At 30.8% G+C, this 144,179-nt stretch overlaps 1 protein-coding gene and 3 long non-coding RNA genes across 5 annotated transcripts; 2 read left to right on the top strand and 2 right to left on the bottom strand.

Annotated features, from left to right (window-relative positions):
- Positions 1 to 23,139: 23,139 nt before the first annotated feature.
- On the top strand, positions 23,140 to 29,543 carry LOC139487869 (transcription factor SOX-9-like). Its single transcript, XM_071273034.1, has 3 exons — positions 23,140 to 23,798; positions 27,634 to 27,968; positions 28,393 to 29,543. The coding sequence occupies exons 1-3, from the start codon at positions 23,449 to 23,451 to the stop codon at positions 28,983 to 28,985; spliced, it is 1,278 nt and encodes a 425-aa protein (XP_071129135.1). The 5' UTR covers positions 23,140 to 23,448; the 3' UTR covers positions 28,986 to 29,543.
- Positions 29,544 to 39,096: 9,553 nt separating this feature from the next.
- On the bottom strand, positions 39,097 to 44,706 carry LOC139487868 (uncharacterized). Its single transcript, XR_011655894.1, has 3 exons — positions 43,455 to 44,706; positions 41,232 to 41,430; positions 39,097 to 39,711 (listed from the first exon to the last, which is right to left on the bottom strand). It is a non-coding gene; the product is annotated as an uncharacterized lncRNA (long non-coding RNA).
- Positions 44,707 to 49,333: 4,627 nt separating this feature from the next.
- Positions 49,334 to 54,323, top strand: LOC139487867 (uncharacterized). Its single transcript, XR_011655893.1, has 3 exons — positions 49,334 to 49,681; positions 52,862 to 52,949; positions 53,824 to 54,323. It is a non-coding gene; the product is annotated as an uncharacterized lncRNA (long non-coding RNA).
- Positions 54,324 to 68,880: 14,557 nt separating this feature from the next.
- On the bottom strand, positions 68,881 to 130,584 carry LOC139487866 (uncharacterized). 2 transcript variants are annotated; one of them, XR_011655891.1, is made up of 10 exons: positions 130,131 to 130,584; positions 124,833 to 124,988; positions 116,777 to 116,921; positions 111,382 to 111,538; positions 108,559 to 108,629; positions 98,715 to 98,922; positions 97,431 to 97,470; positions 85,990 to 86,108; positions 75,743 to 75,838; positions 68,881 to 70,249 (listed from the first exon to the last, which is right to left on the bottom strand). It is a non-coding gene; the product is annotated as an uncharacterized lncRNA (long non-coding RNA). The 2 variants fall into 2 exon arrangements; XR_011655892.1 differs by lacking the exons at positions 68,881 to 70,249; positions 75,743 to 75,838; positions 85,990 to 86,108 and having other exon boundaries at positions 95,792 to 97,470; positions 130,131 to 130,571.
- Between the last annotated feature and the right edge of the window lie 13,595 nt (positions 130,585 to 144,179).

Raw genomic sequence — 144,179 nt, 5'->3', positions numbered from 1 at the left:
TGAATAGTTAAATTTATGTACAGTTATTGTACTCGTGCTGTAAACGTTAATTTTCTTTTAAAATATCCTCTTTTTCTATAAATAGACAAATAATTTTTGTGTACTTTTAACTTTGCGCTACTTTATAATATATAATAACAGTACATATTACGAAACAACTTCATAGATATGTATATTACATAACTTTATTTTAATTTCATCATATATTTCCTGCTCGCTTAATTTTGTACATTTGTCTTCATACATAAACCTACCGCGTTGCTTGCTTTCACACAATATGTAACGTAATATATTTCATAACTACTCTTATGTATATAATAAATTGTTAACTGTGAATACTTTAATAAAACATTCTGATTGTGGTAAAAATAAATCCCCTTCCACGAATATAACAGCCATGCAATGGTTAAAGTAAAATCAGTGAAATGATGAAATCTCACTATTGTGTGACTTGCATTCGTTGTAAATAACACAATACTATAACTTTGGTTAATTTTTTATGGTTGACCAAGCTTTTTTCTGTAAAGGGTTTCTATCTTGTCCATGGTGTATTCTGGTTCCCTGTTCTTTGTCTGCTTCGGCGGTGTTAGAAACTGGTGTTTTGCAAGGGAAAGAACCAGCCTAGGTCATGATGTTAATCTGTCCTTTGATCTTGTAATGGTGACTCGTTCTCACCATTTCACATGACATAAAGAAGCAGTGCACAGAAAGGCCCCTCCTCTAAAAAAACAAGTGTCAACACAGGAACACATTTTGTTTTCATATTTTTTGCTTAAAAAAAAGTTTTTGACGACCCACCTAAAAATGGATTTCGACAACATTTCATGTTATATCAAGTTTCTCTCTGAAACAACAACTGAAATTTACTTTAAAAAAATTACGCTTATTTGTAGATCTTACATTGTAGTTAAAACTATAATTATCTTATTCAATAAATCAATTCATAGTATACATGGTAATTTACATAGTAAACATGGATGCATGGTATACATGGATATTTGGCTAGCCACAAAACCAGGTGCAACCCTCCATTTTTTCTTAAAATATCCTCTACCAAGTCAGGAAAATGTATTATATTTCGTTTCTGTGTGTGTTCCATTTTAGTGTTGTGTTTCTGTTGTGTCGTTGTTCTACTCTTATATTTGATGTGTTTCCCTCCGTTTTAGTTTGTAACCTGGATTTGTTTTTTTCTCAATCGATTTATGAATTTTGAACAGCGGTATACTTCTGTTGCCTTTATCTATACAAAGCTGATACATGAAATAAATTGAATACAGAAACAAGCAAAATTGCTTTTATTAATTTGTCTTTGGTTAACAAATAAATTTCTTATACAGTCAATATTATGCAAGCATGGCATAATCTGAAATAGTCAGTTTGTCAGAAACAAAACTATAAGATATGAAATGATCAAGAATCATATTATTTCTGTACCAAAATAAAAATAAAAGGCTGTTTTGCTCATCCGGTATTACGGTGGACCAAATAGCAATGTATTAATGTCAAATTGAACTTTGAAAATCTAAATTTGAAGCCTTAAATTGGTATTTATTGGACATGAATGTGCTGACAATCTGGACGTCCATTAGTCGAAGATAGTCCTTCACAAACATCTTATCATCATTGGGACATTGTTATTCGATCATTTTTTAATATTACTTTAAACTTTTTTCAAATATGTAAACACCACAAGTTTCACAAACATTCATATATTGACCATCTAAGCTTATTTTATTAGAACAAAGCCACTTCCGATGAAAATCTACTAAATTCGAGCACCCCATTTGGAGCAGCAAAATTTTCTTTGTCCTTCAACACGTTATTCTTTTAAAAAGAAATGACGAAAATCAGGTTACTCCTGATAGAAAGTAAAATGACAAAAATACCGAATTCTGAAGAAAACTCTAAACGGAAAGTCCCTAGTCAAAGGCAAAATCAAAAGCTTTTTGTCCATACATGCAGGAAATTGCACTTCAACATAGTTATTCACTGAAGGATATGTTTAAAAGTAGTGACGTAAACCTTTGTTTTCTTTGTCTGTTTGAAGAGGTCAGTTTGTACTGCTATGATCCTAATCCAGTAGTTCACCATCAAATGAAGTGAGATAAACATGATAAGGTCAATACGATAACATAAGAGAGCGAACTATATCAAAAGTAAAATCACAAATATATTTTACTCCGAGGAAAATTCAAAACTGAAAGCCCCTTTTCAAATTGCAAAATTAAAAGTTCAAACATACCAAACGAATGGATAACAACTGACATATGTCTGACTTGGTACAGGACAAAAAATGAAGATAAACAACGTCAGTACCTAGTATCTATACTCCAAGACCATCGTGTATTATTGTTAAAGTTGATACGGAATATTTATCAACAATCTCTTGGTATTTTCCGATGATTTTTCTTTTTAAAAGGACGACACGTTCTTTGGCGTTCCCTGGTTAATCAACTTTTGGCTCAGACACTAGTTAGGTTTTACAAAATCGGAGTAGCAGCTGCAAGCTCTTGAATACGAATGAGTTGAGAAATGTTTATCCCACATGCAGGTGAAGCTGGTATATTAATAATTCCAAACCTAAAATCGTCTTTTTTGTCAGATTCTGGTATTGAGATGATAAATAAACTCATCATAGATACCACAATTGGAGATATGTATTTGCACCAGACCCGCTATTCGTCTACAAAAGACTCAACAGTGACGCTCGAATCAAAAAAGATTAAAAAGGCCAAATTAATTACGAATTTGAAGAGCATTATAAAGACCAAAAATTCCTAAACAATTTGCCAAAATACATTTACAGCTAAGGTAATTAATGGCACATATTCAAAGCATTTGATAAGGGTGCTAAATAGTTTATGACTAAGTAAATTAAATAAATGCAACCATGACAGCAAAGTTCGGTTGATTGTGGGGTTTAGTAATGGATAGTGCTTAATATTCAATGACTGTTATTTCATTTTATTATACACTTAATAATTATGTTTTTTACCTGCTGAACACAAATGGGTGATGCAAGCACACAGTCTTTTATTTCACATATTTCTGTCTTGTTTTCAAAACTTTATGATACAGGGTGCCACATGTGGAGCAGGATCTGCTTACCCTTCCTGAGCACCTGAGATCACCCCTAGTTTTTGGTGGGGTTCGTGTTGTTTATTCTTTAGTTTTCTATGTTGTGTCGTGTGTACTATTGTTTTTCTGTTGTCTTTTTCATTTTTAGCCACGGCGTTGTCAGTTTGTTTTAGATTTATGAGTTTGACTGTCCCTTTGGTATCTTTCGTCCCTCTTTTAATACTGAGCATTGATACGAAACATTATAAGACAACAAGAAGACTTTGTTTGAATATGAATATGGTATTAGGAGAAAAATAGAATTAAAATTAAAACCATTTAGGTACCCTCATTTCCAGTTTAAAGACAAGGAGAATAGCACTTAATGTTAGGTTGAGGTATATATTTGAATTTAAAACATTACACTGGTACATTTTAGAAGATAAACCTGTATCACCTGTTCCAAGAAGGTATGTGTTAAAAAAACTTATAACTTGTACAAAAAGTACAAATTACAATTAATTTGTACAAACTTACATCTTGTACACATCATATATACAATGGTTTTTTTTTTATAAATAAACCAATGTATATTGATTTTCTTACGTAATCATCTACTTCACATTTCCGACCTCTTCATACTACAGTTCCGGACAGAATTTAATTTCTCGGATATCAATAAATATTCGCTACCTTATCTAAAAAAAAAATATTGATGATGTTTCCTATTATTGTTTGTAAAATTTGCCCTTAAAAAAAACTTGTGCAGAATGTATGTTTGTTTCAAATAGAGAAATACTTGGCATGAGTAAGATATACGCCGGGCTATCCAATGAAATTTATAATACGACCGACATCAGTTAAGAAAGACAAACAAGCAATTTTTTTTCAAATGTTTTGTTGAAATGTTTCACCCAACAAGGGAAGTGAGGGGTTCCCAATCCACCAAAGGCTACGAATGAGTCTGAAATGATAACGAATTTATGAATGATAGTCGACAAATGGAGATGTAAAGGCCACACTAAGCAGACAGATTGCAGTCGGGCCTTGAAAAAAGTATTCAATATATCAGTTCGGCGAAACAGACATTCCGGTCAGATATGGGATTTAAATGCAAACCCCCGGCCCCCCAAAAAATACGTCCGTTTTTTATTTATCATGTTTATTTAATGCTAAATAATTCTGTCGGAAATTTCTAATTTCTAATAACGGTTTTAATTTGTTAAAGGCAAAAATCAGGGTCAGAATTTTCTCCCTCAAATATTTCAGACTGCCCCTCAAATCAAATGGTCTGTACCTTATACTTTAAATTATCTTTTAAAATATGATTCAACACGGAAAGTTCCTAATCAAATTGCAAAATTAAAAGCTCAAACATATCAAACGAATGGATAACAACTGTCAAATTTCCTACTTGGTATAGACATTTTTTATGGTGTAATAGCTAACTGAACCTCTCACTTGTAGGACAGAAGCATAAAATTCGATTATTATGACAACGATGTATGAACAAAACTAACACACATACTAAGTTAAAATGTTACAAATAGGGATACAGCGGTCAACATTGTTTTATAGTCTTCATCACTATAAAAAAAAATCAAATATGTCAACAAAGATAAACAAAAAGGCATATAGGTAAAGCACATTAGCAAAAACAAAAGACAAAAATTAACAAAATAATACAATGTCATGATGTACAAGTACCGAACCACGTCAAATGCATACTACCATAAATAGACTAAACAAAGTAATCGTTTACAAAGACAAAAAAAAGGAAACTTAAACACGATATTAAGAAATTAAACAGTGTCATTACCTAGTATCTTTACTTCAAGACCATCGTGTATTATTGTTGAAGTTGATGCGGAATATTTATCAACAATCTCTTGGTATTTTCCGATGATTTTTTTTAAAAGGACAACACGTTCTTTGGCGTACCCTGGTTAATCAACTTTCGGCTCAGACTCTAGTTAGGTCTTACAAAATCGGAGTAGCAGCTGCAAGCTCTTGAATACGAATGAGTTGGGAAATGTTTATCCCACATGCAGGTGAAGCTGGTATATAAATAATTCCAAAACAAAAATCGTCTTTTTGTCAGATTCTGGAACTGAGATGATAAATAAACTCATCATAGATACAACGATTGGAGTTTTGTATTTGCACCAGACGCGCTATTTGTCTACAAAGATTCAACAGTGACGCTCGAATCTAAAAAGCTAAATAGGCCAACTAAAGTACCAAGTTGAAGAGCATTAAGGACCAAAAATTCATGAACATTTTGCCAAAATACATTTACAGCTAAGGTAATGAACGGAACATATTCAAAGCAATTGATAAGGGTGCTAAATAGTTTTAAAATGACTAAAATGTAAGTTGCATTCTTAATTAATAACCCTATTCATCTAGTTCTTGTTACTTTACTTTTCCGGGTCGCGGTCATCTCCGTAGAGTTCGAACAGAAGTAATAGTAAATAAATAAATACAGACATGACAGCGAACTGCTGTTGATTGTGGAGTTTTATATTAGACACTCAACCGACATTTGCATGCATTATCATATTTTCAACCACTGGGTCGATGCCGCTGCTAGTGGAGATTTATTTCCCCGAGGGTATCACCAGCCCAGTAGTCAGGACTTTTTGTGCTGACGTGAATTATCATTGATATAGTTATATTTATAAATTAACTGTTTACAAAATTTTGAATTTTTGAAATACTATGGCTTTTCTACCTCAGGCATAGACATTACATTAGCTGTATTTGGCAAAACGTTTAGGAATTTTGGTCCCCAATGCTCTTCAACTTCGTATTTTATTTGGCCTTTTTAACTGGTTTGGATCTGAGCGTCACTGATGAGTGTTTTGCAGACGAAACGCGCGTCTGGCGTATATACAAAATTTAGTCCTGGTATCTATGATGAGTTTATTTATATACATCACATTTGTATGATATGAAATTGAGAATGGAAATGGGGAATGTGTCAAAGAGACAACAACCCGACCATAGTATACATATACAATGTTTATACAAATAAACCAATTTATATTGATTTTCTTACGTAATCATCTATTCACATTTTCGTCCTCTTCATACAGCAATTCCGGACAGAATTTAATTGCTCGGATATCAATTCAAATTTGCTACACAGCTACTTTTGCATAGGTACTATTTCTGTACTTAAAATCTGTAGTACTGGAAATTTACTTGTAATATTCAGTACTATTTCTTTACTTAAAAATTATTGTAATATTTAGGTACTTGTATTTTTCAGTACTTGATTTGTACTCGGTATTAAAATGATACCAACAGTGATCAAAGTATTCCATGTTTGAACATCATAACTTCATGAGATTTGAAAAAGACAAACGTTCAAAATGCTGAAAATGTAACCGTGTAGCCAAAAATCTGTAGTACTTAAAATTTCAAGTACAAATCAAGGTACTTAAATATTACAATGATTCGTAAGTAACACAATAGTACTGAATATTAAAAGTAGATTTCAAGTACTACAGATTTGTGGTACATAAATAGTACATAAATCGTACCTATGCAAAAGTAGCTGTGTACCATATCTATAAAAAAAAAAATACATTGGTGTTTCCTATTACTATTTGTTAAATTTTCCTTTAAAAAAATCTGCAGAATGTATCTTTGTTTCAAATATAGAAATACTTGGCATGAGTGAAGTTTAATCCTGTCAAGTTTTCTTCTTTTTTTTTTATCTGTGTACAAGCTGTAGTAACCATGTAAAAGTTTTTCCAAAATATTCTGTAGAGACACCAAATACAAAATTAATGGTGCTTAGAAACACCTATGATTTATGTTTATGACCCAGATTTTTTTTACTGCAATGAAATGTAGGATTAATTTCCTACAACTGTCAAATTTTAAGGGACTATTTTTTTCGACCTTTTATCGTATGCAACCGGATGTGACGTACTTTGATTTAGTGGTATTACACCTCAAACTCACACAGTTTAGTATGTGTATCTCATATATCTAAGTGAACGTGCTACCAAAAACAAGAAGGTCTGCATCGTGTCTTGATCTGTCCGTCGATACTAACACATACGGACGACATTAAACTTGAATCTATGATACACGATTGTTAATTTTACATTTTTGAGCAGTTACATAGTCTTCCCCATTGTATGGCGTTAACATATCTCAACAGAACAGATACGTTGCGATCGCGCATGTTAACACTATACGGACGCTTTTGGCAGCTGTGTATTCCTTACACAAACTCTGCCCCAACAGATCAACGAGGAAGAACAACCGCAAAACAGCACTACATGAATTTCTACATGAATAGTACGGTGACTATCACGATTTAGTTGACCAATAAGATATGTCCGCGTCTCAACTCACTAGACATATGGTTTTGATGTCGTATGTCTTTATATATGCAGGTATAGATAGAATAGTCGTCTTAACCATATTGTTACAGATATTGTCTTACTTGCTATTGTAGTATAATGATTGTGTGGATTTGCAATGCAGGTGATAGATACATAGTATGAGACGCTTCCCCTTTCTTCGCTACTTTTGGAGTTCTTGTGATTTACTCAGTTTTTGTTTCTCATATTGATACATATTCCAAAACAGTTTTTGTTTCTCATATTGATACATATTCCAAAACAGTTTTTGTTTCTCATATTGATACATATTCCAAAACAGTTTTTGTTTCTCATATTGATACATATTCCAGAACAGTTTTTGTTTCTCATATTGATACATATTCCAGAACAGTTTTTGTTTCTCATATTGATACATATTCCAAAACAGTTTTTGTTTCTCATATTGATACATATTCCAGAACAGTTTTTGTTTCTCATATTGATACATATTCCAAAACAGTTTTTGTTTCTCATATTGATACATATTCCAAAACAGTTTTTGTTTCTCATATTGATACATATTCCAAAACAGTTTTTGTTTCTCATATTGATACATATTCCAGAACAGTTTTTGTTTCTCATATTGATACATATTCCAAAACAGTTTTTGTTTCTCATATTGATACATATTCCAGAACAGTTTTTGTTTCTCATATTGATACATATTCCAGAACAGTTTTTGTTTCTCATATTGATACATATTCCAAAACAGTTTTTGTTTCTCATATTGATACATATTCCAAAACAGTTTTTGTTTCTCATATTGATACATATTCCAGAACAGTTTTTGTTTCTCATATTGATACATATTCCAAAACAGTTTTTGTTTCTCATATTGATACATATTCCAAAACAGTTTTTGTTTCTCATATTGATACATATTCCACAACAGTTTTTGTTTCTCATATTGATACATATTCCAAAACAGTTTTTGTTTCTCATATTGATACATATTCCAAAACAGTTTTTGTTTCTCATATTGATACATATTCCAGAACAGTTTTTGTTTCTCATATTGATACATATTCCACAACAGTTTTTGTTTCTCATATTGATACATATTCCACAACAGTTTTTGTTTCTCATATTGATACATATTCCAGAACAGTTTTTGTTTCTCATATTGATACATATTCCAAAACAGTTTTTGTTTCTCATATTGATACATATTCCAGAACAGTTTTTGTTTCTCATATTGATACATATTCCAAAACAGTTTTTGTTTCTCATATTGATACATATTCCAAAACAGTTTTTGTTTCTCATATTGATACATATTCCAGAACAGTTTTTGTTTCTCATATTGATACATATTCCAGAACAGTTTTTGTTTCTCATATTGATACATATTCCAAAACAGTTTTTGTTTCTCATATTGATACATATTCCAAAACAGTTTTTGTTTCTCATATTGATACATATTCCACAACAGTTTTTGTTTCTCATATTGATACATATTCCACAACAGTTTTTGTTTCTCATATTGATACATATTCCAGAACAGTTTTTGTTTCTCATATTGATACATATTCCAAAACAGTTTTTGTTTCTCATATTGATACATATTCCAGAACAGTTTTTGTTTCTCATATTGATACATATTCCAAAACAGTTTTTGTTTCTCATATTGATACATATTCCAAAACAGTTTTTGTTTCTCATATTGATACATATTCCAGAACAGTTTTTGTTTCTCATATTGATACATATTCCAAAACAGTTTTTGTTTCTCATATTGATACATATTCCAAAACAGTTTTTGTTTCTCATATTGATACATATTCCAAAACAGAGATTTGAACATTAGTAAACTATTATTCCTTTAGTTGAGCAATAAAGAAATTAGAGGAAATATGTAACAACTTTTTATTTGATAACAGTAGGTAAAAGTGTAGAAAATTCCAGATAGGTATGAATCATCTACTAAGTTCAATCCACCATTCTCTACATTTGAAAATGCCTGTACCAAGTCAGGAATATGTCAGTTGTTGTCCATTCGTTTGATGTGTTTTATTCTTTGATTTGCCATTTAATTAGGAACTTTCCGTTTTGAATTTTCCTCTGAGTTCAGTTTTTTTTTGTGATTTTACTTTCTACTACCGATAAATAAAAAAAAAGGTGGCTGGTGAAAAGTCTTCAACAGAATGTCAAACTTCCACGTCGTTCCCGAAATATCAGCTAATTGTTGGACAAGGCCTTAACTTTTGATAATCCTGTCGATCCGTCCGATTCGTTTCGTGTGTTTAAGAAAATTATGTGATTTGGTTTTATTCAAGTTAACATTGGGTATTTCAAGCTATACTGCAAATCTTGTTTAAGTTTTGTTCTTTCCAAAATCAAACGTTATTGCATTTATACGTTGATTTTTTTAACAACATGTGAACTTTGATCGATTGTTGGTTAATTGCTCAACATTCAGTGTCAAACATTTCTTGCATATGAAATAAGAGAACAATTTATCAATAAATACAATATGTAGGTTCTGCAAGGCATGTCGACCGAGATGAACGGCAGGAAATTTGAACTGCTTCTGTTAAATCGGATGAAGCGATATAGGGTCAAACATTAATAGATTTTCGTAGACAGATTTTGCTCAACATGCACATACCGATCAGTCAGATAGTTTTAGCATTGTTTAATAAAGAGTCCGTAGTGCATTGCACCAACCCTATAGGGTCATCGGAATTAACGTCCCCATTTCTGACTAGATTTGGCTGTGATTTTATACATCAATACAGCCTAATAGCTGCCTCAACTTAACAAAAGTTGTAACCACATTGAAGTTTTTTTGTCATAAATTTTCATTCCGTGTTTAAACGAGATTTGATACATTTGAAAAAGCTTCTATTTTATATCTTAAACATCAATAATTTCTGTGTATGTTTTCTCACAAATTGGGGTTTCTTGCGCACGCCATACAGTAGTTTCCGTGTTCCTTTTATATACTGGTTTTAAAGGCTTCATAATTTTGTCATCCAATCTAAGCTGTGCAGCTGTTCAGCTGACTTTCCCTGATCTTCAATGTACCATTATAGGACTAACAATGTACCAGAAGCTGTATCAAGCCAGTGGTTTTGCGATGTACCATTATAGGACTACCAATGTACCATAAGCTGTATCAAGCCAGTGGTTTGTACCATTATAGGACAACCAATGTACCAGTTTCACTCTAGGTTCTTTTTATAAGTATTACACGTTTTATAACTTTACAGAAAACTCGAAGCTATTCAGTCAAACATATTATTTATGATTTGAGTCCTTTTTTTGTATCCCCAATGCACGCACTTTTCCTTGAAACTATTTGAAAAATTGAAAAAAACAGGAGGGGATTCACAGATTTTAAAAGTACTTAAATTCCATATCAAGGTGCTTGAAGGTCCTTGAAAACTTAATACAAAGCTTGTTAATACTACTTTTGTCTCTATTGATTTAAGTGATGCGATTAATACATGGAAAATTAAATATACAATTATATTATGTCAATGTCAGGAAAATATAAACTTTTTTGTATGAGACTGAGAAACTGGGGAAGGGCGAGGTTCTAGCGAGCCCTTCCCCAGTTTTGCGCCGAGTACAAAAAAGTTTATATTTTGTTTTTATACTGCAACTGACATTATACAAAATATAGCTATGCTACTATATTTAGGAAATAAACACAACTAGTTACAGTATAACGTTTGGTGTTGTTTTTATTTTCAGTTTAAAACGTCATTGCAAAGCAGATGAGCAACAAGCGCTACATGAGTAAAGTATAAAACGAATGTTCAAAACGGTCCATTCAAAGACAGACATTGGCTTTCGATTAAAGCTCAATCGTTTATCATTAAAACACACAACTTTAACTTCAAACTTCAAATTTAAAATAAGTGCTTTTAAAAGAAAGGAAAATATATTACTATATTTTATCCAAATTCAAGTGGATATGGAAAAGGGTAAAATCGAACATTCCCAAAAAATTCAAAAAAACTGCTTTAGATTTGATATCTACAGTAGATCTGAAGGGGACTTTGTTACCCCTGGGCAGAAAAACCCTCAGCATTGGTTTATTTCCGAGAAATTTGTAAGCATACTTCTACGTACCTATTTGGTCGTTTTGAAAGGAATACAATTGTACCTTTGAGCATAAAAACCATAAGCTATTTATCAGTACGGTACGAATTTGTAACATCGTCTTAATCTGGGGGTGGATGGGTGTTCATTACTACAATTCTGTAACGGTCTGAACGATAATGGTAGTCCATAATTTGTTATTACATTTGGCTTTTGTTGCGGACTGCATTGTTTTAAATGTTCTGTATAGAGTTGTTGCTGTCTTGTTGGTTTATATCCCACACTTCTTTTTTTGCAATGTCGATTAAAGACCAACACAATATCAACCCAATGCAAAAAACAATACAACTGTGTAAACAGCAGACACACAAAAAAGATCCAAAACAAACAAGTTTCCAAGAAAAATAGATATCATGTACTCTAGGGTAACATTTTCTCCTCTTAACAAGACGGTCGGTCCTTTTTCCAATACCGAAAAGAGAAAGCAAAATGTGTGTGATATCCGGAGTACATGACGCAAATACGCCTCATACACATCATCTTCAGATATTGACTCGATATGCTCTATACACATAATATTTCGTAAATGATATTACATGTGATACAAACCTAATTTTACTGCATGTCATTTTTATTATGTAACGAGATAATTTGGTAAAAGAATTCACTGTATCTTAAGTAAATGCCGTGTTCATTCAAACAACTGAGAAAGAGATTCTGAGGGAGTGGAGGTGAGTTTAACTGTGCGGGATGTATAAATACGAAGCCACGTCTGGATCAAACGGGGAGGTTAAATTCAATACCGAGAGTATAATGCTCACTTGACATTTGAGGAAGTTCGCTACTAAGTTTCAAAATAACAACCTTTTCATAACGCTAGTATATATTGATAGGAAACAAAAGAGCAAAAATAAAATATAGGTCAATGTGCTTGTTTTCGAGATATGAGCCATTAAAATTCTGACGGGAAAATGTTCTCTCTTGATTTGTCTTAGCTTTATTATTGACAAGTCTAAGTTCTCAAAAGCTATTAAAAAGTAAAAGATTTATAAAAAGAAAAATGGGGGTCAATGGGCAAAACATTGTAAGGCATTCAAATGGATAAAACCAGAGGATTCTAAAAATCTGACAAAAATGTCAGAACATCCTTAAGATCCTTTGCAACAACACAATAAATGGTTCGTAGGTGACCTGCTTTTGCATGGCCAATATTGCTTTACCACCGAACAAGTCTCTTTTTTAAAATGTCAGTCAAAATATCCCGATTTTCAACCCAGTCAACCATTTTTACAAATACTACCGTCAAAAACAGGAAATTGAAATCGTCCCTTTTGTTGTATTCATTTGTAGGAACAGTAGATGGGCTTTTTCACATATTTGGTAAATATGCATACAACTATATAACTGAAAGTTAAAAAAAAAATAAACGTTTTTGAAATATCACCTATATTTTCTTAAATATAGGGAAAAAGGCTAAAGTTTTTCTTTAAATCATCGAATCTCCCATTTGAAATCCAAAGATTTTATTTTAAACGTTTATTTTGTTAATGCATAAATTTTCGTTTTAATATGCAATAATTATTTACTTATATGTTACCCAGTGGTGAAAAGCGTTAACAAGAACACGTAAAATGCGATGACAAATTACAATAATGTATGCTATAAAAACGAAGATGTGGTATGATTGCCATTGAGACCACTCTCCACAAGAGACCAAAATGACACAGAAATTAACAACTATAGGTCACAGTACGGCCTTCAACAATTAGCAAAGCCCATACCGCATAGTCAGCTATAAAAGGGCCGGAAATGACAATGTAAAATAATTCAAACGAGAAAACTAACGGCCTCATTTATGTAAAAAAAAAATGAACGAAAAACAAATATGTAACACATAAACAAACGACAGCCACTGAATTACAGGCTCCTGACTTGAGACAAGCACATATGTACATAATATGGCGGAGTTAAACATGTTAGCGGGATCCCAACCCTCCCCCTAACCTGGGATAGTGGTATAATAGTACAATATAAGAACGAACTATAAAAATCAGTCGAAAAAGGCTTAACTCATCAGATGGACAAAAATACAAGTGGACGTGACTGGGTACTTGTACATCCAAGCAACAAAAAGACACTAGAAACAGATCTGAGAGTACTCGCAGATAACTGATAGCTAGTTCAAAGCCACTAACAACCAATTAAAAAATCATGCATCTAAGACTATATTATCAATCCGTACACATCCAACATCCAGTGGATTTAGTGTAAAGACGTCATAAACAGTCAGAAAAAAAAACATGACATTGTGCAATGCCAAGATACATATATCGACAGATTGTAGATCCATGAATGTGTATATGTATAATATAACAAACTACGGTAATATTTAGTTTGCTTTTAATTTACTGATCACAAACTCAATAATAATACCAATAAAAAAAGTATTTAATGATTTTATTACAGTAGTAAATTGGTTACCTTTTAGAATTAGTTTATTTAAAAGAGCGATAAGTTTACCAGAATCATTTCTAAATTTCCAGGCACGGTTAACAACATTTCCGTTAAAATGAGGATGTGCTATCCCGTTTGAAATAAGTACAACCAAACATCAAAACCAAATCTTTATATCTATGGAAAAAATAGTAAAGGTTTTAAGTATTTTATTGTAACGATATCCCTGGTTTGATAATTTACCAGTAATACATAGACTACGTTCGTTAACATAGAAAACGTCATAACAGACACGGGCATAGCAAACGAGCTGTGAAATATAAACACCGTAAGATGGTGCCAAAGGAACATCACCATCTAGAAATGGAAAATGAACAATAGGGAACGAAAAATCGTCCCTTTTGTCGTAAATTTTAGTGTGGAGATTCACGTTTAAACCGAAATATCTATCTAGGAAAGGAAAGTTATTACCGTTTAAATTTGATTTATTTAAAGTAAGTTCCTTGGGGTAAGTTTCAGCAGTATATTGGGAAAATTCTTGATTATTTAACGAAAAAATATCATCAAGATTACGGTAAGTGTAGTTGAATTTATCAATTAAATGCAATTTCGACGGGTCTTTACTGAGTTTAGTCAAAAACTGTGATTCGTAACAGTACAAAAACAAGTCTGTTATCAAAGGGCACAATAAGTGCCCATAGGGATACCTACAACCTGTCGATAAACTTTGTTATCGAAACGTACATAAATATTATCAAGGAGTAAATTAGCAGCTCATCACACCTCCAGTAAGTATATCTAGCATATTTACCTTTCTTATTAGAGAAGAAGGTTTTAAGCTGTGAGTTACAGCAAATATATTTGCATTCAGATTTACCAAACGACCATTTAATTAAATATGAAAACTTTTGTTTGATAGATAATGCGTGGAAATGTAGTGTAAAGAATAGAAAAATCAAAACTGTCAGCAGAATCAGAAGGACCATCAAAAGCATGTAATTTATCTAAAACATCCAAAAATAGTTTATTCTACTACTATATGCAGACTTTGCCAAAACCCCGAATTTAAATATCCACGAACATGCAAGTTTTCCTCAATCCACGAAAATTGATACCAACGAAAATAAATGAATCTACAGTATGCTCATATATTTTATTACGATAGTTTATGATAAGTTCTTTCATAGTAGTTAATGAACTTGTTAAAAGCACTGAAAGATTAGTTGTAGAACACTAACTAGAGGCCGAGATGAAACGATATTTAAATGTGTTTTTGCGTAGTTTAGGTAGTCAATACATAGTTGGGACCTTCAAATGTTTAGAAGAAGCCTTAAGCTTTGATGTGGCTATGATATGTTTGACTACTATATGACTCTCTGTGAAGAGCATGGACTTGGATGAAGATGACTTTAAAATTTCATTCTTAAGAACGTTCGTGTAGTATTTACGGCATACCAACACCACATTGTTGGCTGTTATGTCGGACGGTACAAACACAAACCGCTTTGTTGTTCTTAAAGTTTATTTCTTATTCTGGAAATAGGTGTATTGTGTACTATATTATTTACTTCTAAATTATTTTCAAAATGAGATATTCTATTATCTACCACAATCATACATTTTTTTAAATAAGAAACAAGCATCTTTGGTGACTTGACACTCTTTCCAATCTTTTTTTAGATGGAGGACGATATTTTGGTCCTTTTTTTTTTAAAGCTTTTAACCTCTCTGTCCTGGACGATATTGAGGTCCCCTGTAATAACATGGCCATATGGAACATATCTAAATTTCAACGCTTTACAATTTCAAGTTACAGGGTGTATTATTATCTACATTCACGTCTGGTGTTACTGACGAATAATTAAAAATTAAACTTCTGCTGGGTTTTTTGTATGTGTATGAAATTATATGTGGTTCTATGTTATCAAAATAGGGAGGTATAAAGTTTTGAACGGTAGAGTCATTAAATAAACTAGATAAGTTGATAAAATCAATACTTCTGCTAATATATTTAATTTTCAGAAAATGACGTTTATGATCTTCAGGTTTGTAGATACGCAGAAACAGCCTTTGGTGGCAAAAAGCTGCAATTATACGCGAATATGCATACAGTAGGCTGAAGAAAGAGATGGTGTCACACTCCTTGAAAATATCGTGTAATTTTCTAATGGGTATTTGACCCAATTTACATAATAATTGATGCCTACCATTGTTTTTTAAATATAGATAGATTACCAAGTGTATAATAACACTCGTTGATTTCGATTGATACGTTTGCCATGAGACCTATTATTTCGTTGTCTTTTATCAATAATATTCATGATATCAATAGTAGAAGTAGTAGATACTCAGAGTAGATATGTTCCCTTGTCCAAGTATGTTGTCATTTACTGAGACCCAGGGGAAAATATAAGTTGGTTGAGGTCGTTTTAATAATCCAAGACAGTTCGATAATTTTACGTGAAGCGACCTTTTGGATTATAGCTCTTCATCTTTTATATAAGCTTTTGATTTCAAATATTTTTGCCACGCGCATCACATGTATTGTCGAAATTCGCATCTGGTGTAAGAAAATTGGTACCGTTAATTTTATTCAAATTGTTTATGCGATTGCCTTTGTTGTTCTGGATCGTTTCGACCGGTAGAAATCTAATAAATTTAATATTGTGGTTGTGTTTACCTAAATGTTGATAAATTATACTTTTGAATTTCTTAGGATTTCGGAAGCGGTATAGATGCTCTTGTGTTCGTTTGAAAAAAATCCCGTCCTGTTTGTCCTACATATTGTATACCACAATTTGACTTTGTTCATGTAACCAGATGAATAAGGCTTTGGGTTTCTAGTTAAGCGAAATGGACGCAAAATACTACTTTCCTATACATATAAATGAACCAACATTTAGACAAAACAAGATTAAAAAGGCTAGAGGTTCCTGGCTTAGGACAGGCGTATGAATGCGGCAGGAGTTTAACATCTTTAGTTATAAATCAATCCTCCCCTTTACCTGAAGCCAATGTGGAATCAACAAACACACAGCAAAACGTACAGAACAAAAAGTAAGCAACAGGAAAAACTTTATAAAATGAAAATAAAATAAGCCGTAAAGGCTTTAGTATCATGTATATCATCATAGATTAGACGAGAAAAACATTACGGTATACCAGCCATATTGAATGATGTATACGGTAAAAAAACAAATGTCTGTATCACCAACCAATAGTTTCAAGGAAAATTCTTTGAAATTGAAATTTGAGATTCGTAATTTAAACACAAATTTAAGAACATTTTTTTGTCGATTTTATGTGTTTTCTTTACAAATGTTTACTTATTAAGAAAAAACTCAATTAGTATTTAAATATTTTAGATAATAAAAGATGCATTATGTTTTCGATGTTTATATAGTTTTAATTCAACGAGCCAAAACTTTATGCAAAATTTTAACAAAATTCGTTACCATTCACTGTATCTTACTTGATCTTAAACGAAATTTAGACGAATCTTAACTTTGCCATCACATTGTATTCATTCAAATAAAAGTCCTCTGTTAGAAGTACACAATAAGTGTTCACATGGATATACCAATACTACTCTAAAACATTATTGCGAATATATAGATTGTGTAAAAAGGGGGGGGGGGGGTAAATGTACAGCTTTAATCGTCACATCATCACAGTTCCAATACGTACACCAAGAAAACTTGATGGATTGGTGTAATTATTTCACGACATTTTTCTACAGAAGAGCAACAAGGACCTAAATAAATCAGTATGTATCCGAAACGGACTATGTTATAGCCTTACTCTCAACACAAAACAACATTACAGTGGATTTCATTGAGTGTGTATGCAAAGGTTATATCTTTGGTTAGCTTGCTTGTTAGCTGAACCGTGAAGTTATTATTAGGTCAGTTATACTACCCCCCTTTTGAGGTAGCCTAGTCCAACAAACAGATAGATTGGTTATCTGTCGGACTCAGTCTACCCTTAAAGGAGGATAGTTAACCTAACCTAATAATGATTTTGCGGTTCAGCTATAGCAAGCAAGCTTACCAAAGACATTACCTTTGCCTACATACTCAATGAAATCGGCTGCAATATATTTTAGACGAGTTTTGTTTGTTTGTAAAAATCTATCATAACTTTTGTAAAGTTCAAGCCATCTTTAAGCATGTTTGTTTTGATGAAAAGTTCAACTAAATTCTGACATTACATTGCCAATATCTTTAAGTACACAAATGTATCTGTGATATTGTGATTTTAGTACAAATTATAAAAACGGATTGAAAATTATCCTGCTGTGAAATAAATACGGGGGGAAATTGGCCCTACCTTGATTGTAAATATTGATTCAAAACATTAAAAAAGTTTTCTACGGCTTCTGTATAAAATACAACAAACTTTTTGAGATCCAGATGGAAAATTTGCAAGAAAACGTTACTTAATTTATTTAAGGTTATAACTTCGTGTGTAAAGTGGGAGAGGCATTTTTCAGTTCATTTTTTTAAACACAGAAATGCTTTTCTATATGTTTGATGGTTCTTTCGAATTTTGTCGTTTCTGATGAAGTCTTTTCAATCAAAATTCTGACCCGCCTCGGTCGTTTCGAGGCAGCGTCCTCGCCTGGGTAGCGATAGGTCGTCTGTTTGATCCCCATCCGGTCAAACCAAAAAAAAATCGGTATTTACCGCTTTAGCATGCTCAGAGTCATAATAATGTGTCCGATTCAGGTGACATGTCTTTCTTCCAAAACTACGCTTTAGAAATTCGGATCAGCCTGTCGATCTAGTATATTGCAGATTTCATATTCATACCATCCTAATCATGTGCATGTAATATAATCCACTAGATGTAAAGCATCGTCAACATTCTGAATTTGTACATTTATACTGACTTCACATGATCTATTGATTGGTTAATTGTAGATTACCAAGTGAACGTTCAGTGGCAAAGGTTTTATTAAGTTTCAAAACGAAAATAAAATGAACAATAAATGTCATCAACGTAGTAAGTTGTTCATTCGATCTCACAGGTATATTAAAGTATGGTTGATATGGAGAGAAACTTTGTCTTGCAACAGACCACCTGATAATCCCTTAAAGAGTTATTTCAAGAGTGCTTCTGTACGAACAGCTGATCGAAGTCCCCAATTCCATCGGACGTGGTTGTGTATTTATACATCCAGTACAGACAAATACATACCACCCTTTACCAATGGTTTTACCAGAGGATATGAAAATACTAATACATTGAAAGAAAAAACGACTATTCATTGTATCAGAAGTCTATTACTAGACAATGGACTTCTGAATCTTTTAATGTCCATTGTGCTATACATCTCTGGTATAGGCAAAATTTAAGTCTTTCATATACATGAGCTCTTATTCGGAGTACTTCTATGATGTATAAAAATTGACTAGCCAGCGAAAATAGATGTAATGATTTTAGTGCACAAGGTGTGCATATGAAACGCCACGTGTGTATCAAAATACAGCCTCATTATGATTGTTATGACTGTAATTTTATATTTTTCAAAGGGAAATACCTACATACACATGGTTTGGGGACGACGATTTAATTTTCTTGTGGGAGATGCTTATTTTAAAAAATGAATAACATAACTTTATATATTAAAGACAATATTCCAAAATCAAATGTGTAAAAAAATATTAAAAAAAAACACGCGGGGAGCATTCAGGATGAAAATAAATAAATTATCGAAAAGGAAAAATACTCCTGAAAAAAAATACCCCGTTCAGAATATATAATGTCAAAACCTTTTCATTTTATTCTTAAAACGCTTTGTAGCATTATAACAAAAAATAGCGCAAAAATCGCGCGAAGGGGTTGTTACCCTACTTGTATTTTGTTTTTGTTTATATAATTTAGATGATGTCAGTCATTGGTACTAGGTGGTAAAACTGCTGATAGCATTTAGCTGTATATATGTGTATGATAATTAGAAATACTAACGGCAGAGCTAGAAGTTTTTTTTAGCCCTGTCCAATATCTGGAAATAATATAATTTGGCTACTCAAGATTACAGTTGTGGTAGATGATATTGTAAAGACACTATTGTGGGACATATAAGCACTTGAAATTACATGTAGCAGTTGCAATACATGCAGTTTGAAGGTCAAGTATATGTAAGGTTGTATATTTGTAAACAAGAGATACTATCAACAGGATTTATATATAAGTAATTACACAGTACAAGATGGCCAATAAAAACGTACCCTAGTGACACAAATTTGTCACCGTATTAGCTGACGTAGGTATGTGTTGTCCAATAAAACAATACTATTTTTTATACTACACAAACAGTTTTTAATTTAGATGCTGATGCACAAGCGTACACGTTCATTTCCTTCCGTGAAACTATTATTTGCCACACACTGATTTTTAATGACACTATAATAATTAACTTAACATAAAAAGGATAGGTGTAGTAAATGTCAACTGATTTGAATAAGAATAGTAAAAAATAAATCACTGACGAATACTGCCGGAGATTCCCCTTATGTATATATACAATATATGATCATATATATAATATGTGTGTATACGTATATTTTATTTAACTTTCTCTTGTTCTTTTATAATATATATGAAATATTACATTACCACTTTAAATTATTAGAAATAATGAAGGATGAAATACTTTAAGGTAAGTTACTTATCATTTTACATAACTAAATATACGGTTTTTAGGCTGGGTATTTTAGTGTAAATCTAAAAAAAAAAAAAATAGAGAGACAAGACCAAGGGATCAATAAAAAAACTGTAGGTCGAAATAAAAGGCAGCTACTTATTTTCATTGATCAGTTACGATATTTAAATGAAACAACTCAAATTTGATAATTTTAAGACATTCCAGTAAAACGTGGTTCATATTTGTAAACGATAATTTAGAACTCCATATCCATGCTTTAATCGTTGTAATATGTATATAGAAACAGAAAACCCTAGATAAATTTTCATTGCAAATACATTATTCACAAAGGAATTAAGAATTTTTCATGTCTGGTAAAATAGATTTTGTAACCTAATCAACATTTGTAAGACGGTGCTTAAAATAACTTTACGAACTCTGGTTTTCTTTCATCTGGCTTAGCGCTGTGACACAAACATAGTGTGGAAAGATATTGTCGAATGCAGTGAGTTTCGGACCCGTGTAAAACTCAAATTTGAGCTTGAAGTACTTTTTTTCTCCTCTTGGAAATCGTGAATGTTCCGATGCAGACAAAATTATAGTTAAGCAACAATTTTGATCAGAAAATGAAAATAGCAATTTATGAATTTGATGCGTCCATAGCATTGTTCTTGATTTGCCTCCAACAGGACCTCTCATACCCAAAATATTGAAAGTATATAATGTAAAAATCTGAAATCATATAAAAAGTCCTACAATTCGTAACTTTCATTGGGGGGTATTCTAGGAAAAAATTATGTGTGCCGACTTTTATGTCTTCAAAAGAAAAATATGCAGGGGCAAAAAACTTCATGAAACTCATTGTTTTTTTCCTTTAATTTTTTAACTTTCCATCTTAATTGATTCGTTTTCATGAAATTTGGATCAAGAACAAAATATTTAAATACCATCCCTTTTTGTGAGTATTATGGTCGGTGTCGTAACAAAAAAAAGATAATATTCTCAATATATATAAACGGAAAGTTTCATATTGTAAAGCGGGGGAAAAAATTGTATTTGTATAAAGTTATAATACAACCCGATGTTGTTTTCATGCTTTTCTAACCGTTAGAGTGCATCTATTAATTTTTCTTAATTAGTCAAAACAAAAAAACAAACATAATTAATTGATTAAAGTAAATTTCTAACGACCATATTGATATATATTTGTGGTAGAACACGCGATTTTGATAACAATAAAGTCAGTGTGTATAAAGAACGTGTAGCATGTGTAGGTGTGAATTATTGGGAGGCACCCCATGTCGTGTGAGGTCCTCATGGGTGCCGCAACATCAAAAACAGACATGCTGCATTAAAAGCTGGTCAAATCTTTGAAACTTTTTGATTTTGTTTTCTCGTAGCTGGATTCTATATCGTCTTGTTTATATTTCTTTAATTAGTAACTGATTTTAATTAAGTATACAAACAAATGCCATGTATCAGGGTGTCTTCAAAGGCAAAGAGAGAGCCCAACACATTATCATCTTATACATTTGTTATATTTTATATTCGTTTCCGTTTTATTTATATATTTATAGTTGAATAAATAAAATGGCAACGTAAATATAGCACGCGATTTTGTTAATAAAGCATGTTTCTGCACGTAACTCCATCTTCACTATTTTATCAATACATTCTTTATATTATATCAAACTATTTTTTTATTCAACAAATTCTCTGTATTTTTTTTAAACATTAAAGGGTGGTACTATATTCAGAAACGGAACAAAACAAAAAAGTTGGAAACTGAAATCATTTCGTTTCTTTTTTCCTTCTAGTAAATGAGGCGGGAGCTTTATTCCAAAGGGAGAACTAAAATTCATAATTCGAAGAGACGCAAGTCATCATTGGAAAGAAATGAAAACAGTCCACAAAAAACTACATAAAAAACCTGTAAAACTAAGCAGCACGAACACCACAAAATAAACAATGACAAAAACGGGGGTACCTGTTTAATAATGATATTTTTTTTACTTTATTAAAATGATACAAAATGCTGTTTGATTATTTGATACGTTCTTGTGTCGTATAATTACGTGTAGGATTTCGTGCTATAAGTGTGCATGTATGTATGCATTAGAATAAATACTTATTTTTGTAGATAAATCTAATTAGTAAATAGAATAAAAATAAAAGTAATAATGTTTTTATTCCTATATATCAATCAAAGTAAATGCATTTAGTGAAATTGGTAAATTTAAACTAATTTGCAAGTTTCAAATAATTCCAGTTACGATACTTGTAAAGTTCAGTTAATGTGTTAAAAAATGAAAAATAGTATTACTAAAAATTCATTTAATTATTGAAATTGTGAAACGTCTACATACATAAATCATTGAAAATATATTAGAAATCCAGGACAAATATTCGGTCAATATAGTATCACTTTATAAATATATTCAACATTTCTGAAACTGGTTTTTTTTCACAAATAAAATATTGATTGTTTAAATTCAGTGTTGTTGATTCAAAATTAAATTTTCATTCGTAATAATATTATTTTTCAAAATACCATTTTCTTGCTGATGTATTTTACATCAAAAATTGTTTATAATTAATAACTGAGTGAAGTACTTTTACTCTCTTTGATTGGCTTATCAAATTACTATCGTCATTGTGGGCGGAGTTATGTGACTGTCATTAATCTCGTCCTATCAGAAGCGACTACTGTAGTGTTACTTTTTACAGTAGGGGACAATATAAGATCGGTTGACAAAACAAAATCATCAGTGTCTCGATAATTTTAGTTTTGGACATTTACATTAGTGAACATTGTTTTTCTTAAAATTAAAGTTGATGTGCAATATGAGTGATTCGGATGAGAGTAGATCCCCAGGGCAACCTTCCACTGAACAATTATTAGATGCAGTACGAGGTGCCGACCCATCAGATGCTAAAATTGTTGATGTGGATGTTAAATTTCCCAAACAAATTCAGGATGCAGTGTCACAGGTGTTGAAGGGTTACGACTGGTCTTTAGTTCCTATGCCACAACGAGGACCAAATGGTGAAAAACGCAAACCACACATAAAAAGACCAATGAATGCATTCATGGTATGGGCCCAGGCTGCGCGGAGAAAGCTTGCAGATCAATATCCACATCTCCACAATGCAGAACTCAGCAAAACTCTTGGAAAATTATGGAGGTTAGTACTACTGTTATAGAATCAAAAGAATCTAGAGACCACAATTATGTATATATGTTAGATTTTGATAATGTTTGGAAAGATTTATTCACTGTATTAATGTATACATCATAGAGTTATTCTTAATTTTTTACTTTGATTGATGAAGGTTTCAGAGATACGTATCGTGTGAAGGAACATGAATTAAATCATTATTATGAGTTTAGTTACCGTCTTTGTTTTTCCTTTGACTTCTAAATTCGCGTGTTAGATACCGTTGGTTTGACACCAATGACCCACTGAAAATCATAGGTACATTTTTTTTTATGAATATGTATAATATACTGAAAGCACTTTATTCAGTAAAATACATCGTCATGTAACTGAGCCGAAAATGATAAATTAACAAAACGTAAACTTGTCATTAAAATTAAACTCGAAGTTCAAATTATACAAAAGTCGGGCTAGATCAAAATTAGCGCAACATTCAGTGTTAGGGCAATATCAGTGACTTACCCTTGAAAGGAAAAAACCTTCATAAAATAGTTTTCATTAAATTTTAGAATCGTAATACAATAAAGTAAAAATGTGTAAATTATATGTCAGCTCGATGCTCTCCAGACGACAAAATTAATGTGGTCAAATTAATTTGTCATCGCTCCAATGGCTCGTTATTAAAATGTTAAATATGACTTGAACCACAACAACATGTTCATATATCATAAAGGTGTACTTAGTTACCTTAACCCTATATACAACCAAATCAAATTTCACTCTTGGATAACAGAAAAATGAGTAACTAGTGGGTAAAAATAGAAAGTTGAATACCCAAGCAGAAAATTTAGTAAATATTCCCATACTTTTAAGATGAACCACAATATTTCGTGTTTAGAATCTCCTTGAAGTCATTGTAACATTACTAAAGTTATTTCCGTTTTACAAGAGCAGGAAAGCATGGGAGCTAATCCACTTAAAACGGTGCACATTAATTCAGCGGGCGATATGCCTTCGGTAATACTGTATGAAAATAAACAAAACTCTTTATGATGTTTAGAGGGGGAACGCATTCAGTAAAATGTCAAAAAATAAAAATACTGAAACATTGAGTCTTAAGTCCTGGGCCTGTGCATAATACGGGATAGTGTATGCCTGGGCAGTTAAAAATATGAACAATGCCCTTCCCAATGAGATCTATAGTTTTAGTAAAGCTTTAACCACATTAAGTATGTACTTTTAAGCATATTTATTGACAAGGTCAGACTAAAATTAGGAGTAATTACAAAATCCCTCAAACAAGGAAACAGTCTAAAAAACTAGTCAATCAGTATGGTTTACCATCAAGCTGCAGATTTAGATTATTAACGTCATAGAAGGCGATGATATATTTTTATAAATTTCCTTGTTTATACAACTTGTAGATGTATGACCACATTTGACGACACGTGAACAATATCTTAAGATGGTGCGTTTTACATGTTACATATTTCCCCAAATTTTTATAATTTTTATGGAAATTTTGATATACTTGATGAAATAAAAATCATAAAATGTTTGTAGTAATACTCTAATATAGCAGAAAGAAAATTCGACCAAAAAATTCGCAATTTAAAATGAACTATTAATCTACGAATATTTTTGTTCTGTATTAATAGCCAGTAAGAGATGCTCCGATCGCTTAACGTTGGTTTAGTGTATTTGTATAAGAATATCCGTTAGTAAACATTAGTTTATCAGTAACGACTATTTGATACTAGATAAGTTGATAAGAAATCAATTGTTTAAACAAACTTTATTGACAAACGGTTTACTTATCAAAAAATCAAAATTTTAAGTTTGTTTTGGACAAATTTTCTTGTAATACGGTGTCAATCATATTTTCGTAATCTATCAATGTTTATAAAGATGTGCAGCTATTATTTATACGGTAGACAGGCCAGTAACTTGCCATGTTCGTGGACAGTTTGGCCGTAAGCCTACATCGTCTTTTATCTTATGATTTATTATGGAACAAGTCAATAATCGCCAGTGATTGATCCATACTCTTGACAACTAATAGTGTGATAAAATATAACATTTTCACACTTACTGTCTACCTCCTTTTAACAAATGGCCGAAATTACAGATAAGGGTACATCAAATTAAATTTCAGCCCTTATGATTCCCTCACCGCTATTTTTTTTACTACGGAGAAAACCATTTCATAGCATCTTGCAGACTTCCTTAAATGATGTAAATTAAGAAAATACATTGAAATCTAGTAATTTTATCAGTTTAACTGTTTTAAATCATATTTTCTAATTTCAATCCGGCATCATTTTTCGGCAGTCACCCCTTTAAATGTTGTTTTTTTTTACAATTAAAGAACTTCCTATTTAACTGTGTGGCTATAATGATTGCCGTGTATGATCTAGCCAGAAAACGAACATTATAAAAATCTTAGGACCGAAGATCACTGAATACTAAGAAAGAAAGATATGTGTAGGAGGTTGGCTAAAAAAATGCTGAAATATTATTTTGATGACATTATGTATCCATACTTATATTATTGATACTGTTGGTATTTTTAGTGCCAAAGTATCTATAGATTTTGTGGGGGAGTTATTCTTATCATGAAGTAGCCTAAATTGTAATTTTAGTACATATTTATCATGATGCGGTCATAATGGACTATTTCCGGTGTAAATACTACTTCAATGTCGTGATTTTCACAGTTTTTGGTGGGATCAGACCACAACTGACAGATGGAAATAACCTTCTTACTTTATTGTACATTTTTATTATTTTCATAAAGGTCAAGGCTCTTGACCGGAACCTGTGACCACTCTCAATTCATAAAATTTCATATTTCATGTTTGACATTTCCCACGATATGAGCATTCATTTGTCTTAAGATCTAATTTCTTAAATGAAAATTGATATATTTCCCCTTTACATTTACAGCTCGAAGTATATATATATTTTAAAGTTGAAACATTTAAGTGAATTATCCTTTAAAGTTACCTTTAACTGTATGAGTTTTCAAGAGAAAAGACACGAATTTATGACAGTTAATATCATTGCAATGATTGTCCGGACATAGATACTACATTTGTATGCGTTTGAAGTAGATATATATATCTTAATGGTATTTAATTGCTTTAATTTTTAAATCAGCATATTCTTATAACTTATATTGGTAAAGCTTAATACACTATAAATTAAAACGAAAGTGACGAATCTAAAAATCACATCAAAATGTCAAGTCAAGAAACTGATATCTGAAACAAATGATATAGATAAATTATCAACATTGGCGATGCATATGTCAAAATATTTGACAAGATATATATTTCACAAAATTGCATGTATAATTTGACATCAGTTACTGACATTTTATGCAAACTTAATAACTAAATCCATCTACTGAAATATATGCATCATAAAGTTAAAATTCAATTAAAGAAAACAGTTATGATTAATGTGTAATAACTTTCAAGAATAAATTTTAATATCTTTAAATTCAGAAATTCTTAGACATATGGAAACATTCATGAGTACAAAATCTACATTCGTACTTGTATTTATGTTTGATATCGAATATTATACATATTATTGTAAATATCGATAAAGGATACTGACGTCTTTTTTATTAACCGTTTAATACGTATAAAAAAAACTTCGCTCGTACTTGATGACGAATGTTCTTGTCCTATTATTTCATACGCAATTTTGTTATGATCATAAATAAGAATAAAATGTATTCATATACAATTAATCTTATAGAACACAATACACGATTTCCCATTAATCTTAATATTATATAATAATTATAATGTGCAAACAAATTATTTACTTATCAAAATCTTTTTCATTACAGATTGCTGAACGAGGAAGAAAAGCGACCATTTGTAGATGAAGCCGAAAGGCTCCGAGTTCAACACAAAAAGGATTACCCAGACTACAAATACCAACCAAGGAGAAGGAAGCCCTTGAAGAGTGCTAATGGTGGTACTGCAGAGAACAACAATATCCCACCTGGTATCATGTTTAAAAGTAACACATGTTTGAGTGGAGGGTCCCCAGTTGGAGCAAGTGACGGTGACTGTTCCAGTGACTGTTCTAACAATCCTAACGGACCACCTACTCCACCAACCACACCAAATCAGTACTTAAAATGTATGGCAGATCGAATGAGACCAAGAAACGTTGCAGGTAATTATACTTTGGTCATTTTGATACCCAATGAGCTATTAGAGAGACTTTAAATGGAATTACACATACTAAGGAAAACGTTTCATCAATTAGAAAAATCAAATAAGAAAATAGTTTTATTTTAAATCTGAAGACGTATGTACTTCATTTCCCCCTAAAAATAATTCTTTAATAGAATTCTACATAATAATGACAATATTATATATGCACCAAACAAATAACAACAAAGAAGATGTTGGATAAACGTCATTGGGACAGTAACTCATCAACACAAATATGAGACATCTTGATAGATTTACCTGCAACAATATTTTTCTTAATTTAAGCGTTTAACTAAGTTTTGCATGCATATAATAAGTTTGTTTTTTCAATGAACAACCATGACACATTTAGTAATGTTTTCTCTCTTCTGCCTTTTTTTTAGGTCAACCGATAGATTTCAATCCGTATAACGGAGATGTGCCAATAATTGACAGTTTCCCAGATGCAGAAGAGCTCGATCAGTATTTCCCACCTCAGTACAATTCCATGTACGGTCAACCATCCGTCCCATGTACCACATCAACATGGTCTACAACAAATTATCAAAGAATCAACGGAAATATGTCTCATTCATCTTACCCAGCGGCACCAAATACTGATATCTCATCACCGTATGACTTATCAAACCATCCGTCCCCAGCAAATAGTTCCCAAAATATGCATAGTCCATCATACCAAAGTACCACAACTGATTGCAAATACCAAGACGAAGACAGAAACGCGACAATCAAGTTAGAACCCGCCCGTCAAAGACAAAACGCAAGACAATTCGATACTTACGATGTCTCGCCACCACCTCCACGTTATCCCGTTGAACATACAAATTATTCATCCGCGTCACCAAATTCATATCCAGCAACCACAGCGTCCGGTTCGCCTACATATCAGTACCTGGGCATTGCTCGTCAAATGTACAATCCTGCCATTCCTGTAGCCGTTCCCGCCGAACAACAGTGGAACAGGTCATATACATGAACAATCAAAACTTTTACATTTTTGTTTGATATTCATTGTTACAAATATTTATTTTTTAAATGTAAAACTATCCATTGCACGGTAAAGAAGTATGATTGATTAATTATGTTGCATATGATGCGCGAGTGATTATGTAGTATTTGTGTTTTGAAATGTGGTAGCCTCTACAAAGTAGTGGCGTCAATATTTATTTTCTATAATCAAAATTATTTGGTTTTATGAGGCATATTGTCTGTATTCATCCAATTTTTATGATTTGTAAATCCATTGAAATGTAAGCAAGTATTTGGTGCTATCCACGCGGAAGGTGCTGTTTGTACCAGTAATGAACATTTAACATGTTTTGCTTATTATTAAATGCGCGATCAGTATTTGAAACACCATAAGCTTTAATTACATGTTTGTTTGTTGTGAAATGAAGCTCTTAGCCAGATCTCGTGAGATCTCGATCAAATGTATGATAGGTATAGATTTTTTAAAAATATTTTCTACATTTTGATACATGTAAATGTCTGTAAATAAAATGTTTATATAAGAATAAAAACATGAACTTTGAAATGAATGTTTATTATATTGTTTTGTACAATGCTGATTGGTTGATAGTTTTAACGAGGAATCCATTACCGTTCTCTCTTCAGTTGTAAATGGATTTGTATTTCCGGTGGTACATTTGATTTCGATATTCTGGTAGAAGTTAGCATTTTATTTTACTACTTTGCTTAATTTGAGTATACCTATGCTTAAAGTATATATTAACGAAGGAGATCGAAAAAAAATAAGATTACTAAAACCACTGCACAGCATACAGTATCAACTCGCATTTTGTTTTCGGCATTTATGGTTTTGGTAGATCATTGGTAGGCTCTTCTTACTTTATTCACATCTAAAAAGGACTCCGGGTTATTTAGCTCTTGACATGTAATACATATAAACAGTGAGTTGTCCGAGACACTATGTCGATCGTTGATTCTTTTATCTTGGTTGGTAGGAGTTTCATTGGCGTAAATACTATTGCACACTTTTACTAAGAAAATACAGATATCAAATTTCGCTGTTTCCAAGATGTTTTCCCTTCTGCATATAACGCCTTAAAAATTCCTGAAACATTATATTTTCCCTATATACTTAATTCTAAACAATTCAATCATTTAATTTCTGAATCGAAATTGTTGCTTTATTTGGAAAATTTACTAAAGATGTTTTGTGAAAGGATTTGTTGCCTCTAACAAATAAAGAAGGACCAAACCACAGCAATCAGTCAAATCTAAAGGTATCGTGTCACAGTTAACTATATATAAGAGAAAGTGGCCTTTTTTACTTTGAGTAACTAGCTAATAGAGAAGGTGTGTGTAATCAACAATAGGTCAATAAGGCATTCGACAATGAACAAAAGCCATACCATATAGTAATATATAAAATGAATCTGAATGGCAAATGAAAAAATGTGGAACAGCTCGTTCAAGCAAGAAAAGCATCGGCCTGATAATTACATTTATTTTATACAAAAACACACGCAGCATTTGAGACAAGTTAACGTAGCTTCCCTTACATTGACACGGAATTTACTGTTATGTAAGTGAGAGGTATGCTAGTCTTAAACTTGGTTCTCTTCACCACTTTCATTTGTATAGAAACTGAATCAAGGACAACTGTGACATTTGTTCATTAAAGTGTGATAATCGATTAATGCGAGTTTTTACTCAATATTGTACAGAATTATATTTGGGCCTTGGCGAATCTTTCAGTGTACCTTGTAAGTTAGCACATGTGTTTATACCTTTTAGATCTTGCGTTAATACGAAGAGAAATAGATATAGGGATGTGGTGTGAATGCCAATGAGACAACTCTCCATCCAAATAACAATTTAAAAAAGTAAACCACTAGGTCAATGTACGGCCTTCAACACGGAGCCTTGGCTCACACCGAACAACAAGCTATAAAGGGTCCAAAATTACTAGTGTAAAACCATTCAAACGGGGAAACTAACGGTCTAATCTATATAGAAAAAAAAACTTGATGATATATTACGATTAAAGATATATTATAAACATTTAAGAAAATTCATGTATCTTATTTCCTTACACTTGACATGTGTTTCTGGCATAACTTCACCGATCATGAAACTCTAAAAAACTGAAAAAGGGAGGCAAAAGATACCAAAGTTATATTCAAACTCTGAAGTCGAAAATAAACTGATCTTACCATGGATAAAAAGAAAAAGACAAACAGACAAACAATAGTACACAAAATACAACATAGAAAAGTAATGACATCTGATTTAAATAAGTAACTAAGGTATGAGACAGAGTTAAGATTACATGTACTAGGTGTTTGGTACTCCCTGGGACTGACAGTTCACCAGCAGTGGCGATACCGTGAGTCATGATTCCTGTACATTTGTTTATGAAGTACACTACATCAGGTACGCATCAGATCAAAACTTTGAAGGCTAAATATATGAAAAGTGTGTCTGAGAGAGTTCTAGTTTTATTTTTTTTATATGCATAAAAACTAAATATGTTCATCTTTTTCAAATCAAACTGGTTCCTCTATTCGTTAGCCGCTGTGGGATCAGTAGTGGTATCGACAAGCAGGGAATGCAACATATGTATGGTACTGATCTATCTCTGTGCGCAGCTTTAGTTTGAGCATACTTATAAATAAATAATGTTTAAAAAACGTACTGAATCTGGTTTAATATACTACGTTCTTTTTAATTATCAAGTCATTAATATAAAAGTAAATTATTTCTTGTTGTCAAATCTGGTTTACACTACATTGTCTACACCACCAGACAACAAGTTATCAATGTATTAACTGTCAATGAAAATAATACGTAATCAAAAAGCGCGTTTGAAGCGGCGCTTTTCTGGATTGACCTTCACTCAGGAAAGTTCAATCGACAATAAGAAAAAAAGACAAGGATGTATGACTTCTGGAATTCGCGAGGAGCTAATCACCAAAAGGAACATAAAAAGAAAACCTTAATCGATCCAAGGTCAACTTTGTTTGAGGGAGTTTTCTGTAAATAAACCTGGCTTAAACAGGTACATGCATGTATATACTTTTACTTGAAATTGTCTTCACCAGTTCTTTAATATAAACAATTAATTGCATGTTTTCTTATATATTGATAAAGTTTGCTTAAAGATCTACGTCGCTCCTTTAAGATATACCAAACCGTGAATAATTTCTTTTGATGATCGGTGACGAAACTTTATTCAGTATTCGGAGTATATGTTATGCGATTGAAATACAAAATCCGGCTTTATTTGAATTGTTTCATTTCTTAGTCTGAACATGATAATCGTATTCGAACATTTTATGAACAAAAAAATGTTTTTTCCTCGAAGATGTTGTGAAGAAACCCTACATGTATATATGATTGCATTATACAATGTAACCAATGAACTTATCTATTTTGGATACTTATTTGTCGTTTTAAACTTTTCTTCGCTTTAATGAAGAACAATAAAAGAAGAGCTTCGTATGGTTATCGTAGAATAATCGCCGAGGAATCACTGAATGGATTAATTTGCACGTCTGTGTCTCAAGGTCAAGGATAATTACTGTTGTACCAAGGCGCACTTTTGACAAGACACTTCATATTCTATGTAGATTTTCTCTGAGGTAGTGACCAATATTGTACACATTTTGAATGAGTTTATTTTAACTCTGTGGAATACAACGACTGTAACTCATAAACCACAATTGTTAATTACTGAAAAAGCGAATGGTTTAATTAAATGCGATTTTTAAGGCAATACTACACATACATAGTGCGACCAGAATTCAAAATGCGTGTTCTGTTTAATTCCTCAATAGTTTTGTCGTTTTAACACTATTAATATTTTGAACTTGCTACAGTAGATATTTCCTTTGAAGGTGACATATTTGTTTCATTATATTTGTTTTAAAAAGTAATGGTGGTTCTTTCATGTGAATGTGTAAATGTATGAACAGAACAAAACTAAATTCAAACAGTTCTCAGTTGATTTATAAGATTAATTAGGTTTGTCATTAAACCAGTAGAGAGGCAACACATACTTTTTGAAATTGTTCCCAGTTCTGCTTATAACCAGAGGTAACCAGATTTAACCAAACGATTTACAATGGCATACCAATCGATATTATGTTTGTCAAATCATAGGCTGCTGTATGGTATCTCTTAGTTCTAAAATCTATTCGACTGAAAAATTAGCTCAAGTACACACTTTGTTCATTTATTACAGACAATTATTGGAGTACAGAATGGTTTAACTCGATTGCCACTTTAAATCAATGCTTATATATAATCAGAGACATATAATACAATTGAGGTATATGTCTCTGTTATAATGAATGAAACAGGAACCCTTTCGATAAACTCCTCTAAATGGCGACCACAAAACATCGAAAGATTGCACTCCTTTCCTTGAACTAGAAATAAGTGTGAGTATGTCTTTCGATAGAATTTAGCCCTATTATTTAAATCGTAGTAATATTTTGTGTGTTTAAAACACCAATGAAGAAGCACTCGTCATAACCATTCCATCAGACATTTTGCAATGATTTGAAAAATAAAAGATGAAAATCAGATATTTAAAAGTCTGAAAATGCAGGTTACAATTTAATTAGAACTGGTTTTAAAGAAAATCTAAACATTCAATTTAGTAACCATTTTATCATTCTTGACGACATGACACTTGCGCACGAACAAAGACACAGTAAATAAGTTAATACTTAATTATTCAACAAAAAATATCGTAATTGGTATTTTATTTTTTATTACACTTTTTTTTATAATCCATCATAACTAATTTCATTATCGTTCCACATAGCAATTATGAATGTAATCATAACGTTTTATAATCAAAGGTACATTAACATATTTATATTTTACCTAAAACAATAATCACCACCTAGTATGTCATAAATAGAATTAGTATTTTTCCAACCTTCACATTTTTGCAAGTGAACAAAAAGGAAATGAAGTCGGACCAATCAAAATAGACAAAACATGTAAAATCGGAAGTAACACGGAAAAGTCAAGGTTGTCAGGCTCGGTTTAGAGGTTGATCCTTCTTCCATGCACACTTAATAACATCAATCTATTTTACAGCTTTTCTGACAGTTATTAAATATTATCATCTTGCACACCTATTTTATTATCAATATTGTTTTAAGTTTAAAGCGTTCACGTTTTTTTTCTGTAGCCAATGATGTTACCATTTTTTTTATGCATTGTTGACAACATGTCGTATACACAAGTGACAATTTCAATAAACAAGTCGTTGAATCATAAACATGGACATCTTTACCTCACATCGACCGTCATGTTTACATGTCTTAAAAATTCCCATTCTGGTTGGCTATTATATCTATGGTTATATTGTTTACAGTCCTACACTTTCTTCATCAAAATAACACTCTCAACAAGATCTTCCTATTTATGCATGAACATTTCATCAACGAATCATCATAGGAAACGGCTTTAAATCCTGACAAGCGCAATGTAATCACAGAAAAGTCAATAAAATACAATCATACATTGCTTGGTCATTAATATCAACAGTTTTTAGTTTTAGGAATAGATGTCCATAACTGTATTTGGCAAAACCTTTCGGAAAGTTTGGACCTCAACGCTTTTCAACTTCCCACTTTGGCTCTTTTTCTTTATTCAGGAGTCTTATGAAGACAAAACACACAATGTTAATCCTGAAATATGATGAGTTTGTTATGAACACCAGTTTAAGGTCAAAATACAGGCATTTAGAGATCTGGCCTGACCATCTCTTCAAAGTATTTTTGTGGAACAAATATTTAAAACAGGACATATATCTATCATTAAAATAGTCCACACGAGACCTTTGAACTTATATAAAGAAACTAAGTGTGATTAAACTAGTTTAATTATTTAACTACAATTTTCTTCATCACAGGCTTTCTTTCGAAAAAGAAAGAATATACTACATTTAAACAACATTTATTGTACAAATTTTACTGCAACACATGCGTAATTTATGTCTCTTCAGTAATGCTGGAGGCCAAAATATTGGATAAATCGAAAGCCTAATACAAACGTTGAAGACCTGATAATATCATTAAAAAGGATCAAAAGAAGACTAGCAGGATCCGATAAGAAATCACAGAGATACCTGCGAAGCTGGGAGGAAATTGTGACAAAAGAAAGTCTTGAGAACTATATCCAAAAAATATATAATTGATACAGTTATTGGATCAAATGAAAAAGCACAACAATTCATTTCACTCAGCCTTGGCAAATAATCAAGGTTGAAAATGTTCTTTTAATTCCCCGCAACTTTATTTTGGAAGTTTTTGTATGAACGTAATTTTTGAAGATTCAATCTTGAAAATATTTGAAAATTTTAGAATATTTTGAATATATCATGCTCCCAAAATGTTCACCTTTGGTTTTGTGTTTAACTGAAAAGTAAATTGCTTGACGAACAGAAGATGGTTGGCTGATTTGTGATGTAACACATGATAAAGGTAACTAAACCGAGCCTGGCACGTAAAGAACATTTTTGGGTTTTGGGTTTTGGTTTTAGTTGTTTATAATAACATTGTTTTTATAAAAAAAGAGGCAAGGTTTAAAAACTATAGTCAAAGAGAAACAGGCAACGCCATGTCAAAACAAAAACAAAATACGACTATACCCAAGGAAAATTGCGTATGTCTTCAAACATAATTTCGTAGGTATGTGACAGATCTGAAAACACACGCAAAAGAAAATACACTCTGGATGAAGCCTATAACCAAATACACAACTATCTAACAATTGTGTTGTGGTGAAGAAAATTGAAATCTTGGCTTCAAGGTCAAAGGAAATAATTCGAAATAAATGCTCAAACGGTTCAGTATTGTTGATGAAATTTGAAATCAAATGCTCAAAGTATCATTTGTTATTGCTAAATGCAATGTCTAAAGGTGCTGGATGGACGCAAATTAAATTCATGTATTCACCAAAAAGAAGAGGTAGATGCAAGACATCTAAAATTGCATTACAAGCTTAGAATTATCGATAAGAAGCTTGACACCAAATGTCAAGAAATTATCAAAAAGAACAATACGAAAGTTAGATGAAGCAAACCGAAGTAACCATTACTTCCTTTTACAGCATTGGCAAATTTTTCTCGAAATGAATTGATAATGTTTTTTTGTTACACTTCAGAATTTCTGTTGTTTCGTTGTTTCCCTCTTATAGTTGATGTGTTTCCTTGGGTTTGAGTTTGTAACCTGGATTTGTTTTTTCTCAATCGATTTATGACTTTCGAACAGCGGTATACGTCTGTTGCCTTTATACATCTTATCGCTATTCCCGGCTGACCCGGGCGCTTGAACTTTTGACGTCAACAACAATCACTTTTCCATTGTGGCGTCAGATATTTTGTTTTATGACGTCAAAATTTTACGAGAACCTGTGTGATATCCAGCAGAAGCGGACAAATAGCGATAAGGTGTATTCACATGCTGTTTTGCCAACAACTTTTATAACAAAAAATTTAGATGTATCTCTACGAGACCTTTTGTCAGGTAAATAATTATGTTATGGAAACCTTTAAAACTGTCCATAACACAGATCAAATTAAGCCAATATTTCTTCCTATATCTATTAGTTGAACTCGCAAGGTTAAAAAAGCTGAATGATTAGTTGTTCTGTCTTAAATTTAAATGTTTTCCTTCTGGTGAAAGTTAAGATGCCTTAATTCCAAAGTTTTTAAAAACAATCTGGTCGTTTGTTATAAATTTATTACTACGGGATACGATACAGCATATTTTGTTAATAGTGAATAAAAAGTCCAAAGCATGGAACACACAGGGACAAGTGATTAGTATGCTGGAGTTTCTTATTGACAACATATTTGTTGAATTTGGAGGTAGAACTATTTTACAAATTGCCTACATTCTTATGGTAACGATCTGTGCGCCTCTGCCTTGCCGACCTCTCCTTATATTCAAATGAGTCGGAGTTCCTTCAGAAACTTGTCAAAAACGAGAAGATCAAAGAAGCCAGATCATTTAATTTCATATTCAGATATATTGATGATGTTTTCTATTAAGAATCCGAAACCTTCTGATTGGGTTTCATTAATATATCCCCAGACATAGAAATTGAAGAAACAATAGACACGGCTTCCTCCACCTTGACATACGTGGTCATCTCAATACCAGAATCTATGACATTCCAAACGAGACGCATTCAGTTTTGAAATTATCAATTTACCCAAAAATAGTAGCACTATACCAACTTCACCTGCATATGTGATATACTTTTACCTACTTATTCAGTATTAATTAAAGAATTTAAAAAGCGTCACCAGTGTCTGAGTAGAATGTTGATGAACTGAGGGTATGTCAAAGAACATCTATGTCCTTTTTAAAAAAAAAAGTTCGTCGAAAGGTACCAAGATCTTCTTGATAAATATTCCGTTACAAGTTAACTTCACAATTAATACACGATGATCTTGAAATAAAGATACTGGTCCTGACGTTGTTTATCATATTAATAACGTGTGATAGTGTTCTTGTCTTTGTCTTTTTAATGTTACTTTTGCTGTTTGGCCTATGTGTGGTGACGTCTATTCGACGTGGCTCTGTAGTTAAACATTCTTTCACTTTGATATTGTATTTTTGTCTTTCATGTTTGCTACTGTAATTTGTCTATATGCCTTTTTGTGTTTCTTTGTTACACATTTCTTTGTTTATTATATATAATGATAAAGATTATAACACTATCTTGACTGCTGTACCCCTATTTTTGACATTTTTATCTATTATGTCTGTTTGTTTTGTTCACACATTGTTGTCAATATAATGGAATTCTATACACTGTCATACAAGTGAGAGGTTTAGATAGCTATTAAACCAGGTGTAATACACCATTCTCTACATACGAAAATAACTGTACCAAGTCAGGAATATGACAATCGTTGTTCATTCGTTCATGTGTTTGAGCTTTTGATTTTGAAATTTGATAAGGGACGTTCTGTTTTGAAATTTCCTTGGAATTCGGTATTTTTGTTATTCTACTCTTTGTCTGTTGTTTCGTCGTGTGTGTATGGCGTTATTAATTGATTTTCGACAGTCCCTGAATTGTAGAAAACACAACATTTCGGCAAAGTTTCACTTAAAGAAAATAGCTTGCTTACGGTATATTCTTCAACATATAATAAGAGATAGTCATTACACCAGAAAATCTGGAAATAGTTATGTTTGCTGTTGCGTTCTGTTGCGGCTGTTATCATGTTATAGAACAAAAATTGTAAAAACGATGTCTTGTTGCTTTTTAAGTCTTATATCAAGTAATAACTGTGGTCCATATTGCAGCAGGAAACTACAATATAACGACGTTTCACAATTATCTCCTCTCTTTATTGCCCAATCCGAAAAGTGTACGTAGGAATCAGTTGTTTAAGCAATTCAACTAAAAACTCCAAAAGGAGTGATTTTAGACTTTACATATTTTTTGCACATAAAATACACAGAAAATGATCGCATGCAAGATATTTCATGCCAGAATACTGACTACTGGACTGGAGATACATGCGGGGACAAAATGCGTCCAATCTTTGCGTCGACCCAGTGGTATTCCAATATTACCAAAAGAGTCCACTAAACTTTTATTTTAATACGTTGACTCGTGTTCCGTGCACATGGGTATCGTTATGTGTGGCCTAATTACTTAATTTTTCGAGCATCCCTGATGAGTCTTTTGTAAACTTGTGTTGGCCCTAACAATTTTAATCTATAAACACTGGACACTTTTAATTTGCAAAACACTCATTTGCAAATCCGCCGCCGCCTCAAACAAGAGCTACAATATCATGTATATAACCAAAATGTGCAGAATTACATGGGATTCAATAATTTCATTGGTTTTCTACAGTTACTTTCATATTTATTTTGCAATTTGAATTATAAAAACATGGGATTTTCAATATCCCATGGGACAGGGCAAAATCCCATGGGATTTACCATTATCCCATGGGATTTTGGTTAAATCCCATGGGATTTTTTTTTGTCCCATGGGATTATTGTAGTCCCATGGGATATTTGTTGTCCCATGGGACAAAAAAAATCCCATGGGATTTTTATTATCCCATGGGATTTTTAATATCCCATGGGACAAATTAAAATCCTATGGGATTCTAATTGTAAATATATAGATATAAATAAACAGTAATGTGTATGTTACAATGTTTTCTATTTGGTAGTAAATTATTATAAGATGAATCTTTTTAATTGAATATCTTTTTTTCTTGGGAAATGTTAATTTAGCATATTGTTCTTTAACTGTTCAAAACTAAACTTTTAAACAACAAAGCAGATAATGTAAGTATCAATATATGTTTATTCATGAATTATAGAATACTTTCTTGAAACACAATTATTTGCCATTTGAAATCAATAAAAACTCTATTGTTAGGCTTAACATACTAGTAGCTATTTAAGTAAATCTATTTTTTTTCACAATATCTCTCAACACAAAACATTAATAGTTTCTTATCATCCAGCATTGTTTGATGGTATAGTCCACTTTTTGGACATTCAGCACAGAACTTTGACATTATTGTGGTTTCAATATTTTTTTGAATTTAAAAGAACTTCAAATCATTGACTGAGTGATGAAAATAATAACTGATCCAACTTTTGTCTTTGAATTTATTCTGGTCTTGTTTCTATGTTTTCTCCATTTATTCTAGGTGGTGAATTTCAATCCTTCTGAAAAAGAACCAATAAAATCTAAAGTAATGGATTATACAAAATTGTTTTCATACATGTAGCAATAATATGATTTTCAATAAAAATAGCTATGCGATATGGATTTTACTGATTGTTAAAGGTTGTCCAGTGTCATCAGTTGCTAACGGCCTACATCCTTTGGTCTCTGATGGAGGGTTGTCACATCTTCCTATTCTAATACCATATAACAATCAATTAATTTATTCTTCTTTATAACATTTGGGTATTTTCCCAAGTTATATACATAATATATATATATACTGTAAATTCGGAATTAATGCGAGTTTTTTTTTATTGCGAAAAATGCAACGGAGTTGTAAACGCAATAATTTAAACTCGCATTATGAAATATTTTATATGGATTAAACAGGATTTTTCTCAAAATCGTAAAATTTAAAATCGCATTTAAGTCTAAAATGACAGAATCGCAATAATAAATGCACGCAATAATTTATGAATTTACAGTATAAAGATCAATGTTAAAACTTTAGACACCTATAATAACATTCCATTATTCACAAGAATTTGCAATATAATATATACATCATTACAAGAGAAAACATCAATAGTATTATATAAGAAAAACACATAACAAATCAATTACAAACCAACCGCACGCCGCGACAAAGTTACTGAGAATTGTCAAAATCACGCGCTTACCACAGCGCTATCCAAAAATCCTGGGGAGAACACTGTATATTATACAAAATGCAGACAACAGAAACAATATTTCTTTAAGCTTTTGAAGTTCAGACAGATTTCAATTTGTGTTTTATTTCAATGAAAAAATACCTTGAACATATTGGCAATTATAACATTGATACAAAAAAAATATGTATGTTTTATCCTTATTTTTTGTGTTGTTGGCTTGCTGTCTCATTTTAATATACATTTAAACATACATCAATAATCTTCTTCTTTATTAAAAGTAAAAATGGGATATTTTTGATTTTGATATCCCAAAACATTATAGTTCTATCAAACACCAATGTGTTTGATATTAATTTTAAGACATGTATAAATGTTCCAGACCATATCAGTATTCGGATGTTACTTTTACGGTCCAGAACTTACAGTCCCACCATATGTGTACAGTCAGACCATTTAAGTATATTTGTACTGTCTGGTACCAGCTTGACCAAACCTGTGTTTTTATTTTAACTGCAATTAAACTTTTTGTATTAATCTATTAAAGATTTCAGTTATGTTGATCTGTACTGTACATTTGTTTGTAATAAACTTGACCAACTTCTTAAAATTGGGCAAGCCTACAGTCCAAATACTTGTTTGTTCTGGAACATAAACATGATTAACAAGCATTTGGCAGGATGTCATGCTAAAATCCCATTAATATTAGTACTAAATTTTGAGTATATACATGTAAATCCACAAGTTACTTACTGAAATTCATGGTGAACACTCACCAAAAACTTACAATTTAGAGGAAAGACTGGAAAGATGAATGCACTAACACTATCAAAACAGAGCATAAAACTTACAGAAAAACAAGATGTTTTACATTTATCCAGGAGCAGGATAATTGAAAAGTTGTTTTTTTCTTTCTCTGCTGTCCATCATATAACCTTTGATTTCATTCATGCAAAATATGAAAATCTGCAAAGGTAAGACCTAGAACCTCAACTTATCCACATTTTGAATTTTGAACTGCATACTTGTCCTTTTCATCTTGCTGACAACCTAAACATAAAAAAATGATAAAAACATAATTCTAGATTGACTTTGTGTTTTTATTTTTGTTGGTACATGTACAAACAATTTTCCCAACTTTAAAACGAAAACATCATCACCAAAGAGGAGGTCATACTAACCTCCGAAATATTTAAACAAACCGAAATTATTACTTGATTAAGATCTTGTCGTAAATTAATGGCATAGATACTCTTATTTTTGAAAACTTGATGTCTATTGCATACTTATATTCCTTTGTACGAGAGTATGCATATTAAGATGGACTCCATGGACTTTAATGTTAGCATGATTAATTTTACAGTCACTGACAGTTTTTCAGCTCTATGTGTACATTTTGAGAGAATCTTGCAATACTGTATATTCTGATATTCAGAACTTATTGTGAGGTTTTTATTAATACAACTGAAAGCTGTATCTCGTTTTCATTTCTGATACATATTTATGAGCTGAAGACCAGTGCCGAATTTTTCTCACTGCATTGAAGACCCATAGGTGACCTTCGGCCGTTGTCTGCTCTTTGATTGGGTTGTTGTCTCTTTGTCAAATTCCCAGTTTCCACTTCCCATTTTATATCATGTATGCTGATTTTTCTTAAATTACAATATTCAATCATGCAATTTTGTCCATTATTGAAAATACGATAAGCAAAAATAAATGCACAAAAAATTTAACATTGTTATATATGTAAAAGACTTTTTTTTAAATTCAAAACAGTTGCCTACACTGTTAATTTCCTTGTTTGATTTCATATTTTTAAAGCCTTTATAGCTAGCTAGATGGTATGCCGGGGCGGATCCAGCCATTTTAAAAAGGGGGGTTCCCAACCCAAGACAAAGGGGATGATCCTATATTCATTTGATTTGTTTTATTGTCTCATACAAGAATATATATGGTTTGACGGTGGGGATCAGGGATCCTGAAATTTTTTCACCTAACCACTGGATGACAGGGGATCTCAACCATTTAAAAGTTTCTCAAACATGTGGGGGTGGGGGTGAACCCCATGGACTCTCCCTATATTTCCTTTTATTTGTTTTATTGTTCTATACAAGAATATATAAATATGGTTTAGGGGTGGGGATCTTGACCGTTTACAAGTTTTCAAACTAGAGGGGGTGGGACCTCACTTTTATTTTATTTCATTATTAATTTTATTGTCCCCGACAAGAATATATATGGTTTAGGGGTGGGGATCTGGATCGTTCACAAGATAATAGCACATTCTCAAATTGAACAGAGTGGTGAAACCCCCAAAGACCTCCTTTTAATTTCATTTGATTTGTTTTATCGTCCCATTCAAGAATATATATGGTTTAGGGATGGGGATCTGGACCGTTTACAAGATAATAGCATATTCTCAAATTGAAAGGGGTGGGGATTACCTCCCATGGACTCACCCTCCCTTCTTTCTTCCCCCCCCCCGAAATACCTTTTAATAAGCCCCAATGCACAGATAGTTCACAGTATTTTCCCTTGATTTACACTAAAGAATATACACTATACAGGTGTATTTTTTTTTAAAAAAGATAATACAACTGAAGACCACCCTGACCACAGTGGTGGATCCAGAATTTTTCATAGTTGGGGTCCACCGACTGCCTAAGAGGGGCCTGCTCCTGCCATGACTCAGTGATTCCATATATAATCAACCAATTCTTTTCCCAAACAGGGGGCCCTGAACTCCTGATCCCCCCTTTTTTTCCTCATTTCAATCACCCTGATATAAATTTAGTTTTATCACTTACAATAGGAATGGTTTGAATTCCCCAATAATTCTTATATACCATTAATATCAACATATTTCATTTTTGATAAATGAAAGGCAAAAGTTTTCTATGGGTAGAAATGGATAGTGGGAAGCTTTCAGATTCACACCGGTGGCTGTGTTCAAAGTGCTGGGTTTTTATTACCCTCGTTGTTTGCGGACTAACTATTTAGGCCAGTGGTGGATAATAGTGTGCGTGCATTAATCTTCTATACCTTCTTTTAAATCAATATATTCAAATACTGACGGCAAGTGTGTGTTGTAATGATGTATCAATGTCTTTTTGAAAATCACCGTGCTATTTACATGTGGGATCGAGAATGCAGGGGAAGGAAACTTGTCAATTATGTTTATTTCTAAGCCAAAATAAAATGAGCCGCCGTAAAATTAACCTTGGGTAATAACAGTGCATGTAAGGCTCGTCTCGGAGGGGTGTCTTTTTTTCTGTCTTCTTTTTTTAGTTATATTTTTAATAACTTACACTTTTTTCCATTATTCTCTTTCTTTCACTATTCTTTATTCCTTTTTTTTTCTTTGTCCTTTGTTCTCTATTCTGTTAATTCACATCCATACCCTCTTATGTGTATGTGGACTTACTGTAGTTTATTTTTTAGTTCTGGCAGAGATATTAGATACAATATATATGTCTCTGGTTCTGGTATTATACGATAAGTCAATTTCTTTTTCATGCAGTGTCATGAAATATAATGGTTTTATGCATATCAGCCAAGATTGTGCGCAACATTTTAATAAACAATTCAACACTATATACACGTTTAATGTGAATTTTATTAAAATCGATGAAGAACATGAATTTGGCAGCTAGTGCCCCTTAAACAGGTAAAGTTCAATTAACAAATTCTGATCTACTGGCATTCAACACCAAATTACTTACTTGCTGTATATTGATAAATGTGATTGTATATTGTCAATGCCTCAACATCGAGAATACGTCATGTGAGGTGTTGGTCGCTACGTTTGATACGGGGTCAAAGGTTGCGGCTTCGAGACAGAGAAAAACATCCAGGTAAAAAGTGTAGAATTTTGTTTTTGAAAATTTGAGTTGTAAATTTTCCTAAAAAGTACTTAATTCCGTTCATCTAGTTGTAAATTTTCCTAAAAAAAGTACTTATTTCCGTTCATCTATTATGGGTATAAACTAAACTGAACAAGAAAAGTATTAGTAAACAGACAGAAAGTCCGACGTTGAATTAATTATTTTACAATTAATTGTTTAAATATATGAGAGAATGTTTTAGGCGAATTTTTATATGAGAGAATGTTTTAAGCGAATTTTTATATGAGAGAATGTTTTAGGCGAATTTTTATATGAGAGAATGTTTTAGGCGAATTTTCTTTAATTACAGATAAATGTATTTTAGGTTCAGGAAATGATTTATTCTTCGGGTACGTCTAAACAACCGCTCAGGACCTCCTGAGTGCACTCAGGACATACAAAGTGCACTCAGGACCCATTACCGTAATCATATCTGCACACATGATGGATGTTTATATTCTTTATACGCTTCTTATTTTAGAGTTAAAGTTTTGTAGAAGTTGAAATCGCAGGGGCGGATCCAGCCATTTTAAAAAGGGGGGGGGGGGTCCTAACCCAGGGCAAAAAAGGGGGGGGTTCAACTACATGTCCCCATTCAAATGCATTGATCGGCCAAAAAAAGGGGGGGTTCCAACCCCCCCGGAACCCCCTCCCCCCTCTGGATCCGCGCCTGAATCGAACTTAGATAGATATGTTAATTCTTATAAAATAATGAGGGCACGTGTCACTGATTACACAACTACTGAGCCATGAATTATCCTTTTGTTGATTGGATTATCTTTATTGTTTTTTAGGAATTGTATTGTTTAGTTCAGTTTTACCTTTAACATGAATTTGCATATAGAAAAAATAAAATATATATCTCATTCGATGTGCTTTTTCAGTTTATTTTTCATGATGACGGGTAAATTAATTTGTTGTGTTTTGCAGTTCACGAATAAAGAAAATTATTTTATAGTTTTTTTTCTGTAACAAGTTCGATTTTTGTTTTTCAGTGTGATTCTTTTCTCTCTCTCTATCTAAATCAAGTTTTTAAACAAACACAATGTTGACTGAATATCAAATTTTATTACATTTGTATATCTTTATTCTCAACAAACCATTATACAAGAGAAGACAATTATGTACAATATTCAGTTTAACCTTAACGGAAATCTGTGCACGAAGACTTAGTCGTGGTTTGAACAGATTTCGTGTCAATAAACTGTCTTCGAAATAGTCTTTCTTTGTTAATGTTTGTGTCATTTTGGTCTTTTGTGGATAGTTCTCTCATTAGCAATCATACCACATCTTCTTTTTTATAATTTCTCGCTACTACAATCTAACTTACATATTTTTTTAGAAATAATTATACCCAAAATATCATAATTTTTAAAAAACGGAGACGAAAACGGAGACAAGTTCATTTTCAGAATTTATTTTCGCATTGAAATTCGTTTCAGGCTTGTGAAACTGGACAAAACGACTTTAATTAGAGAAAAAAAACTTAATAAAAACGGATTTCTTAAAATATTCGTATAACTCAAAAATAAAATTCCTGGACAAGTTCGATAAAAATGAGAAATAACATCTAACTACATGTATATGAGTTTGATTGTTTGAAAAGTACGGCTTTTACCGTTTAGAACGGATTCCATATACAAAACTTTAATTAATATAAATTCTTTTAAAGTATGAACATTTATTTCCCTTTTCAAACTCGTGCAAAGAATTAATTACTGGTCCAGGACATGATAATAAAATTAAGAATAAAACTTAAAAATTTATGGAACGAAATCTTAATAAAAGACGAAAATCTTAAAACATCGTGATATTCATTCTAGACGTCACAATATTACTTCCCGCATGGTCACACTGTACTAACAACACAATGTATAAAACAACAATAAAGATAATCCAATTAATTTTGTTGATTGGATAATTCATGGCTCAGTAGTTGTGTAATCAGTGACACGTGCCCTTATTATTTTCTAAGAATTACAAATGATATCTATCTAAGTTCGATTTCAAATTCTACCAAATTTAACTCTAAGATAAGAAGCGTATAAAGAATATATGCATCCATCCTGTGTGCGATGACTATAAAGGGTCCTGAGTGCACTTCGTATGTCATGAGTGCAATCAGGAGGTCCTTCAAGCGGTGTTTAGACGTACCGTTATTCTTCTGGAAGCTTCAATTTTTTTTTATCAATAACTTTTACACAAGGAGACATTTTTGTTTTTTGACAGCATGAACCCCAGTTAATGAGCAAACACAAATTAAGAACGAAAATCGTTTACAATTAAATTTTATAGAAGGAAAAAGGGGGGGGGGGGTAATAAACAAATTTTATTTACGCTCACATACTTCTAAACAGATTTGCATATGTAAGCTCTCTATAGATAATGTTAAATTATTTCAGGAGTTTTGAAAAAAAGAATATATACAGTTTAATTTCGACTAAAATAGTGATTCTTTTTATAGATTTGGTACCTCAGTTTCGACTCAACATTTCATTTTGAATTGTTAGATGGCAAACTCTTTAGGCGAATATTGTATCTGTTCTTTATTTAATTATGGTGATATTGGCGATAATATTCATTATAACAAGGCCTTGTACAAATCCTTGATTATAGAATGTTTGGCAATTGAAAAAGACGAAAGTAGACAAACCCTAATTATGCAGGGTTTCACAAGTTGATCTCCAAGCGGCCCACATTTAACATATAATAAGATCTATATTTCTCAACGTTTTCAAAATGAAATAACTTGAATTGAAAATTTCCCAACTGTGAAAATTTGTTATTTCTAAACGTCTTTAATTATTATTTCGGAAAAAAAAAATATTTAGCATATTCATATATTTTCATAATTTTTTCCGAGGAAACCTTTTTTTTGTTGCAAAGTTTACTTCTATGTGTTTTTAACCATCACCAGCGACTTATTCTCTGCCATCACCAATTAGTCCTAATTATTAAAGATCAATTGACCAAATTCAAATGATGATTGGTATATCGTATTGAATATGATCATCGGCCATCCGTGACGTATCCCAAATAACGACGCATGCCGATAGATAGATCATAGTTTATTAATTAGCGTCTCGCAATTTAAATTTCATCAAGGGGACTTAATTAAACCAGTTACTATACAAATCTTGAAAAAACGATGTACATGTACTTTTTAATATTTTTTAAAACAAATTACGAAAACGTTTAGTGTAAAAATCACCGAATATAAATGTTTCTTTCTTGCAGGTTTTGGCATTTGTAAATAACATTAACGTTTTGGAATTCTAATGCAAAAGACAGTCGATTCAAACTGAAATAACTTCTTTAAAGATGGTTTGATTTTTTCAGAGACACACATATATATATGTCTCAATACATGTATTATATGTCTCTGATTTTATCAAAACAAAAATAACAAAATTATAAAATATGTTAGTTATCGAATGTATACCCTGAACTCTTACTATTATATATATATGTCCTAGTTACTTAATGTCCTGTGTGCAACCAGGAGATCCTGAACGGTTTTTAAACGTACCATTATTTTATATGCATATATTCAAAGCTGTTCTTAATTATATGCATACTAGGTATCAGTGGCGGATCCAGGGGGAGGGTTTCGGGGGTTGGAACCTCCCCTTTTTTTGAACGATCAATGCATTTGAATGGGGACATATGGTTGGAACCACCCCCTCCCCCTTTTGTCCTGGGTTGAGACCCCCCTCCTTTTCAAATGGCTGGCTCCGCCGCAGAGGTATATTTATATATATATGTGTGTACCAGCCCCCCTCCTAAATCTTTGGAAACAAATGGTAGATTATATAGGGAATCACGGAAGCATGACTGGACGTGAACACTTTAAGGCAGTCAATGAGTCCACACTTATGAAAATTTCTGGATCAACCATTGCTTAGTTCTAGTTATCTTAGGTCCTAGTGTGAAATAATGCCAATAGGTCTTTTAAAACACATCTTTATTCATACATGTATATATACGTTTTCTCACGGATTTGTTCATGCAATATTGGAATTATGTTTACTCAATGCGCAATTACTGAAGTTTATATTTGCTACTTTTCTTCTTAATTTTATATAAAAATTTTTTCGATTTTTTTTCTTCGAAAAATTAGTGGTGTTGAAATAGGGAATGGACAAAGAAATGTTGTATAATGTCATCAATCTGTATTACACGTAGACAGGATGTTCTCTAGAAAACTATACGTTATACACACCCGAGAATACACGCACTGTCGAAATGGAAAATTACTGTATGTTATACTTACCTGTAATCAGCTTTGCAACACCATGTCATGACAGTTCAAAAAGATTTTCTTCAAATCAAAATGGAATATTCATTTTTTCTGTAAAATTTAAAACTTTAAAAAGTAGACTTTGACAAAATTATGAAATAGAAAGAATTGAACAATTTAAAATCGTATTTTAACAAAGATTTAGATATAATTTTACAACGATCCTTAAAAAATAACCAAACAAACGTTTAATCAAACGATATGAACCTACGCAGTTTTATATTAAAATACTGACACACACCAGTTTGCCATCTCAGTATGCAAGGCAAGGGTGCTTGGTGAGGTGCTGGAACTTGATGTACATGTATCATTAAGTTAATACAGTTCTGTTAGGATTGACTGCCTTTTTACAGAGACTTTCTATTCTTACTGTTATCAGTTAGTATAGACGGTTCCTGGCTTAGAATGATTCTCTGCTCAGCAAATGGTGCGTAATTAGCATTTGAATCAAATTTCTTGTAGAAGTAAAAAACACAAATTAATGTATTTGACAACTTTATTCAGGAGCACAGTCTATATTATCCGGCGTAAATAACTTCGAGATTTATGTGGAAGTTTACTCTGCTGCTCGATCTATGCTAATCGATGTTCCAGTATATTTCATATTTATTCGTGAGGCCTCGTAATCGTTTATATTCACTAAAAGCACAGTCGCCTAAATATTTTATATGGCGAAAAAATTGCGAAAATTGGCCCGGGAAATAATATATTCTTAGTAGCATTATTATTTTAAAATCTTACAAGAGGTTGCTTGCAAATTTAACTCTAAAATGAGAAGTGTATGACGATCTATAACGAATATATACATCCATCATGTGTGCAGATACGACGGCGACTATATAGGGTCTGCCATGAGTGCACTTTGTATGTCCTGCATGTGTGCACCCAGGAGGTCCTCCTGAGCGGTGTTTAGACGTACCGGGAAAATCTTATCTGATTCAGGATCAATTCATCGGTTACACTCCCCTGTCACCAGTGATTCTTTTTTGCTGACATTCTGAAAAAGTATTGTGTAGTCCCTGTGTAAGTGTTGACTCTCAACTTGCACATGTGATTTTTTAACACTCCCCGGACTTCTGCAAAAAACAATTATTCAGTTCACTGATTTAGATGGAAGGTAAACGAACAGAAAGTCACAGGACATTCCGACAAAAAGTCACAGGACAAAAAGTCAAACACATGTCAAACTCAGGCATAAAGTAACAAAGTTGATAGGACAAAAAGTCACAAACAATTTGTTGACAATTGATTGAATATAAATGAAAAAAGATTTTGAAATATCTTCTTTTTATTACATATATTCATTTTTAATTTTAGGAAATTGTTCATAATATAAAAAAGAAGATGTGGTATGATTGCCAATGAGACAACTGTCCACAAGAGACCAAAATGACACAGACATTAACAACCATAGGTCACCAAACAGCCTTCAACAATGAGCAAAGCCCGAGGTAAAGCCCATACCGCATAGTCAGCTGTAAAAGGCAATCATATATCTTTTTTTTTATATTTACATGTTAAAAAATGCGTGCAAATGTAATCAAAAGCTGCACACAAACGTAATGATTTTTGTGTGCAAATGTAATGGTAATGTGTGCAAACCTAATGCACTGATTTATTTGTTTTTAATAAATTTTAATTTAAAAGTTGCTACATCATGTTCATGTATAAAACTTCAAGAAAAATACAAAAAGAGTGTTTTCTTGTTCAAAGAAAAATAATCTCAAAACTAAATTGTGACTTTTTGTCCTGTGACAGTGTGTTTTCTTGTTCAAAGAAAAATAATCTCAAAACTAAATTGTGACTTTTTGTCCTGTGACAGTGTGTGACTTTTTGACTGTGACTTTCTGTCCTGCATTCAGATTGAATAGGGGAGTTTGGTTGACCCCGCCTCCCTCTATCTGAGACTACTATCTCAGTGATGAGCTTTGTGTTTCATGTACAAATGTGTTGTGCTTTAATTTATGTACAAAAAAATTGAAAAACAGATATGTTACACATAAACAAACGACAATCACTGAATTATCGGATCCTGACTTGGAACAGGCACAACCATAACAAATTGGCAGGGTATAAGGAACTTTGAAAATATTTAGTTTTTGTGGTTTGGACTATTTTCCGGATACTGTAAGCAATAAGGCCCCTTTATTTAGTGAATGAAATAATTGTAAGATGCACTTAGCTGTCTGTCATATTTTATATGAACTTGACCACATTTTCATGCATGGTTCATTGGTCAATGAAACACTGCATTGTTTTGTCAATTTATCATATGTTTAAAGTTACAGGTAGATTATATTTGGTAGATATGAAACAATTGTAAGGTGTGCATGTCTGAATGGCAGATTCATATATAAACCATGACCGCATTTTATTGTTCTTTGGTCAATGATAAGTTTTCTTGGTTTTGTCATTTTATCAGGCCACATTTAAAAGAATGTCTGTTTCCCCTCCCCCGGGTCTACCCTTTGTAAACAGACCAGGAAGGCAGGTTTTTTTTAGCTCACCTGACCTGAAAGGTCAAGTGAGCTTTTCTCATCACTTGGCGTTCGTCGTCTGTCGTCCTGCGTCCGTCGTCCGTAAACTTTTACAAAAATCTTCTCCTCTGAAACTACTTGGCCAAATTCTACCAAACTTGGCCACAATCATCCTTGGGGTATCTAGTTTAAAAAATGTGTGGCGTGACCTGTCAAACCAACCAAGATGGCCGCCATGGCTAAAAATAGAACATAGGGGTGAAATGCAGTTTTTGGCTTATAACTCAAAAACCAAAGCATTTAGAGCAAATCTGACATGGGGTAAAATTGTTGATCAGGTCAAGATCTATCTGCCCTGAAATTTTCAGACGAATCGGACAACCTGTTGATGGGTTGCTGCCTGTGAAATGGTTATTTTAAGGAAATTTTGCAGTTTTTGGTTATTATCTTGAATACTATTATAGATAGAGATAAACTGTAAAAGCAATAATGTTCAGCAAAGTAAGACCTACAAATAAGTCAACATGACCAAAATTGTCAGTCGACCCCTTAAGGAGTTATTGCCCTTTATAGTCAATTTTTAACAACTTTTCATCATTTTTTGTAACTTTTTTAAAAATCTTCTTCTCTGAAACTACTTTGCCAAATTTAACCAAACTTGGCCACAATTATCATTGTGGTTTGTAGTTTAAAAAATGTGTCCGCTGACCCAGCCTACCAAACAAAATGGCCGACATGCTAAAATTAGAACATAGTGCTAAAATGCAGGTTTTGCTTTATATCTTTGAAACTAAGACATTTAGGGCAAATCTTTCAAGATTTAAATGTCCATCAGAATAAGATATATCCCCTCACAAATTTTCAGTTGAATTGGACAACCTGTTGTTGGGTTGCTGCCCTAAAATTGGTGATTTTAAGGTAATTTTGCAGTTTTTGGTTATTATCTTGAATACTATTATAGATAGAGATAAACTGTAGACAGCAATAATGTTCAGCAAAGTAAGATCTACAAATAAGTCAGCATGATCAAAATTGTTAGAGGACCCCTTAAGGAGTTATTGCCCTTTATAGTCAAGATTGAACAACTTTTCGTCATTTTTGTAACTTGTATAAAAATCATTTCTAAAACTACTTGGCCAAATTTAACCAAACTTGGCCACAATCATAATACTAGGGTATCTATTTAAAAAAAAAGTGTCTAATGACCCCGCCTACCAACGAAGATGGCCGACATCAGTAAACACATTAACAGGTGAGCGACACAGGCTCTTGAGAGCCTCTAGTTTTTTTTAACTGGATGTGATTGTCATAGCATGGTCACATGAATGGTTTGACTTGTCCAGTCCAGGCCACTTATCAGTTGTTTGTGCTCAATTTGAGTGTATTTATTTAGATTATCAATCCTTCTGCTTTCAAGCACTTTCCAAAAATGGAAACAAATTATTTTCAGGAAAAAAATAATTTCGATTTTTTTGTGGAAAATAATTTTTTGACCCGGGCGCTTATTTTTGACCCGTGTGGGGGGAGGGGAAACAAACATATTTTTAATTTTGGCCTTAGATTTTTTAAGCATAGGTCTACTTGTTGTATGGAATGACTACAAGGTATCAAATAAAAAAAGATGTCTGCCTGCCAAGGTTAATTTTGCTGTGACCTCATATTCATAGAATAATGATAATATTCATGATATTGAACAGCAAGAATGATGAGTAAGTTGATGTTATATACAAATAAGACAAAATTTTCAGTTGCCTACTAATTATGTAATACATGTAGTAGTTATTTTTGTCATTAAATGATGTTTACCCTTTTATGTGTAGGGCAAGAACATGAAAGATAAAGGGGAAACTATAAACAGAAGAAATTATCAACAAAATAAGATTTACAGAGGTCAACAAAGCCTAAATGGTAAGTCCACTGTTATAAAAAATTTTGTCCTTGAATAATAATTAAATATTTATTAAAATAAGATGTGGTATGATTAAAGAGAAAACTATCCATCAGAGTTCAATTTAGTGGATGTAAGCATTGTAATTACTTATTAGAGGCCATTGATGACCTGTAAGTAATGAGAAAACCCATACCCTATACATGTTATAGTAATCTATAAAAGTCAACACTAACCAAATTTGAAACAGAGCATCAATTCAAACGTCAAATATACCAGACTAATTTATAAAAACAAAAAATTATGAAAAATAAAAATGACGGGTATGAACCAACATCAACCACTGAACTATGTACAAGCTCCTGATATTAGACAGGTATAATATGGCTGGGTTGATATAAAAATAAGAAACACTTAGCAGTCTGATTTCCAATGAGACATTTCTCCAATAGAGATCAAATGACATTTAAGGAGGCTCTAGGGTATAACAATTTCAGAAAAATGTTTTAATATTTTTTTTTCATAACTCAATTTATTTATATCTTAATCATATGGTACACCAAATCATTCAAAACAATCAATTTGGTTTGGCCCCAGATGACTTTTAAAATGCATATATCATTGAAAAAGCTCCAAATTATCTCCCTTTGGTGCAAAAATGCCATTTTTTGGCATTAAAAATGTAATATCTTATTTAACTCAACGGTGGCCTATATTTTTTATTATAATTTTAAATAAGCTGTACTTTAACTAAACTATTATAAAATTTAAGCGATTTCTGTAATTTAGTACTTGAATATTTAAATGAAAGTTTATCATATTAATCATAAACATGATAAAATAGCCATTTTATTGATCTCTTCACTGATAATTTTTGAGTTTGTGTATTTGTAGGTCAGAAATCTGGATTTTCATGGTCATCATTCACAGATCAATACTGAACGGAAAACTTAAAGCTGATATTTTTCTCCATAGTGCGACTTTTTTATTAATTTGAAATGGAACATGTTTTTTCCTACATTTATTTGAAAGAGGAAATTTCAACATGATGACTATAAACAAAAAGGAGTCATATCATCACGATCATTGATGCACAAGAACTTGATCATATAAATACAACAATGTAATTATCAATTGAAAGATGGAACGAATGAACAAGATATTAGAATGTTGTTGTCCAAATAAACTTGCTTTGTCTTCTCATTTGAATCTCTCGATTCAATAAAGATGTACAGAGGAAGATCTTTGAAGAACAGATTGAAAAAATGTTTTGTCTAAGAATTGCAGGAATATTCTAGTGAATGAAATTATTTATTGACTTCACTCTTATATAGTGGACTGAATAATTGTACATAGCAAGTTGTGAATAAAGAAAGCAAAAACTTTAACAAAAAGTGTTTATATTATAAATTTGCAAATATAAGCATACTATTATGTACACCACAAAGTTATATATTATAATTCAAATCGTTTGCCTATACAAGTATTGCAATGAACCTATAACAAAGAAAATCTTACCTCATGAAAAGAGTGAACTATTCAGTCAGAATATGAAATATTTTTTCAGTTCTATTTTTCATAATAGAATAAACAAGACAAAGATTTCAAAACAATATTTTTTCATTTATTTCGAAATTTCATCATTTTGTTTCAGTGAAAGGACTTTATTCTTTGACTGTAAAATATTATTATTATACATTCCAAAATAAGAATAATCTTTATTGTCATATAAACAAATAAAAAACATGTTTGTGACAAAATTTAAAAAAAATTATATATATGTATATATAAAAAATATAAAAAAAACTCGTATACATTTTAAACATTTTACTACCAAACAGCATTCATTGTAACATACACATAACTTTATATTTATATATATATATATATTTATAATTTTAATCCCATAGGATTTTATTTTGTCCCATGGGATATTAAAAATCCCATGGGATAATTATAGTCCCATGGGATTTTTTTTGTCCCATGGGACAACAAATATCCCATGGGACAACAATAATCCCATGGGACCAAAAAAAATCCCATGGGATTTAACCAAAATCCCATGGGATAATGGTAAATCCCATGGGATTTTGCCCTGTCCCATGGGATATTGAAAATCCCATGTTTTTATAATTCAAATTGCAAAATAAATATGAAAGTAACAGTATAAAACCAATGAAATTATTGAATCCCATGTAATTCCGCACATTTTGGTTATATACATGATATTGTAGCTCTTGTTTGAGGCGGCGGCGGATTTGCAAATGAGTGTTTTGCAAATTAAAAGTGTCCAGTGTTTATAATCTATGAGTTTATTTACACAACGAGAAACATATCATGTAGACGAAACGCGCGTCTGACATACTAAATTATAATCCTGGTACCTTTGATAACTATTTACACCACTGGGTCGATGCCACTGCTGGTGGACGTTTCGTCCCCGAGGGTATCACCAGCCCAATAGTCAACATTTCAGTGTTGACATGAATATCAATAATGTGGTCATTTTTATAAATTTCCTGTTTACAAAACATCGAATTTTTCGAAATACTAAGGATTTTCTTATACCAGGCATAAATTACCTTAGCCGTATTTGGCAAAACTTTTTGGAATTTTGGATCTTCAATGCTCTTCAATTTGTACTTGTTTGGGTTTTAAAATACTTTGATATGAGCGTCACTGATGAGTCTTATATAGACGAGACGCGCGTCTGGCGTACTAAATTATAATCCTGATACCTTTGATAACTAAATAAGCTAGCAACCATGTTCTCTGTTTAGGAACTCAACAAACATATTGCTTGCGAATACAAATTTTTTTTTTTATAAGTTGAGGGTACATTTGACAGTTTACTTGTCACATCTTAAATATCAAGATTTCCTTGATAGAGGGTTGTTGCTCACACGAAAGCTATTAAACCAAGAGTTCCAAATGGTGAAGTTGAAATCATTCTTTTGTAAATTTGATGGACGCCATTACGAGTTGGTTGGCCTTAACCGTTTCACAGATAATATCGGATATGTTCCTTATGTCGTAAATATAATCCCCTTCCCTTTTCACGAATTCGACCTGCCGAATTAGACTATATACCGGATTTGTAATATGAGCAAAACGACGGATGCCACATGTGGAGCAGGATCTGCTAACCCTTTCGGAGCACCTGAGATTACCCCCAGTTTTTGTTGGGTTCGTGTTGATAGTCTTCAGTTTTCTATGTTGTGTCCTGTGTACTATTATTTGTCTGTTTCTCTTTTTATATTAGCCATGGTTTTGTCAGTTTATTTTCGATCTTTGAATTTGATTGCCCCTCTGGTATCTTTTACTCCTTTTAAATTCGTCATAGATCATAGTTTGCCTATGTCTGCTCATATTTCTGCAGAAATTATTTTGTTGAAAAAAAAAGACTTTACTTTGTTTAATTATTAAATAATCAATGTAATCAATATGTAATCACTTGTATGAAATTGAACCTAATTGTACTGCTGAAATTATTGGGCGTCATAATTGACAATAACAACTTTGTATCTTGTATCTTGTATTCGTTTATTAAATTTAGTTTTGATATGTTCCTTGACTTAAAAACTTTTAGTTGACTTTGTCATCGTATGAGAATTAATGAGAGCTTTTCCTGGTCAATTTTTCAGTCTCTTGTTCTTCCTTTGGTAGGTGATTATCGTTGTGAATCAGATGCCTTCCTATTTCCTGTTTTTCTCTGTAACAGGAATTTGAAACCAGTAAGATGTACTAGCTTCATATCTATATTTTTATTAGCAAGTACCAAGTCAGGGAAATGGCCATTGTTATATTATAGTTCGTTTCTGTGTGTGTTAAAGTTGTGTTTCTGTTGTGTGGTAGTTCTTTTATAATTGACGCGTTTCCCTCAGTTTGAGTTTGTAACCTGGATGTGTTTTTTCTCTATCAATTTATGAATTTCGAACAGCGGTATACTACTGTTGCCTTTATTTAGTTAAAAATATTTAAAATAATTTATACGGATAACATGCAACTGGAATCACGATGTGATACTATACTTTGTTGGATAGTTGATCAGAATGGGATGTGTGCAAAGGATTAAAAGACATATTTATTCAGCAGTAGTTAATTTTAAGATATACAGCATGTGGTATATAAGAGAGAACATTATTGTAATGTATGTTTTTTCAAGAACCATGATGACTTACCTTTGTTATGGAGCATATTAATTTTTAATCATAACTGAGGTATATTTCACAATTTGATTTGCAACCAATTGATCCTATTTAGAGTAAAAATTCGTTAAGTTAGAAAGGTAAAAACAAGTTTTTTCTTCAACTGAAGATTTTTAATTGTACATTTGGCATCTTTCGTTTTTTTGTGTGTAAAACACTTGTGAATTTCTAAAAGACAAAAACCGCATATGAGATAAATTGTCCAAAATAAGATAATATGAAACTTCAACGTATTCAACTTTGCAAATTAGTTCTAAAACTTACCGATTCAGCTGGACAGGCTGAATCTTTAGATTAATTAATAGTTCTATGATGGAATTGTGCAAAAAAGATTGAGAAAGATCACAAATTTGACTGTTTATTAAATATTAAATTGAAAACAATAAAACAGTTAATATTCTACTGAAAATCTCCCTATAATACTACCCCATGATTTGATAATCCGCCTTTCATTCTGAAAGAGTGCTGGAGTAAACTCACCTCATATATACCAGTGAATAGTGTGGAAATTTAAGGTTATAACTTTTTGTGTTCATCATCTTTCACTGCAGCTTTTAACATATCCAATATGTGCTCTTGCTTGGGAAATGTTGTATGTTTAGCATAAAATCAGTTTTCACAATGATCTCAGAATTTAATTTCAATCTGTGAATCAATGTGAAAACCGTTCAATTGCTTTTATATTTTACTCTTCCTAAAACTCCACCATTTCCATATCTCGATCCTATACTGGTTCCTGAAGTAGGTAAGAGTTAATTAAAGATAAAATATTACAAAAAACAACAAAGAGCTATATATAAAAGAATTGTTCAACTTAATCGCAAATGAGTTTGAAATGTTTTCATAAAATATTTGGTAGTGCTACCAACTTTAAAATTATCTTATATACTACATATTACAAAGAATGACTACTACAAATAAATGAAGGAAGAATTAACATAGAAGATGCGAATTTCTCATGCTTAACATTTTAGGTGAAATCTTAGTTCAACAATCCAAATTAGCAAACTTTTTGTATCCGTCGTTTTCAAAAGTGTAAACACATAGAGGACGATGTCCTGATATCAATATTACATGATATCTTTACGTTCCCACACGCTATTCATACGTCATCAAATGAGTTCATCATTATGAACAAAATTATATCATGGCTAATTGATTTTCAACTATTTTATTACAATAACATATTGCATGGTTTGTCAAAATATTTCATATACTTTAAATATTCGTTAAGTTTTATACATTATTTAACCTAATCTAACAGACATTATAGGTCAATATATGATCGAAGTCCTTGTAAATGTAACAATTAAAACAAAAATGATTTTTTTCAAGGAAAATAAATTTACCGTTTGCTTTTGAACAAAAATATACCTCCATGTGACTTTTTCATTTAACCCCCAGGAACTGTTAAGATTGAAGAACCGGATATCATAGTTATTTAATCTTTATTCCCTTTAGAAGAAACAAGGATATTTAGTGAATAAATAAGGTTGACACTAAAAAACTTCAACGTTCTGAGACCTGAAAAGACATTGGAAACATTTATCACAAACAGATTTACCTAAAGCCACCGTGCAAATCATAGAAACCCATATTCAATTACAATTGATAATTTTACTACAAAAAAGGTTATAAATTTGGTTTGTATTACAGTATCTCAGCACCTTCGTATTTGATGATATCACATTTTATTGTACTTAAGAATCGGCTAGGGCAGTGTCCATGGCAGCACCAGTATACCTTGAAGAGCATACCATAATAAGCAGCATGACAAACATAACATTCAACAGCGAAAACGCTAGATAAATTGTTTTAATATGAAGGATTTAGTAAATTTATTACTATTTCGATTTTACAGTATACCGTGTAAAATGGCTGTATTTCCGGTTTATGTTATGAAAAGTACACACAAGTGCTGTGATGGACAGATGTAAGTTAGTAGCACTAAAGTAGTAACCCGATAAAAAAAAGTTTTTACTGCAAAATATAATGCGATAGTTTTTATAACATTTTATGAATGCAAGTTGACAAAACTATTTTACTAAATTGCATATTTATTATACAACGATAAGGTTTCATAGAACTGTTTTAATTGAATACCGTTTTCAGTGCATTTTCGTTGTCCAGAGGTTATTAATTTGGTTCCAGACTTCATCAATTTTGTTGTATAATAAACGAACGGGTCGGGTCGTAACAAGAATATATTAAAACTGCCACTTACGCGTCCTTATTCACCTATTTCTTAGGATCACTAGAAACACCGACACTAACAGTATTAGAAGTGACACGGACCACTATATCATAGGGAATTCAATACACATCCTTTGTGAAACTATTATTTCTATTGTTATAAGTTTATCATTGCCAAAGTCATTATTTAACACTATTATTTTGTACGAAGTATGATGTATTCAAACTTGATGCACCATGAAACTTGATCTTGAGGTTTACAATAAAGCTGCAGCATTTAATATGTTGTGTCTAATATTCTTAATTTGCTCCATGATGAAGGAAGAGAGTTAACCAGGCTGTAAAAAGACTTCATTTGGTTTTAAAATTTAATTCAAAAAAACTTTTAAATTTATTTTCTGATACTTCAACATTTTGTGTCAAATGACAAGAAATATCTTTATTTTGCAGCAAACCTGGAAAATATGCCTGATTGAATGAGCCAATGATAGAACCAACGTTCAACAAAAAATTGTTTTTAACATTGCAACCCCTTAAATACATATTTGATTATTTCTCTTTTGATGTTTATATTTAGTAGTTTTTATAAAATTCTATAATAATTCTTTTACAACATTAATAATTTGACAGTGTTCCTTATGGCATGTATGATAACACAAACCCTATAATTTTCCGTAAATACCGTATCATAAACTTTAAATTAAGTTTTCAAATTCTTAATAACTTTTTTTAAGCAATAAAGTCAACTATAACATTTTCACCGATATAATTCAAAGAACATTATTGAGAATTATAACTCATATATTCATTGATAACTGTACGTAAATAATCAAATATTATGTCTAGGAAAATCAGTGATGCTAGGTTAACAAATTTCGAATTATAAATATGGTTGTCTGATCATATGGCGAAATCGTCTTTTATGGTGTTATTTAATCTATAATTCTGTAGAGGGAGGATATAAAATTGACATATTTGTAGTATTTCCCAACACATTATCTATATATTTATCACAATAATACTAATTTCTGACAGGTTATGTAAGGAAAATGGTAGCAATACTTAACCTACGGACATGTGTAGCGGGCAGTTGTAATTATTACATGTACCATGTTGTTTTATGCAGATATGATAATTGACGTGTGTGAGAAACTCGTAAGTGATCAGCTGTGATTAATGAACCGTAACTAAGTGAAATGTGCATGCGCAGGAAATCATTAATCAAGGTGACGAACATGTGAACTCCCTGACAAACATTATTGACAGTTATGGATGACCTGAAAATAACAGAAGGCAGCAAAATAACAAAATGTGGTTAAATGCTGGGGTAAAAACTTCTAACTGTCTGCTCGTTTTTCAACTAGGCTGTCAAAATCGTTACAAGCAACACACATCTTAGTGTCAACTGATTACAGAATTCCCGTCAATCAAAATCTATATTTGAAATATACAAGCGTCACATATTGCAGAGTTTACCTTGGGAAATCCCCTTGAAACAAATCATGGTGTGCATTAAATTTAAATCAAATCAATATAGGAAAATCCATTACGTACTTCGGATCGATCACCTGAAATGTTCGCAACTGTGTTCATTTGCATGTAGCAGTGCACCGCGGATGCATTGCAAGTCATGTTAAAAAAAAACCACTTTATAAATGTCATGCGTCCGAAACGCTCTTCTGGATTTTTTCATAAGAAACGCTCAAAGACGAATATTTGAAAGCCAATGATGTTTAGGAACCAACACATTTACAGAGCTAAATATATAGATTGAACAAGAAGAAACTTACTTATAATGCTGACATATAACTAACTATCAATGCATCTTTATGAGCATAACATGATATCATCAACACATGCAACTGGATCCCACACACATTGAACGATTTTCAAATGTCGGAACATACCAAAATTAAAAAATGCCCATCAGGTCATGCTGGTCTAGTAATTTTATGGCAACGTTTCATCAAAGTATATTCACGAATTTTCATTTCAACTTTTTTTTTCAACGCATTTTGGACATCGTGCTTTTGACTGCCCCCCTTTTTTCATATACAGGTCACTTTCATACGGTCTAATCATGTTATTATACTATTATTGTACACTAAAAACAAACCAACAGTTTATTAAAATATTATAATGAAAACTACGTTTTGCAAAATAGGAAAACATTTTAAACTTTCTTGATCAAACCAAATGTATGGGAAACCGTTAAAAGAAAAACACCTGATCAATCGCTTTAAAAGGGTGTGATTACCATTCTCAGCATGTAATGTTTGGCTACTATGTCCTTAGATACTAGATATCTTTTTTTCAAATTCATTTACGTTCAGGTCTGATTTCTTACGTAAGAATGTACGAAAATTTACATGACTCATAAAACACACATAGTACAGCAGCAAATAATTTGATTATTTTTATCTCTTGTATTCAAGTACGTGTTGAAATTATAGTACAAAAGATACCCATTCCACCCTTTAAAATTTTCTGAATTCGTTTTAGTTTTCTGATTTATTCGTTCATAACCGAAATTTATTTAAAAGTTACCTTGATTAGAAAACTGATTCAACGAACACCAAGTACAAAATAATTAGACGAAAAGGCATGTGAAAAATCGTTGATTTCTCTGAATCAATTCCCATGCACTGTTTACCCCTTCCAATACTGATGCATGTAAGAATTTGTCAAAATTCTGTATTTTTGGCTAGAAGATACAACAAAAAGTGTGATAAATGGGTGTATGTGATATCTGACATTAACCACTGTGCTAAGTAATCCATGAAGATGGAATAAACATTATAAACTATTACGTGATTACAGCACGTCTGCTTAATGCAGCATCCATGTTTGCAAAAAAAATATATCTAGAAAGATTAGTGTCATTTCATGTCATTCAAATCTAAAAATACGATACAGAATATATGGATAAATAATTTGAAATTGAAACTTTGAGTTATCTTGTTTAAAAGAAATCTTTTTTCTGTTATGACATCGAATTTTCCCTTTTCTTCTAAAATAAATAATTTTCAATTGTAATTTTAAGTCGGTTATCTGAATGCATAAGAGAAAAACTGAATTGTTTCTGCATTGTTTTAATTGTTCTAATTTGTTTTTTCTTTGAATTATGCAATTTAGAGAATATATAATGAAAATGCAGATGATTTCCTGAATTTATAACCATACCGTATTTGTCATCATGACAAATCTGCGTCAACTGCCTCACGTTTTCCATAATTATAATTTTGATAAATATGTTAAAGCGTTGAGAAAATGTTGATAAACATATAAAAATACTTTAAAAGAAGAATACAACTTCAATTTTTTTTTAACAATTTTACGTGTCCCAACAGTTTTCTTTGTTTACCTCGCCAGGACCACTCAAAAACTAAATTTGAAAGCCAAATGCTATATTTAAACCGAAACACAAGTGATGAGAGGTCATTGGAATCTAATAATATAAACTCGATACATAATACTGTTATAGTTCATTAAGATTCCGATTATTCCGAATTTGGATATTAATAGCTATGAAGAATTAAATGAAACCACATTTTGAACAATCAAATGAGCTTATCAATCCTTTGACAACTCTTTACCACGTCTGTCAATATGATGACGTCAATATGAAATATCTCGGCATGGTTTTGCTACTTGACAGTAAACGAATCCCGACCTGGAAGTGAATAGAAAGATACTATCAGATGTTCATCACACAGATAATGCTTGCAAGATCTACAGATTGGATTCATGAACATGATTTAACCAAAACATTCCATGACAAATGAAAATATATTTTTGGATGGATGCATGATCATCTTGGGCATATGTTAATATAAAACTTCGAGATTTATTATCTGTTTTATTATACATACCTGCCCAAGGATCTAAAAGATAAGGTTTTGTTTTGTCTAAGTGTATACTGAAGAACAACAACCCTCTGTTTGAAAGTTTTCGAATGTATATTTTGTAATTTTATAAACATGAAATACAGCATCAGTCTGCATTGTAAACCTACTTTACAAAAAAGTTTGAACATCGAACATGAACTAAGTACGTAACTATTGAAAGCATACGCCAAAACTATTAACACACGATATCTAGCTTGACAGCATGATGGAGAGACGTAATGTTTCACCATAAATGTTGCATATGACAGAAAAAAAGTTAAAACAATTGATTTTCAAACTTTTATCCCTTATGTATTAAAATAATTGTTTCAGACCTAACACTTTATTTCACATCAATTAGCAATGGTTATGTACTTCACTTGTATTTCTTTACACATAATATAGATAAACCAAAAAAATGCATGGCATCTAATTGAAAAAAATAATCCTGGACGGGTTTTGATCACCGCAACACAACCTTTCATTACACTGACGTCTACAATAGCTTTGAACAATACGGGAGATACTGAATACCCTTGAGTTACCTTTACACACAATTAAACAAATTTAGTCTCTTTTAAATACTGCTTTACAAAAAACTCGACTGCTATTGTAGTAATTTTCTTATTGACCTTAGAAGACACCACTTTGTGTGATAGCCAAGAGTATCCCTCTTGCCCTCATCTGCAGGGACAAATTCCAATATCAATGCCAAATTTTACTAATGAGGCAAAGGTTATTGTATCAACACCTTTGATCATTTGAATATTTTGGGGTCATGTAAAATTTGAATTGCTCAAGGCTAAGTAAATGTTTTTTAATCGTGAGACCAACAACATACTGTGGTTAACATAAACACCTGAAAGTTTGTGGTCGACATCTTTACTGTTGTGTTTACATGTACCATCGTGTTAAAAATCAAACATCAAATGACAAATGTAATATGTCTATGGATAGAGGTAAAAACATTGGTGACCATATCTTCAAGTCATGATGAGTTATACTTTTCTTCGTTTTATATAACATGCAAACTAAACTACAGAGCATACAGGGGATCCTAACAGAAGTTAAAAATATTAATGAAAATAAAATACTAAATTGATAACCATTAAAATTGTAAAAAGGTCCGACGATGGGACCTTTCTATAGTGTTACATACTGAAATTAATTTCAGTGGTTGAAAGCTAACTTTTATATTATCAAGTTTCCCCATTTCTGAGTAATTCAATTATGAGATTTCCACATGCAATTAAGAAAATGCAAAACAATACCTGTAAAACTATTTCAAAAGAGATTTAATATATTGTGTCAGTTTGCTTTGCACCAGTTTGTCCAGGATTTAATGACAAGGTTGCACGACTTGCTCTAGTTTGATCACATCAAACGAAATCAAATATGTTCTTAAATTTTCAAAAAATGCCAAATTAAGCCTTATGCCTTGAAGTAAAGGTATTATATGTTGTAACAACAATATGATGTGGTTCCGAGTGTACTATCATGCCCATTCAATTTAAAGACTTTATATCGGTGTACCTACCACACACCAGGTTTGGGTAATATGAACTTTTTTCATGGACTGTATGTTAAATTGTATCGTATGATTACAATGCTAATTAAGTCATCTAAGTACTAAGTGAATGGATGGGAAATTTTATGTACCAAAGAATCAGCAAGACCAATCTTACTTCCGATTTCATAAAAAACTACAAAAATATCGAGTATGCTTATACATAACAAAATCTACAGTAGAAGTCGATACACTTTTGAAGAGAATTACTTTAACTAACTGATCCCACAAATTTAAATGAATTATGAGGTACCCAGTCTTATTTTCTTGCCCTTTTATGAACCCGTGTAAGAGTAGCATACACTTTTTAACAGATCTGCAAATGATAATAAATATTTGTTTTATTAAATCATGTGTTATTTCTTCTTTTGAAAATAAATAACAAATACAACTTGTTTTGTTTGGTGTTCAGTTTCCAAAATTTCTATCTACCGTAAATTATTTTGACTCGTTTTTTATATTCATAATTCATAATCAAGGTTAAAAAATAATTTAGCCAAAACATCAAATGTCCACTGTATTTACAGTTAATCAAAAAATGTGTTGTCTTTGAAAGATTGCTTTAAAATTTCTATTTGGAGAATGCCGACGACTGCATGTGGCATGGCTATATTTAAATTATATGACAAGTTAACCAGTGAAATGACCTAAAATGAGCATCCTATTCAAGTCTACCCCGTGTGCAAGTCTGCAGTAAATATTTCATTCATAATTCTCGTATCGTATGGACAGCTAAGAAGACCTATTAATTAAAAGTAACTCTAGAACGGCCAATTTATGAAAGAGTATTCTTTATCAGTATACAATCTGAACAGGGATAAATTATGAGAATTAAAATGTCATAAAAGGTGTGTATTAGGAAGATTTTATTTCATTACAGGTGCAAAACGATAGGCAACAAATAATACCTGGACAAGTAGATATAATCTAATTATCATATTGTTATTTCTTATCTGATGATATATACAACACATTGTGCATTCAGAAGTCATCATACATATGTCAAAATGGGATATAGAGAAGGTTCCTGCTTGTGCACGGTGTTGCAGTAAGCACAACCCAGGTCAGCAATATGACAAAGGGTCATGTATGAATTTTGTGTTAAATTTCATATCCAAATATACTTTCTATTTTGCATGTCTACTTTATTGTAAAATTAACCATCTTAATTACCGGGTTTTAATAAAGCAAACCCTCTCATAATGATAAATGACTACCTAGTGAAAAATTGAGCAAGCAAAGATGACAGACTTGATAAGAAAATTTGTATAAATGTTTAGATGGCTGGGCATGATAAGTGCTGTAAATCATATATTAATTATTAACATGTACATGTCTTTTAATTATTAAATTACCAAGGGAGTAATCACTAATATCAATTTGCTCCATTTTACACCATTTCTGCCTACCATGCACTCTAAGATTTAAAGGTTACTAGGCCAGTTAGTGATATGAAAACCTTAAAGGATTACCCATGTTTATTTTTACTCATTTAATTCATTCATAAAATGTACTATTAAAAACAAATATCATTCTTCTTTTGTAAAAATTGTACTCTAAATGTTTACAATAAAAATATAAAATTTCTTCTTTACAATGTATTATTTTCATATTTTCATGTTGCACTTTTATGCAATAAAAGGATACTTCCTAACTCTGAAATAAATAACATTTATTGTTTCACTCCTTTTATTATGGATCTTTTCGTTCAAGTTTTGTTCCTTTTCTCAACACCCTATAAAGCTATCAAATTAAAGCTTTTATTACGACATTTTATTCAGACTCATCCATTTACTCAAACTTAAATTTAAATCTTAAGCTAAGCATTTATAGATCTGGATCAGTAAAAGAAACATTTATAACAAATGTTTGAAATTATAAAATTAAATTTAAGCGGTTGATCTAAAGCTGAATGCACCCCATCTGTAAAAGTTTACAGATTGATTTACCTTGACAGGTGAGAATTACCCTCTCATTAACGGCTATTTCTAGAGGCTCAGAAACCAACCATCACCTGCAATATATGTTACAGGTTGTGCTCGGGTCCATTATAGGGGTCAGATATCAAACAGTTTTTCATGACAAACTTCTAAACTTTACGAATTTTCTATCATTTTAAGTGAACATTTTATAGGTATAGATATTAAGTTAACATCTTATACTATCTACTTATTGTATCAGTTTCCAGGTAGGTTTTCAAACTTATTTTACGGTGATTAACTCCACTAAACTGCATGTAGTTCATTTTATAATATTTACCGAAAAACATTTGAAATAGGTCAAATTTAATGTTTTTAGAGGTCTGTTATTACAATTATGCACATTTTATTACCCATTTAATTTTCTACCATGTGCTTTTGATACAATATATTTGCTGTCCCAAACTGTTAATAACTTTTCATTTCCTAATGCTATTAATAAACAGAATAACATTACGTATATGATTCTATTTCAGGAAAGATATATTTACCTTGATAATGACATAGGCAGGGAGCTATCTGTAAGGACCGACATTTAACCTCATTGACCGCTATCGGAAGTCCATGTTATCACACTTTTATCAAGGTAACAATCTTGGATACAGGTGTACAGCCTACATACATTGTGACTATCTTAAGACAATTGTGAAAACAGAATACATCTGCAGAAATGCTACTTTACTCAATCGAAATTTGCTGAAGGTCTTCTTTGCAAACTTCAGCAAATAACTTTCAATTGGAAACAGAATACATTTGCAAATTGCTATTTTTCGCAATCGAAATTTCCTAAAGGTATTCAGCACAAATTTGAGCAAATAAATTTCAATTGAAAACAGAATATATCTGCAAACTGCTACTTTTCTCCTATGAAATTTGCTTACAAGTCTGCTATGCAAACTTTAGCAAAAAAACGTTCAATTGTTTGAGATTTATCAGAGAAGCCTTAGTTTTAGTTATAACTATCATTATTCCTTTCAGAAATAAAGCTTTTTTTATTTTAGTGAAAATAATCCCCCTTGTAGCTTAGAGATATTGATTGATTTGAGGTTAAAACTTTCTTCATTTTTCATGTCTATCCAAATGATATTTTATGACTGATGATGATGAATTTTAAGTTAAGGCAATACTACGTATATATTACATTTTGTGGACTTTCCCTTGGTAAACTGGTGTTAAAGTGACCTTTAAATTTTGCCAAATACTTGACACTCTTTGCTAAGGGCATAACCGTTGTCTTACCATAATAAATGAGACATGACCTAGCATTTCTAATACATATTCTACACTTGTTATAAAAAATTATTTCGTTTTTTAAATGTATCTTTTAAAGTGATAAATCTATTTATCTTATGTCTGAAATATTAACTTTTTTTTCTGATTTTCCCCTATACTATTTGTAACTGTTTATATAACTTTTCTACATGATGAAACTATAATAATAAAATGAAAATGTCAACTTATTAAATAAATATATGTTAAATTAATCGTAATGATCTGATGTTAATTCCCCATTGACCTAGTGAAGAGAAATAATTTATATCCACTAAGTATGTAACATATTGTAGAATGAATTAAAGTCATACAAAAAAGTAATAATTTATGGACTTAATTTACTTTTTATATGTTTACATATTGATAATTATAAAATAAAATAACGGTTTGTGATGAATTTTGTGGTCATAGAGCCCTGAAGCTGATATAATAATACCCTTGATTTAATCGGGAGTACACAAGGATTGTCAATGGCCCCCATTGTTTTATTTTCCTCCATTGATAACTCTGGTGACCAAGCATATTATTTGACATGTTACTACATTGTTGTCACTTTCATGTTTATATTTGTTTACTTTTATGATATAAACAAATTTACAAGGTCGACAACCTAGTAGCTACATGGCATTTTTACATGCAAATTGTATACAGATTTTGCATTCATGTACATAATTTTTAATAAGAGTTTAGAAACCAATTTTTATATACATCTTAATTATAATATATCATAAATGTTTTATATGATATAAAATTTTCAATTTAACCTAGAAAAGTTTAAACAGGTAACAACAAATGGAAACAAAAAATGTTTTCCCTGACAACCGTACGTGTATGCCACCCAACGATTTTTGGTAGGGAAATATGTAAAGAAAGTTGCACATTTTGACCAATTCTATAAAAATCAATTATGCAGTCAATACACTGAAATAGCTGCAGTGTCATAGCACTAATAAGGTCACTGATTATTTAAAACTTTCTGTCATTCACAAAACAACCTTGAAAAGAAATCATGCAATCGTACTACATGGTCAATTAATCGTATTATCGTTAGATTAAGATTGAAAGATGAAAAGAAAAAATTCTATACACTCTTTAACCTGATCTATTTAGTGTTTGTCAAAAATCATCTTTACCAACTTGAAATTTACAGAAGACGTTTGTACTTTATGAAAACAATAACCATAAGTATGAAATACTTTAAAAATAAATATTCCCCAGCAAGGCCATATGTGGTAAACCCTTAATGAATTCTGCATCTTCAAAACACTTCTACCTAGGATATGGCTGATTCTTGACCAAGGTTCGTGTCTCTTTATCAGTTCTTTTCCAAACTACAAACTATTATCTCAGGTTTTTTTTTGGCAAAGGTAAATAACTTCTAGGTAAAACAAACTGTACCTATGCCTACACAAACCTAATGGAAAGAGCATGTTTTGATTATAAAACTACATGTTTGAGAAACAATCATTAATTCTCATTGCATGCTCACCTATTTTGCAATCCCATTCATATTATAGCGTAATGCACCAAAGAAGTCAATTTAATGTCATTTGCCCTACCAGACACAATACTCTTTCTGCTGTTTTTTTTTATAAAGTTATACAATTTTAAAGACTTAATCATTCATTAATTGTATTTCACATGATTATCCATATAAGGTAATGCTACAATGACTCAGTAATGATATTTATGTAAGTAGTTAGATTAAATGATTGAAATTTTTTTACTTACTATTTACTGGCACAATACCAGCATCTGATGTTTCTGCTTCACTTGGTAAAGTGTGAATTACACTAAAATTCTATTGAGTATATGATTAAATATTGGGCTGACCTGATCCCATTAAAAGAGGAAGGTGTATGTATTTTTGAAAGTGCAAATAAGTCAGAACTGCAGCAGTTTATTGCTATTTGTTCCCATGGTGATCATTCAAAGAGTTTTTCTGAGGAAAAAAATAGGCAGATGCAGATCTTTTTAGAATTTCTCTTTAAAATTTAACACATAAACTTTCCTTTAATCTTAGGTAATGATTGGAAGTCTGGGATTAATTTCTCCAAAAAAAGGAGTTCTACCTTAATACATTTACTAAAGTAATAACTATGTAGTTTTGGTTAGGCCCAATATTTTTGTTCTGCCAGAGAATTCCAGTAAAGCAACCATGCATCTTCAACTTCAATGGAGCATTCTGTACATCATCTTTTCTCAATTAGCAACCTGAAATATAAATTAAAATATAATTATATATCAACAATTACTAATATTACTTAAAATATGAAAGTACAATTGAGAATGGAAATGGGGAACATGTCAACAACCCGACCACAGAGCAGACAACAGCCGAAGGCCACCAATGGGTCTTCAATGCAGCGAGAAACTTAAACCCCTAAACAAAAATGTAAACTATAAATTTGCATGGTTATTTTTTAAATTCTTTTCAAATATTGGACAAATCTGATTTAAATTTCCTTTATCATGGACATTGGAACCTTCACAAAGTTGATAAACTACTGATGATATTTTCATAAAAAAATGTTAATAGATTATTTTAAAGGCTTGACAGATATTAGGCCTTGAAAAAATTGTCTATAACTACTTTCATAACCAAAAATCTTCGACCCAGTTTCAGGACTTGGTGAATGAGTATCAATACTATAAAATCGTTTTTTTTTTCTTCTGTTATTGTTTTATGCTAGGAAATTTAATAAAACTAACATCTCATTACCAAACCAGGTGTTGACTAAGACTTGTATTATTTACCACCCCGTTACTTTTTCTTTCCGTGTTATGCAAGATTTGATTACGATTAAACATGTATTGTGATTTGCATCAATGGGCCAAGAGTACTTTATAGATTACAAATCAATTGATTAAAATATAACCTCAGATTTGATTTCACAACTTTTTGGACATAATGCAAGAAATTACTTGACATTTATTGGAAAGTACTTGAAAATATTTAAATCAAAGGTGACCATCAGACTTATAGTCCTGATAAAATCTAGTACATTTAGCTGATTTTCATTCTAAAAGAAATTGGAGGTTGGATTACGCTACGATTGTAACTTCATCCTCATCTGTTTTTTCCATAATCACTAGATGAAAATGTGCGATATTAATACATATTAACTATATTGTTTTTCCCAGACGTGATTTAACTTGATGTATATGACACATACTAGGCAATACTAAAAGTGACCAGCACCGTAAAGTATGAACTTAAAAATCAAAAGTTGACTGTACCGTACGTAACCAGACTTTTAATATCACTAGAGTTCATCAAATAAGTTAAATCATAAGATGAAGATATGGTTACAACGTATTGAACACTGCCCATATCGTTAAAGGGACTGTGGAATAGAAAACACAAATAGTTGTTACAACAATAGACTGAAGAATGAGAATCCCAAATCTCAGCCAATGAGCCGCAACATTTTCATGATGGGATATAAATCAAGATAAACATGTTTTCAAAAAGTTAACAACCATTCAAACATTTTGTCAGCTTCAACTATTTCCCACTTAGTAATTGTGATTAAGTGACCTGTAAAATAAGAGATTTACAAATTTTTCTTATCAGGTTTTCCTCCTGTATAAACCACAGAGGTCTTTTTTCTTTATTTAGACCTGTCAAATTTTTTATAAAAAGTACACCTGTATTTTTGATGTTTTACTGATAAGCTAATAATATCAGGGAAAACAATACTAAGAATCAGTATCAGATACTGGGAAAAGTTCATTACTAGTTTTACTAACATCCACCCAAACTTTGTCATCTTTTGTTCTGTAAACTTTCTCAGTGTAAAATTACATGATTTTATAATTGTAATAGATACTTATTGAATTAATACCCTGGTCAATTAGTACGGGAGATAAATTATAAAGAGTAGAAGTACTTTTTTTGAAGTCCCTCAGAAATTAAAACCTTCCTGTTAGCCTACACACTTTTGAAGTTAAACAATTGTCAAATAAAAAACAGAAAAAACATTTTGTTTTCTTTCCACGAATAAAAGAAACATTACATTTAACTTAGCATCAAAGTCCAAGTATATACAAACAATAACAAGAAATAATTGCTCAAATGTGGAAGGAAATAATCTAAGGTAAATTATTATTGGTTAAAACAATAAGTACTCTTCAGATGTCATAATATTATAATATGATCATTGTGCAATAAAGCAAAAGTGAAGAGGAGATTTATCTGAAGAAGCAGTTTCCTTCTGTCTTTTGTGACCCCTATACAAAGCCCTTATCTTGTAAGATTACTTATTTTCAAAATATAAGTATTTTCTTTTTAAATTATAAACAAGATTTTATCAGTCATTTTGGTAAGACTTCCTTAAAGTGATTAAAAGCAGTTCTTTTAAAACTTCTTTACACAAAAGTCGGTCATGAGAACTATGCCCTTGGCCTGTTTATGGTCAAGTACATGTATTTACAAATATGCCCTTGGCCTGTTTATGGTCAAGTACATGTATTTACATGTGTAGATCAATCAAAATTTACATGTTTCAAAATTTAATATATTTCAAACCCAAAATGTAAAACTTTTTTCCAATGCATCGAAAATAGGATATCAAATGATTAAGGCTATTCCAGAAAAAAATGAATGGGGGTTGGGGTGGGGGGGTTGGAAGGCACATTATATTAATAATACATCAGTGATGGGCATCAGAGCAACTTTTCACACTATAATGCACTATAATTCTTATTTACAATTGTCTGGGTGGCGGGTGCTGACAAAAACTGCCTTCCAACCCCCCAACTCCCCCTACCTTTTTTTCTGAAATAGCCCTAAATAAATTTCACTCCTGGCAAGTTCACCATTTCCAACTTTGGATCATCTATCTTTACTCTTATTTTCAGATTAATTAGTTTCAACAGCATAAAAATTATAAAATGGTCGGTAATATGTCACAACAGTACTGCCAATAGGAATTTATTTTTTTATAAAAATTAAAAAAAACCAAGAATGTGTCCAAAGTACACAGATGCCCCACTCGCACTATCATTTTTCATATTCAATGGCCCGTGAAATTGGGTAAAAAATCTAATTTGGCATTAAAATTATAAAGATCATATCATATGGAACATGTGTACTAAGTTTCAAGTTGATTGGACTTCAACTTAATCAAAAACTACATTGACCAAAAACTTTAACCTGAAACTCCCACTTTCATTTATTATGTTCAGTGGGCCGTCTGTTTGGGGTCAAAAGACTAATTTGGCTTTAAAATTAAAAAGATCATATCATAAGCAACAAGTGTACTAAGATTCAAGTTGATAGGACTTCAGCTTCATAAAAAACTACCTCGACCAAAAACTTTAACCTGAAACTCCCACTTTCATTTTCTATGTTCAGTGGACCGTGAAATTGGGGTCAAAAGTCTAATTTGGCTTTAAAATTAGAAAGATCATATCATAAGCAACAAGTGTACTAAGTTTCAAGTTGATTGGACTTCAGCTTCATCAAAAACTACCTTGACCAAAAACTTTAACCTGAACGGACGGACGGACGCACAGACGGACACACAGACGGACGCACAGACGGACGCACAGACGAACGTAGGCAAAGACCAGAAAACATAATGCCCCTCTACTATTGTAGGTGGGGCATAATAATTATAAAATGGTCAGGGATATGGTCACAAGAGTACTGCCAATATTTAAAAAAAAATTAAAATTAAAAAATTATAATAGAAGAAAATTGGCTATGGTTTTGTGATCATATACATTAATAAACAAGCTAAACAGTTGATTCAGTACATCTTAAAGAGAGATCTATCACTTATATCACCTTTGATATGACAAACATGGTCATAAACTTGGCTATTTTTTTCTTAACAATTTAATAAAATATCATTATTTCTAATTTGATAATTGATTCTGTCAAAGTAACAGTAAGAATTTAAATTGCTAATATATCGTCATATCAATTGTAAAACAAATTTATACAACAAAATTAATAAATTTCAAATTATTATGAGTTATTTCAATTCAGAAAACAAATTAAATTTTGTGTGTATTTATTTACTCACTATATTTACGTTCAAAGGAGTAAATAAATTTCTTATCAAGATTTCTATTCAATGCATTGTTGACATTAAAGTTTCTCTGTAAATTCTGAGATGTCAATTTTGTTTATTACCAATCTTAATGCACTGGAAAATATTCCAAATTTTTGTTGACCCTGTTCATTTAAATATAACCGAATAGTTGGGAAGCAAATGTTAAAGCTAATGATTTTAGATAATTTAAATATGTAAATCTTGATAATAATTTACCCATGGGAAAGTTAACTTTCTCCTTTTGTTTCCCCCATCAAAATTTTAAAGTTTAAAGATGTCGATACTTTTATCGAAGAAATTTGACAGAAGTCAGATCTTGTCAGTATATCATTTTACCAAAAACAAAATTTGCCTTTTGATTTTGTCAAAATATTGTAACAAAACCGCCATAAAATGTGAAACTAAAAAAACATGTAGAAAGTTTGGTTGATCGATAAGGCAGATGAACAAGATCATGTCCCACACAAACCTGCTACAAACATTAGAGTTGACAAATTCATGAACAAATGATTAATGCAGTATTCTTACGGTTGATTAGGGTTTTAACACCCTGTTACCCTCCTATTGAGACCCACTGATTTGACTAAATGGACCTATGATACGACTGAGTACCCATATTGGAGGACCCATATGTCAATAGGTACAGTGACACCATCTGGGCTTGAGCATATAGTCTCCCTTATACACAAATTCCTCAGATAAATTCTGTTTAATATCAGAAGTGATGCCTTATCAGAATTTTGCATTTTGTATGGTTTTGCTTAAATGGCGTGCTTTTTTAGTTGCACTTATAACAGCTTAAACTAAAGCTTTTAACTGTTTATAAACTTGTGTTTTCTTGGATATCAGATTTCAAATTTCTATCTTTCACTGCACACAAAGCCTATCAAAAACTTGTAATTCTTGAACATTTAAATTCATGGTTAACCTGAACCAACAAGACCCACGAATATTGGTATCTAACTAATAATGATGAATCCACAGAAGGATAAAAATATCTTTCAACTGGACCCTATGTGAGCTTTTCATTCCTACTTAAATCCTGTAAAGATACCCCTGTGCTCTATTAAAAGCCCCCTAAACAGTCTATACTGTTCCGACATCAACTGGACCCTATGTGAAGTTTTTATTCCTACTTAGATCCAGTATGGATACCCCCATGCTCTATTAAAGGCCCCCTATACAGTCTGTGACATCAATTGTGGTTAAAAAAGTAATACTTATAAAACTTTAAATCACTATATACGTGTGGTATTCACACACATCATTTCATTTTTTTACAATTTTTTTCACCATGGTTCATCAGAATGGTCACTATGTCTAATGACTGGTTAGGGGATGGCCATTACTTTATTGAATTTTCTTCACAATTGTTCAACCCTTACAATTTAACTAACTGAAAAATTGCTACCCTTTTAATATGAACACCTGTGGTTATAAGAAAAATGTAAATGAAATTAAATCTTAATTATACTGATTGAATCTTTAATGGGAATATTACACTTTTCTTCTCAATGCAGTAACTCATTCATAAAAATGAAGTTAATGAACTGAACAATTTGTTAGTCTTGGTAAATAAGTTTTACGTTTTTAATTTTTTATAAAATTGAAATTAATAATTATGTATACACCCTTTACGTACATTATAATATTTACTGTCAAATGGTCAACCTAGATTTTAGTAGATTTTCTCAATTGGTGGTCTTTTCTCTCCTTCTCATCCAAGGTTAGACACAACCTAAAATAGAAAGAAAAAAACGTCTAGAAATAAGTTATACAGAAAACATATGTCTTAACCACATAGAACAAAAATAAAGATATTTGAATTTATGCATTTGTATAAAGAAAACTGTCTTCTAAATTCTGTTCTTCCCCTTGCAGCTTTCTCCTCCTCATTTTTAAAGAATTATCTAAATGTTACACCTTGTACCTTAATAATTGGTAGAAAATTATTTTTTAATCTTCAATGTATTATCTAATATGACAGAATTCAGAGAAAGAAAGCTTCATTAATATCTTTCTTATAGAATTTGACTTCATACCTTAATTTTGACATGTTACACATAATGCCTTCCTGGGTTGCAGATAAATCTTGCATTTTATTTATTTTGAAGGAATTATGTCCCTTGTTGATGTATTACAAGGTTTGAGAGGTGTCATGTGCATTATGCCGTTACATCTACTTTTCTTCTTTTTTTCATTTTTAATAATATTTTATTACATAATTAAATTTACAATATTAAATCATGTAAGGGTGATCATTGTATCAATAAGATAAAAAAAATCTGCTGGTTTATCTTAGTTATAATCTGGTACCCACCCGTATTACTTCACCACTCTTATCAATATCAAGACTGTTTTCAACTGTTATTTCTCATTAAATACTATGATACTTTGCACCTATTGAAGAATTACTGATCAATTTAATTTACATTTAAATTCTCATTACGACTAAGTCAGGGAGTACAACGAGACATTTCTTTAAAAAAAACTTTAAACTATACAATCCTAAGTCGCTAGTATACATTACATATCGTTAGAAAAACAGCATCATCGTAATGGTTGACATTTATTAAACAGAATTCTTATCCCGTTATTAATGAAAACAATATTGGTCCAACCGATGCCAGGCCTATTGTTACGACTACTGTCAAATTTAGAGTTAACCGTTTATAAAATGTTGATCGACCTTACACATGCGATCTTCACTTCCATTGTTGTAACTCAATACACTAACATTATGGTTAAGTCGACATTAAAGTTTACAAGTTTATACGTATCATATAGACTTTATTCTAGGTGTTCCACAGTACCTTTTCAAAAGCATCATTTAACTTGATTTAAAGCATGCAAGTTCCATCTTGGTCAGTTTCTGTGGTTTGGGCAGACTTCGTAAAATTTTGCATTTTCATTGTTTATAAACAGCAGTTATTTGAAACAACCCCTGCTAGGAAGTTTTTGTGGTTATGCATTATGATTCTATTCTTCATCACTTTAACTTTCTCACACAATATTTGTAAAATTCTAGAACTTATTGAAGTATCATTTTTAGGTTGACAAAAGTACACTTTATAGAAGATAAAAAAAACTGCAAAAATACAGTTCATCATCCCAAGAACTGCTTATATTTTTTTTGATTAAATACAAATCATGCATTTCAACTAAATTATTTAGGCTTCTTTTTCTTTTAAGGCCAAACAGGAAAAAGAGACACTAATCAATTTCTATCCCTAAAACCTATTCCCTGGTTTACCCTGACCTGCATATAGACCAAGGTCAAATTAAACCCAAATGCAGCCTTACCTATACCTTATAACAAACAGGCTTCATTGAAATAAGTTAGGGTAAAATGTGTAGTTTGGATCTGTTGCATATCATAAATCCTGTAGCAATGTTAACCCTTACAACATACCATGCTTTAAAAGGCAGTCAAAATATATGTTACGAAACGATCACTGTAAACACGATTTTAAATTGAGCCAAAATATCATATATTACTTTTAACATTGAACTATCAATGAAAATTGAATGAGGACACTTACAAATAGATTTTAGGTTATCTCTTTATCCGTCATAAAATTTTACTCTAAATGTCTATGGCAGATTAAACACAACAGGTAACCATCAGGCGAACCTATTCATTCATCTTTTTAATACCATATAATACCCAAAACAATATGGAATCTCAATGATAGTTGTCAAACGGGAGAACGATTTAATCCTTCAATGAATGAAAACCTGTAAGGTACGATTGCACAATAACTCAATGACAAATTACTTAGGTGAGCGGTGCCAAATAATCGCAAGTGTCAGCTGTTTTTATGTTGCACAGGTACAAAATTGATAGTAAATGTTATTGTAAAATACAAAAATTAATGTTTACTTGTGAATTGAGAAAACATTTAAATAGAAAAATGTAGAAATAAATGATTTCACTTGGTTAATAGAGGTTCTAAATGGAGTTTTGATAATTTAATATCATAACTTTAATCATCTCTGCATCCTGTTGCTTTGTTCCAAATTCTGTCAGAAATATAAAATACATGGCATTACAATTTGCCAAAGTATTGTATTATACTTAAGTATTTTCAATATTATCATGTATTGTTGTCTTTTTAATGGGAATTTTTAAATATTAGTATCTTGTCTTGTTAGCTTAGTCTCAATTTGAGTTTTCAACGGAAATACCTTAAAAATTTCAATAATTATTTGAACAAGATTTTATTTCAATTTCTCTCCTCTTATGTGACTAGGGACAATCATGGTGTGAAGTCCAAACAAACATGGAGAAATCTTTAGAAAACATGGACAAAAAGATTTTAACAATATTCAACCTTTCTAATATCATTATATTGATGTCTAAAGCATTGTAATTTTTTATATACATTTTCTTGGTGCAAAGTTGTTAAAATTTAAAAATTGAAATTTGACTTGTAATTTTTTACTCCCGATTGCAAATGGTTATATAAAATTATGCACATACAGCATTTAAGCTTATATATCAAAGGGCTGTTGGTACTGTCAACAGTAATTATTGATTGTTGGTTGTTTAATTTCCAGTGGCAAATATTTCATGCATGTTCAGGTAGAATCTACAGTAATATTATTGGTTCCAATGTATGAATCCTATATTAACCAACTAAATCTTCGTTTTATTTCATAAAAAGTGAATATAAAATTAACTCAGATATACACCATTAAGGCAGCAACACTAAAGCAGCATGCCAAAAAGACACCCGGAGGGCATTACACAGTTGTTAATATTAGAAAATAATCTTAAACTGTCTCTTTAGTTTTCTGAAACCTATTTGGTGCATGTAAGCGAGACAGTGCCATCAAATTATACTAAGAAATTACCAAATTTAATAGCAAATTTATTGCTGTTGCTCTTCTTCAAAATTAATTTAGTCTTCAATATTGAGCTGATTTACTTATAATAATTTGCATAAAAATGCAGCTATGTATTCTTCGATACTGACTGATAACTCCTACACATGTTCTACAAGTCTTCAAGGTATATTTTTGGAGATTTACAACTAAAATTACACGATACCTTAGTCACTGTTGATTAAATCTTGTTTTTTTACATAAGGTAAAAAAAAATTCTACAAAGAGATAAATCAGTACAGGACCACTTTCTAATATCTCAATCAAACTCAAAAATGTTGTTTTTCAGTCATAAACTTAAGATGATTTTTTTTTATCATGCCAATTACTAAATGATTTCATGTCATTCCAACCTTATCTAATAAATACTTCCAAAGTAACCTAACTCATAAAACAACATTTACATAAAATATATTTCATAATGTAAATTTAATTACTTATTTGTGTAATGAACATAAATTAAATCTTTTTTTTGCATTTCTATGTCAGAAATTAATTATAATTTTATTACAGTTTCAAGGGTTTGGCGACAGGAAGATCCAATGCTCTGAAGACTTGTGTCAAAATTTTCAGCTGATATGCACTAAGCTTAACCTGATCTTTTTTATTGACGCAATTTGTAAAGCATCTTATATTTAACGTTTTAGGGTAATATAGATAATTATACAAAATTCAGACATAAAAGAAGCTAAAGACACCTTTTAGTTTCTCCTCTAATTTTATAAATTATTTCTAAAGAAGAAAGACATCATGTCTCCAATATTTCAAACATCACATTCAAAATGTAATAATTCTAATATTTGTAGGCGTGCCTAGTAGATAAAAGATGAAACAAGACTTACGGACATAATTCCCCTCCCACCTGACTTTTCACAAAGAATTACAATTAAGACCAAACCAAACAACTTGACTGTCAAATCACTTCAAAAATAAGATATTTACTTAACTAAAGTATCAATAAATTGGTAAAATCATTCAATACTTAAAATTTAATTCAAATAATTTTTAATGAATGTGAAATTTGATCTAATTTGACAGGGACAATCTGTGGATATAGTTTGTTACCCTCAATTAAGGCCATCTATTTAAATAGTAAATTATAAAATTGAAAAGATTTGTGATTAGTTTGAGCTAAATGAACTTTAGGCTGGAAGTGCCACTATATGTTCTTCCCAGTCTGTTATCAGAGGGCTGACTTTTTTTCTTCTTAAGAATCCATGTTTAAATTTGACTTTAATTAATACTGCACATTAAATTTATATCAACTTGTAAAATTTATTTAAAGATGCATTAGTTGCACATATTAACATTATTATTAATTATAGACGACATTTAAAAGCAATACTACTTTGTATGCACTAACTTAAGAGAAGTAGTTACTTAACAAAACATGCTAAAATACTATAAGTACTCACCAATATCTATTTGTGTGGTATATTTCTTAAAAACTCACAAACTACTTTAATTGAATTTTTTACCAAAATGCATGTCAGTTAAAACTTATATAGCTAAAATGTTCATCTAAATGACTAAGTTGTAAGGATGACTTAGATTAAGGAATTTCTCACACATATCTTAGTTGACAAAATGACTGATTAACTTAGTATATATTCTAAATGTACAAGACTTGAGATATTTTTGTTGCATAACTAAAATTACATGTTACCTGAGAAAACAGATTAGTATTTGCTCATCTACAGAACAAAATCAACTTTTTTCAATCTCCCCTCTTATTTTGTAAGCTTACTAAGGGAAATAACTCTCTGATTATCTTCCCTTATTCATAGATCATAAATGTTTATATTTGATGTGCTGTGGTAAAAATTTCATTATTTGTTTTAATTTAGGAATGCCTATAATTATTTTATCTTTTCAATCTTCAAAAAATAGAATCCTTAAATAGTTTTGTCAAGGAAGAAAGAATATACTTTTGATTTTCTTACTTATTCAAGGACCAAATGTTTTATGTTTATAACCATTTAATTAATGAGAAAACACTTTTAATTACTACTCAACAAAGCAACATAAATAATTGACAGGTTGATTTATAGGTTTGTGTAGAAGGTCAATGACGGTCTTTTATTTTTATTTTCATTTTCTACTTAGCACAAGTATTTTGCACAAGACCTGCATGTATGCACTCGTATCAATTTTATTTAACATTTTTATCAAAATAATATAAAAACCTACATCTGGAACGCTCAGTATGAAATAAAAAAAAACTCAAGTTGATTAAAATTTTCTCATATTATTTGATTTCATGTGTTTTTTATGATGATTTACAAAAATATGTAAAGTATCAGAAATAATCGTGACTGGGTGATGGATAAGCTCATTAGAAGTGTGACCAACCGAGAAGAAATGTAGCAAATGTTATATATGTAATAATATTGTCATCTGAACGTTAAATTCAAGTCAAATTGTACACACTAACATTTGATCGATTCAATCTGTTTTGGACAAGATGAAAACATTGATATTATTAATATTTTGCATGGGAATATTATTTTTTTATTTACATTTACAAATTAATAAATGTCAAGTTAATATAAAATATGATGAAATCGACATGTAAAGGTCTTCAAGATATCCTGGATCTACGATACTGACGTCAAGGATTTTCAAATACGTTTTTAAATTAAACAATCTTTTAGATGAAGTTATAGTCTTAAATAATTTGAATTCCCCTTGTTAAATACCAATAGTTTGGTGCATGACGGTCTTGTTTAGACTCTAAATGGTGATACCTGTATACAGAACCTCAACAAGCAGACAATGCTTAGATCTGCTTCACCTGAACATTTGTGGACTGTTGTCTCATTGGCAATCATACCTCAATTCCTTATTTTATAAAATTTTAAGCTCAAGAGGTCAAATGTGACGAAATAAACTTGGAAAACTTTGTCAGTACTTATGGCTCTTCCTGCATGCACTTTTCTTTCAGGAAGCTTAACATAGAGGAAATATAAGATGCACTGAAATTTAAATTTGTTGTGAAACACCTTATAAATTTCCTGTGAGACAAGGAATGCTCCGTTGACACTTTCACCTGTCAACACTGTCAAATAAATGACATATATGTCGCAGGTAATGAAGTACAAGATTAGGTTCCTATTTTATGGTCAGGAAATGTTCTGCACCAGCATTTACTGGTACCAGGAGAAGAAACAGATGAATCATAAACATGGTGGTGTCCCTTTGAAGGATGATGATATCAACCTTCTAATCTTGTATATAATTAATTAAACGTATGTAAAGCCAGTGGCTATTTACTATTTTATTTGCTTTCTACAGTTGTAATTTAGATGTAAGAACTAATATAGATACAACACTCTTGTCAACAATTTACATAAGAAAGTTTTTTTCAGTTTTATATTGTGTAATTTTAATATGTGATCTGCATGGGTGATTTTATTGTCTTTGAGGTTCGTGTATATATGTCAGTATGTAGTTTAATACATTTTCAATTCGTATTTGTCTGGTTGTAGTAAATCAGAGGCGGATTTAGGGGGGGGGGGGCCCCCCTTTTTGGGAAAAAATTTGGTTGCTTATATAGGGAATCACTGAAGCGTGACTGGAGCGGGCCCCCTCTTAGGTCAGTCAGTGGGCTCCGACATATGAAAATTTCTGGATCCGCCACTGTAAATATAGGGTAGAAATGCCTCTCCTTTTATTGTCTTTATAACTGAGGTTGACTTTATATATGTCTATGATTGAGGTTCATTTATATATATGTCTATATTTGAGGTTCATCTACATGTTACTTTTTTTTTATTTTATTACATATTTAATCAGTATACTAGTGTTAAAACATGCACTTGCTTCAAAGATGGAATTTGATTGCTGATTTATAACTTAATAAGACGTTCCAGAAAACTTCCTGTTTTTTGTGAGTGACAATGACTCTTTGGTCTTCAGAAAAGGAAAACTATTTTAATTAATGGGCTAAAAATAAAACCCCAAAATAAGAAATACATCTTTAAAATAGTTCACATGTAGGCTTTAAAATAGTTCACATGTAGGTAAATTTATGCAAATTGTAGAAATCCCTTTTGTTGAAATGTAAAAGTGTTTAGATATTTAGTTTAGTGTGAAGTACAAAATACCTATTAACCTGGAACTAATGTAAAAGGGAAACATACATCTTCTGAATCGTAGAGATGGAATGGACGATTACTCATAAAATTAAATATGAAATCTCTACGGTCAGGTATCCTTCTCTGTAGGTAAATATATTTGTTATGATTTATATTGAGATATTCACAGGGTGTTCATTTCATTGGTGTCATCTTGGGTCGTCTTAGATTACATAAAAAACTGTCCCCTAATCACCCGACTTTTACATATAACATCTGATTTTGTTACTTCTGTACATTTGTGAGAAAACATTCATGTAAAACATCGTATCAAGTCTATAAACTGCTAAAAATAAAACTTCCTGAAAGAAGGAGGAGAAAATAATACCTACACTTTCTTTAGAGTGAAATTAATATCTACCTAGTTGTGATAACAATATGCATTTTGTATGAATAGGGAAGTTCTCTATATTAAAATATCATTAAATTAACAGGTGCTTTTACAAAATCCCTGGTTTTAGGTTGTTATGTTTCTAAACTTTTATTTTCAGTGTAGTTTTTTATGGACTGTTGTTAGTATTTTGATGGTTTCCTTTTAGACATTTATTTGTGCGTTTTTCTTTGACTTGTGGTTTTTATATTGCCCCCTTTATCGTTCATTTCCCCTTTTTCTGTGAAGTTGTTGGGTTCCTGTCTTCTTAAGGATGTATACCTCTGAGAGGCAAATATTTCTAGAATTAAACTTTTTTTCTTAACCTGATTATTGGGTTTATAAGACTGTAACAAAATAATTGGTGAAGAAAAAATCATATGGTGGTGCACTTCTTTTTTTGCTACGGCCCTTTGAAATTGCCCAAATTTGATGATTTTCACATTTTTCATCGATTTTTACCTATTTTTGGGCTATTATAATGAAAAAAATCACAGTTCCACAATTAAACTTTTTCTCATACTTTCTATAAAGATGAAGTGGACCAATCTGAATAAATTTTACTTACAAAAACTATAGGTAGGTGTTAATATAAGAAAGTTTTATCATATTTTGACGCTTTTTTGTGTAAAATTTACCATTCTGTCAATTTTGTATTTTTGTGATTTTTCTCAGTTTTAAGAACAAAATGCATATTATTTCAACTTTTTTGTTATAAATGAATGACAAAAGACATATCTAAGAAATTTGAAAAGACCAAAATGATATGGGATGTACATAATTCTTGTAAAATAATTTTTTGGATCCCTCACCCATTTTCTCAAAATTTTGGCTAAAAATACTGACTTGATTGGTCGTAAAATTCAAAAACTGGATTCCGCAAAAACCATTCATTGTAAATACACAATTTTTTCACAGATTTATGTTTGCTTATAATATTTTTAAAATTCATTGATATTTTCCACTTCTATCCCATATTTTGGAAATAATTCAAGAACGAGATTTCAACGAGACTGAACGAGACTGAAAAGTCAGAAGAATACATCCTAAAAGTGATCATTGAAAATATAGAGAAAAATGTTAATGTCTAAAAATAGAAATGCATGGAATTTTGTATATATAAAATGCACAGAATTGTTCTCTCGTTAAAAAGTCAAATAATAACAAAAGCATCTACAGAATTTCTTTTTACATCTTTTTCTCCAGCAATGCTTCACAAGTAGAATGAAATTCAAAACAGTGTGGCTGTGGCCATTGATTGACACATTAAATTCATCCATTGACTGGGACAATTTACGTGAACGTTTGTCTGTAACGACTACTGTTCACAACGTACCTACGATAGACACTTAAACTGTGCGGTCACCAAAGGTTTCTTAACGCCTTAATTATAAAATAATTCGAAAAATTAATCAGGAATAACCTTTATGTTTTGATTTATATAATTGTTATTAATCAAAACATTGTGTTATTTCTGATTAATTTTTCGAATTACTTTATTAAGGTGTTGAGAACCTTTGGTGACCCCATAGTTTAAGTGTCTTTAAAAAGTACATAGTGAGCAGTGATCGTTACATACAAACATTTACCTAAATTGTCCCAGTCAATGGATGAATTTAATGTGTCAATCAATGGCCACAGCCACACTGTTTTGAATTTCATTCTATATTGGATGTACATAACTTAACTGCTATATATTAGTACAGTGTAAATGCAATGCTCTAGAATTTCTGATGATATATTTGTGAAACAGATTAATGTATCCTATTATAACAAGTGCCTGGTATTAGAGTGCACCTTAAACGGTGAAACATATTCTGGCCATTAATTAGAATTGTCTCATTCTGTCATCTGAATGAAATTGCTGTAAACGGAAACTTCAGAAATATTTGTTTTCAAAACCAAAACAAAAATGGGGTGTAAAGTTTCAATTTTTCTGAAGAAATCATAATATTTTATAAAAGAAATTAAACCTATTTGAACAATTTATGGGTATCAAGTCTAAGCATATTATATAGTGTGAAAGTTATGGAGTACATTGTGTTTTAATAATTTTTAAGCTTCGTTTTACAATCGGTACTAATTTAAATCTTCAAAAGCAATTGATCTAACAGTTATAAATAATGGGTTATGATGAGTGCAGTATGTAGTGACTGCAACAGTTACCTCAGATCAGAAATGTTATAGATTTTTCAAACATGAAATTGTTGCAATATTTGTAGCTTTTGTAAGAGAAATAGCAAAAGAATGCACTGATTTGACATTTGTACACTTGCAAAAAAAAAATTATATTATCATACTTCCAAGAATCATGCCATGTCTTAAAAAGGTTAAAAAAAATACTTTAAGGCTTAATCTTACTTTTCCCATCAATAGGTAGGAGAAAAAATTGCATCAAAAATGTGTGTTTGGAGGGTTTTAGTGAAGGTAAAATGTTCCAAGTGCACACCTTGGTTAAAGACAGCTGGGATCTAAAAATCTTTCTGAAATAAGCACCTTTTGATGAGCTGATTCCAATCAGGGTTATAGTATTTTAATCAGTGTTTGTTCCCAGATGACATCCTTTATCAGAACATGGACCTCCAATATATATCTTGCTCTTTTTTCGATCTGTTCTGAAAAAAATCAAAAACAAAAATCAGTATAGTGTGATTTTCTCATAAATATTTCATGTCTTTTCTATCTAAATTAGAATAGCATAATTCTCACCTGAGCCTGGAGTCAGTTTCACAACAAAACAACAAATTTAAACTTTGCCCAATTTCCTACTGTCTTGTCTTCAAGGGAAAAAAGACATTTAAAATTGACCAAACAGTGTCTCTGGTCGGTAGCCGTTATTATTTATCAAAAGGAAAAATGAATACTGGCCAATAAAAACACCTAATGATGAAGAACAAGTTAAAGTGATAAGTATGGCTCTAAGATTAGCTAAACAAAACATATAATCTGGATCAATATGTGACAATTTTCAGGTAATTGTTGATGTTCTTAATAATGCACATCATTTGTGCAAAAGAGAAACCTCAAGTAGAATATACTAGCTCTGAATAACCTTAGGAAGAAAGTATAGGTTATTTGTCACTGGGTTTCTGTATCATTTAATGTAAAGTGCTCATATTTTATTCATAAAATCAATTAATCAAGTTGGACATGAGATCTCAATATAGAATTATTTTTATCAGGGTAAAATTTAAGTATGTATCATTATGGAAAAGACCTAAACCACCCGATAATGTTAAAGTACACAAGCATGCAATATATTTTGCTATCAGAAAATGTTCATGTGAAAATACATCAGAAATGAGAATCTGTCAACCTTCATGTATCTTGAAGATATTTCTTGCATGTGTCATCTTGATTAACCCGATTCAGTGTTGATTTATTAAAAAACTTGTACTGTTTGACAGTGAATTCGGTACAAAATCAACAGATTTTATAAAGTCATATATAATTTAGTCTCCAATAGTCTTATGTCTTCTTTTGAATTACTGAATTTATGAAAAATTTACAAAATAAAATTTGATACAACTTTGTTATATGCAGGGGTTAACTTGTTTGACAGGAGTTATATTTCATTATATTTATTAACAATAAGTGCAGGCATCTTCGTCTTTTCTTTCCCTTTTTAAAGTTTTGTAATTCATAATAGACCATTTGACCTCAGATTAAATATATCCTATAAATTATAAAAGAAATTTAAAGACACATATTTATTTAGACATTTTTTTTAAATTACCTACGAAAAAGGTTAAAAGGCTTCATTCATATTTTATATTTCTTTGTCATGGGGATCACTCTTTTGTTTAGGGAGGGGAGATTGTATCATAGTGATGGGTAGTCACCTCAGGATAACAAGTAAACAATATGTACACATGCATAATTGTTTCTTTTGTTGGTAGGATGTTACCAGTAACATTATAATACAAGGGTTGGCCATCTTTATTTCAGTAAAATGGAAATTATAAGAAAATTGGCAACTTTTATGGAAATATTATATGATATTAACATTTTTAATACAATAAGTTTCTAGACATAAATCATAAATTGTCATATCATGATCAGTATGGTATGCGAGCAGTGAGGCTTATATTAGTTAAAAAAATGAACCTGATGTTGCAATATCAAATTAATATTTGACATGGAATGAGAAATTTGAAACCAAAAATTGGTCAGTTTTGATTTGATGTCTCATATTTGACGTCAAAACCTGCAGTGATAGTGCATTTTTGTTTTCCTTCAATTTTCACTGAATCATTCTACAGGCTTCAACAATAAGCAAAGCCTAAAGTGTAAAGATAAGTTTAAATAAAGGGTAAATATGTTGGTTTTATGTCAATAACAGCAACCCAATAAGAGAGACCAAAAGACATCAACAGGTATCTTGTAAGTTTTATTTGGAAAAAAGGATTTAAAAAAATAGAGAAAAATCCAAAAATGCAGTGATTTAGTGAAATAATCAAATTCCTTTCAAAAAATCTCATAGCAGAAGAGATATTTTTTATTTTTTTCAATTTTATATCTAAAATAACTCATGGAGTAGACAGATCTAATTTAATTTTTTTATTTAAAAAAGTTGGATTAAGTGCACAAAGAATGTATAACTGCCATTGGGTGATTTAGATTCATTTACCAGCTAAACACCTGCAAATTATCAATAAGAAAAATCAATTTCAAAATACAAATATGTAGCTCTTTCCTGTCAATCAAAAATGTTGAGAGTTACACCCTCCACAATCATACACCATCTTGTGGTAAAGAACAAAAGCTTTCATCATAATAAAATAAACATTTAAACGTTAAAAGTTGATAAAGTCCATTAATCAATACAATTTTCCACAAGTACTGATTTGCAATTAAAAATAATAAATCTTGCTGAAGTGAGAATACCGAAAAATGTACCGGTACAATAAATAAATCTCTTCAAATTCTTTTCAGTCCTTGATTTATCCGGTATTAAAATGTCTTAACAAAAAAGTGAAATATGAAAATGTTAAAATTATAGTTTTTATTAATATTTTGTATGTGTGATATTAAGTGCACGGCAGTTAACTTTGTACCCTTTATTCAGTTAGGTGTGTTGCTTAGGTGGTAGGTGAATCTATTGTTCAGGTACTATAGGATAAAAGATACTTTCCGCTAAATAGATTTATAATATGCATTTTTATGTCTGTTCTCATTTTATGTGTCATAAATAAGACCTCTGGTAAAGAAACAAAAAATGCCATCGCTATCGAATTTCATTTCTTCCTACCAAGCACAGACAATACATATGAAATATTACAGTTCATATGATACAGCTTATGTAATTGCAAATTATAAACCTATCAAAATTCATATTAATTATTGCTTTAATTTAATTGAATAATAAATTTTATGGATATAATATCATTGCAGACAACATCAATATTTACGTATTTTGTCAGAGGATTGCTAGTTTGATTTGAACCTAAATCAACTGAATTCAGGTTAATAAATATTCAGGTTGTTGTTTATCATTTATTTACAGAAACTGAAACTGATAAAATAGGAGGCCAATTAATGGTAGTCGCCAGTTTGTCAGATTTTATTATTGTTAGCAGACAGGAAAAAGTTCTCAAAATCATGTTTTTCCATTCTGATCATAGAACTATTAAGAAAATATAAAGAGAAAAAGAAAAGAAAACCAAATAAAAAGTTAGAACAAATTTGTTTCCATATTATAATTAAGACACTCACTTGTTCTAACATGACCACCTACAGGATAACATTAAATCATGATAAGGTTAGAGACCACATATTCAGAGGCAGATTTAGGGGGTGGCCCAGGAGGCCCAGGCCACTCTCTTTTTTGGGAAAATTTTGGTTGTTTATAAAGGGAATCACTGAAGCATGACAGGAGCGGGCCCCTCTTATCCAGTCAGTGGGCCCCCACTTATGATAATTTCTGGATCCACCACTGATATTGCAATAATTCTTTTAACTCTGTTTAGAAGCCCTTATAGTGTTAAAGATCTTACATATAATACATATTTTACACTAGTTGTAATGCATTTCAAGCTTCAGGCAGAATCAATTGGTTCAATCATTGTATGACCTTCCCAAATCTTATTGTTTCTTTCCAAAAAACTTATGACCAGAAAATAATCAGGTTGCTTTGCTTAAATTTAATTTTATATGGAAAGCATGGCATATAAATACACTGTGTTAAATTTGATAAATAGAAAAAACATTTATATGAAAATTTCATAACTTTTGCATTAGTCATCCCTAGTCCTCAGACAGCACTGTCATGATTTTTTTTAGATGTACTTTATAATTGTTATGCAAATATTTAATAGTTGACATGAAAAATTGTGTTTATTTTGATTTTTTGGTGTAATTATGTTCAATTTATTATCTTAAAACAGAGACAGTTGTGGTGTGCTTTTTACTATCATTTGATGTATTGCTGAAGTTTTAAGAGGTGACATACATTCATTTCTTAGAAAAGGTATTTCTGTAGACAGTGATAGGATTTGTGATATATTTTTGTACAGATGTCATGTTTTCAGTTTGCAATAAACACTCTCTCTCGGCGGCACCAACCTTTAATTGCCTAAATTACAACTAGTTTGATCATTATATCTAAAAAGTTTACTACATTGAGCAGTTGACCATTAAAACTTGAAAGTTTGCTGCATTGACCATAACATCTAGAAAGTTTAATGCATTGACCATTACATCTAGAAAGTTTACTGCATTGACCATTATGTCTAGAAAGTTTACTGCATTGACCATTATGTCTAGAAAGTTTACTGCATTGACCAGTAGATCTAGAAAGTTTACTGCATTGACCAGTAGATCTAGAAAGTTTACTGCATTGACCATTACATTTAGAAAGTTTACTGCATTGACCATTACATTTAGAAAGTTTACTGCATTGACCAGTAGATCTAGAAAGTTTACTGTATTGACCAGTAGATCTAGAAAGTTTACTGCATTGACCATTACATTTAGAAAGTTTACTGTATTGACCAGTAGATCTAGAAAGTTTACTGCATTGACCATTACATTTAGAAAGTTTACTGCATTGACCATTACATTTAGAAAGTTTACTGCATTGACCATTACATTTAGAAAGTTTACTGCATTGACCATTACATTTAGAAAGTTTACTGCATTGACCATTACATTTAGAAAGTTTACTGCATTGACCATTACATTTAGAAAGTTTACTGCATTGACCATTATGTTTAGAAAGTTTACTGCATTAACCATTACTTCTAGAAAGTTTACTGCATTGACCATTACATTTAGAAAGTTTACTGCATTGACCATTACATTTAGAAAGTTTACTGCATTGACCATTACATTTAGAAAGTTTACTGCATTGACCATTATGTTTAGAAAGTTTACTGCATTGACCATTACATTTAGAAAGTTTACTGCATTGACCATTACATCAATAACAACAAATACTGTATTTGGCAATGAAGAGACCAAGAAGGAGAGCAAGAAAGAATAGAGACAGATAGTAAACATTTATATCAGACCTCTTTGTGTGAGTTATGACTTTAATCACAATTTAATGTGAAAATCAAATAGAACAAACCTCTAAAGTGAGAATATGTAGAAAACATGTGGATTTATTAATCATATCTTAACTATAAGGCTTGAAATAGCTTGGATTTTAATTGATTGTGTATCTGAATAAAAGTTATCCAATTGCATATTCACTGCTTGTTAACTTTTGTCCAGCAAAAATAACCTTTCAATTAAAATTACAGCAGTTGAGAAGGGGGTGTTTTCTTCCTGTGTGGGGATTAGACATATTCACTCAATTTCTGTTTATTTCTGACGTGATATCAGACTTTCTAATCCATTTTCTTGAGACAATCTTGGCCTCAGATAAATAAGCTACAATACGTTTTCAACAGAAATCACAACCATGTGAAAGCTTTCAGAAATTTTTGAAAAGATTATATAATGAATTTAACATAAAGACATTTGTTTTGTGGTTTTTAAATTTTTTTTGCACATTGAAATTTTCCTAAATGCAAACTTATGAACCATTTAAGTATTTGTTTAATGTAATAAAACTTTTTAAGTATCTTATTAATTTGATGCTGTTATGAAAATTGAGTACTCAACAGTTTTTGACTGCAAATTAAAATTTTATTGAAGGAAGGTACTAAGTTAAATTTAATTGCAGCAGATTTTCACCACTTGACGACTAGAAATGTTGTATAGGTTAACACGACAAGCTAGTTGATTTTTATAAGATGTCAGCTGCTATTGTGAATATCGGTTTTGCTAATTATTGAATGTTTATGACAGGCTGAAGGGGGAGGTAATATCAAATTATTTTAAATCTACTTGAATGAAAAATGTCATACGGTAACCTTCAGATTTTAATTACCGGTACTTCTTCTGTAAATGAATACAAATTGCACTGGAAGAGATTTTTGCCGTTTTTATACATTTTGCATGTGCTGTAGTTAATACGAGATATAGAACTGAGGAAAAACTTGTCCTTTATCTGAATGATATTTTCCCTAATGTATAAAGGATTACAAGTTTCCCTTTACACAAATGACAAAGTTTAATTTTTTGATGTAGCAGAATTAAAGAAATGTTATTTTTTACTTTTAATTCTAGTAATTGCAAATGACAGCATTTATAGTAACTTAGTCATTGGGAAATTATTTTTAGCTTTTAATGATATCAGCCTTTATGAAATAAGAGATGTTTTTACAATTGACCATTAAGTAATGGTGCTTTATCTACCTACAGTGTAAAGATTGCATAGACAAGACTTGACAGCATTGCTAAAGACAATCTAGTTCTATAGAAATTTCATGTCAATCTCATGTTAAAAAAGTGAAATAAGTCAATTATTCCATCACATTTTATAAACAAGCGTGACAGTTCTCAAATGATAGAAACATTTGGTAAGCTATCTCTACCTATATTTCATTAAAATTTAATCACAGATTAGATTTGTGTAACATTCCCACAGCATCAGCATGACAACACTTTAATGTCCTGCTTACAGACATATCAATGAACTGAAAACTGCAGACATGGGTTCATTTGATGCATTTACATGTGAACATGCCATTCTCGATGAAAGCATGTCCGTCAAAATCCACATGCTAAAGTTTAGATTTTATCAGGTACATATTTAAAGCTGATGAAAACTACAAAATGATACAAGATTTTTAATATGATATTCAGAATTTAATGCTTTTATGATGGGAAAATGGAATAATATCTTTAGTTTTGATAATTTCTGCTAAGTTTTCCCTCGCTTATCTCAATTTTCATTATTCAATTTCATTTATCTTTTTAACAACTTTAAACTATGTCACAAATACAACACCCAAGATTCGTGATGCAAGAGAGACAACTCCACTTTTAATCCAGTTACACATTTTAAGAAAGAATCTCTGCATTGCTAACTTGATTCTTTGGTCTTTAACAAGTTAGATTCAAAATACCTTACATTTTAAATTAAATCTAAAACCACTTGAAATATCTATTTCTAAATATTATTTAAACTTTAAGATCCTTCAAGATCTGAAAATTTCAATTTTCTCCTTTCTATCATGATTTATCTTACTGTAATCAATGAAAGTTCTGGCTGTTACTGGGTACAATTTGAAGTTAACAATCCATTATATGTAAACAAAACGTCATGTGTTCTATATAACAAAAAGTTATGCAATAGTTATGTTTGCCTTAGTTTTATACTGTCATGATCTATAAACATTTTACTTTTTGAAGGTTTTTTGCCACAGATAAGTCATATGTAAAGTCTATCAATTCAATGATTCAAGTTGCATCATTGAAATAGCTTTAATAACACTCAGCTGCCCTATGACGTTCGTGTTTTTATCAACCACCACTCTTAGCATCTCAACAGTTGGTGTTGCAGTACTTTGCCTTAAGAATGTCTATTAAAAGTCCTTAAAATATCTGCATGGGACACTATCTTGTAGCATGTATACATGTATTTAAATTTCTTGAGATTATTTGGAAAATTTTTAACAGTTATCTATAAAAAAATTATCTGTTTAAATTTCTGACCTTTGAAAAGAATCTACAAAATAAACATGAATATGATGAAAACCTATCCATTTTTATCAAATAATTCTTCAGTAAATTCACAACTCCACAGGAATTAAATAATCAAACTGGACCACAAATGGTGTTAATACCCATTCAGGAAATGACATAAGTGGTCTAGTAACACTTCACTTCTGTAGGGTCTCTGATAATTATATTGACCATTTATCTCATTTCAAAGTGTCGTTATCATTCTGTCAAAGTGTGACGTCATTGTGATCGCAGGTATAACTCCAAATCTTTTGGTTAACCATACAACCGTTAATTCTAGGGCATATTTTAGTTGATCTCTTATGTATATATTCTTTGCATTTGCTGTACTTGTAATGTTACTTTAAAATTTACACCAATATGATGTTAAATGAAATTGGATACCCTGGATTTATCAGGCCTTTCAATTACATATGTTCAAATCACTGAATGACCCTCCCCCTCTCCTAATTCATTTAAAAACTATCACTCTGCAGTGACAATAGTAACAATATCTAGGTCTGTCTAAAATGCATATTTCCTACAGCAATGTTATCAATTGGGCATCGTCACAAAATATTTCTTCGCATCTAAAAAGTTTTTAGAATATATATGTATCATTGATTTGTGATGTCAAGAACAATTGACCTGATAATATCATGTATGACCTGTTGTTTATCAATGTTGCAGTACTTGACCAAACAACATAGAGTTTGACATGTCAGTATCACCATAAAGTTTAAAAGAAGTAAGTTTTGGATTACTAAACATGTCAATCCATAAGAATAAGAAATTGAAGGTATGTAAGGTAAAATATCAGCTACTGAACACTGCACAAGTCTCTTCATGTTAAGATTGCTATAAATATGTAATCAAATTCCTATAGTGGCTGGATGGTTAGCTACGTTTCATTGGTCATTTGTATCTGAGTTTGTTAGTACACCTGTTATAGTATAGTGAGATGAACATTCTAACCTTTAATAGTTGTAATTTCTGTGTCATTTAGTCTCTTGTGAAGAGTTGTCTCATTGGCAATCATACCACATCTTCTTTATCATTTATATATTTTCATATATTCTATTTACAAAATGATTATGAGTGTGTTAACTAAGTACCATATTTGTCAAGAAAACCAAACACAAGTGACAGAAAAGGGGGGGGGGGTATGATGTATGAATAAATCTGTTCTATTTGTATTTACATATGTACAAAGAGAGATAACTCAATTCATTATTAAAGCATGTAGTTTCAAAGATCTTTCAATGATTTCAAAAAGACTATAAAAGATACATTTCAGAACTGCCTAGTATAATAAAATAACACAGAAGATGAAACAAAGTGCAATAATTCCTTTTTTCAAAGATTTATTTTAACTGTCAAAATTCATCAACGTGATTAGGAAGATCATTTTCCTAAGTTCCAATATTGAGTTGTTTCCCTTTTGCCAGCTTAATGTCAAGTTAAAATGATTTTAAATCTGTAATTGTATGGACATATCTATATAGATTTCTGTTTGCCATAACCCTGTCTTAATCAGTTATCCTGCTATTTATTGTAATATATGCTAAGTAAACATTAAGCAAAACTATCCTTTGAGAATGCAGCTATCAATCAACTGTTTAACCACCAGAAAATCTTCATAATTATGCAAATGTGTATCCAAAATAAATGAGAACTCTGAATTCATATAAAAGTTGATTTACAAAACACTACAGGCTTTTTCTTATTTATATAATAGTGTACTGTATTGTATCATTGCATGTTTAGGTGCTCAGAAAAACTTGTAATTAGCAAATGATTTTTCTATTGCCTTACAAATTATGAAAATGCTCAGTATTTGAACAAAACATGTAAGGCAAATGTTGAAATACATAACAAAAGCAGAATCTCATATTCATTTCATGAAAATTTTTATAATAAACATAGTGAAAGGGGAGTAACTCAATTCAGATAAATAAAATGTTGGTTTTTTTGTTTGTTTGTGGTTAAATGAAATCCAAGATGGATTATCTCCCTTATGCTACATATCTGCAGTGAAGTCACACACTAAGAAAATTTCTCACATTCCATTAATTTTGTTATGTATTAACATATTACTAATCAAACTATCTTAAATTAAGGAAGATGGATTTGAAAAATGAATTATACCACCAAATTTTATTTTTATAATAAGTTTGACTAGCTCACCCTCTCATCTCTTTAGATTTTGTTAAGAAATTATTTAAACCATTTTCACATTAGATTTTCTTTTTTTTTATTTGATGTGCAAGCAGGTTTGCCTTAGCTTATGGGAAACAAAGCATAGTAAATTGAAAACTAACCAGAAAAAAAACCCACATGATCTATGATTAAGAACATACATCCTTCACCATCCCAGAACACTTTACTGAATAACTAGGTTCTTTACTGTATTGGTTCATACATGTTCGGGAGCAAAGAAAAACTTGAACTTTACAAATGATGTTTCTATTGCCTTACAAATGCTCAGTATTTGAACTAAGAATGTGAAAAATATTATGATAATTTTTTAGGTGGTTAACTGAAATCAAAGTTGAATTATCTCCCTTATGCCATATATCAACAGTGAAGTCACACACTAAGACCATTTCTAAATTTCATTTTATTTGCTCATTTATAATTCCAACTTAATTTATAAAAGAAGTTTAAAAAAAAATTATTTATGTAATTCTGCCTTCAATGCCAATGTTACAATTATAATCAATAACACAATTTCATAAATTCTAAATAAACATTGTAAAAGTGGAGTAACTCAATTCATAAATTAATAAAATGATTTACAGATGGGAGATAACTCTTATCATCTTGCAGCAATAGACCTGTCTATTTAGCATTTTTTCATAATATCTTAAACCTTCACTTTAATAGTAATAGGATTGTGCCTTTATTTCTCACAAGTCATGCTTATTTTCGTCATTATTTATAGTTTGCCTTTCTTTGAGCCTTCCTCTAAACTTATGATGAACACTACCAAAATGAGTTTAGGTAGATTGACTATAAATCAAAAATGATGGAATTTTCTCATACTTAGCAAAAGAGTAGTTTATATTATTATATTTAACATTATTGGTTATGAAGGTATTTTTCAAGCTTCAGGCACCACAAGACTGCCAGATTTTGTGTAGATTGTTTATGGAAATCACTTTACAGTATATAAAAAGAAACTTGAACAATACAATTTTAGAATGAAAGAAATATTTAAAACTAAAATTAAAATTCAGGTCAATGTGATTGTTTTCTTGCTCCATAACAAAAAAGGGTAAAATTACAGAGTATTTCAATCAAATTGAGTTATCTCCCCTTATATGCTAAGTTAAATAGTGGAAATGCTGGAATAGAATTTTCTACATTTAGAAGAAAGAAAAAATGGAATTGGATTTCCTACTTCTAAATTCCTATACTTAATATAATATCTAGACTGATTGTTCTGGAAGATCTGTCAATCTACGTGGACACTTATTCTGACTCCAAACTAACCAGTATTTATTATACTTATAAATGTGGTATGCTTATTGAAGAAGCAGCACATAGTACATAAATAGAATTATTTTTTTTTCAATTCTAAAGGTCATACACAAGCACCTAATTTTATATCCCCAAAACATTCACAATTTTCATTTTGTTTTCACTGTTGCTCAGTAACACATTTCCAATCTAAAGGCCAACCTCATTTTCTCAAATAACTAAAATTTTAATTGCATACCTATCCTCCTTTACAACACTTATATAAGGTTTAAACTTTTTCCTTGTCAATATATCTTCAAAATTCCATTTTATGACAATTTTATGATATTAATGGTTTTTAAAAACATTAAACATGGGAGTAAAACATGCTAATATTGGAATGTGATCTAAATACCTACATTTATTATATATCTGTAAATTGTCTGCTACATGCCTGACCTACAAAAAACATGATGGATTAGAACAACATGTCATTACAAACAAACAAGGAAACATCATTGGTATAATGTTGAAAGACACAAAAAATAAGTCGCAATTCAGTTTGAGATGCTATATATGATTTGTTTTATTTATTTATATATCGTAAACACACAAACTACAGTAAAACCATTATCATAGAGTACATCAAATATAGTGTACAAAAACTTTGACAAGGTTCTGTACATGATAAAGGAATATTGCTTGCATAAATAACTCTTGAGAATCTATTTTCAATATATTCATTAAGTTACAATTCACAGTTTGATCTTATATCTATAATAGTCAAGGATTTCTATAAAACATATTGGTCAAGAATTTATTTAATATAAATATAGACTTTTGATGTTTGATTCTACTTAAAAATAAAATTTCAATAAAAAGGGTATTTCCATGAGGTTATATATGGTATTTGCATCAACAGACCATACAAGTTTAAGATCTTTCTACTGACTAGGTTTTAAATATAGTATTGCAGTTTAATTTTACATTTTGTAGTTAAGTTCTTAAATGCCATTCAATGCAGAGGAAAGATTACACACCCAATAAATTAACATGACCAAACTACACCTGCCAATCAAAAGTCTAAATTTGTTCAGTTAACCAAACCAAATGGGTCAGTCCAAAGTCTTAATTTTATCTGTAATTGTTGCCATCTCAATATGTTTTTTTGGTCAACTGACAATTTTGTCAAGTTGTCAAATGCTAGGTTGTCCAGTAACATTTTCTCACACTTTAATAGATTTTCCAAGCTATTTAGACCTTGGAGTTTGTTCATCTTTTAAGAATATATGGTCATGTCATATTTTAATACAATGTAAGTGGGTTGGCAAATTGCTGCATCATTGCTGTAGATTTCCCTCATTCAGCCTTTTTTTCAGATGAATGCAATAAATTGTATGGTCTAAAACCTGCTAATTCTCTTCTAACAATTTTATATCACACAGAATAGCATGCTTTCATGTATTATTGAAAATCCATACAACTGATCAATTTATTTGTGTACTAAAAGTGAAGCTTGCAAAATAAATGAAGGCATTGTGTTTTATAGTACGTTATTACATCATACAATTTTGTGCATCAAAGATTTTCCATTTGGAGATTTACAAGTGGTTAGCTGTTTTATCAGAAATTAGTATTAATATTTCATGACCATAAATAGTGGATTGCATGACAGAAGCTGAACAGAAACTATATTAACCTACAATCTGTTGGTATTTTCTCTTCAACAATTCTGGGCTTCTTCTCTCCCGTCAACAGCAATGTGCTTCATTTCTCTTCAACATCTCTGTACTTCTTCTCTCCCCGTCAATAGCAATGTGCTTCATTTCTCTTCAAACACTGTGCTTCCTCTCTCTGGTCAATAAAATGTGTGTCCTTTTTAAGTCAATATCTGTGATTATTCTGTATATTCTGAAAGTATAAGAAGCAAAAACTATAAGAACAATTAGAAATTGTATTCAAATCGTAACAACATAAGGTTGGTATATAATAATAACAGACTTCCCTGTGTCTCCTAACACTCCCTCTGTGTTGGGTTGGGGTTTGTCCTGGTGGTGGGTTGTATATAAGTTAATGACACATCTCCATTAATCTTGACAGGGAGTGTACACTGATTCCACTGTACCCTCGCAGCAATCGAGGGGTGCTCCGTTCATGGAGGGATCTTCGTACATACATACATACATACGATACCTTAAGAGATAGAAAACTTATACTGTACTTTACCCCCCAATCTCTTTGTTTCTTCTCTAAGTGCAAATAAAAAATGACTGTTACATTAAAGTAAATGTATCTTGCTGTAAGCATACAAAGGCAAAGGAAATTTATCAATATAAAAAAGGTTATAATACTCTTGAACATGATATATATAATCAACAAAAAACTATTGGATAAAGAAGTAGAAAAATAAATAGAAGCCTGCTCTTACTATTCTGTGATGGTGAAGCAATGGATAAAATAAAAATCATTTTTCATAATACCATTTTCAATATTTATATTCAATCTGTCACATCTTTGCATTAACAGTTAATTGCAATACTTCATAAATTTATTGTTTTTGGATAAAATATCTCAAGCAATTTCATTTACTTGTCAGTTAAATCAGTAGTGCATATTTTTTGAATGTATTAATTGTTTATTTAATATTTTATGTAATAATCATTACAACTGTACTAAAACATATCTTAACAATGGCAGTAAACTTTTTTATGCCTCCCACACCGACAAATATGGAGCATTGATTTTCTTGATGGAAACATTCAAGTAGAGCTTGTTATATGGGAAATTTAACACAAATCATTATCTTGTTGTAGGAGACTTTTAATGATTGTCATTTTAAGCAATGTGGGCAAAAAACAATTTGCTTTAATAAATAAGTTTGTATCATATGAGCCATTGTTAAAAACATGTTACATTATGTGGGGGGGGGGGGGGGGGGGGGAAATTAACAGCTTTGAATGGCACTTACAGGATAATAACTGTGTATGTAATAATTTGCTTTATTCTTAGACTTTTTAAATTGGTCTATAAGACACTTTAAATCTTTAAGTTTTGATAACAATTAAGATCATCTTTACAAAATTTCATTGAAATATAGATAACAATTTTTCTTTCTTTATTGCCCTCTATTAGAAAATAGCATTTAATGAATGTCCTGCATCAGTCATTCATAGAATTGACCTTCATTAGGAACATTCAAAGCAATAACCAGGCCAGAGGTGTACAAATACAGAGAAACAGAAAGGACCTAATACGAATTGTAACATTCATGTGAGGTCAACATTGCCTTCTGGAGTCAAAACCATAGTTCAATAATATCTTGATTTATCAACTGGAAATATGACATGAATTAGCAAATAATAACTAATTATCAATAAATGCTTAATATAACATTGAGTGCACATAGGGTAAAGGTTAATGCATTTGACCTTCACTTGAACTTTTATTTTTCCTGTACTCAAAGGTTATACTTTAGATAAAGGTTAGACTATAATCCCCTATCTAGATATTTTTTTTCCATAACATAGATTCAAAATAAAGGAAGACCTATAATTTTTACAACCTAAAGAATAAATTCATAACTATTCAAAGCAACCTATGCAAAAAATCGTTCCTTAAAGGTGTCAGACCACCAATTAAAAATCCCTATCTGTTCAACCAAATTTTGCAATTTTCACAGCTTTCTAAATATTTTACCTTAAGTTTAACTTCAAGGAAACCAGGTATATCCTGAATTGTACATGTGTCACCTTTCTACATGCCAATTTTCAACCAATGTTTAAAGTCTTGCAACAAATTTCTGATCTTGAAAAGACAGGTACTACCAAAATAACTCCCGGTTTTCTGGAAATCTTAAATTAGTGTACTATGTAGCGCATTAATCCTGAATTTTTAATGCAAACTCATAGACAAGTGAATTTTGGCTCAAAATGGTCTAAATATATTTCCCTTTCACCAAAAGTTTCATTTCTGCAAATTTGTGGGTTAGTTTAGGTAAACAATGACATCAAAAGCACTATTTTGTGTTAGAGTAGGACTACTTTTACATACGTTCTAAATTGGAGGGAGTAATTGGTGGTCTGACACCTAAAGGATTCATTGTAGTTAAATTCTAAACATTAATTCAAACCCATTCTGGAGGTAAATATGGCAGATAGTAGCAAAAAGTCTATTACAATTAATTATGTAAATATGTGTTCATTTTTTCATTTACATATAATAATCAAACAGTCAAGATTTTCTTCATGGACCTTTTCTGTCTTCAACAGAGGCATTCCAAGTACAACAGAAGAAGACTTACAATGATAATGATGTCATGTTAAGTCCAATTGACTATAAGATAAAAAGAGTCAATGGTTAAGTCAAGGAACAAGATTTCAAATTTTACATGTATGTAGGACCCCCAGAATATTTTTTAAACAAACCGCAACAATTTCATTTGATGTTTTTCATATCTTGTGACTGAAAACTAGCAAAAACACTTAAACCTTAAGTTCCGAAACAATTCCAAGATTTAAGAGAACTTGGTGTAGGATATGAAATGTGTTAATAGAAACTACAAACGTTGTACAAAGTGCCCTTCAAATGTCTTTTAAAATGTCTCATCCTAAATTCCTACTAGTATAACAGTCTAGTAGTATTTATTGTTTTACACCTAATCTATCTATTATTAGACAATGGCATACCAATAAAGCATGCATTGCATTCCTGTGTTTTATCCTATATATCCATGGAAATTGTTAAAATATTCATACCAGACAATTCATTATTGCATAATACCAATGTGTAGTATAACAATACAGAAAGAACAATATGGACTGGTTCCAAGTGTAACTTCATCATCGATCTGGATCCCTGCCAGAGAGGGGGTGGTAACAATTGGGTAAAACCTACCAATCTATTACAGTTTAATCTGTACATTATAACCATATGACTACTTTTTAGATGTTTATGTGTACAACAACACCTTCATGATTTTTCTGTCTGTAAGTTAAAAGGCTATACTAAAACACGGACCAAATTCCACAAACTCTTTTCTGTGGACATGACGTGAATTTTGATCAGCTTTTATATGCAACAATAGTTACTGATTCACTTTCTGGATAATGTCACAATAATTCATTCAGTTTAATATACAAATGTAAAAGTACATGTTAATGTTATAAATTCTTTACGAAACAGCTTGCATTAAGAAGTCTGGGGAAATTAGGGCAAAGAAATTTTTCATTGATATTTTTTTTTCAATATGGCTTGATTTATTCATAGACTTTTTTTGCATATATTTTTGTGTTCATAAAAATCATGTTTTTGTCCAAAACCTTTATAAAATTTTCAACCTGAACCCCACTTGGGATTTTATGAATTAGGCCAACTGTAAGTTATATAAATTAATGCTTTCCACAAGTTGGAACTCTTGCAAAATTTCTTCAAACGTGTTCATACCGTGTCTATACCAGAGACCAATTGACATATATACAATGTATCAACCATATGTCACCTTACACCTTTCAACCATAAAATAAATCATTCTTCATAGTAAGCTATAAAAGGCCCTGAAATATCGAATGTGAAACAAGTAAAAATAATTACAGTTATCTCCCTTTAATGATTCTTTAAAGTTCAGTTTATTGAAGAAGAATATTTTATTTTTAAGAGCCACAAAGGGCAAAATTTCGATTTAAATATTGTATCAGTCACTTTTTTTAATAGCTCAGAAACTGATTATTTTTACCAAAAATCTAATGTTATAAAATGTACAATAGCAAATATTTTCATGCATATTTAGGACCAAAGTACATGTATTATATATTGAAATGAAAGGATCCATTAACAACGTTATATTTGTATATGACAACTTCTTCATATTTCATGTAGCACTACAAACCAATATATTTTTATAATATGTCATATGAAGCTAACATCCTTTGAGCTGAATAAAAGACAGATGATGTATTGTAACATACACCAGGGAACACATGGTTATATATTATATAGAAATGAAAGTAATATTATAATACTGCCCTAGAAAACAAATGTTCTAATAAGCAAAAGATATCAATAATGTGTCAAAAACTGGGTTATTATTCACAGCCTAAAAATATAAGCTAAAAGAAAGTCGGTACATTTTTTTTTCTAACAACAGGGCTATTTAAAAAGTCACAGAAAAAAATATTTTGGAATTAAATTTTTAGCAATTTCAGGAAAAGAAATTTGTTGAATAAAGCCTAACAACTAAATGGTTAAAGCAGGAACATATATAGATCTACTGTTCCCAGGCCAAAGGAAAAATTTAAGCTAAAACTTTTTATCCCCCCAAAAACAGACAAATAGTGATGTTGGAGTTGAAGGGGATAAACATAAGAATTAATACAAAAATGTACTGAATCTTCATTTCCAGATAATCTGGGGTTAATACACGGGAAAAGGGGGAGCTTTGACTGATGTCTGATTTATTTAAAGCACGATGTTATCTGTGAAACAGTTTGATATTATTGGTAAACATACATCTTTCTGGTAATAAACTTAAGATAGAAGTTATAAGTACACTGCTGACTCTGAAGTACGAAGGTATCAGCAGGTACATGTATTTCTCACCTGATAATTAACCTTAATTATATAATCAGAGGATGTTTTATATTAAACTTCAACATGAAATAAATCAAATCATCAAACAGTCTACAATACATTGGTTGCCAACTACTTCATCTGTGTTAAAGTCTACACTCAAAATTTATTTCAATAAGTTTTAGCGGATAGGAAATAAATTATAGAATGTTTAAATATTTCAATAAGTTTTAGCGGATAGGAAATAAATTATAGAATGTTTAAATTAAGTTTTAAAATTTAATATGTACATTTCATACTAAAAGGTCTGTGAATTTTTAAATTGATATAATGCAAAATCATCAAATTTAATTTACACCATCTAAAATTCCACTTACCTAAGAGCTTCTCAAAGTTAAAATATTTTATAAATACTTGGTCATAAAGATTTGTTTGCAATAATTAAAAGAATCAACATTATTGACACAAAAAATCGATATCAAATTTAGCTAATTTTATTCAATTAGTTATTTTATCAATGGATTTAGTAATAATATTTAGATATGAATACAATATTCATATATTCCCTTTAGATTTAAATTCTTCCATGAGAATTAATGATTAAAATTGATCTCTAGATTCGTAAAGTAAATATAATTTAACCTGGCCATACCTGACATTTTTCTACCTTTGAGAAACCAAAAGTTAAGTCATGTCAATGACCTTATCATTATTCCCTGTAGGATAAACTTTCATCCATACAAATGTTATCATTACATACATTCTTGTTACATTCTTACATACTTTATTGTAATAGGCGTGAACTTTTTTTCAAACATGTACACATCTCCCTTTTTTTTTTGGACAGAAAAATCGATGAGAATAAGCCATCATTATTACATACATTCACCGATTATTGTTTTCAATCATTGTACATGAATAAATGTCTATTAGCAACAGATGTTTCAATCTAACTTTACCTATGAATATATCGTGACAAGGTAGGCGTTAAAAAAGTGTCCAATAATACAGTCATATGATAAGTTAGACAACAAGTCTATGTCCATTTCTAACTATGAGCCAAGCCAAAGAATCAATAGGTGTCAACTGTACACATTTCTGTTTAGTTTAGTTTAGCTATATCTAATCATATAGCAGAACCTTATTCATAGGACCAAAAAAATGTGCCAAAATAACTATCAAGTACATCTGTTCCCAAACCAGAGATCAAAAAATTCTCAAATGCATCTATATAGATTACCAAACCAGTCCAAATAATTCTTAAGAACACCAGGTATAAAACATGTGCCCAAATAAGTCTCAAATGCATCTTTAACCAAACCATAGCCTAAATAATTCTCAAATGCATCACTACCCAAACCAAAGCCCAAATAATTCTCAAATGCATCACTACCCAAACCAAAGCCCAAATAATTCTCAAATGCATCACTACCCAAACCAAAGCCCAAATAATTCTCAAATGCATCACTACCCAAACCAAAGCCCAAATAATTCTCAAATGCATCACTACCCAAACCAAAGCCCAAATAATTCTCAAATGCATCACTTCCCAAACCAGAGCCCAAATAATTCTCAAATGCATCACTTCCCAAACCAGAGCCCAAATAATTCTCAAATGCATCACTTCCCAAACCAGAGCCCAAATAATTCTCAAATGCATCAGTTACCAAACAAAGTGACAATTTAACAGCAGAAAGAAACTTTTTTTCATTCTGTCTCAACTCTTTATTGTAAATTACTGAAATACTTTGAGCATTATTATAACCTTATCAATAACATTAAATACCCATTAGCTTTCAAAGCCCCTAATAATTGACTAAATAAATGTGACATAACAAGAGAAAACTCTTCCAATAGCTGATATATCAGATTAAATATTACCCAACATCTATTTCATTAAAATAATATTCCGTTTATATATAACTTCCCTACAAGGTTGGAATATTCTTGTAGGTTGAGAACCATTTTATAATGGTAATTATTCCTAGTCTTTGCCCAGTCGTTACAGTGACACCATTTGAGACTTATATAAAGAACATAAGTCATATAAACAGCATGAAATAGATTTATAAGTTTATATATATGGAAAGTATTTCTCAGTTTAGATTGTCTTAATGGGATGGTATAGATAATTTTATAACTGCTTGAGGCCACTACATATACATTCTGTGGTTTCTCTGTTAATATAAGTAGAATTAAAAATATCTTTCATGTGTCTAACAATGAACAAATGTTACAAACAAGTCATGTCAAAAGTAAACAGGTGAAACCATGAAAAAATTTATTCAAAAATGACTGTAAGGCTAGGATGAAATTAAAGGACATACTAGTCTAAGGTTTAGTCAAAATATTCATATTTAAGGTTGATACAGGGTTGGTTAAAGACATTTTTGTGGACTTTGGTCTAATTAAGTGAAATTAAAAAGTCATTTTGCCTGAAAAAGAACTGAAAGGTTTATTCTTGATAAATCTACGCCTTCTAATGAAAATATAATGAACACCTACTGTCTAGAAATACAAATAGAATCAGCTATGTGGCTATTAAGATTCTGGTACCGTACCACAAATATTCTTGAGTGTTCTATCAGTGTTCTATAGGTTAATTATACATAAAAATACTTGCAAGTATCTATATTTATTTGTTTTGGTGTAACTATGAATAGGCAGAAAGTTTTTTTTAGACATTAGATAGTACAAACATACATAGAAGGAATCAAAGTTGAATGACATCTTCTCTGAAAGGTAATTCTAAGGGGAAAAGATGACCCAGGAATGACAGCATACAGCATACTTTACATCAGGCAAAAAAATGTATCATAAAGTATACTCAATGCAACCCTCTCGGCAGAAAAATGTAGGTAAATATTCATAACTTAAATAGTTTGTAGAGATTATATAGGGAAATGTTTTGGTTTTTAATGGCACTGAAAAATGTCTGGACTTTTAACGTTGCTTAACCAAAAAACGTCCATAAGATATGTAAGGATAAGTATAAGAATTGAAGGTAGGTAGGGATGTAGGAAATTCAACTTTACATTTTGTCTGGTCTCCATTATTTTTATCACAAGTCACTATTTAAAATGATACTTTTGAGTACATGTACCAGGTAGGGGCTACAGAGAATTTATATCTTTTATGGTTATAAGACTGATCTTAATTTAACAAATATTTAAAGCCACAACTTAAAACTTTTATTTAAAATTTTCTGATAGGATGTCGTTGTCAAGTTGTTTCAAGCCAATTCCCCTCATACAATTCCCATCATAAAATATACTTGAAAAATACTATAAGTAAATTTTTGCTCAGATAAGAAAAAAAAACTGTATTTCTACAATGAAATAAACATCCATTGTGTCTATCTTAAAATATATTTGTACAAAGCTTACAAACAAGTAAAACCATTAGCCCTACGAAGTGTTTATATCCTGTTTTGTCACAAGTACAAATAAAACTTATTCATTTCATGGTTATTTCCTTTTAACTGAAAAGATAAAACTATTCACAAGAAATATTTGTGGTAAACAAATTAGAATTTTGGACAATAAACAGATGAAATAACACTTCTGTAAAATGGTATCTCTTCTTAATGTCACAAATCAAAATAAAAAAGTGCAAACTATTTGTTTATGTCACAAACAAAGCTATGGTTTAACTGTTTGTCTTATCATATACTACAGTACAGATACACAAAAAATAAGATATCAGTACCACTTCTAACAGAATATTGTGGAAATAAGCATACCATATCAGAATGTACTTGTACAGAACATTGCATGATAAGCACACTTTACCAACAAACAATTTTGCTGAATGATCAAATAAGGAATTTTGATTACTATATAGATTACAGTTCCCAAGGAAGACATTTTTACGATACTCAATGGACAATTAACCTTTTACAACTGTTTTTACTGACTTAAGCAGACATAAGAGGATTTATTATAGAGCTTATTCTCCCTATTAATAAATATCAATGTAGCTCCACATTAAATAAAAGATAACTGGCATTTCAAACATCAATACACAATGTGCATGGTGCACAATAGATCAATACCACACACAGATCAGATAGCAAGATATTGAATAATAGATAGTACTACCATTACTATAAACATTTACAACTTATTTAATTGCATTAAATGTAATTAGTTATCTCTTAGCTTTCTCCATTGCTAAGTAGACCTAATCATCTTGTTTGTAAGAGCAATCAGTACTATATTTATCCTACTGGGTGTACTACTTTTAAATTCATACATAATTGGGTTAATGTTAGATGTAAATGATTTCTACCAAATGTTTGTCTGCATACCGCCTTTTTTTCTCAAATAAGCATATATTAATTTCTTTTACTTTTGGACTCATTACAGGACAAGTCAAAAGCACTTTAAGTTTATCAATTAAAAGGGAGTTATATTCTGTAGAAATTTTAGTGACTACAATCAATTAACTTTCTTTTATTGGAAAAGAAAAAATTATAACAAAGCTCAATCAATCTGCACTGTGCAAAGGTGACCTTAAACGACTTTGATTGTTCTTTTTAGTCTATTTTTGTTTCTTAGTGCTTCCCGATTTACTCAAATTTGATTTGACTGTCTAAATTGTATTGATGATGGTTAAAATTAAATAAGCAATTCACTCAGAAAATACTGTCTTCTTTTAAAAAAAATGTTTAATAATTTCTTACTATTTTTAAGAATTTTATATATCAATTGTGAAAACAACCAATCGTTGACTTGTTCTGAATACTTACATATTTTGACATATGTTCTCCCTATTTCCTTCTACAATTACTGTTAAGTTACCTCAAGGATAAAAAATTAATGACAAAATAGCCCATTCCTGACCTACTTTTAACACACCTACATATTTTTTTTATTACCTAGTTTTAACTTTTATAAAACATGCCTAGTTGCAAATTTTAAAAGTAAATGAACTGTTCTTAGATAAAAATTCTTTACAAAGTCATCAATGAAATATATCTACCTATATACTTGTACAGGTGAACCTTCCTTCCATACAGAACTCCAGAACTCTAAATGTAGATATATCTAGACCTATAAAATAAAACAAATATTGCCATACAAATATTTGACATATTTTTGGACAATTAAACATAGGTATAAAATCAACATTTTAAAAAGTAGTATAAACTTTTTATCAAATATATAAAATTTGATAGGTAAAGTATATAAGATTTAAGCTTAGCTTACCTGTCATTTTTTCACCTGTCGTTAGGTGATCCCGGTACAACAGATGACCTGGAATGTATATATCTATCTTGATGTGTAGGTATTCCAAACATTCACCTGATATTAGCCGTAGGCCGTTTATAACCGTTTATAAGCCGTGGAAGACAACTCTTAACAGATCAATACATTTACATCTATTGTACACATTCTTATTTACTGATAAAAAATGTACATGCCTTAATATATAATATTCCACTGTTAATCTCATTGACATGAATGATAACAATTGTCTGTTTGATCTGTTACACAGAGGATGTGATGTAGGAATCCTATTTATATCTTAGGGTTACCAGATTCTTGTAATCGACATTCCTGTAATAACATAAAGGTTAGATTCCAAGACAATACTAACCAGGATACAGGCTAATCAACCTTTTTTCATCTTTATGAGTATTAAATGAAGAATGGAGATTAAGTAGGGGATATTCTATTTTACTCTCTTTAATTCTAAGCAATATTATCTACCGATTCCAATTATTTTTTTATTTCTCTCAAGAAACCATGCCAATCTCTTTAATCTAATTAGGTCAGTATGGGGGTGGGGAGAGATCAAGCTGTTTTTATTGCATATATTTATATTTGTTAAGATAAATATTCTTATAATAAATCAGATTATTGCATTATGAAAGAAGATCAATTGAGTTAATTTAATATTCTATATCTAACCTTAATAAATAAATAATAAGATTCAAAACATCATAATTTCATTTCCACTATTTTAATCTATACACTGACCTATTTTTACTTTGACTGCAGAATTCTTTTGTTTTTAGAAGGAAATAAAATTATCTTACAATAAAATGAAAAAGTTTAGTTTAGTTTAAACATATTTATTTATAGTGAATTGGGAAACAAGTTTTGCAACTTATATTAATCCCTTTCCACTTTGCGGGTGCGAGTGCTGCCTTGTAACGGCATTAGCCTACTCTTTTTTGAAGATCTACAAAGGTGTCTTTAACGTGCAAGAGATATGGCTCTCTCTTAACACGGGTCAGCCATTTATCATCCCCTTCTGACGGACTATGAAAAAGTATCTTTTATAAACATTTTTTTTATTATAATAATCAAAACCAGATTTAAAAACAAATTCCACTGTTAAATATTTGATGATTTGATATTACTGTAGGGTTTAATTTTTATGGAGTTTTAATTTCATGAATTCCAAGACCTTGTCTTTTCTGTGTTTTAATTTTCGTGTTATAATCGTTCCTGATACTGAACTTCCTTATGAGCAAATCTATCACAATTAAATCTTTAATCTCAATCATGTAATTAACGAATATAAAACTCTTGTGAAAATTGTACATTTTTTTGTTGTTGATAGCTGTATTTAGAGAGAAAAGGATCCAGTTGGCCATATTCCTATTCATCAAGCAAAATTATATCCTTTGCACATACATGAATATATACTTTTAAAATGCCACAAATTTGTAAAATTTGTCATTTATTATGATAACTGATGATTTTGCAAATGTTGATATATTTTTAGCCATTTTGGCCATGTTGATTGCCAGGCAGGGTCATTGGACACGTTTGTTAAACTAGATAACAAATAATGATTGTAGCCAAGTTTGGTTAAACTTTGGCCAGTGGTTTCAGAGAAGAAGGTTTTTGTAAAAGTTAACAGACAAAAACAACAGAGACAACGGACACCAAGTTATAAGAAAAGGTCACTTGACATTATGGGCAAAGTGAGCTAAAATGATTCATTTTAAAGTTGGTAATCAAATTCTCTACACATATTATACTACAAATACAAATTAAGTACAGCGCAAGTATGATTCTGTTAAATAGTATAAGAAGGCCATGAAAAAAAAACATAAATAAAATGCATGAGGCTAACACATGTAAGAGAATGTATAAGAATGTAATTTGTAGAGGTTATGTGTACGTTCATTGTTGACAATTCATTACACAATTATCTAGCCTCTATAGCATGAATGGTGATGATTAACAACCAGGTGTTCGGCACTACCAATCATAGTTCTAATCCATTCCAGATACAATATCTGTTTTACATTTTACCTAAGAATTTCAATTATTATCTTTAATATTTCAATTTAAGCATATGTAGGCCAAAAGTTACCTCCCTTTTGAGGTAAAGTCTATCATCCCAGTTATTCTATATACAAATTTATTTGAAACTCCTACTATTGAAACAAAAAATGTTAATTTTAACAAAATATTCTAATCAATGAAAGAATCACTAGGAATTCAATAAAAACCGTCCTAAAAGGTGTAAACTGAGCATACTTGTATAGTCCAATCTCATGGTTAATGATTGCAACAACACATGTTATTAAATCTCATACAATTTTTATACAAAAACAAAATTTCAAAATTTCAAAAAAAATAGAATGTTCTATACAGACAGTGCCTTCAGAAAGTTAAGTTTTGTCAGTGCCTTAAGATAATTTTTTTCATTTTTCTTACATCGTCACTTAATTTTCAGCTTTCTTGGGTGCTAATTTCTCTAATTCATTCCAGATATTTTGTTGGATAAAATTGGGTTTCTAGGTTATGCCTAGTTAACATTATAACTATAGAAGAGGCCTACCATGATCAATTGGTTTAATACTGCAAGTGTCTGATGTTTTCAGAACATCTTTTGGCTATCTTTAGATATTCTCTGCTTCTGACTGCTCTTAATATAGACATAAGCTGTTTTGGTACAGGTGTGTGTGCACACTGAACTTCCAAGTCTTCAACTCATCCTTCAAAAGAAATAAAGAAAGAACTGAGGATAAAACTGCTTAGATGTTAGCTTACTTGTACTAAACAAAAGATAGCGTTCATTGATTTAAACTTTTCTACTAAGATTATATCCAATACTTTGAGTTCAAAGTAAAACATATAAAACAATTTTGTATCTTTCTTAATCAAGGACTGTTCAACTGGACTTTTGTTCTAGATTTTGTCGGATTTTCATCGAACATTAAGTCGAGTACAAATTCAGCAGCTATTGAACCCTTTGGGACTTAACCAGACTATCAGTAGTCATTTACAATATTTAGTCCAGTGAACTGTCAAGTTGATATTGAACCAAACTACCTTTCACTAGACATTATCAATTTCTAGAGTTCTAAAAAAAAACTGGTTATTCTTAAGTTTGCAGTGTTTATAATCTGACAAACACTTTTAAAACTTATAAATGGCTTACATATTTATCTAAAATTTCACCATTAACCTGTAATTAACAGGAAAACAAAAAACACTTTTATGTTCAAAGTTGATAGATTGATACAGAATAGGAATAAGAATAAGAATATTTATTATTCCAATCAAGGGCCCTTGATGGGCAGCATAACATGTACACATAAAACAATATATCATGATTTGTAACAGAAAAACATTTTTATAAACTAAAATGAAACATTAAAAAAAACGTTCAGACAGTTGTTATTATATTCATGCTATAAAAATCATATGCAGGATCAGAACCAAAAAATCATTACAATTATCATTGTTATTACATACATTAATTAACATTTCGTCTAACATCTAGACATGTAATAATGTAGCTCCCTAAATATTTAAGTACAGACAAATTTTCATTAGTAAATAACCAAACAAATTTTGCCTCATTTGAAAGATGTATAAAATTAGGACAAATACAGTTTATCTCCTTGAAAAATATCTCCCTATCAATTTTGTATGCTGGACAACTAGTTATAAAATGTTGTTCATCTTCAACCAGATTAAGAGTACATTTCCTACAAAGCAAGATATGGATACAAGAAATGTTCCCAGTCTTTACAGATAATTTTTACTTGTGACATTCTCGTCTTTTACAGATAACTTTTACTTGTGACATTTTATCATTGATTCCTCTGCCTTAAGGATGAAATAAAATGTTAAACAGCGAGCAAATTTCTTTTTAAACATAAAAGATCAGATTCACTTTCAGTGTATAAAAACATTAACACAATCAATATTTCTTCTCGATTTTTTTTGTGGATAAAATAAGAACAAGATTATGATCATGTTTATCCTCCGATACAAATAACAGACAATATTGATGTTCCGATAAAGTTTTCAAATTCTCCTACATTTTACACTTACACATTATCAAATTAATAATCATATGTTCTCTTGGCATCCTCACAACAAATTTACATATTCTAATCTTCTCTTTTCTAGGAAAGGCAAACATCTCTTTACAAAATCAATGATTTACTGCAGAAAATTGAGTAATATGCAGACGATTGCTTCATAATTCATTGTAAATTATATCACAAAACTTTTGTGTCTGGGCAAAGATGTCCAGAAACAAAATCTTTCAAAATAATTCATCTCTGTCTTAAATGTCACATAAAGATGGCCCTCTGCAGTATGTCTTTGTGAATACCACCATATTTCAACTTAAAATGTCATGTTCAACATTAGCTTGAGTAAACATTCTTTGATGATTTTTTGCTTTTAGAAATTCTGGTCTCTAAAATATCCTTAAATTTTGTTGGGAATTGTCCAGCAGTGGGACAACTTCAACTTTTAAATTAGCATTTATAATTTCAATTTAATTCAATGCTTTTTCAAAACTTTAAATTCACTCCAATAAGAAGATATTGTATGTAATGTAATTGTTACTTGTTATAGCTGCATATAAATCATTATTATTAACCTGCACTTGTCTTATCAATGCTTTGAATGTTCTCATAGATAAATTTCTGTCACAGCACTAACTAAATCTTGGTCCTCAAAAAAATGTGGAGTGTCAAAAAAGTACTTTTTGTTCAGATATGAAAAAGAACAGATAAACCAACCAGCAGTAAAAATTAACTTTTTTTTAGCTATATTTAAAAAACTTAAACAGTACAATCTCACTCTTCAAGATTCTAGAGCTAAGTTTTGATGGAATGCAGGTCCAAACAAGGTAGAAAAGTTAATGTCGATTTATCAAAGATACATGGTTAGATTAGACAGAAATCAACTCTAAATTGTTTCCTGCTTTTGGAGCTTTCAAAATTTATTCAAAATTCAAAACAGTGACTTCTACCACATTTTCATTCAGTAAAAACTGGATAACTGCTTAGACATCTCAGCATAAGTTGGGACATGATGATAAACCACACGTCATACTAAACTAAAGAAATCCCTTCTTTTTTAATTGTTGTTTAAAAGACAAGTAATAACTGGCAATACATAACTTGTACTATGAGCTTAGTTCTCTTACAAATCAAATATTTGAACAACTGAAATATGTATAATTTTCTTTGAACATATATACTGAAATATTGCCAAAAAGCCTTCAAAATATTTTTAAATGATAATTATCAAGATTAAATTTCAACGTATTCATTTTAAAAGTAATGAAGCACAAGTGTGTCTACTGTTATAATCTATAGTGTGATAACCAAAGAATTGTGTATGCCTTGGCCTCAGATCCAGACACTGCAGTTGCCACACACATAGTCTACTGGTGTTAGAGGCTAAGGGTCAAACAATTTACAAGACAATTATCTCCCAGAATGTCCGAAAATAATTTACATAGTTATCTCATTAGAGTTATTCCCAGGTGACAAATATGAAGTATCCCTTTATTCATACAATTTAAATCCTTGTCCAGACCAATTATTGTAATTCCACGAATTGTGAAAAATTTATATAAAAAATTTAGAACAAAAATAATAAATTTTTATGTGATAAAACCATCCCTGATTCCCATATTGATGTTTTCCCACCTAGTAACTTGTAAATGGATCTAAATAGTATCGATTCTTGATACCGAAAATAAAAAGTATGAGTTTATTGTCTCTTAATGTATAGGGAATTAATCTATTTATAGATCGACAGGGGTGGGTGTCTCTATAACAAACTTAGGTCTAATTAATTCCCAAATAGTTATGGTTTTGAATTAACTTTACCTCATTACTGAATATAATTTCCTTCACTTTTATCACTTTCATTCAAATCAAAATTCAATAACCACTTTTGTTTTGTTCTCCAATACGTTCAAATTTTACTAAAATTATTCCATATTCATCTCTTTAAGGTTTTGTTCACCCTGTCTGTAATCTGATGATTCTAATTGACCGATTAAATGAACAGGACAACATCAACACTCTCATTTAGGAAGTTTACTCCTGTCCTCCCAAATATAATTGACTTATCTTAGTTCCCTCTTAATATGCCCTATCAAATCAGACATGTTGTCCCAAAAAATGTCACGGAAAGTCCTTTGTCCAAGGGAGGATATAAAGAAATGATTATTTCAGTAACTTTTTACATCAATTTGAACAAGAAAAAGGTCCTCATCTTATCCTTGGTTCACATAAAGGTCAGCTAAAGGCTAATGTTGATAAAAGATGTAAAATACAGTCAATCTCATGTGGAAAATAATAAAAAAAAGAATCATGTCTGGATTTTACTTTTATATGTATATATAAAAGAAGATGTAGGGGTATATGTTAACTTTTATGTATGTATTTGAGGTTTAGTGAACTTATTACTAACTGGCTAAGCATTTTAACAGTGTAGGTGTGTCTCATCTTAGGATTATTTATATCTTAATCTGAAATGATTGAACTGTGATTTCAAAATGCCAATTAGCATAGCAAACATTTTATCTTAGTGGAGATCCTAACTTGTTAATATACACCTAGCACATTTGTTTCTCCCCATTGTACAGAAAATGTCATATGGCAGGATATTGAACTCCTGGCTTCATAACCATCAGATCTTTAAAGTACATGCAAAAAAAAATATTTTTGACTATATGAAATCAAAGGCTCGATTATTATTTTTTACAAAGATCGGCATACTAAACCCAATGTCCTTATCATTTAATTTAAAGGTTGTTTAGCATAGAAATGATTTGCACTTATGATACAGCCAGTTTCTTCTAAAATCAAGCCAGTAGGAAATTTTGGGACAAATTCAAATTTTCCTACATTTTTACAACTTTTTATGCCCCACCTACAATAGTAGAGAGGCATTATGTTTTCTGGTCTGTGCCTCTGTTCGTCCCTCCGTCCGTCCGTCCGTCTGTGCCACCGTTCGTCCGTCCGGTTAAAGTTTTTGGTCGAGGTAGTTTTTGATGAAGCTGAAGTCCAATCAACTTGAAACTTAATACACATGTTCCCCATGATATGATCTTTCTAATTTTAATGCCAAATTATAGTTTTGACCCCAATTTCATGGTCCACTGAACATAGAAAATTATAGTGCAAAGTTCAGGTTAAAGTTTTTAGTCAAGGTAGTTTTTGATGAAGTTAAAGTTACATCAACTTGAAACTTAGTACACATGTTCCCTATGATATGATCTTTCTAATTTTAATTCCAAATTAAAGTTTTGACCCCAATTTCACGGTCCACTGAACATAGAAAATGATAGTGGGAGTGGGGCATCCATGTACTATGGACACATTCTTGTTAATAATAATTCAAGTGTTCTTGAAGGACCATTGATTGTGGAAATGTCCCTTTAAGAATGAAAAACTTTTCAAGACATTTTATGACAACATGTACTATTGTAAAGTATGCCTTGATTGATAGAAATGGCATCATCAGATAAAAATAAAGCATTCAAGACAAAAAAGAATGTAAATTTATGCTTGTTCTTTCCATTGACTTCTTTTTTGATTTAGATCTGCTGAACTCAACTTTAAATTTTATTGTAACAAAATATCTTAAATAAACATGTTTCTAAATTTTCTCATTTGAGCAGTCTGTAAAAATTGAAGTCTTAGAAATGTTTCTAAATTTACACTAATCTGCTAACAATTTTGTACTTTCTATAACCTCTCTTAAATCATAAAATTCTAATAGGTTCCTAGCATCCTGTTTGGAAATCAATTTGTTATCACATGGATTTGCCATCAAAATTATTTTAAGATACTTTCATCAACTTGTACTAAATCTACCAATACTGACCCTTATCTTCTGGGATTAAAATAGATAGCAGTATTTCTCTCCATCAAACATCAGCAGGGGTAAATAAATAATTTACTTACGATTTTTATGATTGTCAAGAATCTTCAACATGGCTTCTTCCCAACCAATAACATTCCACATTATCACTTGGATTATCTGTCTGTTTGTAGGTGTTGTCAAATCACCCTTACTGCCATTGTTCAGCTAGGTTTAACTTTTGTATTCCTGGAAGAAGAAAATTTTAATAATCATTTAAATTAAAATAAACTTTTCTTCAATTTATATACATCTATTTTGTGATTTTTTTGTACAGGAAAATACAAACTTGTAAAGTGTAAACCATAGTACACATAAATCATTATTTATCCCACACAAAAAGTTTTTAGACATACGTAATGCATTCACACCCAAACTATTGTACTTTCTCATGAGTAAACTGTATATGAAACATATATGATAAACAAGTCAGCAGCTTTACAAATTTCAATTTTCTCCAAATTACTGATAGTTTGCCAAATCTTAGTACTGCTTATTTTGTTTAAAATACTGGACAACATCTATATGATATTTATTGTGTTATATTACTTCCCCTCCAACATCAAGAACATGTATGATATTTTACTTAAATGTTTTAAAAGGGGAGACAACACCAAGGAGCCAATCAAAATCACAAGTCAAAGAAAAAATGGCAACAGCATCGTCAGCATGGCCAAAATACAAACAACAATCACAAACTAAAGAGAAGGAGTAATATAAACTCCTCCATGCATCGTGATGACAACAGGTGCTCCAGGAGAGTGATCAGTTCCTGCTACAATAGTGGCCTCTGTTGTGTTGCTCATGGCAATTTATCATTTGATACAAGTCAAATTTGGTATGCCACAATAACATTTCAAAACATTTTGATAAATATAGTCTATAACACAAAAATTATGCATATAAGGGTTCACTATGAAAATGCTAATTATTGATTTGAAAGTTGTACAAAATGTCTTATCTAGACAAAAGAGGATAAATAGTTTATCTTACATTTCTTACATAGCACTATATTCAAAAATTACATCTATAAAATCAATCCTGGTTAATGGTAACTAATAATTATTGCTTCTTTTTATTAAATACAAATATTTCTTGCCCAATTTATCCAATGAAATGTTCATATTGGTCAGGTGATAAACGTGTAAAATTACTTATTAAGTACATCCTGAGGAAACTTTTTGCACAGTTCTTATGATTGGATATTTATTCTTTCCTAACAAATCTGATTGGGTAATTAAGATGTATTATGAGCTACTGCTTACTCAAGTTACTCACTGCTATAAGTATTCAGAAAACAGGAAGTTGATGAGCATTTCACTTGAAAACACATCACTCTGTATCAAATTTTCCTATGAAGTTTGATTCCTCATATCAGGAAGCTCATGCATGATATGCATTTCCTGACAAAAAAGTGACTAAAATGCATGCATGACCCATGTGTAAAAATATCTACAGGTAAAAATTCTTTTTAACAGGAAGTTCATCATCAACGGATGTGAAAAAGCATCATACACTTTAGCATGCTTAGATGAAGCGTGATACCAAATATTCAGAAAGGTTGAATTGTAGTTCTTGAGAAAAGCATACTAACATGAAGATCATGATATAAAATTTTAGGAAGAACTAGTTTGTATATCCTCAGGAAATGTAGAGAAAAATTTCATATATGGACATTTGTAAAAAGGCAAGAGTACTCATTTAACATGAAGTTGACGAGAGATAGATGTGAAAAAGCTTTATACAATATAACATGCTCACAAGAAGCATGATAACATATTTCAAGTAACTGATTTGAAGTTACTGACAGAGTAAATGTGCAACAAATTTTTGCAAACAGACAGACAAAAGTAGACCTTCGGTGAAAGGGTTAAAAAAAAAAAAGGCCTGTGCACCTTTTTTTTTCAGCTAATCAGAACCAGAGTAACAACAATCAGTCAGTATCTCAAAACCAACTTTCATGTCAATCTACCTCTTGAAGTGGAATTATTTCTTTAACAACATCAAATCTACTACAAAAATTGTGATTGCTTATAGTATGAGGAGTAATTCTTATTTTAATTTGGTTTTATAGTGGACCTGTCAACAGAATTATTATTATTAATTATGTATTATTGTCATTTTGTTTATTTTCTTTGGTTACATCTTCTGACATGAGACTCAGACTTCTCTTGAACTGAATTTTAATGTGCATATTGTTATGCGTTTACTTTTCTACATTGGCTAGAGGTATATGGGGAGGGTTGAGATCACACAAACATGTTTAACCCCGCCGCATTTTTGCGCCTGTCCCAATTAAGTCAGGAGCCTCTGGCCTTTGTTAGTCTTGTATTATTTTAATTTTCGTTTCTTGTGTACAATTTGGAAATTAGTATGGCATTCATTATCACTGAACTAGTATATATTTGTTTAGGGGCCAGCTGAAGGACGCCTCCGGGTGCGGGAATTTCTTGCTACATTGAAGAACTGTTGGTGACCTTCTGCTGTTGTTTTTTTCTATGGTCGGGTTGTTGTCTCTTTGGCACATTCCCCAATCCCATTCTCAATTTTATAGAGTCCAAGGATTGGGATACATATCTACTTGTCCCATTCACTTCAGCATATCTGAGAATCAAGGTGCTCATAATGCATGGAACAGCAGCAGATACCAAGAAAAGATAAAGAGCTCATATGAATAGGATGCAAGGAAATCTTCAGACAATACCAAATTCATTATAGTCAAAGCATACATGTACTTTAGAAACTAAGATAACCAACAGGAACAATATACAAACAAATAGGACAGCTTAGTAAATTAATTTGGTATAGGGACAAAACTGAAGACATCTTCCATAGGTATCACCTGATTTTGAATTCAAACATTTACATGTAGAAAGACTCAATCATTATAAGGTACAATCTAATGGATGACATGACCTAGTTTTATCTATTCTTAACATCAGCTATCACTATTGAAATTTTGTTAGATGACATATTTAAGTAAAATGATATAATTTCTCCATTATAACTTGTACATATATTTGCTTAGTCATTAAAGGTAGTAGAAAATTATAGATTTAATTTCTATACCTACTATGAATGATGATTTTATTCCAGTAGGCGTCATAATATAATATTTATATGAGTTACCAAACACTTTTTACGCCTTTGTGAACATAAAAAATGTTATTTTTCATGGGTATTAGTTATCTAATTAATTCAAGAACAAGTCTTAGATTATAAAAACGCAATGAATTACTCAACAGTTTCTTAAGACTCAATTGTAGCCTATATTCTAATTACACCACTTGGAAAACTTATAATTAAGAAATTATTATAAATATACTTTATACTAATTTAGTCTATAGTACATTTATCAAGATGCAGAACTCTGAATATCAAAGTAGAAAATAAGTATTCTTGGAATAATCTGGTACTTGACTCAAGTGGGGCTATACATGTACTGATCATTTGGCACCTGAAAAGCAGGTCAATGCGCCCCAAAAGATGAGCATTCATTTTTATATCAATTTTAAAAGTTCATTAGGTTACTTTAGGACAATATTAATTGAATCATAATTACACCCAGATCTTATGTGTAACTACTCATTATACAATTATCTAATGTGTAACATGCCAGTTCCATATCTACTAGGCTGCTGACAGTAAAGGAGCACTGTAAATTCAAAAATTATTGCCAGGTATTTAATAGTCAAATAATGAAAAAGTATTGAAATAATAAAAACTTGCATTCTGATTACATCTGATACATATAACTGTAATACAGATTTTACTGAAATCGCAATAACTAATCTAGCATTTTAGACCATTCGTCAAAATTCTCAATAATTTCTGCATTTATGAATAATTTCTGCATTCATGAACCTTTTTAGGTCCTATCATTCCTATGGCTTGTATAAAGCCAAAGATATGATTCTCCTAACAGGTCAATTTTAGCTGCAACCAATTATGCCTCTGCCACACTTAAATTTTTATGTATTAGAATAACCATTGAAAATTAACATTTAGAATAATTTAACGCCTTTGACATTCCCATAGATAAACCTTATGACCTATTTAAATAAATGGCAGCCGTTTTCTAAAACTACATACATACTCTATATACCCTAAGGGTGAGAGAGACCAACTTTATAGAAATCTATGTTCTGGTTTCACAGATTTGCAGAATAAGTTTGTATAAAAATCACGATTGACGGACAGACAGTTGTTATTACAAACATTGGTGGTACAAATAATAAGTGCTGATGACCAAGTTTAATCTTCTAGTCGGTTGACCTTAAATTTATTTTTTGAAAATAACACTTTTAATAATAGTTGGATTTTTTTTTTCTTATAGAAATATCAAGTAGAATTAATCCAACAATTCCCAGTGTAACAGTTGGTACACATGAAGGCCAGACAGAGCGTATAACTGGTTCAGATTCCTGTTGACATAACCATTATTCTTATATTGTTCTAACCAATCCCTCTTTTAGATGATAAAATTTTATGAAAATTCAGTGACAAATACAGTAGCCAGAAGATACAACTAAACATGAATGGGTTAGCTTATTTTTTGGGCAATTTATTAAAGTCATTTATTAAAAATATTTTTTATATACTATGCTTAGCAATAAAGGATAAAAAAATCAGAAATATTTGTGTTTTTGATACTAAAAAACATTACATATCTTTTCCCAAGCAACCATAAAACTGTCCTTTTCGTGGTACCATGTTAACATCAAATTTAGTTATAGTTCAGTTTAAAAGGGCAATCTATAATTTTCAGGATAAGCAAAAAAAAGCTCTGAAGTGCCAAGTTTAAAATTCTTTAAAAAGAGATTAAAAAAAAAATCTTATCAACCCTTACATTGTGTAAGATTAGCAAATTTAGTAAATCAAACATGACAAATGTGAGATATGCTTGGATGTACAAATTGCCTCTTTCCTTGTCTTTTTCAGCAGCAAATAATTCAAATTGAAAATATAAAATTAAATGTTAAACATTTAAAAATATAATAACATGTTCTTCTAAAATGTAATACCAACTTGTGTTAATGAATGAAATTTGGTAGTCTCTATCCATTTTATTAAAAATTGTCTAGACTCTTCACCCAGGACGATGCTGAAGCTTAGCATATGGTAAATACTTGTGTATTGTTGAAAACCATATGTTACCCTCTAGATATTTATTCTGATTCTGTTGTGTTGCTGGGTTGCAACCTCCATTTTCGTCTCTGTTAATTCATTTCTATTACATGAAAGTTTATGGATTATAAATGTATTAAAGTATGTTTCTTACCTTGTACTGCACATTAACCAATATTAATATATTGATAAGGTAATAGTCAAAATTCCAATATTTAAATTGAATCGCAAATATTTACTTTACAATTATGGTATGATAAAAATATTAAAAGATCGCAAGTTCTCAAATAAAATATTCAAGTTCGGTTTACACTAGACTTCATGTTCATCTTCAGTCACAAACAAATCGATTTTCGGCCTAAAACTTGAATGATTCTTTTATCAATGAAAAAAAGATAAAGTACAAAATAAAGTAATTCATTCATAAAAACAGTAGTATTATCTTACTTGTGGGTTAGATCTCCCAGGGTGAGGATTTCCTCTGTAACAGACACAACTCAAGCTGTTCTATTAATAGAAAGGAATTCTCAACATAGTAAATCAATGAACAGGCTCACTATGACAGCTATAGGATGAAATCTAGGTCAAGTACTTTGTGAGGGAGGAAAAATTTTTACTTTCAGAAAACGTGTTATATCTTTTTAAAGAAAATTAAACTTTTTTTTTCTTTTTCTTAATTTTTGTAATTTCTAAAAGATCGCCCTCCATCATTTTTTGGCTGTTTGTCAAGTCCATCAACAGATAAAGGCTACTAGGTCAAATTTTATTTTAGCCTTCAGGTCATGCATAGAATTCATGTTCACATTGATTAAATGTTTATACTATCTTTTCATGGGAGAAAATCAAGTTTCTTATTTACAAATAATTCAACTTAAGACATGAGGTGATTACATGTGTATAATGCAAGTTTAATACATGCAAATGACTTTTGCTTGCACTGTATAAAATCTACACTCAATGCGTTCACCTTTGGCTGCAGGAAATTACTACTTATAACTATTGTAAGACAAATTTCACTGTCAAATTACAGAGACATCCAGTCTTAATGGCCTTTCTAATGATCAAAAGACCAGCAAAAAAAAACACACTCTTTGACACACTTTCCTTATGCAACTCTATTTTGGTTGTTTTTTTGTAGGAAATGGTGCATAAACTAAGTGGAGAAAAAAATTATTATTTTGTATAGGAAATAGTTCATACACTATAAGTAGAAAAAAAATATCGTCTGTGTACTCTAGATCTTACAGACTATTTCATAAGTACAACATTTGAATGGAAATTTGTAGTTAAAAATATATGACAGTTTTTATCTTTTTCTCCTTTAGGTTTCTTCTTCTTTTTTCAAAATGATAATGTTTCATTAAATATAGGTCATTAATATGTTTGGTTTTTTTTATCAATGTAATCAGATACATACAATATGTGTTATCCTTTTGTGAGTTATCTCCCTTCCTGACGATTTCTTGCAACTTAAAATCAAAATATATTTACTTGTCTTTAAAATTCGAGATTTAATTGAGAATACAATTAATAATTTTAATTCTCGTAAAAACTTGTTTTTTGAAAGGGTTTTTTAAAAATCTAATGATGCTAAATTACCGCACAACTAGTTATTTTCAATTTTTCAATTTTCATTTTACAATTTAATGTTTGCAGTGTTTTATGCTCATGTAAATATGCACCCTCCAGCCATCATTATATCTTACTTTCACATTCATTTATTTATTTTAATTAATTCCTACATGATAATATGAATAGTGACCATGCATTTAAAAAGTAAGGGAAGTAACTCTCCAGTAGATATCAGTTCTATAGTTCCTGTGATACTGTATGTTATGTTCAACAGTTTACAAGGGGATTTGAACTGTCAAATGTTTAGGAAAGTATGACAACCTAATGGTTGAAAGACTATAAATATGAAAAAGTAATAAATCTATAATTAACAAGATAAAATAGACTAAGACTCGTTGACATTCACATACAATGTTAACATGTATGAATAAAGCAAATTATATGAGAAATTTATGGAAGGTCAATTACTGATCATTATAATCGTGAGTAATACATAATTGTAGGAGTTTATAGGAAGGAAATCACTTATCAATGAAATCGGCTATCATTCACAAAAACCCATCCTGTTTATCATATTATAATATACTATATTTAGATGTCCTTAAAACTGTCACTACAATTTAAATACTACTTAAACAAATGCAATTGCAATTGAGAATTGTCACAACCAGATTTTTATGATTTTACGATTTTATTTTTTTCTAAACAAAAAATTTAATTTATGGCTGCATAATTTGCCTTTTCAGAGATTTCTCAGACAAAGTTGAAGTAAGGATTTAGGTATGACAATTGTTAAAAGTCAAGGTCAATTCAGTCATGTGATTATGAATTTATTTAACCTACAAACTGAGTTTTAGTAAGATTATGAACTTTCTTGGGTCAAACTTTACTTCCATACAAAGACTAAATATAAGAATATGTTAATACAAACAGCAGTTATAAGCTGCATCAGTCATCAACTACAAAATTTGATCTGTCATATTTCTGATAACTTTTTTTCAATTTATCATTGAATTTCATTAAAAAAAAAAGAAAATAGGCAAAATACAATTTAGGTAAACAAGGTTTATGTTTGAAAATCACTCCACACAAAATCTAAATGTCAGATCAATATGATTAACCCAAACCCAAGAAGGCAAACAAATATAACAACATAAATTTGCCTAAAAACTCCTCTTAATTCAAAAAGATATTTGACTCAGAACAGTATACATATTTTACCTATACAAAACAGTGTATATTTTACCTGAGAATAAAAGTCAAGTGAGTCCTTATGATGCCAAAATTATATGTATAACTCTCCCTATTGTTTGGAGGCTTGTCTAACACCTGCCCCCTCCTATCATACATCTGTCTGAGTGAGACATTAACACACAATTGTAGATTAAAATTTTTCCATACCTTGGACAGCCATTCTGTAACACCCCCTTCTCAAACACAGGAAACACTTGATTATGGTGGCTGATACCAAGTCAAGTTCATTTTCCTTCACCTTAATTCTTCCTTCAGACCAATCAAGCTTAGAGTCCATTGATGTCAATCTCTGGTTCCAGTTCACTATAATGAAACAGGGATCAGGTTACACTAAAATATTTGCCTCACACAAAAAATTGTGTCATCAGTGAAAACTCCTCCCTTTTTTGGGTCAATTTTCCATAAAAAGCAGTAAGTCAATACTGATGATAGAATAAAAGGATTATGTATTGATTTGTGATGTAAAAATGATGTTCAATGTTTCTCTATAGTCCTATGATCACTGATAGCTTTCATGACCTATATCTTAACAATGATATGTAAACACTTGACCAATATTTTATTAGATACAGTGGCAAGGGTACTTAAAGGGGGGTTCACTTTCTTAGATACCAAACTTGTTTAATCTAGTTCTAACTCATTTTTATAAGCACTCAGAATTCAGTTTAAGTACATCAGTACTGTTTTTATTCTATGCATGTCTTACCAAGTTATTTGGTATCTTAAATAAGTACTTTAGTCCATACTAAATTAAATATTATTTCATTTTGCTTTTAGATGACAAGAGCGGTGGGCTGCTAAATTCTATCATTTTTTCCCCTGAAAACCCTTTGGGAAGAAGCAAATCTTCTCATGTGATATGAGACTCACTACCACCATGTATTATAATTTATCATACAGTTAAGCATGTTAAGTTCTAAAAGTATTTGCAATTTTATTTATTGATACATGCTTAGTTATTTTTTCCCCATGTAACTATTAAATTTTCCATCATGAGTTTTATGCATTCATTGAACAAACCAAGTTTGGTGGGAAACAAATTCTATAAACTAAAATCCTTTATCTACTGTGTTAAAATATTCCATTACAAACTTTTATCAACAGAATATTAAAACCTATAAGTACATATAAATGTCAGCATAAATTAGCCAAGATCATTTTATATATGTATAACAAGTAATTTGTCAAGAATTTATATGACTTTTCAAATGTATATTCTTGTTTGTATGGATGTTTCCTTTTCAAAGACATAAAGTGATTTGTATAAAAATTTTCTATCCCAATATCTGTGCATTCTTTAGAAAAGTCAGCTATTTAATAAGCCAATCAATTTACAATAAAATGGCAATTTCTTAAGAACTATATGTCTTTAATAGAAAAATGTTGCTTTTTCAAAAGCCCTGATATCTTTAAAAACAAAATTTACACAGTTTGTATGAATGACTTCCAATGCTAAAAGTTAAACAGAAAATTGTATAAAGCAGTTTATATGATGAGATCTGCCATAGGAGACAAATGACTTTATATTCATACAACACAAAGATGAATAAATTTATTTTTTACTGGAACAGACAGTTTTAATACATATTTATGAATCATGCTTTTAAGTAATATAATTGTCTCAGAGAAAATAATATGTACAGCTTTACATTATATATCATATTTATACAGAAAACAAAATAATTTCCCTTCAAGTCGCCTCACATTTATTTGTCCCCTGGGGACATACAGGAAAAATTAGTGCCAGGCTACAGTAGTATAAACATTCTCCCTCCAATCAATCCAGATTAATTCATTAAGTGTACTTGCACCTAGCTATTATTATTATACCTAGTGAGTCCAGTTTATATTACATTAAGACAAATTAACTGACATGGACAAAGGTCAAGGAATTATAGAAAAACTTGCTGAAAATTTGAGATGACCTTTTACATTTTTTTTAATAAGACACATAATATGTCTAATAATTCATATTGCTTTAAAATTGCACTCTTAAATTAATTAAGTCATGCCTTAACTCACACTATTTTCTGTCAATCTTATTATCCTTCTTGTTCAGTCTTTTAGGAAAATATTACAGTACATGTACCATATAAATATGTTGGAAAAAGGGTCAAAAATTAAAAAAAGTTTATTGTCCTCATTATTTCTTAATTGAATAAGAATCATTTTCCCCATTTTATATTTCCACTTGTATTAAGCTAGATAAAGTAGCAATTTTTTCATAAGAAACTAAAATTTCCATGAACAGAAAAAAAAGTAACAAATAAGACAAGCAGTTGATTCCATATTGATTTCAATTTTACAAAAGCATAAATAACGTGTTCAGTTATCATTGGTTAAAAATATAATTTTCAATTTAATATTTTAGAATTTCTGAAACCAATACATTCACTCATAAAGAAACCACTCAATGCAATTTTTTAATTTGCCTCTATGGAAATTGTATATTTCTTGTATTTTGAAAAGGATGGTGAAACATTCCATAAACCATGAATAACAGCAAGTATTCACTTCACTTGACACTTTCAAGTGATACATGTAAAAAAAAAATAAAAATGAAATAATTACTCTTAACTGCATCATCATTATTACTGGTCATTAATAAATTAGTAGGTGAGTCACGATACAACTATTAATATTCATCAAGTATTTCATTCACACATTATCATGAATGAAATATCACATATAGAAATCAATAGTATTTAATGTAACATAGTGCTTCATTTACAAAAAAGTATAAAACACAATTGAAGTAGTTTATTTAATACATCTAAAACATACTGTTACATAAAATGGGAAACATGCATTTTGAATTGTTGTAGTAAATAAACTTTCAAATGCACTTAATTCTGCATCGAGAGAAATTACTGTTTCTCATTGTTGAAGGCTAGTGACCTAAAGTTGCTTAGGCCATTAGGTCTTTGTTGGATGGTTGTCTCTTGCAATCATTTCCCATCTCTGAATTTTTATATTAATCTACAAGAAATCAGTTCAGTAGGCTTATTATCCCCAAATACAGAAATTTACAGCCAAATAATTCTAATAACATCATTGTACTGCTTATTGAACAGGGGCGGATTTGGTCATATTCAAAACGGGGGTTCCCAACCATATGTCCTCATTCAAATGCATTGATTGCCCAAAAAAGGGGGGGGGGGGGGGAGGTCCAACCCCTGGAACCTCCCTTCTGGATCCCCCACTGAACAAAAAAAGTTTTTGATTCCACAAATTATGAATAATGTGCAACTGACAGCAACCCCCACAATATATCTGACAATGATATTTATGACCAATCTGCTTCAATTAAAACAATGCTACTCCTCACATTGTGTAAACAATTTGGATTTCCTTTGAGCTTAGAATGTATACATTTTGTATATCAATGGAGGTCAATACCCTGAGAGATTATTCATGACTTACAATGATGAAGTACATCTGTACTCTGGTGTAAAAAAAAGGTTTCATCCTGCACTACTAAAGAATGTTTTGTAACCAAATATGATAGGATTAGTTTTGAACTTACATTTTAAATTCTGATCATGATTATTTGTATGCAACATGTCCTGATTTCATTAATTGACTTTACAATTTTATTCTTTAGCAACAATTCCAATATTGAATGCACACAGCATAATGTCTGAATTCACAATATATTTTCAAGGCTTTTGCACATAAAGCGTTCATTCCCTTCCCTTTTATCTTTGAAACAACTAACATGGCTCTACAAGATATTGCATCCACTTAATGATTTTAATATAGATATAGGAAGATGTGGTGTGAGTGCCAATGAGACAACTCTCCATACAAATAACAATTTAAAAAGTAAACCATTATAGGTTAAAGTACGGACTTCGACACAGAGCCTTAGCTCACACCGAACAACAAGCTATAAAAGGCCCCAAAATTACTAGTGTAAAACCATTCAAACGGGAAAACCAACGGTCTAATCTATATAAACAAAACGAGAAACGAGAAACACGTATATATTACATAAACAAACGACAACTACTGTACATCAGATTCCTGACTTAGGACAGGTGCAAACATTTGCAGCGGGATTAAACGTTTTAATGGATCCAAACCTTCTCCCTTTTTCTGAAACAATAGCATAACATCACAACAAAGAAAAACATACGATAAAATATCAATTGGCAGACTTAACTCAATCAAAAAATATGTCTATGTAAGGCGATTTGTCTGATCTAAGGGCAACTTTTTTATTCAAGCAGCTAAAAGTATCTGTAGCTCATCTATATGGAGACTAAAAAAAAGATTTTGCCTTATAGTTGTGGCAGTGGCGGATCCAGAACTTTTCCTAAGGGGGCGCCCGCTGACTGACCTAAGGGGGCCCGCTCCAGTCATGCTTCAATGATTCCCTATATAATCAACCAAATTTTTCCCATGAAAAGAGGCCTGGGCCCTCCAGGGCCCCCTGGATCCGCCTATGTGTGGGCTCGAATTGTGCACAAGTCAAGACACAGTGTGACTGGTTTCAAAATTAATGATTAAGTGGTGTTTTTACGATTGCATTAGAATTGAAATAACAGTAATGCATTAAAAGATTTGAGGGCACCATTTTATTTTATTTGAGGATTGTAACAAAATCTGCAACCATCAGGTCACCAATTGATGCCTGCAAATTCTCCAATGAAAAATTGTCATCTCCTAATTTTCAGGTGAATGTTTCAAAAAACAGATGACACAAAATTAGCCAACTAAGCTGTAAAAAGATAATTAATGATTTAATTTATTATACCTTTTAGCAACTGTATAAATAAGTACTTGAACAACTATCAAATGTACCAACTTGAACAAAATTATATTTTTGACCCTGATTTTGGACACATCAGTTGAGAGAAACCTATTCTGGCCATCACCCAACTATCAGTATACCATCATAGGGTATCATAAATAATATTGAGTTTATTGACCAACGAAATGGCAAAATTCCAGTATAAATCACTTTTTATCAAAACCTTGTCACACATATTTCAATGAATAGATTAAAAACATTATAATACTAAATGTGACAAATCTTAACTAAAAATTGTGTGGTTGAAATACTGTCATTCAGCATTTTTTTTAAGGAAACATCCGATGAGAACTCTAGCTCAGATGGACAAAAAACGAAAATAAATAAGATGACCATAAAATTACACAAAACAAGCCATACAACTGAGTAAAAGATCTGTTTAATAGAATTAATAGATCAACAGATGTAATGCATATAAATTATAAGATTCTACATGTTGCCATTATTCTGTATCAAAAAAACTTCTTGCTGATAGATTCCAAAGTGTTTGAAATATATCCAAGTATATGAAGAAAAACTTTACTAATGTACAAAATTCAACAATGTGTAAATATCAGGCTCTGAAAAGTTTCTAAAGACAATAGAAAAAATTATCTTTGAAGATTTTTTTCCCTATAACTAATGAATACCTTTTTGATATCTTTAGCCAACGCCTGTCTGTAAATTCGTTGCACAGTGGTTTGAACCTGAAATACATATATCTGTTCTTAAACAAAAATCTGCATAAGTTATTGAACAAAAAATATCTTTTATCAGTAATAGATGTTAGGGTAATGCCTCATTACTGCACAGAAGCCGGAAGTAGGGCTGTCTACGGAGCCATTCAATACATGTGGGAACAAAACTCATCAAACACTACAATTATCCTTAATAAAAACTCATGTAGGAAAAAAACATAGCATAATCTGCATTCTTAGCTAAACGCCTCAAATAAATAATAATTATTGTTAGGAACATTAAGTTTATGGGTATAAGTACAGCTTCATTGATCTGGTTAAATTAGATTTCCATCTGAAACCAAAACTATTTTAACAGGTTGTTCTGTGGTAATTTCTCTGCAAAAAAGTGACATAAAGTCTGACCTATATTACTTATATATACATTGTAATTTGTCTATAATGAACTATATCCTGTGTTGTATAAAAATCTTGAACAGAAGTTAAAAGTTCAAACATATTAAATTATAGACTAAGAATGTTTTGCCTATTCTAAAACAAGCATTCTTAAACATAACTTTTTGCATCACAGTATTTCCACTGTTTTCTACTTCTGGTAATCATTTTGAATTTAGTTTTTCAGTAAATCAATTAATGATACACTGTCAGTCAAATGCTGCTGGAACATCAGGAGTTGAACCAGAGGCCCCTTGCTTGCATTTGAAAAACTAAGATCTATAACTTTGAATATCTTCTGCCAGTTATTCTTAAAACCAAAATTTTTGGAAGTAAAATATATAAAATATTTGTGAACATCAATTATCAATCTTACTAAATAAAACAGCCGAAAAAAGAATGAAGGTTAACTTGGAAGATGCTACTCTACTTTTACTACCTATTATATTATAGTCTAACAAAATTAAACCATACCAAAACATTGGCTATTGTGTGTATGGTAACCATGGTGACTAATAGTCCACCAGCAGTGTTATATATAGACTTGTGATAGTTTTATGAATGAATTAATTCAATAATCCAATTCTTGTTCATTCAATGGGGGTCATTTCTTTTGATTTCAGAATGGTAAACATCAAATATATATCTAGATTAAAAGAGACTTTGTGAGCAGTTTACTAGTAACTTTTTATCAAATCTAATACATAACTGGTAAAATTCCATATTTCAGTTCGGGCTTAAATATTCCAAATTTGAAGATTTCAGATTTTGAATAAGATTGTTGTCACATGGTATATTCAGATGTCTTTCTTCTTAAATCAGTCAAGGAGACCGACTAAAGAAATCCACTGGGACTTATATCAGTCAAGGAGACCGACTAAAAGAAATCCACTGGGACTTATATCAGTCATGGAGACCGACTAAAGAAATCCACTGGGACTTATATCAGTCAAGGAGACCGACTAAAGAAATCCACCGGGACTTATATCAGTCAAGGAGACCGAGTAAAGAAATCCACTGGGACTTATATCAGTCATGGAGACCGACTAAAGAAATCCACTGGGACTTATATCAGTCAAGGGGACCAACTAAAGAAATCCAATGGGACTTATATCAGTCAAGGAGACCGACTAAAGAAATCCACTGGGACTTATATCAGTCAAGGAGACCGACTAAAGAAATCCAAAAACTGGGACTTATATCAGTCAAATAAATGGTAGGTATTTATATTAAAATCCTAATTTAGAATTTCCATACCACCCACCCATTGATATAATTTCTGAATTTTATATTTGCCTTTCATAAAGATTATTCATATATTCCCAAGGTGTATATTTTACCTAGAAACCTGAGAAATATGTCCTTTCACATTGAGTTGATAGATGTTGCCTTTTACTTGTCATGTAGGTAATGAATCATTAGATGTTTTATACTCCCAGAATAAACATGTTGGGAACAGGTCAGTTTACACCCACTTGTCACCTACTTTTGATCTTCACATATCAAATCACACTTTTTCTTTTTCTCACACACACATAAATATATATAGACCTTGTTCAGGCCTTAACATATACAGTAATTGGTTTCTAAACAGAATATATATACCTATTGCAATCTCATATTCACATTTTTTACAATTGAATACTGTTGATCTACATATTATAAAATAAACACATCCAATGCATTATTATTTATAAGTAACACCTCTCTTAAATACATGTCTTTCACACATTGTTAATTTTCAATTTTTTTTTTTCAATTTTTCCTTAATTTAGTGTTGCATAAAAATAGAGATAAAAACTTTTTTAATCCCAACATTATTTTTTTTATAAATTGAAATTTTAAGTGCTATTCATAAATTTTATATCAAAAATCAATTATAAAACATAAGAATATTTGTCAAGAATGGATGACTTTAAGATGCAAAATTCAATAACTAAATAATGAAAAAAAGAATTTAGCTGTTACAGCATAAACTTCCCATCAGGGGAAATAACTCCTCATATTACAATTCATGCAAAAAAAGGGGGGAAAACATTCATTTCACAAAATTTCAAAACTTAAAACCATGCAAGTACATTTTTTTCATTTTTGATATTTTCAAATTATTCAAAATAAATTCTTAGGAACAATTATTTTTTGGAAAATGTAATATATTTAGAAAAAAAAGAAAATAATTTAAATACCTGCATTTGTATTACCTGTACCGTGCTCGCTTTGAGAACCAAGTAACTTTCCCTGGATATTCCCGTCTAAACTCCTACATTTACCTGTTCTCATATGTCATGTTCCACTGACACAAATACTTTACATTCCTTTTATACAAAACATCAACTACATTTTATCAACAAGAGAAGATGAATGAGTTTAGAAAATATATTTAAATTTTAAAACAGCTTAATAGCAGACAAGATTTAAATTTTATTTCATGGCTGGCAAAACTTAAAAAATACCTTTAGGTGTCCAAAAAAAAAGAAAGGTTATAATAGAATACGATTCAAAATAAGAAAGAAGTTTGTGATATATTTATTATTCTGAATATTAATTACTCTACTTTTTGTTGAAGACAGGAAAAATGTTTTTTGTTTGTTATATGTAAATTTATTTCATCTATTTTGTATAAATTAAACCTGAACTACTTTTCTTCTTAAATACAAAGTATTACATATACTTCTTTTTTTTTCTCTCAAATAAAACTACATTTGAACCGCTAAAAAAAAAATATATTGAAAAAAGTTTGAATTGTATTTGAATAATTATAACATATTTGACTAGATTATACAAGCTTTTAATTTGTATTTACTAACAAAGTTTACTTTCTTTTTTAGGAAAATAAGTCGGCCATTAACTGAATCGATGTCAATAAACTTTGAAACTTATGAATGAAAATTTATGTAAATAAGTTTCATTTCCATTCATAAAATTTGAAAATATATAATATTTTTTCATTCATGTTTCTAAAATATAATCACATGACAGCGTTTATCTACTTAATAATCGTGAGAGATTGTAGGTAAGATTGTAAGTCAGATTTAACTCGCTTCCTTGCTCATCAATAGGATCCTTCCAAACTCTGCCGACAAAAAACACTTATTGTCAGGTTCTTCTTGTGGTTTACCAAAAAAATCCATTAAAGGTCAAAGATTAACTTTAAGCTCTAAATATTCTATTCACTGTGATTTCCGTTTTTCAGTAAATAGAATATAATCAATGAATTTGTGAAAAGTTGAGACTTCAAAAATTAAGTGCAGAAATACAGTAATTTTTAACTGTTATAAAAAAATTTACTTTGCATAGATATTTTATAAGCTAACATCAGGTAGCAAAAAAAAAAGGATTTACTATTCAGTTATGAATGAATTGAATAAAGTTTTTAGAGATCATATAAAATAGTACTGTAAATTGTGAAATCTTTTTGTTCATTTATTATTGCCATGGCTGAACTATTGACACAATGAACGTGAGAGACTAATTATTAAGATTTCTAGAAATGTTGCATACACATGATGCTATTAATTATTTTTATTTAATGCAACTTGTCTTTAAATCCTGCTCATAACTTTAGCAAAAGTAAATGATTCAAACATTTAGTTTAAGTTCAACTTCACCTTCTATCGCCAGAACATGGCAAGAATTCCTCACATGAAAAATTCTGTCTTCAATTTCATTCAACTTCAAATCTCACAAATCATTATACATTTCACTTTTGCAAATTTTCACATGGGTTTGGGGTTTGGGTATTGAACACATTACTTAATTCATTTTTTTTTTATTCAAGTGATGTTGAAGAGCTTCTTCCAGTGGTCACGCGGGAAAGGGGACATAATCTGAAAATTTCGAGGTGGCGCTGTGAAGCGTGTAAACAAAAACGTAGTCCGTGAATAGGAACAGACGTCTTTTAAAATATCAAAATATTGAAGCAAATACAGTTGAACCTAAAAGATGCATAAAACTAGCTGAAGTTTTAGTATAGAAATATAAAGCTAAACATTTATTTCGCCATAATTATACCATCATAAATAAAAGCAACAAATATTAATTATATTTCAATGATTTTGTTGAAATGTAGACAGACACACCCAAAAAGAATTCAGTGAATGAAAATAATTGTTGTTGCAGGGCTACATACTTGACATATCTTTTGCACCTTAGCAAACAAAATTGTGCAGCATCAACTCACAGGGTGCACATGTGCATTAATCAGGGCAGACAAAGTTTAAAGTGCTATTAATATCCATTGCTGATTAACGAGAGTCTATCCATTCATGTTTGAGTGTAAATTTTTTACTAACCATTTACTTACTATTCTCCTCACAGAAACTGATGAAAGAAGGGGAAAAGACAGAGGAGCTACAAATGGTCACCAAGTGATATAATTTATATAACAAAATATGGCTGCCATTTGTTTTTCATTTCAATTAAATTTCATGATATTTCGAAACCAATAGATGAAATGGGTAGACATAAATAAAGATATGTAAATTTGAAGTCGTATAATTTTTTTTAATATATCTCAACCCCACTGCATTTTTTTTTTAATTTTCAGCTTTTTTACTTTTCTTTAAACAAATTCTTACAAATTCCTCTATGGAAATGAAATACTTACTCCCTACCTATATAGTTTTATAGAATTTGAAAGGGTTTAACAGGATTTATGTATTTTAACTGTTAGTGATGTCTGTGCTTGTACTGAGTATCATTAACATGTCAGATAGGTACGTTGCAACTTTAAATTAGGCTAAATTCTATACAAGATTTAAGTTACAAAATTCCTTAACAAAATTCCTTTACAATCGGAGAAGTGACACTATTTGTAATCTTAAAACTGTATGAATGTTACATGTCCCTTGTTGCAACATGTGTATGGCGACACCATTTTAAAGTTGCATTGTATTTTTGAGATAGATCATAAATTACAACATATAGATTATATTTCATCTTCTTAACCTGTAGCTGCTTAGAAAGTAAACTTTTTAATATGATAAAAACTAAGATTTCATTTTCCAACAACTTAAAATTTTAAATGTATTTCCAAACAGCCACCTTAATTACTAACTATAGATCGACCCCCTATAGATATTATTTCCTAAGCATATTTTAGCAAAAGACCATAAAAAGATTGAAATGAAAAATTGAATCGTATAACAAAAAATAACTGAAAAAGAAAATACAGCATAACTAGAAAGTTAAATTATACTTTATGCAAATATAAAATGTTTTTGCTCCCATTATGGAAAGCTTTATAAATATGCAATAAGACTTTTTACTTTCTTTGAAGGAGCTGACATGACCTAAATAAATGACAACAAATCATATGAATATGTCAAGTTTATGACAATCTCACGGTAAAAAAAGTTTTACATGTACTTACACAGGTAGAGTTGGTAAACGGACGTTCCTGTGATTAGCATAGTTTTGAAGGGGTAATCACAGTGACGTCTTATTAAAAGGTTTCTAAATACCACAGAATTTTAAGTATGTTTCATCACCATGAAGACATAACAATGTAAATTAGTGCCTGAATTATAAAAGAATTTTTCAATTGTGTCCTTAAATACCAAGCCTTTACAAAGCCAATGTGTGATGAATTGTTTTAAAGAGCCATAGATAATGGGATGGGATTGATGTGCCCTTTTCCATACCACTGACCTTTTAAACTGGGTCAATTTATAGTTCTAACTATAACCAAAATGTAAATGAAGACATAATGAACTCAAATTCCGTTCTTTGTTCATCGGACAGGTATTTCAATAAAAATTATGCGGCTATCATTTTTAAAAACCATAAAATATTTGCTTATTAAGCAATATATACAATAATGTAGCTAATAACCTTACCATTGCTTATAACGGCAAGTCTGATTGTTTGTTACACAAATATTTCAGCCAAATCATGTTTGAATAATGGTTTAAGTTCTTTGGTCCTGATCAATTCCCTTTAGGCCTTATCCCTCAAACAAATAGAATTATTTTTGCATAATTTTAAAGAATCTTTGCATTAAGCCATTATTACTGATAAACCAGGACTCTTATAATATTTGTCGACTCAGCAGACTTAATATTGCTGATAAGTAGTTTCTTAGGTAAAGTAAACAAATTAAAGAAATTTAAAAACGTAATTTTAATTGTCAAATTTAGAAATTCCATAAGTAATCTCTCTTTACTTTCTTTTGCAAAATTATCAAGTAGAAATTTCTTTGCTATTAAAAAAAGAATAGTGGAAGAGTGAAAAGGTTTGACAAATTCTTATCCCTATTTTAACTCAATATCAAGGCAAATGAATAACCAATCTTGGGCAAAGGAAACCTTAATTAATCTCCATCATAAAAAAATAAAATAGAAACTGGGATTCTCAAAATTGAAATACTAAACTTTCTAAATTCATTTACTGAATGACAAATAAGAATTCCAAACCCAACAACTTTGTTCTCAACAAAAACCCAAGGCTTCAGTTAATAATCATTTGATTATAAATGTTGTCCAGGAAACTATATGCAAAAGGATCAGTAAGTTGGAGTTATAATAAGGATTTAGTATTATCACTTAAATTCATGTAAAAGAAACATACTAAGGCACAAACCATTAAATATATCTTCATCTCTGTATCAAAGAATTTTTAAAATTGAAAATATAAATAAAATACTTGCAGTTTATTTTGTAAATACTCAATTAATGGATTTTCTTTTTCTTCTTTTCTTTTCCAAATAAATATAGGTATGCATGCTCTGCTTTGAAATTGCACTCCTACCGTAACTAAAAACAAAGTTCTGTTTAAATATGTATAAAATGATTTGCACCTTAGTAACTTATAAGTCTTTATATACATTTATTACACACCTATATCTCTGTTAAAGTCTGAGTTCTTTTTCTTCGTTCATTCCACAAAATCTGTTACTGCTGTAAAAAAGAAAACCATTTTCTGAACAAATTTCTCGAAAAGTCGCATGAAATTACAAGAAACCAATGAAATATCATGTGACACAGGTTATGACCCTTCTTACATGTATGATTTAGTTTATCTTATTGCAGCATAGATCTAATAATAAATTCAAACTTTGCACCAGTTAATAATAAAAGAATGCATCCTTTTAAGACATGCGTGTGGTCCACTTTTTAATCTGGATTATCGAAAGTCCAACCCTGCACATTAAAAAGTTGAAATGACCGTGTGCCTCTTTTTAATCCACATTCATTTGTTTACACAACACTTGGCTGAGACTTTTGTTCAAGATTGACCAAAGAATTTGTTTAATATGGTCTAAGCTGATAATCCACTTTAAAGATTTATCATATTAGGTTAAAGAATTTCATCACGAAGACCTACAGGAATTTGTCCTGCAGGCTAAGCAAAATTAGAATTTGTATTCTTTTCATTTTCTAAATTTATTGAAATTAGTTAAGTCATATAAAATTTTAAAAAGGTAAATGCATTTTAAGATCTGAAACAATGATTGATATGCTATTTAATTGCCCCTAAAATTATGCAAATTGCCAAATTATCCAATTGTTTGGGGAATTTTCAATTATATTCCATTTTTTCTCTTGGCCTAGTCTTTTTTCCCCTCTCGTAATAAAAAATCTTGAAGCTTTGCATTAGGGGAACTTATTTCTAAATTTGAGGAATGTAATCATTTTTACGTAAAATTTTTGGATCAAGCTCAAGAATGACTTGGATTTTCTTTGTTTTTACAGTTTGAATATAGAATTAGGGATTTTTCTTTTGACATTATTCCAATGTTTACCTTAATCAGCTGTTTTTACAGTTGACTAGGTGATTCTAGAGTGCAAATTTTAAAAGTAGAATGTCTTAAGAAAAAAATATACTTTAAATCAATCTAGATTTAAGATCAATTAAAGATTTCACTTGTCAGCATAATTTAATGAAATCACTATCTTTTTAGTTTATGCCAAAATTAACCACAATTTCAATTTCATTTTCAAAAGTCTGAATGCCGAAAAATAAATCTGCATTTCTTAAAATGTTTCCAATTTTTCGTGCAAACAATTAAATCAGTTGTAACTTAATTATAGTACTGGTAAATATAGAGTTTTGACATCATTGTCGAGTTAAGAAAACCATATCAACCCAACCTTCTATAATCAGAATGTACATTTGAATATAAAAAAAAATACATCAATGAGAAAGCAACCCATGGCAAAACCAAAAGACATATAGATGTGAACAAACTTCCTTAAATGATAGGACGTGGTCCTAACATCCTTCTTTTCATATTTGTGTTAACCTTTTTTTTTTCTATATTTCAAACATCCAAAAGTTTTACTTTTAGCAGAATTATTAGCATATAACTTTTTAATTCTATTTTTTTCTTCTCATATTAAATTTATACTGAAACACATTTACTGAGAGGTCACTAAGGTGAGATGTGGTATGATTGCCAATGAGACAACTAGTTCAAATGAAGTGGATGTAAGCAATAATAGGCAATGTACGGAAATATTCGGCTATAAAAGTCCAAAGATATCACTGATTCCCCTTACTATGCATGTCTTAATCTATAATCTGGAATAATCTATAGAAAACATTGTTGTAGCATAGCAATACACAACTTTTTGATCCAAAGGGTAACTTTTTTGTAGCATAGCGATACACAACCTTTTGATCCAAAGGGTAACTTTTTGTATCATAGCAATACACAACCTTTTGATCCAAAGGGTAACTTTTTGTAGCATAGCAATACACAACCTTTTGATCCAAAGGGTAACTTTTTGTAGCATAGCAATACACAACCTTTTGATCCAAAGGGTAACTTTTTGTAGCATAGTGATACACAACCTTTTGATCCAAAGGGTAACTTTTTGTAGCATAGCAATACACAACCTTTTGATCCAAAGGGTAACTTTTTATAGCATAGCGATACACAACCTTTTGATCCAAAGGGTAACTTTTTGTAGCATAGTGATACACAACCTTTTGATCCAAAGGGTAACTTTTTGTATCATAGCAATACACAACCTTTTGATCCAAAGGGTAACTTTTTGTATCATAGCGATACACAACCTTTTGATCCAAAGGGTAACTTTTTATAGCATAGCGATACACAACCTTTTGATCCAAAGGGTAACTTTTTGTAGCATAGTGATACACAACCTTTTGATCCAAAGGGTAACTTTTTGTATCATAGCGATACACAACCTTTTGATCCAAAGGGTAACTTTTTATAGCATAGCGATACACAACCTTTTGATCCAAAGGGTAACTTTTTGTAGCATAGTGATACACAACCTTTTGATCCAAAGGGTAACTTTAAGTGCTGTCAGGCAAATTCCATTGACCTAAAATATTTGTTTACTTATATTTGCTGGGTATGGCTATGGCCCAGTAGAACTAGCTTTGTTCCGATTTGTGCAAAATGAATATGTATGGTCAATTCTGACAATTTCAACATGTTCACTGCAGTGACACAAAACTAACAATTTATGAAATCCATATATATAGAACCACCAAGATCTTTTAAAAGATTAAAGAACTTTCCCTTTTGAAAATTTAGAAGCAATAAAAAAAATAGCTCTTATCACACCTCCTTCTTTAATAAATTATACATTAAAAGGAAATTCATGCAGGAATAAGGTAGATTGGGTGTCTGCCGCTATATTGGATTGTAATATAGCAGAATACCATTGGTGACTATTTAGAAATTCTTTTAATTTTGAGGGTAGATGATTCCTTAAGACCTTTCATCTAAATAAGAATATTAAATGTGTTTTCTTATTTTAAACAATGTTAAAGCAAATACAGAATAATATTTGAATGATTCAGTGTTTTCAACACTGTCACATAAGGGGAGATAACTCAGATCATGATACTTTTGTGGAGGAATGGGTTAGACATTTACCTATATTGTTTTGTAGCAGTAAAATGAGTTTTGTGAACCCCTTTTTTATCTTATTTTCAGAAAACACATTATAAGAGTTTTTTTTTTTTTTTAATTCTATTGTCTTGTTCCCTTCCTTTGACACAAAAATATTCATGTATTTTAGGGTTTTTTCATGTATGATCTATATATAGTCGGGCAATTTTGAATAACCAATAGCTTTAAAAAAGCCCTGATACCCAAAATCTTCCTTAAACATGTATTATTAAAGAAAGTATGATTTAAACTACATTTCAGCAAAGAATCAAAAAATTCTATAATTTTAATTTAGACCCCACATTTACCTCATCTTTACCTTTCTGTGGTTTCAAATTAAAATTTTATAAAAAGTTAAGAAATGACAGACACCAAGGAATGTCAATAGCTCATGTATTGTGACAGTGATAAAGACTGAACTTTGAACAGAAATAATGATTTCAGGACTTTTATAGCTGACTTTGAGGTATGGGCTTTGCTCATTGTTGAAGGCTGTACAGTGACCTAAAGCAGTTACTTTCTGTGTCATTTTGTCTCTTGTGGAGAGAGGTCTCCTTGGCAATCATACCAAATCTTATTTTCTATATATAATATTTAATTGCCTATACCTCAATTATGATGTAAAAATAAAATATATTATTGCAAACCTGTGTTTTCAGAGACGAAACTTTTCTTCCTGTCGCACTTCCAACCTATAAAAATAAAATCACAAAAATGTTACAGAACTAAATCCAAGTTCTTTTCTACTTTTATCAATTACCAAATAATACATATCTTAATATGATCATTGGTCATTAAAATGGTTTTAATTAGGTAATTTTTTCGCTTATTTGAAGTGCTTGTCAGAGGAAGGAGATCGCATGACTTGGTGTAGTTTAAATGACGTAGTTTTAACATGTTCATGTTGGGGAAAGTTCTAATGATGGAATTTCTATACATGTAGTCCCTATGCATTCCTAAATACTTCTCTAATAATGGAATTTCTATACATGTAATCCCCATGCATTTCTAAATACTTCTCTATCTCATATAAACGGCAAATTATAACATAAATTTGAAATCCCAGTTTTATTTATTTGAAATTACATAATTTCACTCCCTTAGTCATAGATTAACAGTACTGTAAATTACAACAAAATTATCATTCATGAAAATTTGTCCATCATTACCATGATTACAGAAAACAAAACACTAATTCAGATTTCTTTTTTTTTTTTAAATAATGTAGAACAGACCTAAATAAACCCCAAAATTAGCCTGAATCAATTTTACTAACTGCTCTAATTATCAAATAATTATCTGTTTTCGTGCAATAATTCAGACATTAAAACAGTAATCTAACTGCATGCAAAATGTAACCATTTTGTTTAATCAAAGAGCTGAATAGCTCTGAGGGGAAAGACGGCCCTTGTTTCTATTTTATTTTTTTTGGGGTGGGGGTTGGGGTTGGGGTGGGGTTGGGGTTGGGGTTGGGGGGGGGGGGGGGGGGGGGGGGTATCTTTTGATAGTCTTCATATAAAGAATGAAAAAAAAGAACAGCTAGAACATGTGGAAGGTTGACACTATTGGAATCAATTGTTGTTTAATGTAATTTCGTTTCTTTAGTTTAGGATTTAATTTAGACCAATGGAAGAGATCTGCATCTTCTAAATCTAAACATTCAATTAAAGTTGATAGTTAATTATCTAAATTCAACTAGTTGAATTCTGTCATTTAACAACAACTACAATTATTTTTGAAATCTTAATAGTGTACGACTGAACTGTAGACTAGGGCCATTTTCCATTTTTTGTGACAGTACTCTTAAAATTTTTAATTTTTTTCTTAAGCAAGTTTAAGGACTGAAAAATCTATTCACTTTTAAATTTCCATTGATAAAGTTCCCAGTTATATCTCTCATCACAGGGATACAGGTACTAATAAAAATAACAATATGATTGATGTAAACTGTGTGAAGCTTGTTTCCAAATCCTACATTTTGAAATATTTGTAAAATTTCATGAATAAATAGGTTTAAACTACAAAATGCAACATTTGTAATTTTTTTGTAACTATTACAATGATTATGTTGGTACACACAATTTAGTTTTAATGAAAGACTACTTATCATATACTAAATGTCACATTTTAAGTGTTTATTTTAGTGGATAATTAGCTCATAAATTGAGGTGCTCCTGAATTGGAGGAAGATTCTCAAAACAGAGTTTTACAGAAAAAAATGGAAAAGATCGTTTCTCTCCCCGATCTCATGTAGCCCCTCGGACTTCTTGTTTACTTTGAAAGTTGTTGACCTACAAATTAAAGTATTGCATGTTGATGTTTAAATCATCTACAGCAAACATCATTATGTTTAAATTCAACAAATACTATTTTTTAATATAAAGTGCACAATCTTTGAGAATGTTTTAAATAACCAGTGAAGGATATCCCTGCTTATGCGTAGTGTAGCATTCCAACAATGACGTCACTATAAAATATAATGTAGGTTGGATATATTTAGAATATCTCGTCATACTGATTTTTCCGGATTGTAAAAGAAACGTAAATAGTGTAAAGGAGAGCTCGATATACGATAATTTCGAGAGAAACAGAAGGGAAATGTGTAAAAAAGTGTTTAAAGTCAATTTATTCATTTGTGTCTCCCCATCTCATCATTCTTAGTAAGATTTGTTGGGGGGTTTTCCACACTATAAAAACAAAATGAATGATGTGAGGGAATGTCACTCTGGTCAACCCCATTGGGGATTGACCGCTTGAAGCCGTCTTCCCCAAAAAGCTACAAAAAGCTGCATTTTACCAATGTGTTCTATTTTTAGCCACGTCATCCATACAGGGTCATCTAAACACAATTTTTAAACTAGATACCCTAATGATGATTGTGGCCAAATTTAGTTTAATTTGTCTCAGTAGTTTCAGAGAAGATTTTTGTAAATGATAACATTATGTATGTAAAAAGTTAAAACAATACTTTGAAGGGCAATAACTCCTTAAAGGGTTAATTTACAATTTTGGTAATGTTAACTTATTAGTAGATCTAAGTACTTTACTGAACATTATTGCTCTATACACTTTATTTCTATCTGTAATAACATTCAAGATAATAACCAAAACCTTAAAATTACTAATTTAGGGTCAGCAACCCAACAACAGGTTGTCTGCTTGGTCTTATAGGCCAGGTCAGGGCAGATAGATATTAATCTGATGTTACCCCATGTCAGATTACTCAAAGTCCTTGAGTTTTAGAGATATATGCCAAAATCAGCATTTTACCCATATATTCTATTTTAAGCCATTGCAGCCATGTTGATCGACAGAAAGGGTCGCCCGACCTATTTTTGAAAAAAATACCTCAATGATAATTGAGGAAAAGTTTGGTTAAATTTAGCTCAGTTACTTTCTTATATCTTTATATCTTTTATTCTCATAAAGCCAATGCATTACATCAGTACAGAGATAACAACAATAACTATTTACAATATATACAAAACAAAACAAGGAGAGAGGTTACAGAAGTCACTAGCCAGGAGGACAAACACAAGTATTAATATTTTTTATAAATAAACAAAGTTTCTTCAGGACTGGTTTTCGTGTACTCGACATAAGTTCCGAAAATTTAAATGTATTATGTCGTTGTACAACATAGGAGGATAAATACTCTGTACGTTTTTGATCGAAAAAAGTACATTCCAATATATAGT

Source organism: Mytilus edulis, chromosome 9, assembly GCF_963676685.1.
Source record: "Mytilus edulis chromosome 9, xbMytEdul2.2, whole genome shotgun sequence".
Classification (NCBI taxonomy): domain Eukaryota; kingdom Metazoa; phylum Mollusca; class Bivalvia; order Mytilida; family Mytilidae; genus Mytilus; species Mytilus edulis.
This window is presented reverse-complemented; position numbering and strand designations above follow the sequence as displayed.

Excerpts from the sequence above, each read along its gene's own strand:
- LOC139487869 (XM_071273034.1), top strand. The coding sequence starts at position 23,449 with ATGTGCAATATGAGTGATTCGGATGAGAGTAGATCCCCAGGGCAACCT. Across the intron at positions 23,799-27,633 it reads ACTCTTGGAAAATTATGGAG|ATTGCTGAACGAGGAAGAAA; the intron begins GTTAGTACTACT and ends TTTTCATTACAG. Across the intron at positions 27,969-28,392 it reads GAGACCAAGAAACGTTGCAG|GTCAACCGATAGATTTCAAT; the intron begins GTAATTATACTT and ends CCTTTTTTTTAG.